General features: G+C 41.4%; 2 protein-coding genes across 5 annotated transcripts; one reads left to right on the top strand and one right to left on the bottom strand.

Annotated features, from left to right (window-relative positions):
- Positions 1-5,107: 5,107 nt before the first annotated feature.
- LOC127015235 (cytochrome P450 1B1) lies at positions 5,108-9,896 on the top strand. Of its 2 annotated transcripts, none has more exons than XM_050895036.1 (3): positions 5,108-5,327; positions 6,132-7,148; positions 8,878-9,896. In XM_050895036.1, the coding sequence occupies exons 1-3, from the start codon at positions 5,308-5,310 to the stop codon at positions 9,488-9,490; spliced, it is 1,650 nt and encodes a 549-aa protein (XP_050750993.1). In that variant the 5' UTR covers positions 5,108-5,307; the 3' UTR covers positions 9,491-9,896. The 2 variants fall into 2 exon arrangements, with proteins under 2 accessions (XP_050750993.1, XP_050750994.1); XM_050895037.1 differs by having other exon boundaries at positions 5,922-7,148.
- A 26,198-nt stretch (positions 9,897-36,094) lies between these two features.
- Positions 36,095-86,291, bottom strand: RMDN2 (regulator of microtubule dynamics 2). 3 transcript variants are annotated; one of them, XM_050894226.1, is made up of 11 exons: positions 86,258-86,291; positions 85,216-85,682; positions 76,883-77,075; positions 75,818-75,920; positions 73,643-73,703; positions 60,402-60,477; positions 58,631-58,708; positions 49,288-49,386; positions 47,476-47,529; positions 47,307-47,387; positions 36,095-36,778 (listed from the first exon to the last, which is right to left on the bottom strand). In XM_050894226.1, exons 2-11 carry the CDS (start codon positions 85,668-85,670, stop codon positions 36,725-36,727), a joined length of 1,254 nt encoding a protein of 417 aa, XP_050750183.1. In that variant the 5' UTR covers positions 85,671-85,682; positions 86,258-86,291; the 3' UTR covers positions 36,095-36,724. The 3 variants fall into 3 exon arrangements, with proteins under 3 accessions (XP_050750183.1, XP_050750184.1, XP_050750185.1); XM_050894227.1 differs by lacking the exons at positions 47,307-47,387; positions 47,476-47,529; XM_050894228.1 differs by lacking the exons at positions 36,095-36,778; positions 47,307-47,387; positions 47,476-47,529; positions 49,288-49,386 and adding an exon at positions 57,321-57,409.
- Between the last annotated feature and the right edge of the window lie 36,937 nt (positions 86,292-123,228).

Here is a 123,228-nt window from a genome sequence, read left to right as displayed (position 1 = left end):
GTGGTTTAACCCCAGCCGGCAACTAAGCACCACACAGCCACTCACTCACTCCCCCCGGCTGGGATGGGGGAGAGAATTGGAAAAGTGAGAAAACTCATGGGTTGAGATAAATACAGTTTAATAGGTAAAGCACAAGCTGTGCATGCAAGCAAAGCAAAACAAGGAATTCATTCACTGCTTCCCATCAGCAGGCAAGTGTTCAGCCATCTCCAGGAAAGCAGGGCTCCATCACACGTAACAGTTACTTGGGAAGACAAACAGCATCACTCCAAATGTCCCCACCTTCCTTCTTCTTCCCCCAGCTTTATATGCTCAGCATGACATCATATGGTATGGAACATCCCTTTGGTCAGTTGGGGTCAGCTGTCCCAGCTGTGTCCCCCTCCCAACTTCATGTGCACCCCCAGCCTACTCACTGGTGGGGTGGTGTCCTGGTTTCAGCTGGGACAGAGTTAACTCTGTGTGGTTAACCACGACAGGTGATGTGAGAAGCAGAAAAGGCCTTGACTCTGTGTAAGCACTGCTCAGCAATAAGGAAAACATCCCTGTATTATCAACACTGTTTCCAGCACTAGTCCAAAACAGAGTCCCATACTAGCTACTATGAAGAAAATTAACTCTATCCCAGCCAAAACCAGCACAAGGCCACAGTGAGTGGCCTAAATAAATAACCCTGAATCATGGAGCTGCGGCTGGCTCCTATGTATGCCTGGCACTGGTAGCACTGAGGATGTGGCTCCATATATTTTGCTTACATCTCATGCTTGGCATGACAAGAAAGCTGCCAAACTGAGCAAAACCAGGAACCTGTATCAGACATGATCTCATTATCATCCACACTTGTGATACCCCAGTCTCAGGTTAGTTTTAACACTGAGCAATTCAGTGTCGTGTAGATAAGCCCAAGCAAGCAGGCACATCTATATGGTGCAGGGCAGCAAGCACAGATGGTGGCTGCAGAGCCGGCTGCCCTGGGGTGGCACTGTGTCTGGACTGAGTGGCTGGTGCAGATCTGCTCCTGGATCTGAAACTACCTGAAGCATAGTGGTAACTCTGCATCATACTGGATTGCAGTGTAAACGTAATCTGAGTGAGCTGTTGTAAATGCGGAGGCTTACAGGTTCTAATTCTGATTGTAATCTGATTGTTTTAATTGTGATTTTCCTGATTTACAGCAGTATTGTTGAGACTAGAGTCAAACTCCAGGCATAAGAACGCCTGTACAATTTTAAGCAGCCTGAAACAATAGGATATTGCATTTGTTTAAGTTTCCAAGTGATTTGTGGTTTACAGTTACGCTACTTGTTTCTTCATCTTATATAGTATTGTGCAACACTCAGAAACAGACAATCAGAAACAGTGTTTCCAAGGGATTGTTTAATGAAGAATGGCTTGGATCACTCTATAAACTGTAAACAATTTGTACAAGCTCTGTACTGAAGCAATCCCAGGATAAAACATTGCTCAACTGTCTTATAATCCACCTTCAGATTTTGTAAAATTAAGAGAGAGGAGGAAAAGATACACAGTCCCAGCCATGGGAAAGAGACAGAGAAACCCAGTGTGGGAGGGGTCTCCATGGAAAGCTGCAAAAGGAAGAGGTAAGGAAAGAAAATGGGACAAGGTGAAGTCCTTGAGAAATTCCAGTTGCTGCTCATGAGGATTTATGAGCACCTTGCCAGTGTCCAAAAGAGAAGCCAACGGCTGCCATAGTTAGAAGAAAAACTGAGAACTGAGTCTGCAAACCCTTATTTAGGTAAGTACTTATTAACACTTGTAAAAAATCTCTTAGAAGCTAAGGGGTTTTCTTGGAAAACAGAGGACTGTGGCAGAGAGATAAAAATTTCCTCTCAAAGGGCAAATGAAGACTCTCCAGGTCATGTAATTCCTCCTCCTTTATCAAACTTTTACCTCCACAACAAGGACTCTTGTCCACATACATAAAGCACCTCCATTCAGAGTCGCAGAGGTACTGATGTCCCCACAGACTCTGCCAGCCCCCTGCGTCTGGCATTCCTGTCAAATCAATCAGGATTTTTAACAGATTAGGCCCGAATTCCTTTCCCTTAATCCCAAACCCACCCACTTCTGCCCCTTCAACTCCTTTTCTCTTCCATATCTTACATCAAGTAGGGTTTTCTAGGCCTCAGAAATAATTCATTTTAGGTGGTGTACATTTTCAGTGATTCAGTCTTCGATGCCTAACAAAACTAACTTTGACTCAGGCACTTGGGACTGGCTTCAGTAGGACCTGCATCTGAATTAAGTCCCCAGAACTGGGAAACAAAGAAACATGCATTATCTAAGAGCAATTCTGAACTTCTATGCTTTTAGAAACAAAAGAAATGAGAAGGGTAAATAAAGAGGTAGGCAGGAGGGCAATTTGTGGAATATAAGAGACCAAGGGCCTGATCATCCATTGCCTGCATTTTGTACCGCACTAATTCATTGGTGTGATAAAATGCTTCACCCAAGCTATGCTTGACTGTAAGGGACTAATCAAGGTCACATAGAATCAGAGCCTAGAAAACTGGGTGAACATTCATTGCATACAGTCAAAATAATACTCAGGCTGTAACAGATGAAATAGTAAGCCAAGACTGTAAATATCCTGGTTGTACAGCACGTAGTACAGGGGGACCAGCTGGTACTACCACAATAGAACAAAACATCTAAAACAGATTTTTCTTCCTCTCCTGTCTAGTAGCAACAGAACTCCTGAAGACCAAAGAGAAGTGAAAAAAAAAAAAAGAAATTAATGTTTTCTTACAGCATAAAAAAAAATGTACCAGGACTTGTAATTCCTGGGCTCATGCCTTAAACTGTGAATCTGCAGCTCACGATAGTGGAAATGTGTTCCTTCCTCTGTACTGCTTGCTAGCGGCCAGGACACAATCCCACTTGCAGTATGATGTCAAGAAAAAATGTCAGTAGGATGCAAAGCGTACAGTGCACTGGACCCACGCTCCCTCACTGAGCAGATGAGAAACAGTGAGATGGGTGCAGGGCCAATTGCCACAGAGGTAAGAAATGGCACAGCATGTCACCGCCAGCAACCCCATGCTGAGGTGTTCTTCCTCTTACCAATTGCAACCAGAGTTTGGACACCTTGAGGACACTGTTTCTTTATAAATTCAGATTTACATAGGAGCTGGAATGGAATCTGTTCTGCTTGCTCCAAAGTAAATGGCAATCTCCCACTTTGACTGCAATACAACTAGTTTAAGTGCTACATTGAAGAAAGGATTTAGGGTCCTACTAACAAGAGCTGTAAAGCCTGGGTTTTAAGCAACTGATTACCACGGTCACCAGGAAAAAGGCAAATTTACCTGCTGGCAATGGCAAATGCCCAGCACTGTAACCCAGAGCTCAGGTAACTGATCCAAGCTAGTCCTTACCACCCAGATCCAGTGCCCAGAACACACTTTGCAGGGAGAAGCCCGTGTCTGTTCTTTGACACGTGACCAATGAAGGAGGGAAGGGTGGCCGCTAGGGTGGGACAGGCCACTTCGCCACAGCTGAGTGGTTACAGCATGTGGAATTTGGTTTCAACCTTCTGATTGTGATGGAGAGATCAAACCGCCTAGTCTCTTCCCAAGCTTGCCCTAACCTTAATGCCATAAGGATGGAGATATCTTTGCTCCTTTTTGAAGCTGGGCCACGTGCTGGGCTGGACTGCAGGATCCTACCAGCTCACCCCAGAGACAGGGCTGGGAAGAGGGAAGCTCACTTTTTCTGGCACCGCTTGGAAAAAGTGGTTTTGACACCTCTGTCACTTGGCAATGGCAGGAAGAAGCACAGTGCGCTGAGGCACACAGAGAGATATGGCTGATGCTAGTCTGAGCAAGAGGTGGTACTGCTGACTAGAAGAGCCCAGGACAGTAACAGTAGCCAGGATTACACTTCTTAGCAAAGACAGGAGCAGTAGCAGCCTGGCCAGGCCTGGGTTCACACCCTGAGCTGGGCTGACTCCCAGCATCTAATTTTGTCTAATCCCTAAATGCTACCAAAACACCTTCTTTTCTTCTCATGACGTGACTGTAGAGAATCCGAAATAAAAGTTGTATTTTTAAATTTTGCTTGGTACAGCAAAAACGACGACAACAAAGCAAGAGCGTTCCGATTTCCTGGGGAACGGTTTCCTTGATGCCTGCGGGTTTTGCAGCCCCGGTTCCCCCCGGGGCGCCGGAAAGCCCCCGGGGGGGGGGGGGGGGCTTGGAGCGCCGCACCCGCACGCCCCTCGCCAGCCCCCCCCGGGGCGGGCGGAGGTGCCAGATTTAAGAGTAAAAAAGCGCCGTGAGCGGGAGAGAAGCGAGCGCAAGGCGGGGGCGAGGCTGGAGGGCAGCGGGGCCGGCCGGGGTGCGAGCTGCCCGGCGCTTCCCTGCCTCCTTCCCCCTCGAGCCGGTGTCAGGTATTACGAGGAGGGGTAGGGGCCCGGGGAGGAGATGGCTGGAGGCTTTCCAGCCCCGGCTCACGCAATGCAAACTCCGCACGCAACGGGGAGGCGACAGGCGGAGGAGGGGAAGCTGTTCGGCTTCCTCAGCCCCCAAGATGCAGGCGAGACTTTGCCTCCCGACAGAGAGGGCTGCGAGCCCGCCCGCCCGCCACCCCGCTCCCCTCCCAGCACCTCCTCCGCGAAAACTTTTGGCCCCGGCCATAAAAGCCGCCGCGGCTCAGCCGCTCCACTTGGCGAGGGCCCAAGGGCAGCTGGCAAATAGCTGCGACCCCTCAAGCCAGGGGAAGGGCCAGGCGGCGGCGATTTGTCAGCGAGGCTAACTGCGGCACGCCCGCACCGCGCCGCGCACCGCGGATGCCGGCGGATTTAAAGCCGCGAGTACCAATGCCAGGTGCCCAGACGCGGCGGCTCCGGCTCCGGCTCCGCCTGGGGGCAGCGGGCCGTCCTCCCCGCGCCCTCTGAGCCGCTCGCCTTCACTCCCCGCAGCGGGCTGGGGTGGGCCCGTCCCGTCCCCGCAGCCCAGCAGGCGGCTGGGAGGGAGGGAGGGAGGGGGCGGCAGCAGCCCGCTCGCCCCCGGTCCGCGGGGCTGCACCGGGCAGGTGGCTGCCGGCGGGGCGAGCTCCGAAGGGTTAAAGCGCTGGGAAGGTGATAATAACTCTGCGCCGGGATCGGGTGCAACTGGCATTTGCCTGCACATGACCTGCCAAGCTCCGGGTGACAGGAACCGGGGCTCCTAATGAGTTTCCCAGAGGCTGGGATCTGAACGTCGCCGTCGCCGCTCTCCTCCCGGGGCTGCCCGTTAGAGCTGACGCCGGCTGCCCGGCTCCCCTCCATCCTCCCCGAGGTCTCGGATGGAAGCAGCGTGCAACAGGTCAGTTCTGCCACAGGCGCCCGAGGTGGCCGTTTATTTCACCCCTTCCTCCCCTCGCTGCTTCAGAAAGGAGCAGGTAGGGGCGGGTGGTCCCCGGGCACGGGGATGGGAAGCGGGACCAGTCAGCTCTGCCACGCCGGGACCTCAGGCATCCTCCGCAGCCCGTCCCCGGGGCCGCCGGCCTGCGCTGCCGCGACGGGCACGAAGGTGCGGGGAGGAGGGAAGCGCTCGGGACAGAGGGGGCTCCGTGGCCATGTGCGGAGGTTTCCTCTCCGGAGCAGCGGGAAGCTCCCACGGGGGCGCAGGGAGCCCGATTCTCGCAGGGGCTCTTTCGCCGGGAGGAGCGTTGTGCAGCGCCAGGATGAACCTGTCTCCAGCGCACGGCGGCTGCCTGTATCTGGGGAGGCTCATCAGGCGAGAGCATCCTCCTGCCTCCCGCCTTTCTGCCTCTCTCGGCCGTGACCTGCTGGATCCCCCGCTGCAAACTTTCCCTACCGGGTGGGAGAGAGCAGCGGCCCCGCCGCCAAATATGATTTTGATCCCTTATTGAGTGCTTGCCACTTGATTATCGATTATCCCTTGTTTTTCGCACAGGATCCGGGCGGGCTTTAGGCACACGAGGAGCGCATAGCAAGGACGCACCCCGACTCTGAGACCCGAGACGGCTGCCGGCGCTCCCCTCCGCCACGCCAGCGCGCCCCTGTCCCCTCGCCCGTCCGGGCTTCTCCCTGCCTGCGGGCGACGGGGAGCTTCCCAGCCTTTCCGCAGGGTCGCTGCCCGCTGACCTTTCCCTTTCCCTTGCAGCATGGCCCTCGAGAGGCTCGGGGAAGCCCTGCGCGGCATCCCCCCCCTGCAAAGCTCCCTGCTGCTCCTCCTCTGCCTACTCGCCGCCATCCACCTGGGCAAGCTCCTGCTGCAGCAGCAGCAGCGCCGGCGGCAGGGCCAGCGCCGGGCGCCGCCGGGCCCTTTCCCCTGGCCCTTGATCGGCAACGCGGCGCAGCTGGGCAGCGCCCCGCACCTCTCCTTCGCCCGCCTGGCCAGCACCTACGGCGCCGTCTTCCAGCTGCGCCTGGGGCGCTGGCCCGTGGTGGTGCTGAACGGGGAGCGCGCCATCCGCCAGGCCCTCGTCCGCCAGGGGGCCGCCTTCGCCGGCCGCCCGCCCTTCCCCTCCTTCCAGCTGGTGTCGGGCGGGCTCAGCCTGGCCTTCGGCGGCTACTCGGAGCTGTGGAAGCTGCACCGCCGGGCGGCGCAGGCCACGGTGCGCGCCTTCTCCACCGGCAGCCCCGCCACCCGCCGCCTGCTGGAGCGGCACCTGGTGGGCGAGGCGCGGGCGCTGGTGGCGCTGCTGGTGCGCGGCAGCGCCGGCGGCGCCTTCCTCGACCCCTCGCGCGTCCTGGTGGTGGCCGTGGCCAACGTGATGAGCGCCCTGTGCTTCGGCCGCCGCTACAGCCACGGCGACGGCGAGTTCCTGCGCCTCGTGGGGCGCAACGAGCAGTTCGGGCGGGCGGTGGGCGCCGGCAGCCTGGTGGACGCCCTGCCCTGGCTCCAGCGCTTCCCCAGCCCCGTCCGCGCCGCCTACCGCGCCTTCCGCGACCTCAACCGCGACTTCTACGGCTTCGTCCGCGGCAAGTTCCTGCAGCACCAGCGCAGCCTGCGCCCGGGGGCCGCCCCCCGCGACATGATGGACGCCTTCATCCGCCTGCAGCGGGAGCAGCCGCGGCTGCAGCTCGAGCACGTGCCCGCCACCGTCACCGACATCTTCGGCGCCAGCCAGGACACCCTCTCCACCGCCCTGCAGTGGCTCCTCATCTTCCTCATCAGGTAGGTGCCGCCGGGGCGGGCTCTCCCCGCCTCCCGGGCGGAGGTGGGAGGCCGGGGCGCCCCACCTGCCCTGGGGAGGGACGCGGGAGTCACCCCGGGGAGCGTCGCGGTGCGAGCGCCAGCCTTGGGGCTTCCCCGTTTAAATGGCGCTGCGCGGGCAAAATCGCCGCTGGGAAGGCTCCCTCGGCGGTAAAAGCCGGCCCAGACGAGCACCTAAACCGCTCGGTCCGGGCAGAGCCGTGGGAGCGGCGCTGCCGGGGACCCGCCGGCGGCGGCGGCCGTTGGGGCGAGGGTCTGAGGGACCGGCCAGCCCGCGCGGTGCCGCGGTACCTCAGCGGCTTCCCGTTAACTAACACGGAAGCTCTGGGAAACCTGCCAGAAAAAAGATAAGAAAGGATAAAAGAAAAACCCAAAACACTACTCTGGCGGTCGGGTAATTGTGCATAAAGAGAGGCCGGCGAAAAGGCAGCCGAATAAAACCTGAAAGTAACAGATTTTACCAGGTCAAGATCAAGGAGATCATAGGAACAGGATAACAACTGCTTCAGCAAGATAAAAAGTTCGTGCACCGGTTTACAAACCCGCTATTATGTTAATTTGCCAGCAGCGTGTGCCTTTATCGCCATTGCGTGACTTGGGGAAAGGCAGACGCGTTGGGCAGCCGGCGGGTGCAAGCACACCCCTTCCGCGCCCTGCCCTGGCACCAGCTCTTCGAGGGGGAAAATCTCAGCTGGGGGAGGTGGTTTAATAGAAGGTGGCGTAACACTGATTTTCTTGCCTGTCCTGGCCTTTTCTTTCATCATCTGCATAATTTGTAGGCTTATGCAAACATTATCTGCTCAGCCACTTCTTGAAAAACAGGCAAATATGTAATGCTTCGAGCTAAGGGTATGATGCCCAGTGCTCACATAACTTGTTGGGTTTCTCCCCCTTTCTTACATTTGCCCCGCATTCGACATGCAGATCTGCTGTAGGAGCAAAAGGCAAGGACACACAAGCCAAACTTGAATATTTAAAGCAAATAAAGGCTCCTTGGAGGAATGTGTGCTTTTAGACAAGCAAAAGGAAATAAGCAAAATTCGTTAATATTTTGATCTTGTTTGGTTACTGTGTAGTCTTCCAAACTATGCAGACTAAAGGCAGTCAAAATACATTATAAAGAAAACATATTCTGATATTAATTAGAAAAAGTATGCACCAAAGTTGTTCATAAAGCTATTCTGACAATTATTAGCAGGGATTTTTTTAGTTTAAAAACCTGCAGACTTTCATATGTATGCAATATGTCTAGTGATAACAAACTCCATACTAACTTTTAGAAGTCACATACAGAGGTGGAAAACCAAGTTCTCGTTCCCACAGAAAGCCCAATATTTAGAAGAGACAAGTAATTTTAGTTTTACAATGAATTTTCAAAATTGGATCAGAATATTCAGTTTCAGCACATTTTAAGTTAGTTTCATTTTTTATGTTGAGAATCAGTTACATGTGATATTAAAGCGAAAACTGAGCAAATCTAAAATGATACCATTGCATGGGAAGTTTGGACTTTTCTCTCAAAGTTTTCCATCAAGGTCCACACATTCCTGCAATCTATCTAAACTTTGCTCAAACTGCATTATTTAGGGTAGGGGAGAGGCTCTGTGAAGAAAGTTTACAGCAAGGATTATTTTTAAGAAAATCTTTTGAAAGCGTTACATACGTACACACATCTTACTTTAAATGACAGGTATCCGAATGTGCAGGCTAAAATGCAAGAAGAAGTGGATAGGATTGTTGGAAGAGACCGTCTGCCATGTGCTGAAGATCAGCCTCACTTGCCCTACATCATGGCTTTCTTGTATGAATCCATGCGTTTCAGCAGCTTTGTGCCTGTTACTATCCCACATGCCACCACAACCAACACCTTCATAATGGGCTACCTCATTCCCAAGGACACAGTGATTTTTGTTAATCAGTGGTCAGTGAATCACGATCCAGCAAAATGGTCCAACCCAGAGGATTTTGATCCAACAAGATTCCTGGATGAGAATGGATTCATCAACAAAGATCTTACTAGTAGCGTGATGATTTTCTCATTGGGAAAACGTCGGTGTATTGGAGAGGAGTTATCCAAGGTGCAGCTGTTTCTCTTTACCTCCATACTGGTGCATCAGTGCAATTTTACTGCTAATCCAAATGAGGACCCTAAAATGGACTTTACCTATGGGTTGACCATTAAACCTAAGCCATTTACCTTGAATGTTACACTTAGAGATACTATGGATTTGCTCGATCAGGCTGTCCAAAGACTGCAAGCAGAGAAAGCAGCCAATGAAAATCAGCTGTCAGCAAATGCCTAAGCAACAAACCTTGCATCTAAAGATAATCCCTCTCTCTCTTTTTAGACTTAAGTAAGTTATAGTTTGTTCTGGTGACCTTTTTGGAAAATAGCCAATATAACAAGTTACAAGAGCAGGATGGAAAACCGCACAAGGTATAATTCAGTCCTCTTTTTAATTCTAGAAGGAGAGCCAGGGGAACAATTTAATATATTAAATGATAAAACATATGCAGTTTGAAAGTAAGCATTTTCTTTTCTAGCTTGTTCATAGAAGTCGCCATTGTAAAGCGCTTTTTATCTACTGACTGGTTGGAGCATCTGCAGGAACTGTTTGTACAATCCTTTCCATGTTTATATGCGCTGTGCCTTAACTCTACGAACTTCGAACACTGAACCCTGAAGTTCATCTTCAGTGGCTCCACATCCCAAAGTGAAATCTCTTATTTAAGAAAAAAAGAAAAAAAAAAAAAAAAAGGGTTGCTCAGAACACTGCAGCCTGCCTCTGAATTCACTCTACTGGAAACTGCCATAGGCACATGGCAGCTCCTGTGTTGTGACTGCTGGGCTGTACATTAATGCCTCAATAATAAATGTTCAAATGATTTTTGGTAAAATGACAGTGTAAAGTCTTGCCATTAGCATTCCAAAGTGTTTACATGAATGACTAAAAAGACTTGCTTATAAGCACATTTGAAAATAAATTTCATATTTTATATGAGAATGAACAGAATGTCCTAATACAGTAACTTTTCATTAAGTTTTGAAAGATCAGATTTGATATGTCACCAAATGGCAAGGGTGATACAAACCATATGCTAATCTGTTCATTAGCATATTAATGAACAAAATAGATATTTGAATTAGAATGGTTTATAAAGGTATAGCTGAACTTAGTATTTCTCTAGTAAAGAGTTAATATCCCTGTCCCTAGGCACATAGGTAAGTCCAGTAAAATCCACATGGGCCGAGGTATTTAGAAATGAGAATTTGGGGGTTTTATATTAAAACTTCCATGCCACAAGCCTCAAGCAAAGCGTACAACAAATATACCCCTGCTCACTAGTCATTCTGTTAGGTTGAGTTAAATGGAATATCCAAAAATCAACTATGTACTTTTAGTACGATTTGCTTGGAACAAAGTCTCAGAAGGAAAACTAACATTACATGTCCTAACTAATGTACTCCTTAACTGAAGAAAAAGTACTTTTAACATTTTTGTGAGGCAAAGGACACAAAATTAAAAAAAAAACCAGCCCAAGACTATTATTTTAAAGTAAAACATGCATGTGAAACCTTATGGCCTTGAACCTCTGGCTAATGTTTGTGTACACAAAGCTGCATGTATTTCTCTAAGAGGCAAACAACCCTATGTAAATGCCTGATTCTGAAAAGTGTTGGGCACTTCTTTGGAGCTGCATATCACCTTCAATCACATATGAAATCCATCAGAAATGAGAGTACCTCACATGACTTGCTGTGTTCAGCCTAGTACTAAATAAGGTATTAGTAGAGCTAGAAAAGCAGGGGTGCAATGCTACACAGCAAAGTAGCTCCGCTGAGACCTAAGCAAGTAAAGATTTGCACTGGGTCTTCTGATAGATGGCCAGTCTTAGTCACGTCAGCAGCAGTGACAGAACCCATACTGACATTGGGAAGAGCTGGGTTAATGACAATCCTGATGAGCTTATTTGCTACTGATTTTAAAACCTGAATCGAGCCTAAAAGTACTGCTCCGTAACCCCACACAGTAGTAACATACCTGATTAAAGTCTCTGACTTCATACGGCATCTATCTTCTTTTTCTAGCGCTAAAAAAGCTTTCTGTTACATACACAAGGAGTAACCTCAGGTGTTTTTCTGAATTACGTACAAGTTTGTGATATCCCAGAACTTAGCCTATATCTGTGAAAAGCTTTATAAGATACTCAGCATTTTCATATGGAGATCTACATTAGATCAAATGCTAACAGGACAATTTTCCTTGTACCTTTGTAAGTATTGTTATTAAAAAAAAAAATAAAGGATGTAACCTACAACTGAATAGTTATTCTAACGCAAGGATCACCGATTCATATTTTAATAAAAACAGCTTTTGCAATTTTGTACTCTTCCAAAAGCTTTAACTATGCATTGGCTACTAATGCAACGTCCGTTCACACAGCTCATGTCTGTCAGGGGGTCACACACTATATAGCTGCTGGTCAAATAATGCCTCGTGTAATCTGTGAAGTTACTCACATTTAGTAGCACCCATTTAGAATGTATGCAGTTGTTCAGCGAGCTAACTTTTATGTCATTTTGAGATGTATCATTGTGTTACCAAAATACTAAATAAAATTATTCTTACACTGCCTTTGCTTAGTTTCTGTATGGCTTTCTATCATCAAGATAAAATTAGTTCTGAATTGGAAAGTATTATTATTTTAGATATTTGTTCATATACTTTTCACCTTCTTCCCATTTCTGGATTTTAAGATTTTCCTCCATCCTGCTCTTACAGCTTCTCAGGTCTGCCCGCTTATTCATACCTTGCTGTCTGTGTTCAACTTCCTCATGCTCCTTGCTAAGAACATCCCCTGCTGCTCGTCTCAGCATTGATCTGAATTCTTTCATGTCTTTTGCTTTCTTCTAATACCTATTAATCTCTCCTTAGCCTGCACAATCTCCTATGTTATGTTCTTCCCTCTGTGGCATTTCAGTTTACTTCCACCTCCCCTGATTTCAAGCCCACAGACTAGTCTTCCTTTCTCTTTTTCCCCTCTTATCTCTAGTGCTGGCATCTATATACTCCTGATACTGGATCCCCACCACTGCCCTTGGGACCAGTGTGTGCTGTTTTGGCCTTGGTGTACAGTCGGGAGTGCCAGGAAGGAAATCTCAGGGCCAAACAGGCCTTACCGTGCCCTTGCTGTGCGACCTCTCACAAAATCAAGGCAATCCTGTGGTGAAGGGTGGCCATTATTGCACATCTAAAACATTTCCTCGTGATGCAGCAGCACCCCTACCCCGCTTTGTCTTTTCCCCAGTCTGCTACGCAAGCCTGCTTACTTCAGACACGTCTTTGAAAAGACCTTCACATTTTCCCTAACCCTGAGGAAGTGGAACAAAAGCTGGGTGGAACAGAAGGCTGGGCAGACTGACTGGCAGTAGTTCCCTCCTGATTTGGGATATTTTTAGCTGGAGTTTCTCCCTAAGGGGGCAGGATTCTAAGTACAGGCTGAGTTGGTGAAATCAGAAGCAGCACAAGTTGAAGACGACTTACAAAGACTCCCTGGAAGTAGCTAAGGACCTGTGGAGTAGGTGTAGCGTCCGAAGGTATCCCGTGCAGTGTGTACATGGCTGGGGCTGACCAGTGGGACGAGGCGTAGATACAGAGCAGGTGTCCTCCCTGAGTAAAAGCCAAGAGCCAAAACTTCACACAGTCAAGAGATGCTGCCACGCTGTCCCTGCTTCCCGTTAATTTCTAGGTATTTTTCTGCTTTACCAGCTGTCTACAGCTAAAGTCTAGACTCCCTCTTCAGTGTTGACAGGCACGTTTTATAGCAAGACCTGCTACCTTAGTGCCAAAAGATGTGGTGCTGATGCAGCCAGAAGTTGGCATGAAGAAAGCGTTCTTGGAGATCACCACAAATACTATTTATAGCAGTTGAGTAGGGAACCAAAAGTTTCTGATTGCCCACTGTAAGCCAGTACCAAGTGTTAAGGAAATAGAATAAGACTAACTCAGCAAATTGGCTTGTTTTGTTTTTTTTAATTCTCTATTTCCATTTTCCATCTGTTTCATTGGAGCAGTCGTTAGAAAAACTATCATTTTCAAAACTAGGCAAGGTCACATCTAACAGCAAGTCATGCACAGCTCATGAGATTTTGTGTTTGCACTGTCACTGCCTCCCTCACCAACCTGTGACTGGATGTCGTCATAGCAATACTAGACAAATACATGTTGCTTGTTCTTCATGAAATAAAGCAGAAAGAAGTTAAGCAGCTGTATTCAAGACAAGATTTTTCCTTTAAAAATCTTCATGCTCAGGTTGTAGTGATTTCAATGAGTCAGGAAAGCCAAATGTCATCTCACACTTACTTTCTCTGTTTATGTGCGCATGCACACACTTAGTCCATCTCCCAGAATTTTAGTAACACCTTTTATTCAAGTTAAGGGATTAAAAAAAAAAAAAAAAAAAAGAAACCCACGAAAACAACAAAACAACCACAAAGCAGGAAGCACAGGGAGAACTTAGGACAAGCGTATGTTTTTTGGAAAACCAGTAGCTGTCAGACCACCCCACTACATAACAAGGGGGGGAAGCAAGTAGGCTGAGCTAGCAGAGTTGATACGGAATATGTTTATACTATTCAAGTGTACCATTACACTCCTTGTGAAGCTAATGGTTAAACTTGCTGGCTTCAGCAGGAGTCAGTTCAGAGCTGCTGAAATAAATAGCAATAATATAACAATAAGGAACAAGACTCATCAGAACTTGAGAAACAACTGCTGCTAGAAAGAGGAGACGAGGGTCAGTCCAGGATCCGTGCAACAGCTATCAGTACCAGCAGAGTCATGGCACAATGTAACTAAATGCAAATTCACAACAACAAATTCCAACTAGTTTTGCATCAGACCCAGTATATTTTTGTGAGTGGCAGGGACTGATGCGTAGGTCTGTCTGTAGGAAATTGGTTCAGCTTATCCAGGCAGAGCAACCAGAGACTAGGCAATTGGGAGCTTACATTTTACCTGAGAAAAGTTGAGGAATTAGCCATGGAAAGTGAGCACTTAACATTTGCCTTTGCTGCATCTTTAGCTTGGTTAAACTTTACTCAGACCTCTCATTTGCCCACACAACAAATTCAACTTGGGATAACACTGAAGGTGGATCTGGCTGGATTCTGAATGGTACCGTTATTTTGGTATACGGTGCAACACAGATACAGTGATTCAAGTTTCAACAACTTCTTTGCTGTTTACTGCCCTGCATTTTTGCAGCTGACTGTTTTCATGTTCTTGTACTCAGAGCAGGCCAACTCACTTAATTGTCAGGTGAAAACAAGCTCAGTGTTAAGCACAAACAGCCTGGAGCATTTAAGATGGCTGTGGTAGATGCTTTGATAGCCCTCCGTCGGGGCTTTTTGCCAACTTTTCAGACAGCTCCAGTAACCAAAAAATTCTTTGCTTTGTTAGTGTTGCCCTGTCCTTCAATACTTAGAGCAGATATTGCTCCAGCCTGAAAGCACAAAGCTAGAGCTAACCAAATCAAACAAGAGTCTCTCAATTTCCTACACTCTATCTGCACTGGATGTCTGGGGACACTGATCCATCAGTATAGTTAACTCAGAAGATACAAGATGCTGAGGCATTTCAACTGCACATGTGCGGGGGGGGGGGAAGGGAGTGAATGCACAGGGGACTTATTAAAGGTGCATAAATCAACTGCAGAGCTATATAGGAGTCATTTGCTGGGGTGGCTGAGAGCTAGCAGAGGAATATATATGTCTGAAGTGTAGGAAGATTCCAGCTAGGGAGGAACTGTGCACAGAGTCTCTGATTTCCAGGAAAAGAGAGGTGGTGATTTTACATTGCTTGTACACACAGTATGTCAGGATTAGGGTGATAAGAATCCACACGGTATTAAAGAGGTTCACTCACATCAGCAGCAGGGAACATCAAACTGAGAGCACCTGAACCAAACCTTACCTTCACACCAGGCTGAAGATAGAATGAGCGATTGTTTTCCTGAAAACTTTGGACAAACAAAGGATGCCCAAATACTAACTCCTCACTGCCTGTTAAGTAATAGATTTGGGAGGTAGCAAATGTGAAAACTAGACCTGAGGAACCAGACACGAGGGATTGGGCTGTGCCATACAGGCTCCAGGATTTGAAAACAAAACCTGTCTACAACAGAAAGCCATGGAGAGTCTGTCATTCTCCTCACCTCAGCATCCCCGGTGCCCGAGAACAATGGGGAGGAAAAGAGCCCAGCTGCAACAGTCTGAACACCTTTTGGGGAAATTTTCCTCTTGACATTCAGGCAGAGTGGCGGAAGGAGCGGGCACTCCACCAGACAGAAACACTAGTGGTCTAGAGGATCCATTCAGAGCAAGTCAGTGTCATTTATTTGAGCAAGCTGAGCAGGAAGAGGTTTGTATCAGTTGGCTATTCCCCTGCTATACAGTTATGTCTTCAGTTGTATCTGTGCTTGCTCAATATCCCCTAGGGAAAGAATGGCGTGTATATTGCAGGATGCTCCAGAACTGCTTTTATCCTCCGATATTACTGGTATATTTTCAGTGATGGATCACCTTTTGTTGGCAAGGACAGTTCTACAAGAGTAGACTTTATTTCCGCTACCTTCCCTTCTCCCAACCTGAGCTCTGGTAAGAGCATAACAGTTATCATGCAGAAATAGGCTTCTAATCGTCTCATGATAACAAATGGGATTTCACGTAATCATGTTTTCTGTGCTAAGAATAAAAGAACACCCTCCACTTATTTGGACTACTCTACTCACCGTAACTGAAGTGAAGATGTGGAGTAAGACACCGTTGTTCCCAGTACGAAAGCAAGATTTAAGACAAATTTTGACTTCACAAAGCAAGTATGGTTTGCAAGCATCTGCAGAACAGCATGAAACAATACTCTGTGTTTCTTTTATGCTTTGTACTCTGTGAAAAACTTCCAAGCTGCAGTTTGAAAATTTAATTCTACTGTATATCTTATTTTTAATTATACTTTTTCACTCTGCAGAGAAAAATCATAAATTGTGAAGCTATTAATCTTTTGTGGTTCAGGAAATTTAAATAACTCAATTCAAGTAAAAAAAAAAAGTGCCACCAGAAATTAAAGTCAGACTTCACTATAATTACCCTAATGAAAAATGAGATTCCTAAATGAACCTTTGTCTCATTGTAACAGAACTCCTTTTCCTTCCCTTCCTTCATGTATATAGCTGCTGGGACACAGCGTCGTGCTGCAACTTGTTCCAAGACATAACTACATTCATCTTTCTGTTTCTGGCAGAAGCGAGGAAGAGCTGTACCTACACTCCAGAACAACATGCCCTGCAGGGAAGCTTTCTGGGCAACCCTTCCAGGTGGCACAGGAAAAAGAGGGAAGTGTTTTCCACCAGCTTTCTCTGGATGAGCATTCTTTCTCTCAGGTGCCTAACGTCCTGCCAAGCCTGCATCTTCCAAGTATGTGACAAGCACTTGTGCCACAGTGAGCTGAGGGCAGATCAGCCAGTGGGCTTTGGTAAGAAACACCACAGAAAGTGTTTAATAAAATTAAACAAGGATGAATTCTCATAAAGGAGGGGAGAAAAAAAAAAAATCTGGTTTAGATAAATATTTAAATTAAGAAGGTTCCCCAGAGAATTACAAGGCAGATCCTCCAGTGACATTATACTTGAACTGAAACCTTGTACAAAAAAAATCCTGCTCCTGCTGGCATTAAGACTGAGATGCTTAGCAGCTGTGCACACAGCTACAGCACACTGACAATATTGTCCTCTGCATTTCAAGGATAAGGTACTAATTTCCTTGAAGTCATCAGCAGAGCCAGAATTCAAAGCATTTGGCTGATAATGTATTCACTATACAACACTTTCAAAGATCTTCATGTCTTACTGAAAGCCAGAAAGATTCCTTTCTTATCTTCACAAGCTATCTCTTACCCTAATACAATACTTTTTTGCTTGAGTAAATAGCTTTAGCCTGTTCCCAGAGTTAAGTGCATACAGTAGTTTTCATTGGGTATAAAACCATAAAACTGTACAGCAGAACAGAAACCTTTAGGGAAGTTCTTGGAATAAATAGATGCTCCATCAATTGTCTGAATGGCTGAAACTGTGAAAGCAGAACAGATACATAAGGATTGGATACTAAAGATAACTTTTGCTCTCAAGAGAACAGATGCTTTCTTCCAGGGTTTATGAAAAGTCAATTAAAGAAGTGACTGGACCTCTTTAGCTCTCTTTATAGCCCCCAAACTGTATCTCGATTAGACTGTAACGTTTTCCCTAGCAAAGATCTGGTTAGCAGGGCTTCCTGCATCCTTACATTTATACACGGTCAAGGTCTTAATGTAATTATGAACAAGTTCCTCCTTGAGGATTTGTCATCCCTCTCTTTTCTTCAAATATTTCCCTGAAATACACACAACTTTAGCTGGCAGAAGAATTCTAGTCAGTTATTTCACTGAACTCAAGTCATATGTATTTATTTTTATTTTTCTAAATAGGCACCTTCCTGCCTTTTGGGGAAATCCAGCAAGGTTTGATCATATGCTAATAGAAGCAGTAGTTCTTCAGGCTCAATAGCAAAGAAGATTCTGTATATATGGAGGAGTAAGTATAGGGAAAATTAGGGCAGCTGAGAAGTGAGGAGGACAACACAGCAGAGAAGGAGAAACATTAAAATAACAGGCCAGAGAAAATAGAAAGAAATGTTTCATCACATGGAGGAGAATGAAAATGAGGAAAAAGAACGCAAGCAGCTGCTAATGCTAATTTGCCCCATCCTCAGGTACAATAGCTCCCCAGGGTACCCTAGGGACCACAGGTTGTAACTGATGAAGACACACACACATGCCCCTGCAGAGGGAAATTCTTCCTATCTGCCCTTTTATCTCCACTGACTAGAAAGCATAGACAGCCTGCTTATACTGAACACCTACCGTTTAGGTTATTGATGCGCCATGTCCCTCCCTTACTACTCACCATATGCTAGAGGCAGATATTTAGGTCTGCCCTGCTTAGAAACAGACATGTTAAGTTACAGAACATCTTCAGTGGTGCAGTTAGATTAGAAAAAAAACAGTACTCTTACACTGGTGGGACACATTTCCTTAGGGATTGAGGAAATAAGCCACACTGATTTAACCAGGCCATGTTGCAGAGTCTAACCCAACTTAACTACCTGATGTCACAGAATCACAGACCGGTTGAGATGGGAAGGGACCTCTGGAAGTCATTTGGTCCAACCCCCTGATCAAGCAGGGCCTCCTGGAGCTCGCCTAGTCATTCTACCTTCACAATAATAACTACCCACCACACTGTAGGCTTTTTCACAGTAAACACATAGCAAATAATATGTTCACCACTGGTTCACTTTCCTCTTGAAGTTAAACCTGTATAGGCATGTGTTGGGTTTGTGTAGCGGGGGAGGGGCTACAGGGGTGGCTCCTGTGAGAAGCTGCTAGAAGCTTCCCCAGCCCCAACTTGGAACCGCCTCTGGCCAAGGCCAAGCCCATCAGCAACAGTGGTAGCACCTCTGTGATAACGTATTTAAGAAGGGGAAAAGACTGCTGAAGTAGAGAGTAAAAGGGTGGAAGACGAAAGAAAGACAGATAGAAAGACAATGGACAGATGGACGAAAGAAGAAGAGGAGGAGCTACAGTAAAAAGAGAAGGAGAGGAAGAAGATAGAAGAAGAGGAGCTACAGTGAGAAGAGGAGAGGGATGTGGGAGAAACAGCCATGCAGACACCGAGGTCAGTGAAGAAGGAGATGGAGGAGGTGCGTTGGAGCAGAGATTCCCCTGCAGCCCATGGTGAGCTGGCAGGCTGTCCCCCTGCAGACCATGGAGGTTAACAGCGGAGCAGAGATTCCCCTGCAGCCTGTGGAGGACCCCACGCTGGAGCAGGTGGCTGGGCCTGGAGAAGGCCATAACTCTGTGGGAAAGCCCACGCTGGAGCAGTTTGTGGAGGACTGCAGCCCGTGGAAAGGACTCGCGTTGGAGAAACTCATGGAGGGCTGACCCCGTGGGAGGGACCCCATGCTGGAGCAGGGGAAGAGTGTGAGGAGTCCTCCCCCTGAGGAGGAAGGAGCGGCAGAGACAATGTGGGATGAACTGACCACAACCCCCATTCCTGCCCCCCTGCACTGCTGGGGGGAGGAGGTAGAGGAATCGGGAGCAAAGCTGAGCCTGGGAAGAAGGGAGGGGCGGGGGAAGGTGTGTTTTTAAGATATGGTTCTATTTCTCAGCATCCTACTCGGATTTGGTTGTTAACAAATTAAATTGGTTTATTTTTCCCCAAAATCAAGTCTGTTTTGCCTGGGACCCTAAGTGGTGAGTGATCCCTCCCTGTCCTTGTCTCGACCCTACGAGATTTTTGTTGTATTTTCTCCTCCCCATCCTGCCAGGGGGAGGGAGTGATCGAGCCGCTGCGTGGTGCTTTGTTGCTGGCTGGGCTTAAACCACGACAGGGCATCACCCTGGGAAACCCACTGCTGTCCCTAGGAAGTGCTTTTCCTCAGGACTGCCCTCCACTCCCACTGGATGAGAAAAGCCTTCCCTTCACCTTCCTTTAGGAGGCATCCCCAGAGGCAGGAACAGGGAAAGGCCATATAAGACAGCCATTACTGCCCATCTCCTGCTGTTTTGAGCTCGATTTTATGTGGGTTTATGTGCATTTGCTCCCTGCTTCAGCACATAATGGAGAGGATCTATCTGCCCAGAATGCTCTGTCACAGGCTTTCCTGCTGCTGAACCGAGCCAGTAAGTCATTCATGTCTTCCCCAGATGTTTCTGTTTTCTGAACTAACAGGAACTGCATGTACTGCCATCTCTCCCTGAAGACTTGGGCCAGCACAAAGAGAGAGGGGGGAATTCTCCACTTCAGGAACCAGGTGCTTGCTCGCCTGCAGGAGCAGGGTTGATCCAGGATGCTTCACGAGCGAAGGCCCTAACAAAGAACCACTCCTGAACCACTGGGACCAGTGTACACAGGTATGACCCACTGGTGAAAATCGCCCACACCTTTCAAAGATTTTAATCCTTTTAAAGTTCTAAATAGCACCACAGTGTCTCTGATACTTGAAGTAACAATTAAGCACGACATGCAGCAACCTTACCTATAGCAATAAGTGAAGTAGCAAGGGCATTGAAGACATGGGTAATAAACAGTGCCCTGTTTGCTCACTGAAATTTACCACAGAAATCGGTGTTTATTGTAATGGTGATAAATCAAATAATCTAAGCTTTCCCCTCAGTATTTTAAAAATAAATTCCTTGCAAAGTACTGTCATCTATTCTCATATGTTTCCGAAAATCAGGACAACAATGGTAAATGCACAGCATGTCTTCAGTCAAACTTTGTAGTCAGGATTTAAGAGAGGAAAAGCTATAGAGCAACATGTTTGCAAACACCTAAGTCCCTAATCTGGCCATTACATTTTACTGCATATTTTTTAATTTACTGCATACTGAAAATTAAATTTTAAACACAGGAAACAAATTACAATTTATGTCAATCCAAATCTGGACAGGGGAATTCAGGCCACTGAACAGCACTTCAAAAATAACTAGATATTAGAATTCTACCTTTTTCTTTACAGTGTTTGGTTTCTTTTTTTTTTTTTCCCCTTTGCTCTCTCATCCTTGCTCAGATATTGGTCAAAATTATTTGCAGAAGGCTTGCTTTCCTAGTCTCCAGAAACATTCTGGTGAGTTATCAAAAAGACGTATCAAAACTGTAGTTCAGATATTTTAGAGGCTTTTTTCTATCCAATGCACAAAAACATTTGTTTACAGATGTTCACCAAAATGAGTTTTATTAAACTGTGCCACAGAAATTGTCTCCAAATTTGTTAGGAGGTACAACATGTTTTCAGCTTAAATGCATGTGGTTTATTGCCTTTTTAGTTTTGACTGCTAAATAGCAGCACTATTTGAAAAGAGAGACTTCAGTGAAACGTGACTCTTGAGGAAACAGACTTCAGTAGTAGTGTAGGCTTACATAGTAAATATAAAAAAAAAAAAAAAGGCCCAGTGTTCTTCTAGAATATTTCTTTTCATTTGTCTAGCTCTGGCCAGGCTAGGTTTTTTGTAATGCTTCTTTCAAGGGACTGGCCGTCAACCTGTGCTCAGTAACTAGCTTGCACTCCTGCAGAGGTCCTATGAATTTCTCTATTGAAACTTGAACTCCCAAGGCAGTTTGAGTCCATTCTTCACAAAGGCACTCAGACATGATTAAATAACAAATTAGAGAGAATCACCACATCCCTACGCTGGTCTAAAAAATTAGACCACCCTCATTGTAATTCTGCACTTGCAGTTGTCAACTTTTGACATACAACCCCGGGATCCTTTTATACACACTACCAGAAAACTTCTCTGCCGGTAGCCTGCAGGGCACGACAAAGCCACTTATTTTGTCCAGGAACAAACTAAAACGTGGGGTTAAAGTTCATAATTAACTAAAGCTCCATTCTAAGTCCAGTGATCTTGATAAGTATCAGTAAATTTCAAAGACTGTCAGGTTACTTTCCTCTCCCAGACAAGCAAAAGGGCTTCCAGGAGACAAAAAGAGCTTGATCTCTGCCTCCATGCCCCTGAGAACTATTATTATTTTTAATGAAACACATTGAGGGTCCACACTGCTGTCAGCTGTCTGCAACTTGGTTTATTTTTAGCTTGTAATATAGTTAATAAAAAACAGGTACCACCCTCATCCTGCTTTAGAAGCACATCTTGGAAATTGGACAGCTCTGCTAAAGTCATCATAGAACAAGAATTTAAGATGCATCTAAAGAGCCATAAACCAAACTGTTCTTAATATGCCATAAAAGCATTGTTTATCCATGTGCATGCATTGAAACATCTGATGTTGCACTTTCCCATTTATAGGGAAAGCCAACCCTGTTCAGGGAGACCACACACTATGTCACATTTAGCACCTGTTAGGAAAGTTTCAGCATGATTTTAATTATTTCCAAGCTTGGTAAATCCCCTTCTGCCTCCTTGCTGGAAGCGTTTACATCAATTAAAATGGTGTATCATGTAAACTGTTTAAGCCCCTAGAAAGCTTCAGTTTGCATCCTAGTTAGCAAATTCCTCCCCTTTTCACTCTCCAGCTACAGCCTTGGTCATGACAGAATATAAGATGTAGTTTCATAGGTAGCATAGTACCTAGAATTTAATCCAAAAGTCTCTATATTGCTGTCAATACCTATCATGAATTGCTTGCACTATCTATAGAGCTGTCCTGCACTGACAGTGAAACCAAGCAAGAGTGTGTGAGCCACTTGGCTGCAGTGACACCAGACTCTAGGCTCTTTCAGCATTTGTATTTAAAGAGTAAATGTCTAGAAAAGCTGGGAGCATGAACTTGGTATCTACGTCTATGGCTGCGAATCTGCTGAAAAACTTGCACATCCAAAACCAAACAGCTTCATTCATCTCAGGGTACCGTCTCCAGGAGCCAACATTGTCTGGGATCCTGCCCACCTGGACCCCCAGGGAAGAGCGCAAACAAGGAGAGACAGGTGCAGGAACTACACAAGAGGGAGCACCAACTTCTTTGGAAGTAATATGGGCATATCTGTGGCAAGAGAGGCCTCGCACTCCATCTTTGGCTCGAAGTCCGGTCCACCTTGAGACGCTGATATATCATACCCTTGTTAATCAAGGATCAAGGCACAGCTGAAATATTTCCCTCATGTCGGACTACCCACGACATTAGAGCCTACGGGCTCTTTTTTCCCAGAGCAGAAATACGCAGCCAGATGAAAAGCGATAACCCTGTAGTCATGCTTGGGCTTTCAGGTTTAAGAAGCCCAGCATTAGAGGTTTCCACATGCAGTCACCCCTGCAGAGGGAAAAACTGAGTCACAAACAGCAAAAGTAATTCTGCTGTTGAAAGCAAAGGTGAGGTTAGAGTCCACCAATCTGCCCCTCACATCTTGCTCAGCTAGGCACAGGGGGCAGCAAAAGGCAGTTACAGGAATATATAAGAAATAGAGCATCTTGGTCTCCTTCAAAAGAGACCTTAGCATCTCCTAGCAAAGGGCATTCTTCACCTGCAGCCAGACATCTCCCCACTGTTCAATCTGGTCAGCAAGATGAAAGCTGAAAGCTTAGTCCATGGTCAATTAAAGCACCAGTATGTGTTTTAGTTATTAATAAGAGCATTCCAGAGAGTAGCAGAGTTTGTCCGTATAAGCCGGCTAGGGGAAAAACCTTAAAGAACATTCTTGCATGTCATACTTCACAGCTGGGATGCCCACCTTTTCTGACAGAGCTTGTTCTGGTGGCACAAGCTTTTTTCTTATTCATCAAGGAAAAGACAATAGGAATAATAAGATCACCACTATTCTTTTCTATACATTTATTTTTCCTCAGCAGAAAAAAAGACCAGATTTATGTTTTATTTTATACTTCACTCCCATTTGGAAAAAGACACACAGATCTTATTAAGCAGCCTGCTGCTGCAGTGGAACTGAACAGTACTGTCCCAGAACAAGCCACACAGAGATTTCAATTCTACAGAAGTGGGTCATCTGAAGTTTCCTTAGTTCTGAATGTTTGCAAATAAGCCTAAGCTTTCTGGGAGTAGAGGAAGAGTATTTGTTAGCAGGGAAGTTCAACTGGTCCTTATATTAACTGAAGATGGATTACATCAGCAGGACAAAGATTCAGGTTTATGCCCGAGCACAACAAATACCAGATGCTTCCAATATAGTTCTGCTCCAGCTCAGGGTGGAGTTCTCAAGTTTTCAAGACCACGTCCCCTAGAAGTCATTTAGGCGCCTAACTCCCATGTAGTCAAAAATCTGGACATAAGTAACTTTGCACTTCTCCAGCACTTCTTAAGGGAAAAAAAAAAAAAAAGAAGAAAAAAAGAAAACAGCCTGCCCATAATCTTTCTGTGAAAGTGTTCATGTAAAGAGATACAAGTACTGTAGTTGGGTTTTGTATTTTTGCAGGAGGAAGAGGAAAGAATTTGGACATAGCCCTGGCAATAATCATTCAACAATAAGGAGTTATCCCAGCAAAACGTTATATTGCCAAACATTTTCCACACAGATGCATGTTTGCATTGTTCTTCCCTTGCGTTTCAGGAAACGGCAAATAATGCTGTGGCCAATACCCAGACACAAAGTGATTTTAGTAGACCGCCTTGTTTGGGACCAACCCACAGTCACCAACAGTTAAATACAATCCCTTAAATTATACACTACTGGTAATGTCTGACGAAATGCAAACATGTAAAACAACTCAGGGTAGCATGCGTACTCCTAAGCCAAGGGCAACGGTGGGATTTAGGGGCAGACAAGTCTCTTCATTCCCTAATGGTGGATATCTTGGTTTCTCCAGTAAATGGGCTTATTGCCAGGGTTAGAGCATGGACTGAGAAAACATAATATGACAGGATGCAGACATACATGCTATGTTATGCATTTTAACAGGGAAGGCTGTAGCCCCCTAGGAAAACCACACCTTGCTGCTACGCCGTGAGATGCCTTAATTCTCCCTGTTCATTGCAGGGGCTGGGATCCCAAGCAGGCTCACAAATTTCACTCCCCAACCTAGAAACAGAAGAGCTAATCGTAACAGCAGCACACCAACGCAGTCAAGCCCCTTGACAAAGTTCCTGTAACCATGAAACCTATGTGCACGTTTCAAGCCATAGCCCTCACAGCGAGCCCAACCCTTCCCAGGGAAAGAGACGGGTGTTAAGGAGGAGATCCTAGGAAAGTGCTTTGCTAATCCAACTTTCAGCTCCAGGAAAGTGTTCATGTCCCAGGGCAATCTTTTCATCAAAATTGGGTCTGAATGCCAAAAATGAAGGAAATGAAAAGTGAGTAAATAGCAAATTAAAATCCCATAGCATTTAATTGCGGAATCAACAAAACGCGGTGTTCCTGGAACAGATGCTGTGCCTCAGGCACCTCAGCAACTGCTGCCCGGCATGGCTGAGACTCTTCAGCATCCCTCTGTCCCAGTCGAACGGCAGCTGGGAGCCACCAAGAGTCAAAGCAGAAATCCTGGCACACATCAGGGTTTCTCATTTCTTTCTTTTTCAGTGTTTGCACTGCTGTCTCCAATATGACTAACGAGAACTCCAACAACGGAAACAACAGATGGGGCTTCCACAAAGCAGCATGTTGTCAGAGATGGTACCGCATGGTGGGCACCTCAGCGGCAGCCCAGCATCCCTGTTTCCCCCCACGTGCCCTGACAGGGTTATCTGCTTATTAGGATAGAACTACAGGCTGCTGTGTGGTCTCTGTTTATGGGAAGAATAGTGATGATGCATTTATATATTTTTTTTAGATTTAATTGATGGACATGCCTCTTTGCAAATCAATACCAGGGAAATGTTAAAGCTACTTTCATGAGGAAAAAAAAGGATTAATTAAATAAGAAAAATATAGTTCAAAGTTAACATATTCAATCTGTTTTTAATATGATTTTTGTAAGTTCTTTACTGAATTGTTACTCTAATAACATTGCGGTGGAAACATACTGTTTTCTTTCCTACACCACAAAACCTGTTGGCTCCTCCCATCTCTTAAGTTTACAGTCAGTTCAGAAATTGTGGCTTTTGTGATGTGCAAACAGTGTTCACCGAACACTTTCACCAGCTGGCTTTATTTCAGGGCATTAATCTGTTGTCACTTTGCATCCTTTCAGACAGCAACAGAAACCCAGAAGATAATTACAGTTAATTTAATGGCACCCTACTCACTATCACACCTGAGAAAGCTCCACTTCAGATCAGCAGGAAAATTCCTACTGAACTCCAGGGCACCTGGATCCCTCTTTGGATCAGAGTTAGAGACTAGATTGAAGGCTTTGTTGTTTGTATTTTGGTTTTAAACCTAGAAGAACATGAAGGATGAGGAATGCAGAGCAATTTGCAAGTGGTGAGTGTCAACTATAGGAGAAATGTCTTACAAGACTTCTGCAATATTTCTCAAAATAAAAGAGATCAGGTAAATACTGTGTCTAAAAAGACTGCTTCAAAGGCTCACAGCACACAAACATTGGCGTAAAGTGCTTTACATGAAGCAATCCTCAGAATGGTATAATTTCACACCAGAAGTTTTCTAAACTATTCTGCAAAATTTAACAGAGAATTCCATCTGTGCTGAAAGACCATGCGTCTCTCTAAAGCGGCTCCGATGGCTGCAATATCAAGAATTACTCAACCTGTCTCTGAATACGAGATATATCCTTTTGAAATCTGTCAATAACAACTGGAAAATCTATTATGTCACTGGAAAAAAGAAAATGTGGACTTGGGCAATTGGGCTGCTTTGTACCCAAGTTTCCACATCAACTGTATTTTATCATAATTATATTGAGTGAAATACTACCTGACTGCAAAGTTTCACAGGTCTCCAGTGCAAGAAATATTTTTTGTAGCCTTAGGAGACTCTGAAAAAGAGATGCTCCACTTAGTTGCAAAAGCTTATGCTAGAGACGAGACAGGACCCCATCTGATAAAATAGGTAAGTAATTAGAAGTAGTTTCGTAAGATGATGATCGAGTAACTCAGTAAATACAGCATTACCTCCCCTCAGTTGTACACGCTGTATGCATTAAGCATTAACTATATTGGAGGCTGTATGTAGTAATGAAAATACCAATGCAGAAAGCAAGTGCTGAACTAAGGTTCCAAACTTGTCCGTTTCTGACTGCCATGTCAGAAAAATCAGAATAAAAATCAAAGCCAACTCCAGAGAGGTGTCACACAAAGATGAACACTGAAAAACAGAGTTTGCCAAAATCCTTGGAAACTGAAGTCCTGGAGATGTACACAGCTCTGCTGAGGACTTTATTTTTATGGACACCCTCCCTTCTGGCCACGGGGCCCCAATTGACTCAGGTCAAACTTACTGACAGGCCTGTGGTTCCTGCTGAATGCCCCGCCTGTCTGCTTGGCAGAAAAAGCACTTCACAGACCCTGCAACACTGGCTCTAAAGCTCACTGGTTTAAGGTTACATTTTGACTTCTCCTTACTTGGAGTACAACTGAAAATACCACTTTTTTTGGCAAGAAAACTGGAAGAGATTCAGTGTAATACGGGTGAGCAGACCAGCTATTAGCATCTCAGCAGGAGCCATTCAGGGATGCGCTTCAGTCTCCTCATACTTAATATCCAAGATTGCTTCAATCTTGCCTGAAATTTCTCTCCCCTTCCTACTCCCACAGGAGTTACTTTACTCTTTGATGAATGAGTACTGAGTTCAGGAAACCAAAGAAAGTCAAACATACCACAGATGGGTATTAAGCAAGCCTCCTTGAGCATTTCTCTGCAAACCATAATCCTTACTTAGAAAAAAGCACCCTCAAAAGACAAAACCCCATCTCCAGACACGTAAGGCTCTCCACCTTCATCCCTCCCCTTCAGCCACAGGCTCCCTAGAAGTAGATATGATGGTTTGGGGATACTGATTACAACTGTCTCTGTTAGAGACAAGGTTGGTAGACTACGAGTTGGTTCCTACTGACTCAGTCAACTCTTTAGAGTTCACAAGCTCACAGTTTGAGAAGCCAAGGCAAGGAAAGCTAATATGTTTATTTACAGCATCTTTTACCTTTTTCTTTATCACTTGCCTGCCCTGAGTCAAACATGTAAGGGGCTTCCAATAGGAACTGATGGCTCTGTATCAAGACAAGCCTGCGGTCTTGAGTAGGGCTATCACCTCGCATTTCCTCTCCAGCATACAAGTGATCTAGCAATACTTTGTATTCAACAGATATTTTTCCTGTCTTTCCTCTCAGAGGGAGGCCCAGTTACGTGCTCAACTGTGACAATTCTTTTCATGAAGCATTTTTGACTCTGCTCTTAGAAGTTAGGATATAAAATGATGTGCAGGCAGAATCTTTCTCCCTCACTTCTTTTCACTTCACATTATGGACAGAAATTTCAAAAAGTTCACAAAGTAATTGAGCTGCTTATTGTAGCTACAAAATGCAGCAAGTCATATCTATTTTAATTCCTCTATTAAACTTACAGATATATATATTCACACAAGTATTTTTATATGTATATACACACACAAACACAGGAACTGTGGTCCTCATTCAATTTCTGCACATGTAATTACAGTTTGACATTCAAAATAAGACAGGATGAAATCCCAAATCCATAGCATTCATATAAAAATAAATTCAGTACCACACACAGAAATCAGGATGTTGCAGTGCAGATTAACCCAATCAGCCTCTTTGCCTTTACCTGATAGCACTGTAGATACACTGACCATTTACTTCTGTTCTGCTGCTGTTTAAGAACAGCTCCTTCATTCAAGTTCCTTCTCTAGCCTACATTTAAGGATTACTTTTGAACAACCCCCCAACAATTTAAGAAAAACACAACACCCCTCAGCTTTCATTTAAGGCTGCCAATTGATGAAACAGATCTCAGCTGCTGGGAATCAGCATTACCTCCCCTTGCAGAGCGCTGCCGATGGAGCCGTGCTCATTCACAGCAGCTGCTGGCTGCCTCACACCTGTCACACAACTTTCATGCAGGTCCGTCAGTGAGGATTTTAACTAAGGGCCGTAAACAGTTATGGAGGAAACTGAATAAAATATTGGCAGTTAAAATATATCGCACAAAACCAAGCTACAGCAATATTTTCACACTAGTGTTCTAGCTTGATTTTAGCACTTGTTTGCTTAACAGTAACAAGCTCTTCCCACAGGAAAATGGCAGTTCATAGGTAAGAAGATGGCAGTTCATAGGTAATGCATTTGAAACGTCTTTCCTACCTTGTATTTCTCCTTATAAATTTAAGTTAGAGAAAGTGAACAAAAAAACATTTTTTGAAGTAAGGAAAGAAGAAAAAAAACATTTTCATTTCACTGTCACCTGCCACATACACCAGTGCCCCAGAGGAGGACATGGTGGTGACAGAGGAAGGTTCTGGAGTGTCCTCCCAGGTCTCACTGCAGGGGAGCCAAAGCCCTGCATGGAGGAATCTTGCATGTAGGTAGTTACAGGCTCAAGACTTAAGATGCCTCCTCATCAGGAGTTACCAAATCCTGTCTACCTTTTGTTAGCTTTCCTAGGGACAGCTTCCGGATTTTCTCTTTTAACTGAACGCTAGCAGGTACCACAAGCAGACACACAGGCTTGCGAAACACCCACCATTACAGTACCCATCGTATGTGTCACACACACTTTTTCTGATACAGATACAGCAGTGTGAAGCTGGATACCCCGCAGAGCATGTACTCACCCCTCCTTCACCTCCAGGCCAGCAGCAGCCAGAGGCTCAGCTTGTCTTCCAGCAAACTCCTGCAGTAACACAGCTCCCAAGTGACCAGCACACGTCCCCCAAAGATGGGAAGCAACCAGATGTGTGAGCCCAACACCATTCACGAGCTCTCTGGGAAGCTTTAGTCCGACCGTATGCACTGAATTGCTGATTCTCTGCTGCCAGAGTCCACCTGAACCCCAGCTCCAGGCACCCTGGGCCCTTCTCCCCACTGCTTGACCAGGTGTGCCCACCTCTCCCCCAGCCTCACTAGGCTACTGGCCCACAGCTGTGGGGAGACCTGTTTGAGGCCCCCCACACTGCTCCCCGCCCGGCCACCGCTCACCAGCTGGGGCGGCTGCTCACAGCCACACTTGTAAATACGCTTCTGCGGCTGGAGGTACAGCTGTGTATCTATCAACGTATCTGCATGGGCTTTCTGCGCATTCCAGAAAACCAGCCTGGAAATGCAGCATAAATGCTTCCCAAAGCTTGGTCTTCCCTGACAGCTCTTCAGGTGCTGATGGAAAGAGCAAAAAAGGCCTAAAAAGCGAAGCCTATTTTACTGCTTACTGCTGTGTGTGTTCTCCAACCAGTTAACGCTTGGCTTAATTGGGGCTTGGCTCTACCAGTTACTGAAAAACCACAGGTCAGCCTTCCCATTTTGCAATGCCAGCCTGGCAACAAGGGAGTTACTGCCAGCTTCAGTGGCAAGCGGACAGTCCATTCAAACACTGCGATGGCCCCCATTGTGGAGAACGGTGCCTCACTGCCTGACATATATTTCTTCAAACCATCCGCATGGGTGAAAGAAGCACTATCATCAGCCCCATTTTTTCAGATGGGGAAATAAGTTGGAGGGTGGGGAATAAATATTATAATGTAAAGGCTGGAGAAAAATTCTGTGGTGTGCAATAGGCTAGACTGATCATACAACTCCTCCTCTAGAGAATAAACTAATGCCCTTTACAGAAATCATGTCTGGTGGACAACTAATTAAAAGTATTGCTCAAACGACCATACAGGTCCAGGTCCCCTAATCTATTGTTCTGAATTTCTGCCATGACAGCTAAAAAGACCTGCCTTCTCATTTCCTGAATCAAAATGTTTGGTCGCATAGGACTGTAAAAGGGGCTGAAAGCAGCATGCTGCTGGAACAAGCTGAACCAAGTATCAGGAGGTACAGAAGCAAATGTCACACAAGGTCAAGCAGGTACTTTTAAAAATCTCCTCCTGGCACAAAGCCTGGGTCTCACTAATGTCCAGAGGCTGTTTTGCCATGTTCTCAACGGCACCAAAATGTCACAGGTAGGTCTTATAGGGACAAATCAAGTGAAACTACTCTTCAGTTAGACAAACACTTCAAAGACGACGTCAAATGACCATGGGTCACACACTCAATTATGGTCTTTTGTGCCAGTGTGCACTAGTAATTCTTGCTCAGGGATTCGTGATGTTTGCACCAGGAACACTGTTTTGCTTGAAACTGCCAATACCCATACAATACATATCAAATCCAACACACAGTCTAGTAGTGCTTTTGTATGAACCCCTTGCTGCACTTAAAAGTGTTCCTGTAGAAGCATTCTGCTCTCTTATTTTGAACAATGTAAATTTTATTACTGCTTTAAGACTTCATATATGATTTTATAGGGCACTATATAAGCTGGCCTAGCATTCTGAAAACCAGCAATCTTTAACCCAGAGCTACAGTCAGGAGCTTTACAAATGACTTTTCATTTCTTCATAAATTATCCTCTTCCAAGATTAGGAAAACACAAGTAAATCGCTGAATCCACTTTCCTGATTTGCCACATTTTTCTGAACAACAAACAAGAACGTTTCTCTCACCTGGGGGCTGAAATTTCATCAGCCATGTAGATTATCTTTATCCATTAATTAGAAACCTGAACTTAGTTTGGTAGGTTAAAAAGTACATCCACATTCGTGCCCATATCCTTAAGACATGTGTAGGTTACAATATTCCCAGTCAATATTGTGTGGCTGTTTTTTTGGCTCATACAGGTAGGCAATTCCAACCAGCTCATAATTAATCTTAATACACAAGACATATGAAGAGTGGATAGATGGTGTTTGCATGCGTGTAACTTGGGTACATAGCTAAGTAGCTTACCTCACAGTCACATCATGGGTCAGTAGCACTACCAAGCACAGAGCTCAGATTGTTCATATTCAAGTTCACACTGGACATTGCTCCCACAGATACTTCTAGAATGACTGGTTGTTTATTTTAATGAAATGAGTAAAATATTTCCTCAAAAAAAAATTATTAATGTTTCACATTCTTAGTTCTAGCGCTTCATTTACCAGCGTCACACGTTCATGGGTTACACAAATATAGATGGGGCCAGAAAAGCTTACTTCTTTTTGTATTGTCAAGATAGTTTGATTTGTTTCTTCTCCAAGGAACGTGGGAGTCTGTAAGAAGGAAAAGTGCTGGAAAATAAGAATATAACCTTATGTACAGAAGGAAAAAAAAGCAAACAATAATGTTGGCCTTTCAGTCAGAGTTACTCCTTCTTGAGTTTGCACTGGATGAATGCTGCAATACAATTTTAATTCACAGTACTGCAGGATTTTCTGATTTGGAGTAGGTGTAACACATCCATCATGACTATTGTGCCCACTGAAAGAAAACACCACAGGACTACCCTCCAGGGTGTCCAGGAAAATTCCAGAAAACCCATGGACCTTGCTGGAATCCACAGTACCTCCCTACAGTTCTAGGTACTTCGAGTAGGTGGTGTTCAGGTAGTGATGGCTGCAGGTAAGTAGATCCAGATAAGATGATATGTTTGGGTTGAACATGGCTGGATCTCTGGTAGCCACTTCTTCCACATTGTTTTTTTTTGTTTGGTTGGTTTTTTTAGTTCAGGCTTTTACTACGATAACAACAGGGTTGCAGGTGTGGATTTAGGGTTGGTTTTTTTTATTTAACTGGACACAGGAATTGTCACTTTCCTTTCTAAATTGTCAGCTATTCACCACTGTTGGACAGCTTCCTAATTCATTCCAGAAGTCAACATATTGATATTACTACATAAAAATGAGTAAATCACCCTAAGACTCTGCAAAAGGAAAGAGTAATTTAAACAAAGAAGTATGAGAGTGTATTACTGTAACCATTTCCACAATGTGCCAGTGGCCAATTGCTACAAAAAATATGTAACTTAGTTTGTGATTACCTGCTGTTGCAGGGGGACAATCCCAAAGGGATCAGGATCCAACGACAGAGCCCTTAGCTTCACCACAAGAAATAAAAATTATCTCAATTATCCAGGAAGGCAGAACTAGTAATTTTAACTGTAATGAAGCACAAGAATCCTAGTACCAGATCAAGGCCCCCTGAACTCACCTTTTGCAAACATGTAAAAAGACAAATTCCCCCCGAGAATTTACAGTGTATGTACTGGAGCAGAGACCAAACAAGAGATGCCACAGTGGAAGAGCTGAAGGAGGTAGTGGGCAACACGGCCAAGGCATTGTGGCTTCATGCAGCCTGCAGCCACATCTGCTCCATATGGCTTAAAGGCCCGCAGGGGTTAATGCGGTTAACTTCTAGCTCCTCCACGGAGACAAAACTACGGAAGTGAATGTCTGCTTGTGGATATTTTAAACAAAAAAGAAAACATATGGCCCTCTGGAACTATGCTCGCTGTTTCTCCAGCTGATACGACACAGAGAACAGATAGCCTAGGCCTAGAACTAAATGCAAAAGTTTTATTCCAAGGAGCAATTAGAGAACAATTTAGGGAACACACTTCAATTTTAAAAGTTCTCAAATTAGCAAAGCGGAAACACAAAAAGGTTGAGAATGCTCATGTACACTAACTAGTAAAAAATTTAAAAAGCACAAAATATCTTAGCTGTATAAAACAGCAGTTTCTTACCTGTGTGAGGAATATTTCTGCGAACTATGAAAGACAGCTTAGAATGAATAATTAAAACTAGCCTTTTCTCTCCCAGATGTTATTTTGTAATTCTACACATGGACTAGTAATGAGCAAAAATTAAAACAGAAGAATGGGCTTAATCTAGAAGGCTGAAAAGATCAGTAATTTCATTTATAAAATCAGAAATTTCATTTAAAAATGTAATCATGTGGATTAAAACCACAGCTGTGATAAATACATAGTCGAGGGCAGCCATGATGCTCATCTTTAAATTCAAGTCTTGAAACATGCTGGTAAATGCTTCACAGTACAGATTCATTAGGCAGTCTGGGCCCAAACGCAGAGCCAGTGTGTGCAGACACAATCCCACCGACTGCAGAAACCCAGCAGGAGCACCCGTGGCTCACAGGGGGCTGGCGTTGTGCACTCCTCAGGGACAGCAAGGCCAGGAGGGATCTTAAGAAGTCATCTAGTCCAACCTCTGCCAGAGGATGAACTGTGCCTTAAACATTGCCAATGTTTGAAGTCTTCTTTGTTTAACTTTTACTTTAAAACTTGTGTAAGTGATTTTATAATGTTCTCAGGAAAGGTATTGCAGGGCTTTGCAAAGTTACCATCAAGATTGTTTTCTCCTAATGCCTAATCTAAAGGTAGGCAATTACTTCTTGTCCTATGAACAAGGGATTTGGAAAACAAGGTTCTGGGGGTTTTTTAACTGTCTTCTCTGCAATAGCTTTTTACAAATGTGACTACTCCTTTAGTCATTGCTCCTGCAGACTAAACAAACCAAATTCTTTCAATTTTTACACACACAATGATGTTGTCTAGCACTCTCATCTTTCTTGTCTCTCTCCACTGGACTCTTTCCAATTAGCCCCCAACCTCCTTGAAGTGTGGTGCCTGAAACTGGATATAGTATTCCAGCTCAGACCTCATTAGACCTTATTAGGCCTAATTAGAGTAAAAGGTTATTTCATGTGAATTTAATGGGGAATGCTTATTTATTCAGTCTAGTATGAAATTTGCTTTTTCACAAAAACATGACATTATTGACCCGTGATTAGCTTGCCACTCACTGGAATCTGCATGTCTTTTTCCACAGAATTACCACAACTAGCCAGGTCTCCTCCATCCTCTATCTGTTACTTACTTCAATTCAATACTTTCTATTTGCCCTTAATGAAGCGAATCCTACTTATGTCACCTAATTTCAGCAATTAATTTAAATAACTTCTTGTTCTAATCTATTCCTCTGATACACTTTCAGCCTTTATCAGCAATAATTGCTTGTAAATGAAATATCTATTGCATAATCCAATCTATTTTATAAAGTATATCGATTAGCATAAAATTAATCTAAGTAAAGGCCTCCTTATTACATCCTTCTAGGCGACAGTGAATTGCTAACAACAACTCTAAGTACAAATCACTCTTGTAGATCCATTTAAACTATGCTTCCTGCATTGGCTATGAAAATGTCAAAAGCAGTCTTTACCAAAAGCCCCTTACCAAAATCAAGGTGCATCACCTTTGCAGCTTCTCTGTTCACAAGTCAATTATTCTGTCACAGAAGGAATTATAAGATAGGATTTATCTCATATCGTATTTTCCCTTTTCTCTGAAATTGTGTATGGAAAAAAGAGAACTCTGGAATTAAAAAAAGAGGTATAGGAACTATTTTCCCTCAGAACGAACATTAAAAACAACTAAAATGCATATTTCAATTTGTGAAGGTCTTCAGGATAATTAAAACCATGAAGATAACAGCGAGAACTCAGAACCAGTTCTGAACTTTCAGATTTTGTTCAGAGATATCTCACAGTAATGCTTGCATGTCTGAAAACACATTTTTAAAGAAAACATTTGAAAAAATGGACAGCCCTACTTGATGAAATCTCTGTACTTTATGAGTCACGGAGTCAAGCTAAATTCAAATGTAACTCTACACATTTGTCTTCTTCCTGTCTACCTCATCTATTGCCTTCTGTTGTTAGTAGTTAAAGCTCACTCTTACTATGAGATGCTTCAGTCATATGTATACATACTCCTTCACATCTGCCCAATTTTTAGATCTTTGCTGCAGTGACTGTAGTTCCTACTTGCTAATTTCACTGTTCCCCATCTGTCCAAAATTAAAGCCCCAATCGCTAGTTCAATATATTGGTGCCATATGAGTCCTCCTTGTCTTAGCCACAAACTGGTCCATGTTAGCTTACACATCAAACAGGTCAAGGGAACGTGCAGTTGTCCTTATCAATTGTATTTCCTTTAACAGAAATGCTTACTTCTTCCAGATACACTCCTTGCATCTAGATTAAGATCCTGAATTAAAAGCCAATGCAAATTGGCCTTTATTTTTCTACAGACTTTGGTGAATTCTGGATCAGTCCATCGGTGAACAAAATTCTTTCCCTACCTGTTACATTTTATTGAAAACATTGCTGTCCTACACACTCAGACAGAAGCAGTAGGTCTTTAATTAGTCTATTTTTATGTACAGGTTATGTTATATAGATGATATAAAAGGTTAGTGATGGTCACATGCTGGACTAGGTTCTCCAAAGACACACTGATGTCACCATGCTAGGCAACTGTTCAAAGAGAAAGAGCCAGGATTCACAAAGTTGATGGAGGTCCTGTAACAAATCCATTACACATCACAGCTGTAATAGATTAATCTAAAACACTTAATTTCATTGGTCTGATTTTTAATATTGTACTTGATGTTACAAATAAAATATAACTTTAATATTTAATTTATAAAGTTTTCACATTTCCATGTAAAACCAACAGTAGGTTTAAAGTAAAAAGAGCTTTGTGGAGGCAACAGATTTTCTTTAACTTCAACAAGATTCTAATTTTATAAGAGTAGAGAGATGTGTAAACATAAACATTCATTATTTTCTTCTGTACATATTTGTGTAAATTAGTTGATACAAATATAATTTACTATAGAAACATTTGTTTGTTTGTTTTTGCTACACACAGTTCTATGCTGGCATCACATACTAGTCGATTAATCTTTCAAAGAGTGAGATTTATGCATTTTGCATTCTAACCCCCAGTATGTCCATTGCCAGCAGTGGACTTCAGGTTCAGAGAATCAGACTCACAGTGTCAGCAATCTAAAATTAAACTTCAGTACAAGATTATAAATAATCAAAAATGAATGCATCATTTTCATATCATAATCACCAGATGCTTAAGGGCCATGATCCAAGCCAATCAAAATCAATGACAGTTTTCCCATTGACTTAGCTGGAAGTCACCCGCAGTTCCCAGTCACTATAGATTCTCATTTTAGTTTTGCAATTTTATCACAGCGTGAAGAGTTAAAAAGTGTGTAGTATCACAGCTGCAGTGTAAGAAGTAAAGCCTCTAAGTCTTTCTGGGCCTCTTTATCCTGAAAGAAACAGACAATCATGCATCAACTTAGATAGGGTAAGTCCCTTCATTTGCCTAATACGTGCCTATCCACATTTCTTTACTACCAAGACATAACACACAACTGTAACAGCCACAGAATGTACAAGACTGCATAGTAAGTTAATTTATCAGTGATTGCAAAAATAAAGTTTGAAGTGAAAACAAGAGCCAGATGGCAGCCCTCCCTTTGCAGCTCTGTTAAAGCACTTAAAATGTTAGCCACAAATAGCCTTCTCAGCAGACCAGTAAGCCTTTCAGCTTAGGCCATAACTTTTATTGGTGTGCTTTGCATAAAGTACTGCCGTGCCTTATACTTTACGTAAGCTTGCAATCTGACTGTGTGCAGTTTTCTAAAGATATTTCTGTGATGTTTGCTAATGATTTATTATGCAATTAACAAGAAAACATTGGGAAATGTAATTAACGACATAGGTTAGATTGTGGTTTCAGTGCATACAGCCATACCTACCTGTAATAACCACCATGGACTGACTACACCCTCAGTATCTTCCATACTGGTGTTGGTGGGCTCTGCCTACGCTACTGGGCTCATAGCAGAGTGGAGCCAATGGGAGAGCAAGAGGTGAGTAATCTGCTATGCTCAGAACCAACACTATATTATACCTCCTAGGACAGAAGGGAAAGGCTCCTTTTAGGCCAATGTGCAAGTGCACAGTTTGCACGGGGCTTTAAACCAAACCCAGCCCACAGGCTCTTTCACAGGTAACCAGTGACATGTTTTGGCTATTCCATGTATAATCTGTTCAGAAAGCGGTACATGCATATGAACATGTAACCACAGTACAAAACCTCCATTTTTCTACTTATTTTTGAAATGTCTCCTGGATATAATCCACTTGCTTTACTTGCCACTGCAAAACTTCTAGCTTGCAAAATGCACCTCGGTTTAAAACCACATTTCTAAAAAGTCAGCACCTCATACCTGCAGGCTGGTAAGGGTCCAAACACCCAATACGTGCACCCATGTGTACTTAGCAATGCAAGTGAAAAGAACACTTTGCACATCACAAATTTTGTGCAAGTATTTCTAATGACAGAGACCAGTATTTCTTTCCCAGATACCACCACAGGCAATTCTGAAAGAAAATACTGTAGACAGACAGTGAAGTAATCACTGAATTTCAGGATCACTTCATTATCCAATCAACCAAAGAGCTGGAACAAAATACAGGACATTTAAAAATACATTTTACGGGTGAAGAAATTTCTGCTTCTCTTTATTTTGGTTAGTTGTCTATAATGTCATGGAGGAATAGAGAAGAATATTGAGATGATAGAAACCATATGCCAGACATGTCAAACTACATTATATTATTGGTCTGGATTAAGGCATTAATACATTAGCTGGACACTCCTCTTGGAGTCGCTGCCTTGCTCCCACTGGCAACAACAGGCTAAACTATCTGCCTAATCATTTATCAGAGGCCTTAAAAGGCACACACTGCAAAGCCAGTAAGCTCTTGCCAAAATACTCTAACAGAAGGAAATGTCACACTGAATTCAGCACCCCTTAAACTCCACGTCACTACAGGCTGCCTGGAGCACCAGCCCATGGCTTTCAACAAAAATTGGAAAATTCAATATTTGTATTGATATGTTGATTAATTCAGGGAAAATAACACTCTCTTCTGTACTGACTGTGGTGAACTTGTGAAAATGATTCTAAATGCCATTGAACAAAAAACTAAAAAGCCAGATATTGTCCCATGCTATTAAGAAAATGAAAAAGGTTTAATTGTATCTGGTCCTACTCTTTTCACACTTTTCTAAGCCAAAAATTATAAAGGTGCAGTTTTTCTTATATCTGAATGGTGTTCAGCATTTCACAGGTTGATGGGATTCTTTACTCACTCTGCAGGATACAGCATTTAAAAAATATATCTCCAAACAACTTTGTATAATTGTCTCTCTCCTTAGAAGCAAAGGATTATATTGGGCAATGAGCTTTAATGAGTTGCAAAGGTCCCAAAAATATTGGGCAATCTTTCCTGAATCTTCCTCTGGGCTTAGGAAAAAGAATGAAACAAACCCATGATTGTTCTAAGAACAGGCTAGAGAAGAAACTGCAAACATGCAAAGCATCCTTCCTCTGGGTTGCCAGTTCTAAACAAGACTACATCAGTAAAAGCAGGAATTACTGTTGCAAACTACTTAACGGGCTGCATTAATTGAGCCAGCAGCTTCCAGTTAATAGTAAGAACTCAGATGGCAAAAGCATTGAAAAAAATCAGTAATGGCATTAAGAACAAAGCTGAGAATGGTCAGTGAAGGGAACTATTATGTCACCTTTGGATAGAGTCCTTCCAGACCAAGAGGTGTGTCATGCTAAAAGGAGAGAGAAGGCACAACTCTGTTCAGTGTACCAGCCTCCAGTTTTAAGGATGAAAACTTCATTAATGCCCAAAGCTTGACTGTTAATGGGAAGACAAAGCCATAAGTCCTGTATTTGGCCAACCCTCTTTCTCATTGAGTTCTGGGTCTGTGGCTTTCTAAAAATGAACAATAAGGTTGGCTTTTTTGGTTGAGGTTTGGGTTGTTTTTTTTTTAAAGATGGGCGGGCTTTGATCTCCCTTTAGAGTGCGGCAGGGAGAGGAAGAGGTGCAAGTCGTAGGAGGAATGCAATATATTTGCGTCAGTCCCATTTGTTCACCCTGAGGCTTAGTTCAGCGCTGACTGAATACACAGCCATTTTCAACTTTGACTTTCTACTGTCAAGGCTTACATTTATTAAACACTTCTCATATCGTTTTCAGAGTTAAATATGAGTTCAAAATGTTCTGCAAACTGCTACACAAAAGGTATTCAAATTACAGGGTCAGTGACTGTATTTTCCCCTCTTCCTATTTAGTTGCTTTTCTTTTATGTTTCATCATCCACAGGGGATATGCACAGGAAAAAAAGACCTGGGAGGCCAGGGATTGAACAAGGGAAGAGAGGGAGTTGAAAACAAGAGCAAGACAGAGGAGAGAGCTGGCGGGAAAAAGGGAATGTTGGCTTAACTGGAGGTAGTCCACATTTTGACAGTTAATTTCTGCTGAAAAATTTTACTGATAAATATGTATACACACAGAAATACACATATAAATGTGCATGTAAAAATTAAATGGCAATTGAAGCAGAGACAGAAAGATAATGATTTTAGCTTCCATCTCTGTTAATTATTTCCTTATGCACTAAACACACTCAACCCAGGCACTGCACATGTGTGCACTTGTTGACAAAGTCCCAACTGTCAACAGAGAATGATAGACCCCCGTGACCACAACCAAAATGGTTACACCAGCCAACTATAACACAACTGTGTGTAACCACTGCCAAATCCCAAGCTGACATGCATCCTGTAGGGTTTCATTGAAGTCAGCAGGGCTACATGGTATATTAAATGAGCTGGGCTGCAAGGGTGGTCCAAAGCTGTACTCTGATACGTGGTAACAGCAATGAGGTGCTGAGAGCCACCCCTGATTTTGGGTACAGCTGTGTCATTCCTTCGCAGCTCCAGGAGAAATCCTGGACTGTAACAGAAGAGACTCACAAACATACACAAGGATTGTTAATCAGACAGTAAGAACTCTTGTGGACAATATAAATCATATAAAGCTATATGCTATCCCTTCTCAGTTTCATGATAGACAGAATAGACACCTACTAACGCCTAGGCGTTAATTTGCATACAATTGCATAATACTGTTTTTCCCCTTAGATATTTCAATAAACCAATGCAATCATCCACTTGCAACCTTCTATATGACTGCTGTATGTCACAAGTTAGGACATTTTATGTTCTTTCATATTTTTAGAATCTTCCTCTGGGGATGAACCATGACTTCTCAAGGCTTTTAGGATCAAGGCAAGCACAGCTTTAAAATACATAGCTGACAATAATTCCACATTTTCTGATTATACTTCAAGTAAAGGGAAAAACACCCTTTCACACCCAGAAGATTGTGAATAAACAATTCAGCTAGTTCAAGGACTGCTGTTGAAAAATTACAAATGGCTGAGTTCAATTTAGAATAATTAATAGTCATGTAAAATTTTTATACACTAGTTCTTTTCTAACTTAAAAGACTAAGTTTCACCTGTAATCTGGTTTCCTTTTACTATTGTACACAACGTGGAGCTTTTGGCGTTCAAGACATTCCCCTCTCTCTGTCCAGCTGCTGCCCCCACCACAATGGGACCTACAGCCCTTCTTTCTGTGCAGTCATCACTGAAACAGCTTGAACACGATCACACCCAGTTACAGCCCCTTCAGAAAGATACCTGTTGAGGCTTTCCTTTGCCCTGTATATTGACTCTGAGACAATATATTTCAAGCTCCTGGAAGCTTGACTTCCCCTGGCCACTCTACAAAAATAGGAAACCAATTGCGAACTTCTTCATCCTGCAGCGCACCACCACCTCCATGAATACTTCTCCCACTCTGCCCCTGTATTGTCAGCACACCAGCGGAGGAGATACACTCCATGCTTTGAGGAATCGTCTGTTGATCGGTCTCGCTGCACTAAGAACTATGCTAAAACTGTGTTACCTTTGATAGGATGTTGAAATGAATATTTAGTGATAAACTAGTCAATTTAATCATAAATATAATAAGCTCAGTATTTATCAGGATAGACTTTATCCTTATGTATGAAACTACTACACTGCAAAAAATATCTTCATCATTTTTTGGAATCATTTTTGGAGGGGGAGAAAGAATAAGCAGACAATGCAAACAAACCTTTTGGCAAGAACTTCAAAAACATGCAGATGGCAAATCAGTCTGATCACTAAGATAGAGAAAAATAGACTGTATTCTCTGAAGTGCAAAATAATGTAAAATATAGGAGGTCTCAAATTCTTTTAGGAGCTCTTTTACAAATGTCTCATTTTTACCAGCATTTTACAGTTTGAAATCTGATCTCTTTATAATGAGTTTTTAAAAGGCCCATTCCCTGAGCTTGAAGCACTCATATTCAGTGTAAACAGAATCACTAATTAAGGAACAGTTTTTTAAAGTATATTCAAAAGATATTTTAATTTTGGGTTGGTGGTAGCTATTAGGAAATTCTTGTTCAACTCCACAAAAAGTATTAGCAGGAAAACAATAGCCTAGAATTCAAAATGAACACAAATCTGAATACTTCCATTACTTTGTAATTGAAACACCATGGACTTTTGCTTGGCATTTGGAGAACAAACGTGCATAAAATCTAAAGGAATGAATATCCTCTGAAAACAATGACATTTTGTATTAGGCTGATGATGTTGAGAAAAGAAAATGTTCTGTTTGATGAGAAAACAAAAACATTTTTTATAAGGTTAACCCAAATTATTCACATAGTTTTGATGGGTATTTTTTTCCCAAACAAGTAGTAATTTGTACCCTTCATTTAAAAGCAAAAGTAAATTACTTTTTTCTCCTCAAAATCTTACTTAGAAGGGCAGATTACCACAGCAGCTTCACATGAGATCTGTTGGAAATACCACAGTGAGGTCTGCTACATATGACCAATCTATGGTGGCTGGAGTAGGCATTTCTTGGAAAATCTGTTGTGGAAAATTCAAGATACACAAATGGTCTGTTGTAACAGGAACAACTGACGGGTGCTTAAGTTTATACTCTGCCCTCTCTTCCATCGCTCTGTAACACCCACTCTTTTCTTTACAGACAATATTAAAAATGTAAATTAATGACTAGGGAGATCAGTTATGGTGACGTAAAAAATGTAAGAAAATCTTACGGGCATGATTTCTCCTCAGCAGCTGCATTCTTGTGTAAACATTCAGCCATTGTTCCTGCCCATCATTGCATTTACCTCCTCCTCCTCCACATGGGCTTTTCTAGAGTTTCAAATGTCACTGAGGCCAAAGGCAGAGTCTTTAACAAGTCTCTGCTTCCTGCCATTCTACACCTGTAAGAAGTGAATGCCATAATGATCAATTTCTGTAATACCTAAATCTCTCTCACTTGTTAATTTCAACTCTGAATTGCCTTCATTTGTAATTGCTGGGAAGGAGGGAGTGTTTTTAAGATTTTTTTTTTTTTAAATCACCAATAATTTTGTAAAATACATTCTCAGCTTCAGGGAAGTTATCTGCATTTTAAGTAAGACTTTCAGCAGCTCTCAGTGCAAATAGATTTGCTTTGCATTCTTCCTGCTTTGCTGTCTTCAGCTCTCCCAAGACTACATTTTTTGTAATGTAACGGATGCTTTTTAGATTCATTTTCAAAAAACGTCATAGAGACCAGAACCTTGAAATTTTAATCTCTTTCTCTGCTAGGCTGTTAATCCCTTTGTGGTGAGCTTACTGGTCCTACAAGCAGAGAGTTCACTCTCATGCCCATGCTTATCTCCAGATACAAGAAAAAATAATTTCTTTACTATTATACTTTATAATCCTACATTGAGACTTTAATTTTCTACAAGTGCCAGCCTTGAAAATACCCAATAATCTTTGTTATAAACAAGAAATTAGTGTCTTATTCCCCTTACATGCAAAGCGCTATGTGTTTAATCAAGCACAGACACACAGACACACACCCACAAATGCTCATGTTTTCAAATTTAAATTACATTTTTCTCCTCAAATTTAAAAAAGTAATTTTTTTCCAACACAGTAGTCCACCACATCTGGTTTCAACAGCCCTTCATGTAGTCACACTCACCAAGGCTTTGAGCGCACTACAAAGTAATGAGTCTCAGTAAGGGTAATACAACATCTACTAGATAAACAGAGCAGCTGTTATGCACTTTACAGTAACTCACAGCAGCCCTGAACATTAGGATCTCTTTTACTGAAGGGGTGAATGTTTCCCAGGACCCTGAGGTTATCCACCTGGAGAGCAACCAGAGAAAAGCAGGACAATTTAATGTCTCGTGCACCTCCAGCAGTGAAGTACCACTCTACAGTATGACAGTATTTATGGCCAAGGAAGGACCGTATGATTCATTGGAGGTTTTTGTTTAGAGTAGACAGGATAAAGAGAAAGGTCTCTAAAGTAGCACTGTAACATCAGTTTCATTTTCCAGATGTAATTTGCACCAAATCTCCTGTATTTCCTTTTAAAATTTTTTTAAAAATGCATTAGTTAAAAATGTGCCAAACTATTTTAAAAAACTGGTATTAGGACTTATAGGAGTCGTTCAGTCAGAACTTGTCTCTTCTTTTATAGTTTCTTTGGTATCCTTTTTTAGGTTCATAATAGGGTTGAAACAGGCCATCTGATTTTTTTTTTCTTTAACAAGATTTACCTCTGTTTGGAAGTCCCTCTACCCTTTGAATTAAAAACATACTCTGTAAGTGGTAGAACAGATGCACAGAAGGGATATTTGGATGTGATACAACATTCAAGACAAAAATCATCTCACTTAGCTTGAAATGTTACATGAAATGAATCCTAGACAAAGTGTCAAAGAAGTGCCCTGAGTTAGACCAGCTGAGAATTTGACCTGAGGATTAAAATGAGCTATGGGCTATTTTACTGATGCCGAGCACCTCTGGTTCCCACTGAAGTCACTGGAAACTGTGGATGCTCAGAAGCAATAAAAAGTAAACCATTGTCTACTATTATTTTTCATACTTATGCTGCAGGATGATTTGTATCATGAAATACTATACATTTCCTCAATGTGGCACCTTTCCAGCAACTTTGTCTCTCAGTCTGCTCCTGATTTTATGCCTTTATACATATATATGTTTCTCAGTAGAAGCCAACATTTAAAAACAATAAAGGAATTCCCCTGCCTGAAGAAAGAGAGAAAACTCACATGAGAAACTATGATTACACTTGGGAATGATGGGTTTCGCATGACTGTGACACCATACCACGCTGCTGACAACCTTGAGATCCTGTGCTGTGGCAAACTGAAAGAAATCCTCAGACTGCTGCTGACCTGCATTTTCTTTTTCAGATCATGAACTTCATCTTTTACAGAGCTGTAGTCAATTCAGGCACTTTAATAGTATTATTACTGTCTCCCCAAGGTCTCTTTAGTCTTATTACAGTCTCTTCCCTCCCTTAAACTAACCTGACTAAATGTTATTCTTACGTACAGCTCCAAGCCCTTAACTACTTCAGTTCCAACATGTTTCCCCCCAAAATAAGTAACAGTCTTGCTCTAACACAATAACCAAAGCATGCTATGTAATATTCTAATTCAGACGGGACTTGAGGTAACAGTTAGCATCAGCAGAGTTTGTGTTCCAGATCTCCATTTTATAGTAATTCCTTTCAGCGTGTATTTGGTTTTACCTTGTGCTGACTGCCTTTTTTTTTTTTTTTTAATTGAATTACACAGTATTGCCCCAATGCCATTATTTTCCTGGACTTTTTTTTTCTAAACTTAACTCAAAACACACCACAAGTAAACAAGACAAAGCAGACAAATCTGTGATATCTATAGAATTAATCAAAACAGAAGAGGAAAAACCATCTAGTCCTCTTCAGATGGACAAAAGATTTTGGGGGCCCATTTGCCGTTCTTTCTTCTGTTCAGAAACCAGTATTATTCTTATTCACATCACCACCTTGCTTGCCAGAATACACACACCCACCCCTCAGATTGCTCCCAAATTCCTGCTCTCACCTCAGGGTCCCCCCTCCTTCTCAGGTCTGCTGGTACTTCAGAAATATGATGGGGTGTTCCTTTTACCAGGGACTAAGCCCCTCCAGGTGGCCCAGGACGCACTGAACTCCAACTCACGTTTAGACTGATGACACTGGACTTTAGAGGCAGGATTCACCTCTCATTAACTGCACAGTCTAGGAGTCAGGTGTCTCAGGTACACATCTTACACATATCTTCACATCTAGTCTCTCTCTGCCATCAGGGGAGAGAGAGAGGCAGGATGGGGCACCTGGATGCATCTATCTCTCTCCACCGAGTGTAGGGGGAGCCTCAGCAACTACCTTTGATCACCAAAATTTTGTCCAGCTATTGTTATCAAAGATGGATCCCAATCTATGCTCTCTCTATACTTTTTCAAGGAGTGAATTGTTGAATGACTTCCAGTTTACTAAACACAGGCAGTCTTCTGCCCACCAGAAGTTTCTGTGATATATGTTTGTTTGCAATTTTACTAGACAGCTTCAGAGTTCATTGCAAGATTACCTGGCCTATAGTAAGTTGAATACAGGAAAAACAAAAAATTCACCAGCACAGTCAGTGCAGATCTACACAAAACAGGCTGAGTTCAAGCAGTTTCAGTTGTATGCTCTCTCCCTTACACCATTGGTCCTACTTTTTATGCAAAGATGTTAGGTACCAAATAACAGATAATTTATAGCAGTCTTTCCTATGTTCTGTAATAGGCAAGCTGAAGGTACATTTCAACAGTAAGTAAAGAATAAAGCAGAGTTAAGAGATTATTAATGTCATATCTGTATCAATACATATTTAAGGGAACACTGAACTTAAGCAATGATTGCTTAATTTATGATTGGTACATATGATAACTAGGGCCAAAAATAAAGGCCACCCACGAGCAGCTGCTGGTGAAGCATGCAGTGGTCTTTCTTCCCAGCAGGAACACTTGACATAAACATGTTAGTGCTCCACACACAGCATTTATTGTCAATCAAGTTACAGAGCTATTTAATGGTCTTTTTCCTTAACTTCAAAGAATTAAATGGGATAGGGCCAATTCGTCTCTGGAATCACCTCTCTCTCTCCCTACCACATCTGCTGTGCTCAAAGGGGGTCCCTTAGGCTGACAAAGCTCAGGTTTGAACTTGTCACGCTCTAGGATGGTAAGACGTTTCCAGTCATAGGTCGGTAATTATAGAACTTGCTTCTACACGAGATCAGACAGTGTGAACCTTCTTGCCATGACTTGGTTTATATTTGAGAAATTAAATCACTTAAAATCTCTCAAATATCTGTAAAATTTTGCGTCCACATACTAAAAATATTCTAAAGGGCCTAAAAAGGAACCTAATAATCTCTTAGAATAAACTTATGTTCCAGCAGATGTAACTGGAAGAACTATGCCTCCTTAACTGCACTGTGGTTGAAGACAAAGGCAATCTTGAATAACTCATCTACCTCTGCTATAGCTAACACACTGTCCTGGAGGCCTTGACAAGAATCACAAACCAGAGGCTTTCAGGACCAGAGATAGAGACTGTGGGACAAAAATCCAGAATGCTTTCAACTGAGAAAAAGTAGGTCTGGGACAAAATTTGAGCACAGCTAGAGTGACACAATCAACTGCTTATGCTTAAGATAGTCTAATGAAATGGGTTGAATTACAAAGAGTGCAATTCAATTTCTGACAGCCTCTGACACAGACAAGTCCCTGACAGTTCCCCAAACAAGGATTTGTTTAAAGCTGTTGACACAGACAACTGTAATGAGCCAACCTAGAGTGGAGGAAAAAGGCAAGTTCTGTGTTCAGAGTAAAAAGTGAAACATTATGTTATTACTGACAGTGCAATAATGGGTGCCAAAGACAAGACAGCGGTCACAAGAGAGCAAGTTATCACTCTCAATACCCACCTCATTAGTAACTGAGAGAACTGACAGTGCAGCATCACAGTACTTCAGTGCATTGTTTTTCTGGCCAAGATCTTTATAGCACTGAGAAGAAAAAACATTTTGTTTCCAGTCAGACCACTGTAAGAATACCAGAGCCTACAAATCATTATTTTTAAAAGAACTTGGTTACCTTTGCCAAATACACATAATTGTATTTGGAATATCCTGGACACATTTCTTCTGCCTAAGTAATAAAAAACAGGAAAGAAAATAGACATAAAACTTGTGTGATGAGATTTATGTGGTCTGCATAACATTTTTAGTAATGCACTAAGCTTCCTCAAACATCAGACTGAATCATCCCTACTGTGTGCACTGCAATCTGTTTATCACTTCAAAAAAAATCTCAAGAAAACAAGAAAACCCAAAACTCAAATCCTAAACCAGGCACATGAGGTGCTGATACTGAAACATAAAAACAGTGCTGTAATAAAAATGTTCTGTAGTGCTTGCTCTCCTCTCTCCCTCAGTGCTTTGTAAAGATATCAGATCATTCTATAGAATATCTATTGGATTCGTTCACTTACACGGTGGGTTGGAAGACACTGCTCTCTCTAGATTATTAATATTTAATTCCTCATCAAAGAAATAAACAAGCAACTAACCATTCACACTTTGTGTAAAGGGTAATGAACTGTATTCATCAACTTTGTAATTATTTCTTTTTCACAGACCCATATCTTCTAGCTCTGGGTTCACCTTTCTTTTCACATTACCATCTGAAAAGTTCAGGTCGTTAAAAAACTTCAAGATTGTCTTCCTTTTAAAACACATCAAGGATATAGAAGCTTGAAAGATGAGTAAAAACCTTACCAATTATCTACTAACCAAGAAGCAGCTTTAATCAACAAACAGCTTTTGGGAGACAAAAATTACATTAGTAAAATTTATAGTAGCTGTAATCCTTGGACCAAAACAATGCTGCTTTCACCACAACTGCGTATTATCAAACAACTGAAAAAGAAACCCAAACAGTTGTCTTTTAGGCAGTAATTTATTTTTTGTTGCAGAAGATGACTTAAAACCACAGTTACTCTGCAGCCCACCACAAAATGCCCTGAAGCTAAAGTCAACATTTCAAATTATTTCTACCATGTTTGGAGTTTGACCTTAAAGATAAAATCTCTTAAACTGGGAAGATGGTAACGTATTGCATTGTCCAAAATTCAGGAGATCACTCCATCTTTAAACAGACTAAGAACACAGAAAACAAGCACTTTTGATAGTGAAGAAAATATGCTTGTCCAGTTCCTTTGAGAAACTGTCTGAAAGTAATTGTAATGATGGAAGTTTATGCTTTGAATTCAGTCAAGTGAAAAACTTGTATTTTTCAGCTCCAAAAGTAGAAATGATTCATTTAAAAGACACTGAAAGACAGGTTTATTTTATTCATATGATGTTTTCTCATAACTGTGCATTCAAGTAGAATGCCCAGGAACATGGACCTATATGACAGAGCTTTCTTTTCTACTTCACTACAAAGGTAATTTCATCTCCACGGACAAGAAAGGCTTCTACTGAAATTCAATGAAAAGAGCTTCAGATCAGAAAAAGGGAAGTGTCACAATGTCAAAGTTTTCCTTGCCTATGTTAACCCTCTTGCAGAAACAGGCAAATCATCAGTTATCGCTATGGTTAATTTGTTTCAATGGCATATATAACTAACCTATATCCATCTCACATTACATCCAATAACTATTAACCATGGCAAGTCATTGAAGAATTCCCTAAAACTAAAGAACGAGAAGAAAGGTGCTAGCCACTCATCTCCAAACTAATTTTAAAATAGAAAAGAAAAAATATTTTAGTAGAGAGCTCTGCAGCATTTAGGAGAGCCCTGGATTTATATACTGAACATAATCTGTTGAGCAGACATCTTGACAACAGTCACATATAGCAGCTGGTAAACAGTCACACAGGAAAACCCTTGGCTAGGACTTACCTTAAGGAAATTCTGCAATGCTTCTTCTACTGTTGAAGTTGGTGGAGTCCCAAAGAGCGCAGCAGCTACTTTCTTTTCAATCCAAGACAACTGAGCTACCTATAATTAAAAAAAAAAAAAAGACAAACAAAAGTCTTTAGGGTTGCTTCTCAGTTTTGGAATAAATACTGTCCTGTGGCACTGTACTACTTATACAACCTATTTTGCAAAAGAACCTGTCAAGGAATGTTTTATACTGTCAATTTGGCAGCTCAAAGCACAGTCTTTTGGATTTTAGATTAGAAATAGTGCTTTAAACCTGTTAAGGTTTTCATGAGGCAGACAGCTTAGCATGATAGTCCATGTACTTGACTACTTTTCAACATTATGAAAAGCTGTTGCTACAGTCAAAATGCGAGTGCTTTTGGCGCTTGTAAAACAAGTTCATTTATTACACAGAAGCTGGTGACAACCACTGTTAAGAAATAGGCTTCATTTTTTCCTCTGCAAATCTGACAAATAACACTTGCCAAAGACCTCTTCTCAGTTCAGGAAGATGGGCTGCTATAAAAGGACTTCAGGGAACTTTCATATTGCCACACAACGTACATGACTTCTTTCCTTACATATACTGACACCTGACAGAAACTGCTCTGGTTACTGCCATAAGGTATTTGGCTCCATCACCTAATCTGGCAAAACACACCTCACATCTCTAATGAAGGATGGAGCTGCTAAGAAATGCAATGTGAGACTGGAGCCTGTTTAAATGGAGAAGTGAAGCCACCCTCCTTTGGACACTTTTACTACATCTGTAAAGAAAAGTCAGGACTTTATTCCTTCACATCAGTGTTTGAACCACAGCACTGATGGCTCCTGTCACAGAGTACAGCTGAGTTTAAAAAAGGTAAAAAACAAGGTTCTGTGTTTTCCTAGCAATTTCTGGCCCGATCGATGCAGAGGCAACACAGAGAAGGGATACACACAGGCAAAGAAAGAGAGCCTCTCATCAGAGACCTGGAGGTGAAATATGAGTCACATAGGGACATCTCTTTCAGAGGGAGCTGCAATTCAAATAACAGAGCTGAGCCTTGAACTCAAGTCTGTCTTACTGCTGTAAAAATTAAAATGGTTTTCGATAGTTTTAGATTATTCCCACTTCATTCCCTGGCTTCCCAATCTCTTCAGGGCTGTTGCTGCTCCCCCCACCTTCTCCAGCTAAATCCAGCAATTATCCAGTAGATGTCAGTTAATTATGGTAAAATATAAGAATCCATCCACACATAACTATCCACAGCCATCAACCAGAATGCTTCTCTTTTGAACATACATCAAGTTCTATTTATTTCTTGTTGCAAACTGCCCTAAAAATACCATTGCAAAGAGTACAAATACAGGCCAGCACACAACAGGAAACCGCATAGGATCATGTTTTCTCATCTGGCCCCAATGACTTTAGCTACATAAGAGCAACATTGCTTTGAGACAGAAGGCATCCTGGTCAAGTCTTGCTGGTTGTTCGGCAGGGTCCAATGCCTTCTTTGTTAAATGCCGTCAGTAAGTCTTTCACACAAAACCACTAAAAATTATATTCCAGAGAGAAACAATATTAAGAAAATAAAGCTGTTTTTCATTCTCGCTCTCTCACATATCCCACTCTGGAAGCCTCTTCTAAGGGAATAAAGTGTTTTTTACAAAAGCTCTCCAGCAATCCCAGAGTTCTTACTCATTGAAGCAACAAGATGCTTCCCCTCTCTGCACTGCAGTGCTTTCACACTGTGTTACAAACAGCAGCATGCTGGTTAAAACTTCAGATTGTAGGTATGTATACAATTCCCTCACACACTTCATTTCCCTAGCTGCTCTATAATTTCTGAGACATATTCTGCGAGAGATATTAAAAGGATTTTTGCAAAAGTATTGTTTTCTTCACACCAATCTGCTGCTGTAGTGTTCTCTATTCTTTTGGAAGAGGAACAGGTTTTCTGTATCTCTAGGTCCACCACATCAAGATAGAGGTAGCTTATAGAGGGAGGAAGAGAGGGAAAAAGATAAAGGGAATGTATATGCTTACACTGTTTTCTGCAAGACCACACAACACCCTGGAGATACACATATACTGCATAGATACAATTACCACACACGTGTCTGCTGTTATGCAATAGTGAGGAAACAAAATTGCAGTTTTTCCATGTGGAGTTATAATTACCTATTGAAAACACAAGTTCTTCCTGGCAGTTGTTTTATTTTCTTACAAGATTTATTCAGAACTGATTTACTGAGGTTTTAGTCCTTATTTTGTCTGGCTTGGGTGCTGCTTTGCACTATTCAAACTTAAAAAAGCCCAAACATATATGCACTTGGCAATTTTTATATTACAAATCCCACCAACCTAAAACAATGTTTAAAAGTGAAATGCATGTATGCACAATAGTGAGTTTTCTTCAATGTGCACTGGCTCCAGCATTATACTTTGTGACTATTACACAGATAGTCTGAGAGTTCTGTAATGTTTTGAGCAGACTTATATGCCACTGGCTTGATTAATTCATTGCAGCTAACTCTAGCCATCCATAGATGAAGTGCCTAGTTTATGCGAGTTGTCCAGGTTCCTTGCATGGTCGATACAGAGAGAGGCATTTCCATTAGGCAATTCCTCTTCACCTACATTAGCCTGGGATGAACACTCCTCTCTTTCTCTTCTTTCTTTCCTTCAACTACAAAAGGAGCATAGAAAATTATACCCTGTGGATGGCTAAAGACAGATGAGCGAATCCCATCACAACAGCTTAACCATGCCCCACCTGAGTCAGTCTGCACCCCCCTATGACTGAGGTGGGACAAATGGAAAAGACCTGTTTTATGCAAGACACAAAATTGTGTCCTGGAGCAATAATGATGAACAGGAAATTATACCCTTCCCCTAAATGCACAAAAGCACAGTCTTTAATTTGAAATAACTTTATTAGAGTAAACTTTATGCCATGTTCAGTGTAATGGAAACATCATTCCTACTATAACAACTAACTTTATTAAGCATTCTCTGTGTGTGAGCAAGCACAGGCAACAGAAACCCTGGTGTAGCATGCTCTAGTGTAGTGCAAATTTGACTTCTACAGTCAAGGTTATTCCAAATAGTGCAAAGCATATCTGGAGGTCCATACAAAATCAAGTACAAAGAGACTGTGACTGTCATCAGCTTCAGCAGAACCATGATTCCACTTAATGCATGTTCCAAGAATGGCATAGGATAGCAGAAAGTAATAAGAAAAACAGCTACTGCAGCAAGTAATAGCTACAACAACAACAACAAAATTAAAGGATGATTGCCCTTGCTCTACAGATGATTTCCAAACCTTAAGTGAATTTTGTTTTCTGAGGTCTCCCAAGCCCTGATGTCAGTCCCCCCAGCAGCCTGAAAATTCAGAAGACCACTGCAAGGAACACTGTATTTCCACAGAATATCAGGTTTTAATGTATTGGGTCACTCAAGGAACATTGCTCCCCAGCTGCCATACATGAGGAGAGCTAGTCCCACTCGCTCAAGAGCGAAAAACAAGGGCCTGAGGGACCATCAGCCAACTCCTGAACTTCCCTAGGGCTGGAGGGGAGTGGGTCACCATGACAGCCTGGCCTCTGCCAAAGAGAGGAGGTCACTCTTCAGTATCCCAAAGCTAACAGAGATGGTTGTCTCGAACGATCTCTCCTATAGATCTGTCAAACAGCAAGCTCTCATCCATTTATTCTACCCGAATCTCTACTAGTACCAGAGATGGAAGAAAGCCACCCACAGAGTTAAACTGCAGCTGACTATAAAGTTTGTACCCAGCACACTCCTCTCAAGTCTCTTGCTCCTATGAAGATCAAGGCAGAAAATCTGGTTCTCCCCTAAATACTGGCAAAAGGGATTTCCTAACATCTCTTTCTCTTCCTTAGCCTAGGATCAGCAAAAATCACATATGAACTAAAACACTGGCTGGAGTTCGTTTTTTTGGTTTTTGTCTTCTCTTTGTCTTTGATGAGATGCAAACTCTGCCCATTGACAGCTCTTTTCAAATTCCAGGATGTTGGTATCAAGGAAACTAACCCTCTTGGATTGAAAATTCAGCCAGGATTGACTTGCAGCCCTAAAGGATTTCCTCCTCTGATGTTTCCTTGCTAATAGCTCACTGAAGACAGATCACACAATTGTCTTCCATAAAGGAAAATCATCCCATTGATCCGGCTTCAGTAAAATATTAATGGCACCTACTTAAATATCCCCAGAGAGTTTCTTTTTCTCTTTTATTACAATATATTAATGTAAAATTGTATTAAATAATTTTGCAATGTTTTGACTTCTGGAAGAGATTAAGTAACTGGACAGCAGTTTTAAAATACTGGCTTCCAACATAAATATTCTCTTTCTTGCCAGCTGAGGAACCAGGACAGTCTGCACAGGCATTTAGGCATTTATCCAACTTGAATTCCCTGGGCTTTTCACTTTCCAGTAAGGGGAGCAGACTTACAGAGCTCACAGACAAAGGAACTGGGTCAATTTGTTCCCTGATGTAACCCAAACAGATACACCAGAGATGAATCCAACACATGGTATGTAACCTGCAAAAAGAAAAACCCAAGAGATCTAATTTTTAACACCCCACTAGCATTTACCAGGGGATCTGATCCAGTTCAACAAGTATACGCTAACTGTTCTGTGCCAGTCCTGTAATGGCAAGTAGCCATAAGTCTTAATTAGATACATACTCCGTTTTAAAAGCTATTCTAAACATGAAAACACTAAAAACCCCACAAACACACAATTATAAAAGATTATCAGATAATTGCGCCCAAAACTCTAAGGAAAGAAAACTAATTCCTATACACCACGCACCACAGATCAATTAACTTCCAATAAGTATTTCTTACTGATCTGAAGAGCAAAGTAGTTTTCACTTTTCCTTAACAAAAACAAAGCTGAAACTTGAAAGGCTCTAAGCACTGTACTTATTTTAAATCATATGAACCAACTCAAGTGTACATTTAAAACATTAAACCTTCCCTAAAAGATATGTACTTTAAAAAGCCTGTTTTTGTCACAGAAGGCTGAGAAGAAAAAGTTTTGTCCACCACCAAAGACATTTTAAATGAAAATTATTTTGCTGCAGTTGTTTCTCTTTGGAATAGTAACATCTCTTTTACATACTAAACACTGGTTTACTTTGCTTACTAGATATTTTAAAGCATCTTCATTACAATTATATGGTAATCATCTTTTCCTAACATTATCACTAAAGCTACCCTGGAAAAAATCACCACTACGTAGAAGTTCCTATCAGCTCTGGAAAAAGGAATATTAAAATAACATTTGGTAGGGTTCTGCAGTTATCCATTACTAGTGGTGTTCAATTATGTTTGCTCAATGCATAAATAAATAGGTTTTTTTTCCCCTCGTCACCTCTGCAAAATAAAACAAAAAACATTAGAGCTACACGTGGCTTCTTGTATACACAGCAGGTCTCACAGGCAAAATGTTGCCTGCCCATCATGACATCTATGAAATGATTGGTGAAAATCCTGCCTACCTGATTGTGATACCAGAAGTAATTTTCTAACAAAGCTGAGATGATACGCGCATTGGAACAGAATCTTCCTCTTTTGTATAGCTCTACTGGCTTTATAATGGTAAGAGAAATAAGAAACAGCAAAAATTGATTTTTAGACAATATGTGGCACACAACTGTCACTGGCTCTGCATCAGAGACAAACCCCCACTGCTGAGAGGCAGTGAAAATCCAGCTCATCCTTTCTGCTGGCAGGTGCTATGACACTTTGCATCAGCTTCAGATCTGGCCCAGCAAGAATAACTGCTCAGTAAGAAACTTGGCATCGCCGTACCATTGCTCTTTGCAAAGGACTGTGTTACACTGAGGAAGGTGAGAAATGGCAGTCAGAGCCATTTTTTTGCCAAATTCTGGCAAAACTCCACAAATCAAATAGCTTTTACTAGTACAGCATGCAGTCTCTCAATATAGATTTCAGCCTTCAATAAATCTTCTCCATTTGCCTCCACTATACTTTTTACCTAAAAGTCTGTTCAACTGATTGTAATTTGTGAAAACGAACTGGAACCCTGAGTTACACCACTTGAAGCATCCCCTTTTACAGTCTCTTATGCTATACCTATTTTTTTCAGTTTGTCAGCCCCAAAAACAGTGCTAGAAGATAGTAATAAGATCCCCCAACATTAAATGGGGCGTGAATGGGAAATATCTGACTATACTAGAAAAACTTAAGTACATCAGGTTTCCCAAAAGTGTTACCAAAGCCTACAAAGTATCAAACACTAGTTATTTTTTTTAACTACATTGCTTCAGTAAAAGAATATGTGACTAAAAATACCCCTGGAAGCAACACTTATGAAAGAACAAATATCGTGGCCAATCCTAACTTGACCCCAAAGTCAGCTAGGCTAAAAGTAAAAACTAACCTTCTTTCCTCAGTCATCCCTTTTTCTTCTTTAATTTCTTCACACTGGACAACACAGCCTTCCCAGCCTCAACCGCAGTTAGAGTGAACAGAAAAAACAGAGGGTCTAAGAGGAGCATTATCACTCCATCTACAGGCACCAGTATAGAGAAGGAGTGATAAATTAATTTTTCAAGCATCCTATCATAATCACTACCCTGAAGAAGTATTTGGAACCGATGCCACAGCCAACAGTCTACTTTTGGGATAATTACCACAGTATGAAACACCACAGTCTGCAGAATAGGACTGAGGAATTTGCCACATCTTCCACAAGCTCCTACGACTATCTACATCACATGCATGGGCAAAACCTGTGTTAGTGGATCAGCACAGAAATCTACTCATACAGTCTGCTAAAACTAATGAGGATATCACCAACTTCACTGGGCTAGGATTAAGATCTAGCTTCCATAGTAAAGCCTCAAAACTAATGTTCCCAAATGATGGCCTCATCCTGCTACTGAAAGTGTGCAAATGACAGTAAGTTTTTAAGAGCTCACAGCCCCAGAAGTTAAAACAAAATGTTGTTCAGTCCTTTACTTGCATTTATTTGCACTATGAAAATCTGTTCTAAGTGTTTCAGGTTACTATTTTGTCATGGCAGCCAGAGAAGGCAAGAATTCAAAAAAAAAAAAAAAAAAAAAAAGGGAAGAAAAAGAGAACCCAGAAATCAATTCTTAAGTATTTCAGTGGCTACATCTGTTTAGGTGGATTGTTTCACTTAATAAAATGCAGGTCAGGTCATACCCTAAAGCAAATGCTAATCTGTGGCTTTAATGTTCAGTAAGGAAGTCCTGCATAGATGTTGCAAGTGTGGAACATGAGTTTGTAATGATATAGTGCAACAAACCACATGTATTAGTCAGGAAGTGGTGACTGTCACTAAAATGAAATGAGCAAAAAAACAGTGCAATAACAACGAAGTGAGGTATACTGAGATTACATGTAAAGTTTCCAAAAGCGATAGCTCAAGTGAGAAATAAGCCATGAAAAACATCTGGCAGCGTTTGACATAAATGGAAGCTGCAGTCAGCTGTTGGACACAGCATGGTATAAAAGTGCTTAAGGAATCACTGGTGAGAGAGATGTTCTTCAAAGGCAGGACAGCAAGCATACTATAGGACAATCTTCAGCAACTCACTTTTGCATAGCTAATGCTGATATTCAAGACTACAGTGTGGCAAATGAAATGCTTTTTGAAAAAGTTGGTGTCATTCCTTATTCAAATCAACTGAGAAAAAATGTAGTTGCTGAAAGCTCTTTGAAAGTTAAATATATGATCTGAAAAAACTGCTGAAAGATTACTTTGCATTAAGTCTTGTTGCAGATAAAGACAAAGTCTGCAACGTATCACAGCAACTCCTTCTTTCCAGTTTGAAGGCACTTTGTAGTGACTAGCATTGGAAGTAGCTGGAGGAAAAAGGCAGGGCTGGAATTCACTGCACATTAGCAGTTATTATTCTGAGAAGCCTCCCAGTGATCTTTTACAGCATAGACTATGCAAGAACATTTTCTTCTGATGAAAGATTATCACAGCACTAAAGATGAAGCAATAAGGATAGCCATCTGAGCCATCAAAGATGTGGGCTTAAGAATAAGACAACTCTCGTACTACAAGCACAAGCACCATTTCCTGAAAAAAAAATATAAAATTAATCAACAGCTAAGCTTGTAAAACAATTATTTTAATTTTCCATATATGAGTACTTATCACTATGTCATTAACACAACATATAAAAGCACCTGTTGTGTTGGCATAACACAAATTGTATCTCTTGCAAAACTTTTTGGTGAACTATAGATTTTTATGCCTGCATCTTTGTTGTGACATTCTCCTGGAATCTACCAAGCTGGTATGGTAGCCTTGCTGCCACAGACATGACCCCACAGCACGTAAGTGCCTTTAACTTCAGTTATGGATGGGGAATAAAGTTACCAAAAGGCTATGTTACCAGCCCAAGCTCACTCAGAAAGTTTGTGGCAGAATAAAGAACTACTCTGCTCCCGTGAGACCCCACCTGCAGTACTGCGTTCAGCTCTGGGGCCCCCAACATAAGAAGGACCTGTTGGAGCAAGTCCAGGGGAGGGCCACGAAGATGATCAGGGGACTGGAGCACCTCTCCTACAAAGACAGGCCGAGAGACTTGGGCTTGTTCAGCCTGCAGAAGAGAAGGCTCCGGGGAGACCTTACAGCAGCCTTCCAGTACCTAAAGGGGGCCTACAAGAAAGCTGGAGAGGGACTTTTTACAAGGGCATGTAGTGATAGGACAAGGGGTAATGGCTTTAAACTGAAAGAGGGTAGATTTAGACTAGATGTAAGGAAGACGTTCTTCACTGTGAGGGTGGTGAGGCACTGGAACAGGTTGCCCAGAGAGGCTGTGGATGCCCCATCCCTGGAAGTGTTCAAGGCCAGGTTGGATGGGGATTTGAGCAACCTGGTCTAGCGGAAGGTGTCCCTGCCCATGGCAGGGGGGTTGGAACTAGATCATCTTTAAGGTCCCTTCCAACCCAAACCATTCTATGATTCTATGAAATCAAGGCTTACAATACCAGGTCACCCTTCCTCCCTTCCAAATATCAATTACTTTTCATTCATACATTCAGATAAGAAACCTGAACACAACAATGAGGGACATACAAGCACAGCTTACTTAATGTACATGACAGGAATGGTCAGCAGTTAACATCACACATGTGGAAGTTAATTCAGGAAATGTAAATGTACTGCTTCACTTAACTCAAAACATCTACTTCAATAAACACCTACTTTGTCTTAAGTCCCACTACTTCATTTCAAATGCATTATCATTTTTCAGTATACTCAATTCATACGTTAGATAAAAAAACAACTTACTGAATAGCACCATCTTCCATTTAGGTAATATAAAAAAGGATCTTGAGGTTTAAGTTCAATTGCTTTGTCTAGGTGCTCCTATTAGAAAGAAAATCAGTGTCACTTTAGATGTTTTTTTGGCAAGTGTGTTTACATTCTAAGAAGTTCGCTGCAAATCATAAACAAATTCAGAAATCCTCTTCTGCTGCAATTCTTTTCTAACACCCTAAAAATATTTTAACTAGCAAACCCCTTCCTCATGGAGGGAAACCATAAACAAAATTATTTAGCAACTTTGCACACAATGCAAGGCGGCATGCTGTATTTAAAACATGACTAAGCAGCTCTAAAGTTCAATCAAAGAACTCAAGAACTTTTGTCTTAAAAAGGCAACAACTTCAATTAAATTTGTTTTATTTACAGTTAGTATTAGGAAACTATCACACTCTAAATCAGTGAGAAAGCAACCACTCTCTCTGATAGATCTTACATGCCAGCACCCATCACTGAAGCATAGTCTCTTCCACCCTGGAGTGTGACTACCCCAATGAAATGGTAATGACACAACGAACTGTTACTATAATGTGAAATTCAGAAAATAAAATGGTTCTGTTTATAGTGAAATCATAAAACCTAGAAAGCATCTAATGAGGTGCTTCTTCCAAAACCATTTTCATTACAGGTCATGGGTATCTTTATTTCACTCTTTAATTTACTAAAGAAAGCTCTTATTGCTCAACCTGAGTTTGAAGAAAAAAGAAATATGTTATTTTGCCCCTAACTACCATTTGCTTCTCAAAATAAATTTCACTTCTAAGGTTTCTTTTTTTCCCCCCAGATATCTCTGTTTTTTAATTAAGCCAGTCACTAAAATATCTGAGTTATACAGATCTAAGAGCCTATTATTCTATCATTTTGTCCACAAACTATTCAGATAGGAGCTATGTTTTCATGCTATTATTTTCCCAAATCCTTAACATTTCCAAATGATTCACACAGATCTCAGTAATTACTTCTGAAGAGGAAAACCTCCCTGAAAAGGCTACTGCTAACACTGTGGGCTCTTTTTAAAGTCCATCCTTAAATAACTGCAGCACTTGTGTAATTTGTCATTTTCCCTTTGTTCCTAGCTTGTCCCAGCGCTCGGGGCTTAGCTCGCTTGGCACAGCTCAGATGTAATTAATGCTCTCTCATAGAAAAGCTCCATGACACTCGAAGCCCTAACACGGACACATGTGTTCCCAGGCATTCCCTGGGAAGTGGAACACATCTGCTGCCTCTCACTGACACCCAGAAAGGGGGGACACCGGCTCGGAGGGCAAGGGATGGAAAGCACCTAAGCAATGCCGAGGACAAGGAGGGGGAGAGTAGCACATGTAACACAAACTGCTAACTCTAAAAAACACAATTACCTTTGAAAGGACAGTGTTAAAACAAATATTACTTCTTAAGGGTGGCATGAAGGATGATTGCAGAACTGTGTTCGTTCATTACTTAATATTTCATATGTTTTTATTTTCTAAACAGAATTGTTACTCCCTTCTCCTCCTCCCTTTGACTACAAAATAAAACTGAAATCTTAATACTGTTCCCAGAATCCTACCTCAGTTCTTATATTGTGTAAGCATATAATCTATTTGCATACATATAAATAACTTTTCCACTTTAACATCGGCACCAAAATAGAGCTGTGAGACTGAATTACTGTGTTGGAAAAATCTGTCTTAGACACTATATAAGGAAATAATTTAAAGGAATAGCTTAAAAAACCCCAAACCCTACAAAAACATACCTTAAAGAGATAACCATTCCTGATTTTGTTTTGTACACTTTCAAACTGAGACATATAGCCACACATAATTGCAAACCTGAGAGGGGAAAAGAAAAACACACACACACTTTTTGTGATTTAAACAAACCTTTGAATCAAATTACAAAATATTTCAATACCTAATTCACAGATTAACACCTGTTTTTCTTCCATCTTGATGGCTGGATAGAAGTTTGGCATGAGCTGTACATACTCAGGAGCAGGCAAAAAACCAAACCAAACCAAACCAAACTAGTAATGGAAACAAGAAGTTTAAATGACACTGTTTGGGCTGTCAGTGAGGTGAAGAAACAGGGATTTCTCCTCCAAAATTTCTACCGTTTAGATCAGAGTGCTACAGTTCCAGACCTGCTCCAGCACTGACAGCAGTTTAACTGGACACATTGTGCTCTGCATTGCAATGCACTAGGAACATGAACACCATCAGCCGTGGTACCTCACCTGGGAAGGCAAATCCTTGGGGCATGCTCAGCAGGAAGCTGTGCAGACCTCAAAAATCGTTCACAGTCATCTTCTACACTTCTCAAGCATCTTGGTGCATTCCTGCACCTCTAGCATTCTTTTAATATCTTTAAAATTATTTAAAAATGTACACACACATTCTGCTCTAACAGGATCACTACTGCCATTACTAGCTGCCTATTGCTAAGATTACTATTATTATTATAAATTGGGGACACTGACAGTGATAAAAGAAATGTGAGATCATTTCTATTAAAAATTTGTATTGTTAAGCAGGTATAACTGAAAATATTTTCAGAGGTCCCTACCTATAAAGATTCAGATTTTCTAAGCAACACTATTGTCTTATTGACACTCCACCTAAACTTCTGTTGCTTTTTCCTTATTACTTCAACAGCTATAGAACCTACTATGCATAAGTAATATTATGCGCAGACATCAATTGTACTTTCATTGGACCTATTTTCATTGGTATTAAGACAACTCTGCATTTCTGTATAAAACTAACAGAATCACCAAAGATATATTTAAGCAGCATAAAACTAATACAGATTATTTCTCTAAATTTTTCAGAATTTTGCTTTTGTATTAAACATTTTACAATGCAATATCAAATTAAAACAAAAATTAATCCTAAAAGAGAGAAATCAAGTTGAAGTCCAGAGGAAAACATAAGAGTTATGCAAGAAACTTACCGAGTTAATTATGGTAACAGACCTGCAATCTGTATGGCACACAGAGTTTTTAAGCATTACTAAACCTCAGCTTTCTTGAATTTCTTTATATAATGTAATTATTCAAGCTCCAGTAAATCCTCATTAAAATGTCACTGCTAACATAACTAAAGAAATTATTTTATTGCTTACAGTTATACCTAATGGTTTTAAGTTAGAAATACTCATGCTACAGGTTGTTGCATTTTTAGTCAGTAAGTGTTCCCAGGTAAGGCATGCGAGTCAGCATAACCACAGTAGTTGAATTTGTAAGAGCTCCAGACAGACCGTCAAACACTGTTGAGCAGGATGTATGTTGTGACCAATGTGCACTGAACAAAATCCGGCTAATGGCACCACTACTTCTGACAGTTAAAGCTGCAGGGGGAGCACATTTCATATGGGAACCAGCTGCAATTGAGGGAAAAAGCAAAGGGTGGGGGTCAGGAAAGTTCAGGTATTTAGAAAGAGGGGGAAGGTACTGAAAACTTTATTAGGCTTAAGTAACTCAGGCAACATTTCCCCTATTCCCTTCACTCATTAAGTGCTAATCAGATAAACTCAGCATACCATAGCTAAACGGATTGCTGCTACAAAAGAAAACAATGAAAAGCGAACAAGCTAATCCAGCATCTTGCAGTATTTCCCTGTCTGTGCGTGACAAGAAAGAGGGCCTTAGTTTAAACCAGTTCAAAGAAAAACTTCCACTTACAGCTAATATCTCTGGGGAGGGAAATCCCAGTAAAATTTTCAACGAATGAAAAATAAGCTAACCTACTAACTTTAAATACATTCGTATTTTTCCTTGAAAAAATAAGAATGTCTTTCATGTATTAGTGTGTGGGGGGTTTCTATTTTATACCTTTGAACTGGGCTGGCCAGGCAATTGGCATAAATCAATTATTTAATTTTTGGAGTTCTATGGCACTTCAGATATTCATTTCATTTCTAAAAAAAAGGGATTTTTTTTCTAGAAGATAATTTTTAGGCATTTTAAATAATTTTCAAAGAGTTTAAAAAACAAAGCAAACTTTATTTTCACTGATGCAAAGGGTAACATTAAGAAAACAATCAGAGAAAACGAGGAGGGAACTAACTAGAAATGCTTCCATCTGGTTCTTGTCATTCAATCCCGAAACCATCTTTCCAGATTTAGGTCCCAGCTCTCGGCGAAGCCGGCAGCCCAAGGCAGGAGCGCGGGTACCGCGGAGCAAGGCCCGGCGGGCCCTCAGCCTTCCCTCTCCGTTGTCACCTGCCCCATCTCGTGGTGACACTCGGACACAGCAGGCAGCCTCAGGGCCTGGGCCTTTCACAGTATTTTTACATCGTCACCTTGTGTGCTATTATAAAAATCCAGGGGGGAAATAAATAAAAAAATTATCACACAATAATGTGCAAATATTCTATGAAATGGGTAAAACGTACATATCTTCCGTTAGAGCAAGCGATACTGGTTTTCCTCACAAACACTGCCTGCCTTACGCCCTTTGAACATCAAGATTAAAATACTGCTTACAGTACCTTCACAGAGAAAAATAGAGACAATTGTACCAAGTGCTGCAAGAAGTGACCTAACTGCTGAGCTAATGCTACTCCTGGATAATGTAAAAAACCAGCCATAGACATGTTCATCTAAATAAACATAATGATCATAACCTCATTAAGACAGACACAGTACTTTGTTAATATAAAAAAAGTATTATTTCCAGGTGGAAGAAAAGTTACTGAAAACAGTGTAGAAGCACACAGATTAATCATCCACAATTAATACTCCTTTTCTAAGCACAATACAATCAAACTAACTCAGTAATAAGTCAGCACCATGTCCCTTTGCTACAAACAATGTCACTGAAACTCAGACTCGCAGGAAACTGTAGTTGATAGAGATGAATGCCAAGTGCCTATGTAGCCCTCACGTAGAGGGGTCCAGATCAAGGTGAATTAATGTTTTGCCTTCTGGTGTTCCAGAATTTCTAAACGTATTCAGACAAGGTAAAACTGTAAAGGGGCATACCTTACCTGCTGCAAAAGGAAGAACAGCAGGTTGATCCAGTGAGTTTTACGAAGCATGTTCGCAAGCAACCTGAATTTTAATACCAAAAAATGCAGAGAGATGCTACCAACACTTAGACTCTGGCAACCACAGCTTTATCCCATATGAGATAGATTTACAGAAAAGATTTAAAGTCTCAAATCAAGATTAAGCCACATTAAGACACTCAAATACAGCAAGTTTTACCTTTTCCCTGATAAATTTCACAGGGCCAAAATCAGAAGTAACAGGCATCTTCCCAGGCTTGTTCCTCCCTCTTCTATGTTCCCTTCCATGTATCCCAACTCCAAGAAAACCTCTTATTTCACGTAGACTTTGGAAATGTGTGGGTACAGGGCTTACATTTAGAAGCCTAGGTCTCCCTTTTAGCAGCCTAGTATCAACAGGAAAGTTTTTCTTAATTGTAATTGGTATGACTTTGTGAAAGGGAGGAGGAGTTTGTGATATTTACTAATACCAAATAATTTAATTAATCTGTTTCATACCTATTTTTCACTCCCTCCTCTTCACCCGAGACACATTTGACATGTAAGGTAGTACGAGTAAAGGCTAATGTGTGGGTAACACATGAGAGGCCCAGTGAAAAGAAAGTTAATTTCCATTCCAGTTCTAAATGCATTCTTGTGTCTCCCCATCTCTGCACGGCTCAGTCCTGTGCATCCCATCTTATTTCTTAGCCATTGACTCCCTCACTTACCAGTTTTACGCACTTACGTATTCCGACAGTCTCTGCAATGCAGCCAGACCCTCAGCCTTTCTTTTTAATCTGACTTCAATGAGATATCAATTCCTATATAGGGAGATTTTGCAACTTATATTACTGTTTATGACCCCTGTTGCATTACCCTTCCAGAGATCACAGTTTTGCATACTTAAAATTGCATCACTTTCCTACCATGGTATTTCACTTACAAAAATGCATCTGATACTAAGTTTCTGTGGAAAAGTAAAGTATCAGTTTGATACCACCTTTCTCATGGTGGTGAGGGTATGGAAGCAGTGGCTAAGAATGTGAAAGACTGCCAATATACAAAGCAAAATGCGCCAAGGTGCAAGTAAGTGTTCAGGTGGTTTTTTGTTCGTGGGGATGTTTTTTGTTTGGGTTTTGCTTTGTTTTCTTTTCTTTTTTTCCGTCTTCTTGGAATAAAACTGAGTCTACATTGTAGAAATTGGCAGAAATATAGTTTTTATATTAAAAATTCACCAGAAACCTGAAGTTGAGCTCCAGGGAAACATCAGATGTAGCACACACTTGCATAGGTGACACTTGCAAAAACATGGGAAACAAACCCATATTTTGGTAAAAAAAACCAAAAAACACTGAAAGTAAGGACATTTAAGAATTCTAGCTTAATAATTTATTGCAACACATACAACATGCCAAAACAAGTAAAAATACTGCTGTTAATGCATATTCACAGAAGTTCACCAGTAGAACATGTAGATGCCATGTTCTGCATTTCTGAGGCTGTGGAACCTGCAATTGTGTTAAATTTCTGTGTTCCAGAAATTTAACTTCTATTTTTATAACAGACATTTTTATTCATTATAGGTGCAAACATAATCTTGAAGAAATTAACAGGATATATTCTTCACAAATGTGGAAACAGAGTGAAACAATAGCTGTCAGAGATAGTAACACAACAATTCTCCCTGACAGAAATGTAATAGGGATCACTAGGTTGCCACTATTATTTTCTCTGTGACCATTCTGGCAAAAAACTTGTAGTAAATAAATCTTTTCACATTTCAAACCTACTTCCTTTGCACTTGCATGAGGATGCTGCAGTGTTTCACCAATGCACTGCTATTTCAAGAACATTTTCCCAGAGGATGCATCATACTCCTCCTCACAGGCTGGACTACAGACCTGAGCTCAGTCCCTTGCGAAGAGCTACTGTCATGCAAGTGCCAACATCTGCTACCTCCCTTCAGCAGGGAGGGGAATGTGCACCAAGAAGAAAGATCAACAGACGGAGAACTTGGGAGAAGGGACCACAAATGCCCTGAGGCATTGCAACAACATTTCTGAACTGAAATATTCCACTGACCTGCCCTATGGAAAAGAAAAAAAAAAACAACCAACCCCCCACTAGATTGTGATTTCTTTTTTTTTTTTGCACACAAAGTGACTTTTACCAGATCTAATCACTAACCCCAGCAACCACAAAGCCCTAATGCATGACCTTCCACCATTCTCTCATTTAAATGCTCTAACCAGAAATACACAAGAAGCTATGCATCCCTCTGATCCACTTACTACACAACAAGTTACAGCTTTTCAGAAATGGCTTCTGAATTTGCCTTTCTGTATTTGAAATTGTAAATTATTTTTACCAAAATAATTAAGTAATTTAAAGATTAGTGACTAAGATTAAGCATAATTAACAACAAAGATTGCTGTAAAATTTTTTTGGTCTTCCCATGAATCAAATACAGGGCAAATAACTACTAACCTGAAACTTTGTTACACCAAGTTTTAACTGAAAGTATTTCTGCACAAGATATCAACTCCTGAAAAATAAGACTGTATGATAGAAACAGATGCTTGTAGCTTGTAAGTTATCTGTCTCTTCTAAGTCTAAATAAGGGATAATTAAGGGTAGAACGTTACAAGAATTTAGTTAGAAACATGGTATGAACTTAATTTTAAAAGTTGTCAGTGGTATGATAATATCCTACAACATATTCTATAATTTTGAAGAGTTTTGTTTCAGTAGAGAAATATTTTTATGCCATTGCACCCTACAAATCTGACAAATTATCTGAGAGTACGTGACATTCACTTTTTTGTGGGAAGTTTGTGTAAAATCCCTTTGCACATACATGCCACCTAACATAAGAGTTCTTCTTCCATAAGAACCACGTTTTTCCTGCTTCTGCACAGCTTCCCACATTTCTGCAAAATAACCAAGTTATATGAGTTTAAGAACTTGACTTTATCATGCTGGGTAGTAATATCACGTAATCTTAAAAATTAATCCAGGAGAAATTTAATCCCGGTTGGGTCAAAACAGTAGTTGACTTTCTTACGAACCATCTTCTGAGCAGTTCTTTATCCTATTATGAGTGATTTTACCATCTTTTGTTCACAGGACACAAGAGTTAAAAGTTTCTACATTTCTGAATACTTTCTTTGTGTTTTTTTGTGTAGAAACACAACTTTCTACATTTCTGAATATTTTGTACCTCTCAAGTAATACAAAACACCTTCTGGCTACATACTCCACTGTTACATACAAACCTCTCAGTATCTTTGCAATCTCTAGACTTTCTCACTGAAATATGTTCTACCTGGGACTATCCCTTCTTTCATTTTTTGTATACCAAGTACAGCAAGTCCACTCAGAAGCACAAGTCATACTAGCACATCAAAGATTCCCTAAGCATCAGTTCTAGCCCAGGCCCATGCTTAGCACAAAATTATATGTGAACATAAGGGTCAACATCTTGAATTAGTCCTGAAAGTGAATAACAAATCTCTACAACTAACAAGAGCTAATACAATTTCTATTATTATATCCTTCCCCATTTTCTGGCTTACTAATACAGGTCAGCCAAAACAACAAGTAAGTGCTAATTATTCATGTCCACAATGAAGCCAATCCATTCTCTTCCATAGTGTTTCCTCTCAGTAAAAGACTGTCAGCTCTGGAACCCACTTCCATGGACAACCCTGGGCTTGTGAAACTTGTTTCTGTGCTTCTAAGTAACTCACACATACACAACAGAGAAAAGTCTTGGGGGCAGCTGTGGTTCAGGGGGAGTCTTCGCTTAAAATTACTGTTTTTCACTTGATAACTTCAATCTAAATGAGACACATGCTATATGACTCCTATCAGCGGGTAAGTTCTATAGAGTAACCCAAACTTAACGGCAGCACTAAGTTTGTTTGTGGCAAACAAACCAAAGTTCAATGCAAAGAATGAGCTTTCTAAGTAAATGTCATGAACACTGGCCACATCTGGTAACCTTTCTGCTTTTTGCAAAACCTGTAACAAATCCTCCTCAGCAAAAAAAGGAGGTGTGGGGTTCTGGGCAACAGCAGAGAAGCCTTCTAGACTTCTTCCAAACTCTTGAAGGAAAAACAGCAACAACACCCCACCCAAACATAAAAACTCACTTTTTTTGCAAAAGAACTTAAAAGTGATTGTTTAGTTTTAAATAAAGGCACTACTGACATGCCTCTATATTTTGTGTTTTCTGTAATCGTGAAGTTGTAAAGCAGTGCCATCCAAAGCAACTATAGCACTGAATTGTTCACGTAGCGCTTCCAATTAAAATCTGGATGATAAAGATGTTCCATGGTCCAAGATGAGCCATGAGGATTCACAGCTATCATTTGGGAATCACTGACTCACAAAAGGATTTTGTTTGAGGCTTGGGAAAAACAAGATGACCTGCAACTGGCCAATGCCAACTTTTCCATGCGAGTTCCTTCACAGCTTGAATAATTGACACCAGCTGAACAAAGCAACAAGACACTTAGAATATTTACTCTGCCTCTCTTTAGGGTGGTCACACAAATAATAAAAGGTTACAGCTATGTTTTTCCTTTCCAGTGTTTCCATTTACTTCAGTTTTTTAGGTCACCATTCAAAAAACCTGAAAGTTTTTTGATCTCACTGGCAACTACAATATTAAGTATGATCATGTGTTTTCAAAAATCTGGATTCAGATATGAAAATTGTTCACAGCTGCAAAAGTTCACTACCAAATCGACTGACTACTTCAAGATATTTTGCTCAGTTCTTTCTGCAATTATTTTATCAAATTTTATCTGAGGATGAATATTGGTTACTTGTCAGTATTCTGATCAGTAAGTTGGCCAGTTTTATTGTTGATATAGTTTACGATACAGTTTTATAAAAAAATACAGGTGACCTACTAAGAAGATATATGGCATTTTTTTGTTCTTAACGGAAGTAAATATGAAAGTAAGGCAAGACAGCTGAAATCTAGGCCTACATTAGCAAGAGTTTGCTCATGAGACCATTCCACTAAATTCTCCTGGTGGAGACAAAAGATACATTCTATTTCCCAGACAGCTTATAGCAGTTCCACAAAATAGGAAAAACTCTGCTCTGGAAAAGGGATGCTTTTGTCAGTATAATTCTGTCTACACTAGAGCTTTACTGAGACAGTTATGTCAGTTGGTGTGACAAAAACATATTTATGTGGTAAACAGAGCTTTCAAACAGCAGGGATAAACTTCCAAAAGAAACTTTCAAAGAGGTCTATAGTCCTAATCCTTGCTTGACAGGCACGGTGTACATTTCTAATGAAGAAAACTAAACGATAAAAAAGTGCCATGTTATAAAAAGTTCTAGAGGAGAATTATTAAGAGACAATATTCAAAAGCACAGCAGCAAATGACCCTTTTCGATGCAGAGGAAAGGCAGGAAATAGTTTTAAAGACTAATTCAGCTCCAGTGAGGTATTCTCTATTGACTTAAAAATCCAAAAGTAATTGACCCTAAAAATGAAAATAAGAGCATATGGCTAAGCTAGGGATACTGGATGGGTATTAAAGATATATATATCAGAACTGGATGGCATATTTAAAGCCATATATATATCAGAAATGCTAAATACAAACTGAATTGCAACTCACAAGAGACATACAAGGCAATAAGAAGAGGTTCTGTAAAAACAGCAGAAGGAAAAGAAACATAAATGAAAGTACAGAACAATTAGCAAGGAGGAAAAAATGACAAAAGATGAAACCAACAAGGCTGAATTCAATTTCTTCTTCGCTTATGTTTCCCCTACCCCCCAAGGGTTAACTGTAAGTAGAGAGCAAGGAACAGGACCAGGAAAAGAACAGGCCTATCATTTAATCCTCACTCATTTAGTAAGCCATAATATATTAAACAGTTTAAGAGAACATTAGAAATAATGCATGAGTTGACAATATAGACAGCAGCTATACCAAATGTGAGTTAAAAACTCAGTTGTGCTGACAGGAAATATCAAAACCCCTCAGAAATAAGAAAGTACAGATTAGTAAGAAATCAACCAAAACTTTCCTTAGGCAAGGTCAGAAAGCCAGCTTCCTCACCAGTAGCTAATACAGAGTGAGATAACCTTACATGAAAAATGAGAAAACTGTCTAACGAACAGATGGGCTTACCTTACCCAGGCTAAGATTATTTACCTTATACAGCTTAAGAAAATTTTATGTTGGCGGTGAGATGAAAAGGAAGGATTTTGGTCTGAGATAGCATTGCTTTCACACTGAGCTTGCATTCATGCTGAGCTTCTCATCTGTGTATCTGATCTCCTATTACAGTCAATGGAGACCCTGGTCAATTCACAGGATCCCTGCTTGGACACAGGTGCCTACTGCCACTGGAGATGCCCTAGGGTTTCCCACCACTTCCAGCTGCTGGCCTGGAACAGTAAAGACCCCCAAAGGTCCTGTGTGAGATCTGCCATGCCATGCAAATATCCTGGCATGTCAAATGGCACATGTTGCGTATTAAACATTAACTCTACATCCCCTATAAGTGGAGGACAAGTCCCTCACTGACATGTAGACATATGATGGAGACAGCACATTTAGGTGTCAATCTGGAGTTGGGTACTGCCCTTCATCTCTGACCTTAGGTAAAACTGGTACACCATTCTTCTTTAAGTGACCACCTGCTAGTGATCCTAGTATTTTTGTATAAATATTTATTCTATTTTTTCTTTTAAGTTGTGTTTTCTCTCTTATTATCCTTTTTAACTATGGATTTCATATTACTTTCACATGTTATTTCTTCATGCCTTAATTGTATTGCACTGTTTTCTGTTCACACACAGTCTTACCTATTTATGATTTCAGGCAAAATTCTGTTTGCATACAACTTTGAGAGCACAGTTTCTGCAGGGAAGATTCTGCAAAGTCTTATTTCCTGTTCACGGGCATTAACATGTAAAATAATGTTTAGATAAACTGGATAAATTTGCATTAGCCAGACTTAAATGATCCAGATCTGACATACAGCTGACTACCAAAATCTCCTGGGTAATGCGGAAAGTCCCAGCAGAAGGGAAAAAGGCAAACATAGTTGCTATCTACAGACAAAGGAAAGGAAAGGAGAAAGGAGAAAAAGGACAGAGGTTACAGACAAACCAGCCCAACCTGAGAGCATTCCAGGACAAATAATTCTGTAAATACAGAAGCATACAAAACAGTTAACACAAGTTTGTCATGAACAAACAGTATCAAACAAAAATATTTTTCTTTTCTGACGAGATAAACAAGCCTGGAATATTAGAGGAATGCAACAAATGGGATATAGCTTGACCTTAATGTGGCCTTTGACTTTGTCCTACCTGATGTTCCTCAAAATCTAACCATGGAAATATCGTTTAGATTAAATCACCTGTAGATGGTTGCAGAACCAAGTTCATGTGAACCTGAGCATCATTACAGGTGTCCCACAAAGTTTTGTGCTGGGTCCATTATCTTCCAGTAATTTCATTAATGAAGTCAATGATTTAAAAAAAAAAAAACCCACAAAACAACAAAACACTTTTAAAATAAAATTGTAATCTGGGAGGGGATGCAAGCATTTACAAACCTAAACTGCCTCAATAAACCTGAGAAATGGTCTGAAATCAACATGATATCAATGAAATGTGTGTAAAGTACTCTACCAAGGAAGAAAAAAGAAATGTACAGTTACAAAACAAGTCCATCTGGTTAAGCAGCAGCACAGCAGAAAAGGATCTACTGGGACCACAGACTGAACAACAGTTGGCAGGCTAGACAAAAATACACAAACGTCTTTCTGGAGCATGAAAGTCCATTCTGCCCAGTATTCAGAGTCTCAGTTAGAGCAGCACAACCAGTATGGGGCATTCCACTTTAAAAATTATGCATCAAGTCAGAAAGACTTCAGAAAAGAAAGACAAGCAGATAAAATATTCAGAAAAAAAATATTATACCAAACTATTCAAATCTGTGGTGTCCATCTACATCACCAGAAAGCCACGAGTTCAACAGTAACTGACAAAACTCTCACATTCACTTCCAACCCAGATACAAAAAGGATGAAAACTGTAAACCATACAGAAATCCATTGCCTGTTACAAGAAGCAGTAGCTTACAAAACATAAGATTTTCTTCTTAAACCTCTCAAATAGGCTTTCCAAGCTAACCTCTGGAACATGTCTCCTTGCACTCGTAATTCTCCCCTTGGTAGATGTGCCTGCCAGTACAGGATCTCACATCTGAAGTCCAGCAGACCACCTACATCTCCCTGAACAATATGTAAGCTTTTATCAGTGTAGTTTCTGCCAGTGAAGTTGCATTTATACTAGGAGATTCTGTCAGTCTCGTGGGCTGGGGAGGAAGGGAGGGAAGGAGGGGCAGGACTTGCGCTTGCACGTGATTTTGTGGTTGTCTATACACATAGCTCTAGCTGAGAGGGGTACGCCAGCATTACCCTGAAGAAGTGACCATGGCTGTGGTCAGGCAAACAGCAGAAATGGCTGTGAATTGCTTTCAGCAAGTGTTCAAGCTATATGGGCTTCAAATCACCTTGCACTGAGAAGTGATGCTCAGATGATCCTCTTCTGTGAGTTTTGCTGCCACAGTGGCAAGCTCCAGCTATTAGGAATTAACAAGCAGCTGGGTAAGGCCAAAAGCAAACGGTCCTATCTTAACTGCCACATTAGAGCCACCTGGGGCCTAGGCTTCACCTCCAGGCAGGCATCATCATTACTCCCAAGACATCGGAAATAGCAAATGCAAACCTGTCTGTGATGGTGAAGCTTAGTCAAGATTCCCACAGCACACCACTTCTAGCACCTCACTGTTACAAAGCGGGTGTTTGGATCACTAGTTGTTATAAACAGAAGGAAAAAAAAGAATCATAGAAATACGGCAACACTCATAGGAACACAGCATGGAAAAATAACATAGCCATCTTTGAAGTTTAGGAGAGAGAGACCAAGCCAGAGAGTCACCTAACTAAATGAAAACATCTGTGTCTAATCAAGTACCTAACCTGAGCTAGCTGACATGTGCTCCCTTTATTGGCAATGGAGAAGTTGTCAGGTTCCTCAGGAGAAATTAATCTCACCCTAATGCAGATGGACAAAATGGACTCAGATGAACTGCACTCCAGAAGTGGCTACTTCTTTTTACATTGTGAAGGAAGCCTGGGATAAAAGGATGTGGTTTAGATATGTAAAAGTTAAGTGAAATCCCACCCTACATGTGTAATGACAAAATTAATGAAGAACGCAGAAACCAAAATGGAAAGGAAAAGCTAACAATATTAGAAAAGAAATCAGGAGCTCAGTAAAATTGATTAATAAAATAGTAAGGTGAGGAACTATCACCTAGAACTCAGCAGAATTATCTTTTACCTGATAATGTTGATTTGATAAAAAATATTTACATTTGCAAAGAGTTTGTTAGTCCTGGCAAGGTCTACAAAATTAATCCAAGTGCCAAGCTTGGAGGAAAATGATATGATAAAACAAAAATTGAGAAGTTAATTGAAACTTCCACAGTCCTCTCGTTGTCTATTTTTAATTATTAGAATTTAGATTATTACAAGTAAAAGAAAGGACAAAATACGAGGTCAAATGACATTATTTTGTGAAGTGTTGAAAGAGAAGGTAAATGGAAAACTATGGCTTCCCTGAGCAATAATATACTGGTTTAAGCAAATACTCCCTTCTACATTTCATGGTACGTAGTGAAGTATGGTTATTGAGTTGTTTCACATGCTATAGTAAATGCTTCACAGAATACATCAATGTAATTTTTAGCTGAAACTGATGATAATTGAGTTCCATAAAACTATGAAAAGATATTAATGAATAATTTATGAAATTGATGTCAAACTGCAGCATGATAAATGTAACTTGCTGTGGGGACTATTTAGAGCCAAAACTCTAAAGGTTTTTTTTTTTGCTGGATTTGATAAATACATACAAGTTTGCAAAAATGCACACTTCCTCAAACTTACCACTGGTGACTCTCAGCACTCCTGGCATCCAGCTGAACAGCCTTTTCAGCTTTAATCTTTCCTGTAAATGGAATACAATATATTAAAGGATTTATTGTACTCTTCCATGTTTTAGGCAACTCTCAAGAAAGAGTGAAGCAACCTGATAGACTCTAGCTGCAAAGAAGAAATTGCTTCCTGTTCTTGTAAACATTTAAATGGACAATGTAACATCCTCGCTTTACATCATTTACATACCTGTGCATATATATATAAATATGTGCATATATATATATACGGGTGCAATTTTAGTATTTTCTCTTAAATCCAATTCAGATGCAGCTAAATCAGGGAAGGATTGGGCTGGACTGCCAAAGGAGGCCGTGTTGTCTGTAAGACTGAAGACTCTTAAAAGCAGGTTAGAGAAGCACCTGTCAGAACAACCAGCAAAGCTGCCTGCTGCCTTGGGTACAGGAATGAACTAGTTGAAGTTCCTTTCCAGCACAAAGACTTCCATTAAGTTCCACTTTTAACTGAATAAAGATGACAGTAGGTGATTTGATCAAACCCATGCTCCCAGTAAGAAGTTCAGATGAGATGCTTGCTGTTTGCAAAGTCTCAGCTGCAACCAATTAAGCCACACTGACATTTCTGTATTGCAAGTTAACTTCATAAAAACAAAGAACAGCATACACAGTCCTCCAACACAGTGGAATGAAAAAAACCACGAAAACTACTGCCAGCTCCTCTGCAGTCTCAATCCCTCTGCACCACTTCCAAAAACTGAGATGAAAAAGGCTGCCATCACCCACCACTTCATGAGAATGAGCCAAACTAGGCTGGTTACTCAACACCTGAGACCCAATTTCATTCCATCGTTCTTTATCTCTCCCTGTCTTTTGCTATGCCATTATCTTTCATCAGCTTAGGCTACATGCAGTCACTGGTAAAAGCAAAGGATCCAACAAGAGAGTTTACTGTTGTAATTTAGTTTGTGTCATAATCCTCACTGCACTGCGTGATTTCCATACAAAGAAGCCAAGTTGCTACTAAAGCAAAGACAGTATCAATTAAGCAGCTAAGACAGTGCAAGTCTTCACAAGTATTTAGATGACAAAAGGATAGGGACAAGGACCTTGGACAAGCTGAGGTTGGCTATGGAATATCTAATGACAACACAAAGGCATGACACAGCCTTTGAGGATGACAAAGAGCAGCCAAAACTGCTTTGTCAGTGATGTTGTCACTGCTGACAGAACAAAAAGTAGAAAACAGGAAAAGAATCACAAAAGACAAAATAACCCGAACTTGGAATACACTTACAAAACCGGAATTCGGTGCAGCAAAAAAGGGAGAGGCAATGGAGAAACAAAGAAGAGAGAGAAGTATTCCCAGATACAGCAAAAAGGATTATTATAAGAACAGCATGTTGACTGGAGGAGAGTGACTCAGGTAGAAAAGATGTAGGTTTTATTGTAATAAAGAGAAGAAGGCTCAAAACAAAAAGGGAAATGTAAACTGTACCTCTAGCCAATATGCATCCAGACAGTGAAAGAAAAAGGGCAACGCTTTTAAAAGCAACAAAGAAAAAGTGCTGTGAAGAAGAAAATCAGAACCTTGTTGAGGTTAAGCTGTCAAACAGGACACATAGGGAGAGATGCCTGGAAGCAAATTCAATTGTCACACAAGATTTCTGTCTCTGGTCCACAGTTTTTCCAGATTCACAGTTTCACCCCCACCATCACCACAAAAGAAGCTGCTGGTATTCAGGCGTGCTCCTTTGCCACAGAAAAGCAGAAAAACAAACCTTGATTTTGCCTTGGCATTTATTTATTCCTCTTGCTCTCCCAAAGGTGCAATTAAGAAACTGTGCTGACAACATCTGTCTTTTTTCACATTCTGTATCCACCTGATTCTCAACAAAATAAAGGATTTTAAGGCACCATCCAGAGTCAACAGCCTTCAATTATGACCCACAATACTTCTCTTTCACCGATTTTGGATCTCTCCAGTGAGGAAAGAATGGACTGAAGTTGTATACTGTGGCAGTTTATTGCACAAAACATTATTATTACAGTACAAATGCTCCCACTTATTGGATTGGAAATTCCTTGGATTGGAAAACTTAACCAAAGTTCAAAGCATGTTTCACTATATTCAGATGGCATTCTACATAAACATTTTTCCTCTGCTTACCATCAGCAACATATTTCCTCTTCTCCTCAGCATCAGTAGTCATCTCAAACAGATCTCCATAAGCACGTGCAAGTCTCCAAAGGAAGTCCACACAGTCTTCATACTGAAAGTAGAGGACAGCTGGGTAATTAAACTGATCAGAATGTGACTTAAACAGTTTCCTTTCATAATGCTTAAAGAAGGTTATCAGAACATGGCATAAATCTTAGGTTATTTTGCGTCCTTCTATACTACTTTTAGTTTCTGTGAGAACCAGATGACCAATTTTCCACAACCAAAGTAGAATACAGCTTTTGGAAATACCCGGGGCTGTCTAAAGATGTTTTATTTCATAAATATTTTTAAAGTTCTTTTAATATGAAAAATAAAAAGGTAATCCAGTAAAGCACAATAGATCCCTGAATGATGTGATGTGTATTTTCTTCAGGAATGCCATAAGCACCACACTCACTCACAATTAGTATCTCATCTACCTTCCTGGGTATTTCAATATGTAAATGAAAATATAATCAGAATTAATGTTTAACAAATCAGAAGAAACTGATACTCTGAATTAAGCACTGCACATCAAACCACTTTGAAATTTTATCTGAAGTTACATATGTGCACAGTAAAGTCAAAGGAAAAATTCACACGAAGTATACCAGAAAGGTATAAGCAGACTACAGGCTCATAGTTTGATTTCTTGAGAGCACTTGGTCTGGTCACTACTTAATTCCACAGGACTTTCTCACATAGACCATTCTAAACCCAGCAAAATTAAGTATCATTTACGTAGAAAAAAGCCCATGATCTTTCTTTGTCGCATGCAAGAATACGTACATCAAACAAAGCCTCAAAGTTATTGAGCCTGGATGAGATATAAAATAATAAAACTTCTATGCCCACCCAACATGAATATTGACACCACCCTGAAATATTTCTTTTTCACTGTATTTTAAAATTATGCATGAAATTTCATCTTCCATTCCTGTGTACATTTTAATGCTTGTATTAAGGAAGTTCTCAAAAGCAGTGCAAAGCATAAGTTAATAGCAACATAATGTTAAGTTTACCCATTAATACCTCATCATCTTTCTCAAGGAGCAGTCTGAAGCCCTCCTTTTTGTCACCCTCTGAACCCTTGTGCAAATTGTCCACCTGCTGTAAAAGATCAAATAACTCTTCTTCTTCTGATTTCACAATGGCATTGGGTGATTTCATACATCCCTTTTCTTCCTCGGAGTCTCCTTCAGAATCAGTATGAGCTGTAAGATAACTAAAATCACAGAAAATAATAACCATATTTTCTAAAAATATTAGTAAAGCATTGTTAAATTCAAATGCAAAAATTTCAGAGCACAATTTCTTCCAGTTGTCCAACCTTAAAGGAGTTCTTATTCATGGTATCAAGCTTATTATTATTACAAAACCTTTATCTTCAAAGGACACAATCATATTCCAAACAAAAGTACAATCATATTCCAAACATAACAGGCAAGTAATTACATTGTCCTGCTGCCTAAAATCGCATTAAAAAGATGCAGATACATAGTAGAAACACATGTATCCTTGTGTTTCAAATGCAGAACACTTTAAATCATTAATGTGTATTAAGACATGCTCTGTAACCCTGAATAGGCCTCTTCAACTCTTTACCTCAATTTCCCTATTTTTTGAAATAGGAATGAACTTACTAACCAAAAACTAAGTGCTATAGGAATCACTTATACAATGTTTCATTAAACACTTGTAAGATCTAAATATAAGCAATAACACCACTGTTATCAATTCCTTTACTTATTTCTTTTGAACATTCTGAAGGTCAGAATATCTGAAACTGGCAAAGAGCTTATATTAATTCATTATGCTTAGTGCACAAGTACTCAGCACAAGGCAGTCAAGGACAAAGAAATATTTACAAAAGCCATAAATACCATGCAGAGATAAGCAGGTGGCCTTACTGTCCAAAGTGCTGAGCATATGTTAGGGTACTCCAATTTCATATAGGAGCAGCTGAATGGCATTATTTTTAAAAAGTAGCTTTTTGCTTATGTACTAAAAATGGACAGAAAAGCCTAACCTTCTGCATTTCCACTTTTGAAATTATTGTTCTGATTAGAAATAATAATGTAAAAGTATTAGCTGCCAGGTTCAGAGATTTTTTAAATGGTAGCTATGAGCAGAAAAAGCATGAAATGTACTATCCACATTAAGCAACTGAATAATCAAAGTAGGCCATGACAGTCAAAATATATAAAATCTATTTTTTTCCAGAAATATAACCAGTATGGAATGTTAGCAATATAAATGGAGGTTAATAATCATGGGGTTTAAATATTTTGTTTTCAGTATGTTGCTTTCGAAAGTGACCAGAACTAAAACACAAGCAGATACGCTTACAGCCTGTAAATGAACAAGTACAACTGCTTATCAAGCTACAGAAGTACTAGATGTGGCATGACAGTTTCGCTGCAAAATTAACCCGGTAATATGGGAAAGATGAGTCAAAAATACATTTGGATAAAACAATACATACATAAACCATATGTATGTGTTCAAACTGAAAAACAACATGGAGCAGAACAGAGATGGGAAACTTCACAGACTCCTACAGATTTGTTTTACATAATCTTGATGATGCTGAAGCTGATGACACATCCTATGTTGTATCCTGCAGATACAGGATACTTTATTCGTAAGTCACCAAACATTTATTTTGGTTTTCTGAAGCATTTTTAAAAACACAGCACCTTGTTCTTCCACAGTTATTTTGAACTGGGTGCAGAGCTACATCATATATAGGCTGCATTTGTAACAGCACTAACTTGACCAAAAGTGTGACGGATTTGGTGGGAAGGGGGCAGTCTTTTAGCTCCAATACATAATCCTATGATTTGAAGTATGTTTGGAAAGTACCTTTCCTCACACGGTTTGGATGCCCCACCCCCCCAATTAAAAGATAAATGCACTGAGGGTTTGTGCAATTACTGACCTAAAATAAGGGCACTAGATAATAAAAAATAGCAACAACTAAGCAGTAAAGGCAATTTCAAACTCCCATACAATATGGCAACTGTAACACTCCTTAGTTACAGGAATTTGGGCACTGAATCAAATGCTACCTAAGCAGGTAGCTGTGAAAGTAAGGAATCAGTGTCTGGAAGTCAATGTTGATGTTGTCATCTTTATCTTTGCTGCATAAACATCTGCTAAAATTTCTATGATCACTACTGTTCCAATGTTAGAAAACAGACAAAAGTGATTATCAGAAAATGTTACTCTCCCAGCAAAAATATAAAGGCCAAGGTTGGGCTGACAGCCAAGCCCTGTCACTCCAAACAAGCCCAACAGAGATTTCCAGCAGCACTGTATCAAACTGTCATGGCCAAACATCAAACTGAGGCCAAACATCAAGTTCATACAACATCAGATAAGTCATATAATAGAGACTCAAACGGAAAAAGTGTGAAGTAGGTCACTGTCTAACAGGAGCTAATTATAAAATATCATGGAAGAATAATCTTTTAAGATCAGACCATACTGCATCAAGCCTTTCCTCATCCCACCTTTCCTACAGGAACATGATCTCCACATGTCCTGGTTTCAGCTGGGATAGAGTTTATTTTCTTCTTAGTAGCTGGTACAGTGCTGTGTTTTGGATTTAGTGTGAGAATAATGTTGATAACATGCTGATGTTTTAGTTGTTGCTAAGTAGCGCTTATCCTAAGTTAAGGATTTTTCAGTTTCCCATGCTCTGCCAGCAAGCAGGTGTGCAAGAAGCTGGGAGGGAGCATAGCCGGGGCAGCTGACCTGACCTAGCCAAAGGGATATTCCATACCATAGAACATCATGCCCAGTATATAAACTGGGGGGGTTGGCCAGGAGGGGTGGATCGCTGCTCAGTCATTGGTCAGCAGGTGGTAAGCAACTGCATTGTGCATCACTTGTCTCTTCTTGGGTTTTATTTCTCTTTTTTTTGTTATATTCCTTTTCATTACAATTATTATTATTATTACTATATTATTATGATTAGTTAGTATTATATTTTATTTTACTTTAGTTATTAAACCGTTCTTATCTCAACCCATGAGTTTTACTTTTTTTTCCTGATCCTCCTCCCCATCCCACTGGGAGTGAGGGAGCAGCTGCATGGTGCTTAGTTGCTGGCTGGGGTCATACCATGACATCAGGCCACATTTGTGCTGAGGAGAGAGGACAGGTCATTTCTTCCCCACTCCCCCTCACCTCCACTGTCCTGGGAAATTCTTTCCTACCTCCTCTATTTATCTGCTTTATGAATCCTCAAAGAATTAAAATGTGGAGCAGACCATCTTAAACCTTGATGAGAATGCCATAAATTTCAATTTACTTGTTGATTGCATGCTTTAAAGAAGGCAAAACAATACCTATAAAACAACCTGTGAGAAGTGAAAAACACAACAGTGAATAACTTTTTTCAGCGTAAGGCAATGCCAGTAATTCCTAGGGACTGCAACAAACCATACAACCCTGTGCCTGCTGACATAGATGAGAAGGCACTGAGCTACACTACGGGGCAGGAGTTTCTACACAACCAACAGAAAAGAATGCCATTCTCAAACGAAAGAAACAAAATGTTTAAAATCTTCTCCAAGTTTGGTTTGAAGTGAATAGTGTTTTTCATGAGAAGGCCAGAACTTAAATGTCCTGATACCGAAATGTCCAAGGGAGTACAAACAATTGCTAGTGCTTAAGATTTGGCATGCTAGTTACCTCCAAGATGCACCAGCATTCCTCTGAATTTTTCCTTTCTTTCCTCAGAAAAATAACTTCATAGTGCCTTCAGAGGGTCCTCTCTTCCTTGTCTCTTCTTCTTTGGCTCCAGAGCTGACATTGCTGCCTCCCAGTATTTCCCACAGGAAAAGCACCAAGGTGACAGCCAAGGGCTTCATGACTTATTTGTGATGAGTTCCTACCTCACTAGTCACGCACCCCAGGCAAACTCCTACATTGCTCAGGAGTCATGGGGGTAAAATGACAGCAAGGTAATTTAATCAAGTATAAAACATTAAATATCACTTCAACCATTTTGGCAAACTAGGCATAAAAAATATTTTTCTGTTTTGTTTCTGATGATATTAATTTTCTTACTAGCTCTCTGTTCGATCCTTATCATAGCTGAAATGTTGTAAGCATGAAAACATAACATGTTAAGAAGGCAATACAGACTTTTAAAAAATAAACAGCTAGGATTTTTCCTAACAACTTGGGTAAGCTGTACTTTACCAATTTGAACTGAAGCCAGTTTTATTACAAGATAGGAAGTCCTTCCAGCTACTTAAGGACAAAATAAGAATGTAACAGATATTATTGATATAAAACTACAGTAAGAAGAGCTTGATAACTGATTTCAACAAAGCAGCTAGTAGGCTTATACATCTAATCATTCTAGAAAAGCATGTTATGAAAAGCAATACTATAAAAAAAAAATCAGTACTAACACAAACAGAAGTGGAGATTCTTTTTAACACAGTTTAAAATCTCCAAGAGTCTAAGGGCTGATGACAGTAATCCAAAAGGGAAATTAACAAAAAATGAGGAAGAGTTATTATTGTTTGTTTTACAAATATTTCATATAACAACACTGACATCTGCAATTTCACCTGGTATTTTCCTGCAAGAGGTTTTATCAGATGATAAATAGAAAAGTGAGTATTTACATGTGATAAACACATTGACCAATATTTGAGAAAATGGAAGAACTTTAAAAATGTCCACAGTCAGTGCCAACTTGTTTTCACCTTTATTACCAAGGTTGGTATCACAAAGTTGGATACCAACTCAGCTGGATCACAAAGGACTGTTCAAAGTTCAAAGAACAAATGGAAACTGTGCTGGAGACTCACCACACTGTGGTTAAGCTGTTCAGTAAATCCAGGCACCTCGTACTGGATTAAAGAAAACCTGAGCTACATGGTATAAAACACCACTGTGGTATAAACTCACTTTGCTTGTTCAAAAACTGTGTTGGATTGCCTGTAAATTGGCAGACACTGGGCCTAACCAGGTATCATATGTTCACAACACTTCAGCTTTTAGACAGATCAAATATCATCTGTTGTCTCCCTGCCAACTTAAAAAAATCACAAGCTGACACAAACACCGTCTCATCCATTCCAGCTAATTCAATAGAAAGGTGATTATATGTTACAGACTGATCTGGATCAAATTTGCACTGTATGACCCAGCAGAGTGCATATCCATCAGTAATGATAAGCAGCCTTCGAGGAAAAGTTTGGCAAATCAGATTCTTAGGTCAACTGAGGGTTGCACTGAAAACAAATGGGCAGCAAAAATAAATGAAGAAATGATAAGTGAAGTGATACTCAGAAGCACGCAAGGGAAATGTTTCTTCCTGCTGAGTATTTAAACTATTTCAAGGAAAAATTATAAATAAAACATCTGTAGGAAAAGGATTTACTGCAGTGAATCTTTCTGGTGACTGATGCCAAATGTAATTTGAAAAGCTTGGATGCCAGGCCAGCTGAAGACTGGTGCCAAACATGACACTGATGTCAATGGTTCATCACTGCTGTATCAGGGAGGAAACAACTTTATAATCACAAAAAGGAGAATTAGGTGACACTCTCCATCCCAGGTGATCATCCAGACACAACTTATTTTATTCGTAAATGAATGAGTGCTTGTTACACATTCTCAAATGTTAAAGATTGAGGTTTTCACTAGTAAATGATGGAAACTGAAACAAACTATTAAGAATAGAATACAGAAAAGCACAGACTAGAAACCGTAGGCTCTTTAGGATTCAGTCAATGTCCCATCCATTCAGTGTACCTTCCATTCAGGCTATCTGTTATTATGTAAAAATATATCTCATTTATTAAAAAGCATGAGATATTTTTCCTCTGAGAGAAATATATAATTTTTGAAAGGCAAAATAGAAAGCTTCTCTTCCCAAGGTGTTGAATACCAACAGTGATATTGAGAATATGACCAGAGCAGATCAAAGCAGTGAGGACCACACCAGAGACTGTCAGCTTCAAATATTCTATGGAAAAAGCAGGTAGTATTAAAAGCTTTTCTGGAAGAAGTTTACAAATCTGAAACCAACGTAGTCATCCAGCACAAGTCCATAAAACTCTTAAGATTACTTCATCTGTCAATTCCCAGCATCTACCCATCTGTCAGTTAAAACCAGAAGTGCTTAACACAAGCAAAATCCTATCTTCTAGATCATGAAAACACTGCTGAGGCAGTGAAACATGTTGCATGTACTTTAGATAGAACACAGAAAGTGAAAAAATGTTTAACCCGTAACAAAGAGAAGAATTATTTCTCTAGTGTACACGCTAGCAACTGAATGCATTACTGTGTGTGGAATTCACCAAAGAACAGTATAAAACAATGCACATGGTGTTATACCTACAGCACATGAAGTGGTGATCCACATTAACTGGAAAAAAAGTGTGTTGTTATTGTCTCTCATGGCAAACTCTCACAGAATATGCACCACTGTCATTAAAGTTACAGAAGACCTCAGAAAAAGCTATACACATTGCAATTGTACACACATTAGGATTAACAACCTATTCCATTTGCAAGAGGAAGAAAAAAATACAAAACCAAAATTACTTAAATAAAATTATCTTAAATTTAGAGAAGATATGCAAAACAAGCACATCAAGTACAACGTGTTAGTAGGAAAAAACCACCTCTTTTCAAAAGCAATAAAAAAATAGCATTGGAAAAGCACATACCCAAACAACTAACACTATCTATAACCTTGAATTATCTTCCTTTCGACTGTACACAAATGCTTGTCAGAGAAGGCCTCTCTTAAGGACACATTCAAAGCTCTTGCACACTATAATCACTTGTATTGGATCATCTCATCAGCTTCTTCATCACACAGAAGAACCTGAACAGACAAGTCTCCTTGGCTAGTTCTCAAACAGCAACGCATCTCTCCTGACCAGAATATGGGTTCTTCTCAAATGCTAGGTGTGGAATAACCCCTATGTTGCATCTGTGAACCTGATTATTCATAAACTGGTCCTTTAGCCTTATCTACATGTCCAAATGTTTTATGCATATCATAAAGGCCTCTGCAAATCAACTAACGGATAAAACAATCTGAGAAACTAATAGAACTGAAAGGTTTCTACACCATATGAAGGAGGAATGTCTTTGAATATCCCTGCCAATACTGAATACTTAAAATAAAGAACGGTTCATAATTGAACTGACAAGTCTCAAAATATGGTATCAAAATATAAGACTTGTGAAGTATGTGGGCTGGGATGTAACACAACAAGAAATTCTGCCCATAGGAACTGAAAATAAATTTGGAGAAACTCTTAAAAAATAGAATTCCATTAAGTATTATATGCAGCATGTTGCTGTCAGTATTACAGTTAATTAATAAATCTTTAAAGAAAAAAAACGACTTAAGATAGGCAATTTACAGACATAATGTTGCCTACACAGGTATGTATAACACAACGAGGAGATGGTTCAAAAAACTCAGTTGCTATAAACATACCCTTATTAAATTGCATATAAGTATCTAATCTGATTATATCAAAACAAAGTTGCAATTACAAGAGAGCAATGTCATCACCATTTTTACATTACTACTGGAGGGTATATTAGGTAACATATGAAAAGACAAAAATATAGTCCCTCTCCTGGACTCCAGGTACATTTTATCCTTCAGCATGTTCCTCAACTCACGCGTATAAAAGATCCCATTAACCACAATGGGACTACAAGATATGATCAAAACTAGGAACTTTCTACCTTACTAAGTCAGTACCCTGAATCCCTCATGATTACTTTTTAAGCCACCAGACAGTGTATACAACAGCAAATATACATAAACATACTGCCATTTGTACACGTGTTGCATTCGGACATAGCTTTCATAGTATGTAATACCTTTATGCAGAACACTGTAATAACTCATCTTCAACGCCCATAGAAGACAATTATCATGAAAAGCACAAGAGCATTTGTACAGTTTGAACAAACTCTGTTAGAGACACAAGACAAGACTACCTTCTTACTGAAGCACTTTTAAAATTACACCATTATTCTGAACTTTGCCTCTCATTGCATAGCTATGTAGCAATACTGCATCAGATTGTTACCAAATGCACCCTTAAAAATCCGTATTACTCTTGGCATTAAGCCAACTTCAGCTAGTGCAGATTCAGAGATGGCCACCCAGAGTTTTCTCTGATCTACAAATTACTAATCTGAATTTTTGTTGTTTTTTTTTCCCTGCATATAGAGAAATATAAAATATACTTAAAACTTTAAAAGGGCTCCTGTTTACAATACAAAGTTTCACATAGGTAATGATGCAATTTGCACTGCATGTGTACTGTAGTATATACAAAATATTATTGACTCACCCTCCTTCACTTTCCGCCTCCTCAGAGCTGGTAGTTTCTGTTGCACCAGAAGCTGTCTCAGCTTTTCTCCGCTTTGTTGCTCTGTGCGATGGGCTAACTCTCTGAACATCTCCCTTCCCTTGAAGCTCATTTCGAACAAGTTCTTCAAGCTTTGGAATAGCTTCTTTCAGAAATTTCACCTCTCTCTTCAGTTCGTCCACACTTACTAGCAAACCATTCAATTTTTCTAGTATCTGCAGTTGCCTTCCGTGTAAAACCATTACTGCTTCTTGCTCATTAGGAGCTTCATTTTGCAAGCCCACAGAATTAAGCCTGTTACCTACATCTAGGAATGCAGGTATATGCACAGCTGCACCGGGTTTTCGGATCTTACGGTACCAGATCAGCATCAGGCTTATTCCAGCAGTCCCTGCCATTATGCCCAGTATTAGTCCTTTATTTTCGAAGGGAGACATTTCTGCACTCTCCTAAAATTGTGAGACAACAATAACAGTCAGAGTTAAAGATGTTTTTCCTACTCTACCCAAACGATTTACTTTGCTTTTAAGTCACAAAGTGTAAGACTAGAATAATTGGTGCATGCTGCAGACACAAAGTTACAATACAACTCTAGCAGATTCTGCAATAAAAGGCTATGTGCTATGACAGCAAAACCTAGACGGTTGTGGGTTTGGGGGGCTGGGGGGGGGTGAGGGGCACACACTTCTGCAGAGGCACGTGCGCACGACCGCAGCCTTCACTTTTAACCTTCTCCGCATCTTGGGATTTTTTTGTTTTAATGCGAGAAACTCCTATAATCGCATTTTCCGCAACTGCAGAGCGGCGGAAACCCAGCTGTCAGGCCATAGCGCAGCCCGCGCCGCCCGGAGGGGTGTCTCGCCGCCGCGCCGGCCCCACCGCGCCGAAGGGCTGCCGAAGCCCCGCGGTACCTCCCCGCGAGGGACAGCCCGTCCCGCAGTCCGCCCCAGCCCCGGCCGCCCCGGCAGGGGTCGCCGCCGGCGGCAGCGCCAGCCCCGGGCCCGGCGCCGCCGCCGTTACGTACCGGCGGGCCGGTCCGGGAGCGGGTCCGGCCCAGGCGCGGCGCCGCGCGGCCCCGCAGCTCTCCCCCCGCTGCACAGGGGGCGGTGGCGGCGGCGGCGGCGGCGGAGCCGCCCCGGGGCGGCGATACCCGGATCGAGGGGGACGAGCCTCCGCCGCAGCCGCCGGCGGGGCCCTCCGGGTGACGGGCCCGGCGCGGCCCTGCCCGTCCTGTGGCCCTAGCAGCCCCAGAGCGGGCGGGCGGACCTTTGGCCTGGCCGGGGCCGAGGCCTCCAGCTGTGAGCCCGGGTGGGCCGCAGCTCGGGGAGTCCCGCCGGGCGGTGCTGCTGGGGGGCGCCTGCTGCACCTGCTTCAGACATTGCTCGAATACGCTGTTCAAGTGCAAATTTACCTGTTTATGTGTCTCTCTTCAGTCTGTTGGCTACTTGTTTTCACTAACTTAACCTTTGCTACTTCTAGGCCCTAGAGAAACTGTATTTCCATTGCATTAGTGGAGACCTGAAGCTGGAAAATCACAGAGAACCCCTGCCCAGTTGCCAAGAAGAGGAGCAGTCCTGGCATAAAAACTTTATTGCAATTTTAGCCATCTAAGGGCCCAAAGCTGATTTCACCAAAGTCCATTACAGATCGCCCGAAGTCATGGAGGAACTTGGGTTTAACAGGGTGCAGGAGGTATTGCTCCTGCATCCCATCTGAGACATCACTTTTATCGGTGGCGCTCACAAGACCCTTCTTTCTCCTTCATGACAGTATTTCTTTCTGGATCTGCCTCTTGTGCCTCCTGTTTCTGGCCTTGAATGGAAGAAGGATCATCACAGACAACCTGCTGTGCCCATTCATCTTCCTGAAGGCTTCTGGAGGGTGCCCGTGCACAACATCCTGCCAGAGTTTAAAAGCATAAAACCCGTGTTCTTCTGTGTGAGAGCTCAAGGAAACCATTACGGAAACCACTGTATCTGTGCAATGAGAGAAATTGCTCTTCAACAGTTGGAATTTTCCTCAGCCATATCACTCAGAAACAAAGGAACACAATGTAGTTTTTAAAAAACATACTAATTACCTTTAAAAAGTGAACAAAGTGCTGTTTAAAAAAAAAAGTACCTTAAACAGGTACCAAGAACTCAAGAATTTTCAGTCTTACTGCAAATTAGCAAATGTAAATCAGTCTAATGTCTATTTATCTTCAAACAAAGATTTCCTTTAAAATAACCACAGCTGCTAATTCTCCATTAAGAACCTGAGGATGAAACTAGCCATATGTGAGACCAAACTACAACCTAAGAGAAAGGTAGAAATTTGTTAAGATGGAAAAATGAATAGTTTCAGTATTCTACAGTTTTCCTAGTTACAAAAAAAGTATAATCTGTTCATATGTTTGTAATTTGAGATTTTTAAACGGAGGATGGAAATCTCTTCAATTTTATGGAAACTTTACTAAAATAAAATTATTTTAAAGAACGAATTTCACTCTAAGTAATTGTTTTAAGTTACATAATCCATCAGTGTTTTAAAATGGAACAGGACTACATGAATCTCCATGCTGGTGGTATTTCAAATGTTCAGGAATGGTAAGAAAAATTTGTTGGAGAACCTTTATTTTTATTTTCTCTTTTCAATACCGTCTGCCAAAAATCTTTCTATAAGCCAGTTAAAACAGGAAAGAATTTTAAAAAGAGAATTAATCAGAGGGCAAACACAGAACAAAGCTGAAACAAAAGATTATGGATGCAAAAACCTAAGTGAGTTTTTTCAAAGATTTTCTGAAGTGGCTGCCTCAGGCTGCAGGCCTTCGACAAGTGGGCCTGTTTTCAAAAATAATGGCCCAGGAGAACTGCTGTCTACAGCTGCCTGGATGCATAGCAACTGTGAAAATCAGGTCATCTGTCTGGTCCCAAACTCCTTATTTGCTTTTGACCTGTGGCCATTTTACCCAGGCAGAGCAGCGCGGAAGCACAGAAGTTATTGCATGCATGTAGAAACCTGCCAGAACACAACAGCTTTCCAAGCTGGGGAACTAAACATGAATTTACCTAGATTTGACACAATTAAATTGTCCTAAATCTGACTTATGTTCTTAAAAACCAAAAGGAACTGTTTTTAGAAAGGTGCTGTTCTTCTGCTTGTGGATTTTTTCCTAGTTCAAAAGAAACTTTGTACCTGAAGTCCTAAAAAACATGCAAGTCCAGCATCTGTTATAAAATGGTTTGCCCTGTGTATTTTTAGCCTTACTTCCTAAGAAGACGAAGTTTATGTCCCCAGGTTGTCCGTGTGCTGTCCTTCTGTCAGACAATACCATGACACTTTCTCCACCCAGTAGCTCCTGAACCTGTAGCTTAATTTCAGCCAATTTTTCAGCCAATTTCGACAGAAGAAAGATGTCAAGATACTGAAGTTCCAACAAGTTTCAGGAAGGTCAGCAGCTCCGGGGTGGTAAGACTCCATGAACATCCTGCCTCCCTCCACCCCTGGCCCCAGGCAGATGTTTGGGGATGAGCTCAGCACACCAGAGTGGCAACGCTGACACACCTGCATAGGGCACCAGCCTTCTTACAGCACTATTTGTGTAAAACCAGGCCATGTAGTTTAACTGGTATTTTGGGAAATTTTGAACTTGGGACAGTATTTTTGTGTCATATTAGAAAAGTTAGCTTATTATTGAGCAATTGTGTTCAATGGATGAGAGAACCATTACACTGTAAGTAACCGATGCATGCTGTTTCCACCCAAGACGTAGCTTAATTTACCAGTGTTTTCATTTCTGTATGGAAGGCATTCATATTTTACAATTGACATAAAATTCTTTAGCTGTAATTCTTCTATAAATTTTCTTTTGTGGTATGCTGTTCTTTCTGAAATGCCCCCCCAACTAGAGATTAATCTACTGCTTGTAACGAATACAGAAACTTTTAATGTGTTAGTAACACTTCATACTTATTATTCAGCAGTTGTCTTGTAAGTGTAAAATCAAACCTTGTTAATAAATCACCAAATATTGTGAAAGCTTAAATACCTTTGACCAGACTTGCAACCAGCCTGCCAGAAATCCTACTGTTCTGTCAAGTTGTATTGAATTCTCCTGAATCTTTTGCTATAAAAATAAACAAAATTATATCTTACCTCAAAGGGAAGGGAAGCATTCACTGTCAGACTTGTCAATATTCTCTGCTGCTCTTGCCCTGAACAATTGTCCAGTGCCCTTAATGAAAAATTAATAAATTGGAGTTAAAAGGAGATGGGTAATAGCACACTGATCTTTTCTGTTTTCTTCAGATAAAGATATACTGCTTAGCATAGTTCCCAGAGGAGATGAGTTATTGTAACTGCTGCTGCCTTTATGTCTGTGTGTGTGCGCAAGTATAACTGTACCTCTGCATCCTCTCCAGTATTTTTGAATCTTTGGCCAATCTCAGTCAAATTCAATAGAGAAATTAACTTCTGAAAAGTTTCTTTGAATTAGTTGCTCTTTTAAAGGAGAAAGCTCTGAATTAGGTCCCCACTATGGGGAAGATTGCTCACCCCTTGTTGCACAACTGAGAATCCATACAAGAGAAAAGCATTTTGCAAGGACAGGAAAAGCTAAAGCAGAGCTTACATTTTATTAGATGTCAGGGAATTGAACTACAAGATATAACCTGATAGGAAACCTGGCTTCATTAGTTCAACTGCACACACAACCATCTGTTTATTTATTTATTGTGTTGATAGGATCCAGTCCTGCAATTTCAGCTGAGTATAAATGGTCACTGATGCCATGGCATTTAGAAAAGAAAAAAAAAAGATGTACATGCTCTTCCTGCTTCTTTGTGTTTGTCTCACCAGGAAGCTCAAGGATATTATCAAAATATATTTATGCAAGCTATGTTAATTTTTTAGGCCAAGGTACACAATTCAATTTCCTTGATGTAAGAGATGAGAGTTGGCAGCCCTAAAGAGTTTATGTATGTTGTGTTGACAACAATAGGAATAAATACTCAAGGCTACATTAGACGTAATTCTACAGCGCTGCCTGATTCTTTCACAAAGAGAAATGGTCCTGGGAGTGCCTGGGTATACTCCAAAGAGAAAAAATATATGAATAGTCATAAAAAGCATAAGAGTGTGTATAAATGTATATTTTACATATATATGTATATATTCCTTGGGAGTCAAAACTCAAAAAGTCAAACTCTTTATAAATATATGTATGTGTGTGTGTACACATGCATTTCACATCACCCAATGTATTTTCTTCTATTTAATAAGTGTCTTTTTTTCTAGCTTCCCTATCAATATGCTATTTCAGGGCATATTAAAGTATTTTAAAGAGTTTTACTGTTTCCACCTGCAAATGGCAGAGTGCCCCTTCCTGAACTCCACAGATCGGTCCCTCCAGTAAATATCATCTAATACGTGGCACTAGGATGTCTGCAATTTCACATTAAAAAAACCCTTCATCTGGGTGATGTGGTGTGTTCTTCCACCGTTTCTGCCCCTGTTCTGTACTAGCACTTGTGAGCTTACCAAAAATTTTCCTTCTGATTTTAATTTTCCATCTAGGCCACTAAGGCTACGTGTATATTAGCAAGCAGTGGGGACCGACAGGCGCGCTCCTGTAGGCAAAACAGTTGGTGCTGAAGCCATGACATCCACGCTGTGCCTCGGGTTAACATTTGACTGGCTCCAGTCTGACCGCAGGGGCTGCATGCCCATTTGCAGCCGCAGTGCCTTGGGTATGCTTCTGCAATGGATCTTCCCAAAGTGCAACTCATGTGCCCCAAGCCTGGTCCACGGGGTGAAGCAAAGCTTGCCAAGCTGGGACGACTGGGAGATTTGCCTCAGAAGTGCACACCTAACCCAACCCAAATCATTACTCTATACATACATATTTATACTAGGAGGTTCGATGTGGGTTACACAATTATTCAGGTAGGACAGAGTGAACGCAGGGTGGGAGGTCACCTCCCCCGGCAGTTACTGTGTGCTGGCAAAGGGGTTCCTCCTTCATTGTAGGATCACTTTTGGACAATGACAATTGATAAATGCAGCAAAAAGCATGAGGAAAAGTGGTGAAACCAGGAGAGTTAAGGGGAAGCAGACAGAAACTCCTATCAGTTACAAGATTTTTGCTATATACAATAACAAGACAGGACTTCTACTGTATTCAATGCACACACATATACACTCACACAAATATATTTATGTACACAGCATTTTAGTTTTGCAGATTGTTTCAAGTCTCCCGATGTGCTTTTTCAGCAGGAGACAGGTCTGTTAAAGGAAAATGTAAATGTAGATTTTATTATTTTAATTGCTGTTTGCACCCAGCTTTTCCTCTGATACTGAGCTGCAGATTCCTGAAGACTAAAAAGTAAATAAACCAGTGTCCTGGTTTCAGCTGGGATAGAGTTTATTTTCTTCTTAGTAGCTGGTATAGTGCTGTGTTTTGGATTTAGTGTGAGAATGATGTTGATAACACCCTGATGTTTTAGTTGTTGCTAAGTAGCGCTTATCCTAAGTTAAGGATTTTTCAGTTTCCCATGCTCTGCCAGCAAGCAGGTGTACAAGACACTGGGAGGGAGCATAGCCGGGACAGCAGACCCGAACTAGCCAAAGGAGTATTCCATTCCATGGAACGTCATGCCCAGTATATAAATGGGGGAGTTGGCCAGGAGGCGCGGATTGCGGCTCGGGAACTAACTGGGCATCGGTCAGCGGGTGGTGAGCAGTTGCATTGTGCATCACTTGTCTTTTCTTGGGTGTTCTTTCCTTTTTTTGGTTATATTCCTTTTCATTACAATTATTATTATTATATTATTATTATTAGTTAGTAGTGTATTTTATTTTACTCTAGTTATTAAACTGTTCTTATCTCAACCCACGAGTTTTACTTTTTTTCCCCGATCCTCCTCCCCACCCCACTGGGAGGGGGGAGGGGGAAGCGGCTGCGTGGTGCTTCGTTGCTGACTGGGGTTAAACCACGACAACCAGGCAGCCCTTCTGGATTTTGGTGAGATGGGCTCACTAGCCTCTTGCTCATTCATAGTTCTAGTGCTGCTACCTTGTGGGAAAAAAAGGCTGCAGCAACTTCAACACCAAGTTAGCCCTCTTGTAAAAGAGGGTATTAAGATCAATTGTCAAGAATGGTAATGATAGCCTTTTAAATGTTTGCATGTTTTCGTTGTGGTTTTTTTCTTCTAATTTAGAAATATTTCACCCAGCCTGTGTTAGTGTGATTAAACCAGTAGGTTATATGGAGAATCATTATTCATTGTGGTCCAGAGTGAGATTTGGGCTTTTTGACCGCCTAGAATTTTGTACTGTATTTCAGCATAAGTAACAAAATCCCTCCCAGTACATTCTGGAGTATAAGCAGTACTGCTGTCTGTGAAAGCAGTGAAAATGTTTCTTCTATTGCCACTTCTCATAGATGCTATTTAAAGCTACTGCACAGTTAGTCAATATGTAGTTTCGAAAATCCAAATCTAATGAACAGCTAGAAAAGCATCTCAGGCAACATTACACTATTTCTCTTAAACAGGCAGATTTTTGGTCAGAGTAGTTGTTTTAGAAGCATTTTCATTGGCATGTGCTTTTATATTCAAACTGAAATACCAGTTATTTCTGAGAACAGAGTAAGATTCCAGCCTTAAGAAGAAATTGTACCAACAATTGAAACATGTTTTTCTGTTTTCTTGCTTTGTTTTCCAATTTTCAAATGCATATGCAAATACAGACTTGTATGTCAACAGGCACGTAAAATACTTGATGCACTTCTATTGCATACTGATATAATCCACTTTAGCAAGTTACTAAGCAGTTTTTCAAGAACATCCATGTTCATAAAGGAAGTACTTTGTGTTTTACTCAATAGCCTTGAACTGGGAAAGTGGGACTTAAGCAAGCAAAACACCTAGAAAAGTCAAAGACAGAAATGGAAGAGCTTGCCCCAGAGCTGGCAAAATTAAAAATAATGTCAAAGCAATTTGACTAAGTTGTTTTCATTTCAATGGGATTGTGTCTGTCACTTTTTAAATAGAATGAGGGTATAAAGGTTGGTTTGGTCTTACAGTTATTTCAAAGGCAAGAAAACAATTTCCAGAAGTATTATAATGGCAAAATGTGGTATATCTTCCAGATGTGAAATAATCCTTTTCGACACTTCTATTTTTTAAAAATTTTTTAAATCTAAAATGCTTTTAAAGGAGTTTATAGATCTGCATTCCTCACACAACTGAAAGTCCTACTGAGCAAGAAGTTTGAAGTAAGCATAAAATCTAGCACTACACTCTGAACAAGTCTCATACACATCAAGAGTTACTCTGAAGAGCCAACAGTGTGTGGGGCAGCAAATGATGTAGGTAAGGTATTGATTTCACTATTTTGCATCAGATTCTGATTCAAAAATGCAGAAAGAATGCTAAAAAATGTGCTTATTTTTTAACTTACTGCAGTGTTCTCCCATATGAGGGTGCAAATAGAATTTGTAAATGTGCAGAATAGGAAATCTGTTTGATCTCAGGGTACTCTCTACTTATTTGTGTTAGGCTGCAAACTAATGTAGGGCAACATTTAAATCTTGTTATTTTTATCAGAAACAGCATCATGCCAGCATTAAATGTCATGATGCAATTATGCCTTTGGGCCATGATGTTTGGAACTGCTGATGTGGGCTTGCAAGTGGGAGTTTGGAGGGCAAGGTGGGGCTGCGCAGCAATGAGCAGCACCAGGCTAGGAAGGTCAGGGCACGTCAGGTACTGCTTGGCTCCAAGGCAACACATGAATCAAATGCCTCGCCATAACCAGCCTTGGTTCCCTCGTCCCTGACAGCAAACCTTTTGCAGGGATAGTTTGAGGCACACGTGGCCCACATGATTTCCCTCAGGGCACACACTGTCCTGGGGACACCACCTGTCTCACAACCACACCGCACCCTGCCATTTGCCACTGTCTCTTCACCCCAAACTCTGCCAGCACCAAAATGTGCAACAGCCACCTCCCGCCAAGGGGTGCTGGTACCAGAAATCAGGGCCTGGCTGGTGAGTCAAGCACAGGCGGCAAGGCTGCTACCCACAGGCTGTGGGGGAAGAAGGGAGAAGGGGTACCGGTGCTAAAACACACACTTGGCACAAAAGCAAATTGGTGCATGCTAGCCATGGGCAGGCACAGCCTGGAAACTAGAACCATATCAGAGGAGCTGGGTTACAAAACAGCCTTGCAGTGAAGGGTGAAATGCAGCAACACTGCCTGGCTTTCAGAGGGAGCGTGACCCATGTGAGAACAGAGGCACGTAATGTGCCTCCCTGAGACAGGAAGGGACAGGAGCCTGTGGCCCTCGGGTCCCTTTCTAGTTCTACGCCACATATCGTGCCATACATACCGTATGTGCTTCCAGGGCAGGAGGAGCACGGAGCCCTCCATGGTTCCCCAGGTGCCCGAGTCTCTCCCCACACTCAACAGGCTCTCGGAAACGCTCTGGGGCTGAGCAGGGACTCACCCTCCTCGCACTGACATGGCCGCAAGGCCGCCGCGAAGCGACATGGTTGCCACCTGAGAGAAATCCCCCTCCCGCCTGCCCTCGGCGGACCCTGAGGACGTGGCCGCGCCGCAACGGCCCCACCGGGTGGCGCGCGAGCGCCGCCGCCCAACGGCTGTAGGGACGGGGAAGGAGGGAGAGCGGCGCCCTCCCTCACGGAGCCGGGCGGGGCCCCGGGGCCGGCCGCGGGGAGCGGCTCCCGCCGGCCTGCGGGCCGGGCGAGGGGTGAGGCGGTGTCCCGCGGCTTAGGGACAGCCCCGCGGCCTGGGCGCTTTCCTGGAGGTGCCCCGCGGCTCCGGCCGAGGCCGGCCCGAGCAGCCCCGCTGTGCGGCGCCGTCTTTAATAAAACTGCGTGGGTGTTCGGGGGGCGCCGCGGGGGGTAGGGGTGAAGGGTGTCCGTTCTTCTGCGGGCAAGAAGGGCGGGTGATGCCCCTGGAAACAAGCCTGTTTCTACTGAAGGAAAAGTCCACACACACACCCCCTCCCCGGTGTTCCTCACTTGTCCGGGTCCTTTGCGGTGCATTTCGCGGGGGCACATGGCAGTGGCGACGTGTGTCGAGTTCCTGCTGCCGCGGTGATAAACGGGAAGCCTCACGCCAGAGTCCCCTCGTATGAGGTCCCTGGTCAAACCCGACGGGACTGGGCTGAGATACTCGTTTGTTGTGTTTTGTGGCCGGCTGCAGGTCCGGCCGTGAAATCTTCCTGCAAGCGCCCCACGGGCAGCGGGGGCAGCTGTGGTGCCCAGCGGCGGGAAGGCTGGGGAGCCAGGTGGTAGCCGCTGATCGCTTTGGGAGTACCTTGGGTGAATCTAGGAGCCTAGCCTTTAAAATTTTGGCCTCAGGAGACTGAGATATGAACAAACAGCCGTGTTAGTCTTTGGTTTTCACTAGTTTTATCTAAGAAGAGGTGAGGAAAGAGAGAAGATAGACGGTCTGAAGTCTGAAAAAGGAAAACAGAATGAGGGAGGAAAGAACAGTCAGAAACAAAGCTGCTTGGACAACAGCTTGCTGCCATCCAAAGCAGATGCTTTTACACGCTCCCTTGCACCGAATCCAGTGTTCACTAGGTCGCTCAACTCACTGACTTGGCTGAAAACCACTTTTTTGTTGAGTTAGTTTTCTGCCAGATTGGTGGGTTGAATCAGCTCAAGGCAAAGCCCAGTGTGAGAAAAAAGGCAGGAGCACGTGGCCAAGAGCTGAAGGACAAAGGTGACTGATTTGACTCATGGAAGTGTGCCTTGAGGGTGCACCACTAATTGGGACTGTTGCAGTAGAAAGGGTACAAGACACAAATGGAGAAAGGAAAGACAACACTGAACTGCTTGTATCCTGTACCTGTACCAGGGGGGAGAGTAACATATCTCAGGACTAGTTAAGAAAGCAGCAGAGATCTTTGTGGTGTTTATTCTTGTTTCTAGTGTAGATCTGAATTAGAGTAATTCTCATGGTGTGACTCTGTGTAAGTTGACCGTAATGAGAAAGATTAAGAGCATTGTGTCCTTCGAGTCTTAGGAAAAAAAAATCAAAGAGAAATGGAAGCAGCAGAACAGATGCTCAGAAGAAAAGTGGAGTAATCACAAGTTAAAACTGGAGGTAAAAGCAAAGAAGCAAGAAATAAAGGAAGGTGGAGAAAGTCTGTAGAATTTTAAATGCCAAGAGAGCTTGTCTCTGCAACAAAGGTGACCATGACCTGGATTCCTTCCTCCTGAATTTAAGTGTGTAACCAGGCTACATACGTATAGGCTTCCTGTAACTTCTGTGGAGAGAAAGGCCCCTTCAAAGGGGAACAGATCTTCAAGTTGGATATCAGTAGTTGTCCGTCTGCTTCAGGCTGTAGACTGCTGAGTCTTGCTCTTACATGCCTAGGGTATACTGACCTCTGCCTATTGCAAGACATCCTTGTCATGGAAATTATTGGCGACAGATACTGGATTGCGTTATATGGGAGGCCAGCTCATGCGATCATCGTTGTCTCTCTGATCTTAAAAAGGGTGCCTTTAGTTTCAACCTTTGGCAAGATGTCCTGCAATCTGTTTTGAACTGAAACAGGAGGATGAGCAGAAAATCACGAAGCTGTGATAGCTTCCCTGCTTATCTTGGCTGCCTTCTCCTGAAGAGTTGTACTGAACAGCAGTCTGGTGCAGCAAAGAAGCTTGACTAGTATTTCTAAACAAACATGGGTTTCTCAGTGCATTTTTTCTTATCTGCATCTTTTTTTTATATATTTTAATCTCTTTGAAGCAATGTCAGTCTTTATCTGTGATGGCTCTAAGACCATTATCAGTGTTTAACAGTAAAGCATAATAAAAATTAGTTCAAACCAAGCTGGAAAACAGCATCATTATAGGCACTTTAGTTTAAAAAGTCAAGTTACTACTTAGATTCTAGTTCATTTTCTTTGTAATACCTACTTCTAAATACCATGAGAAGGTGAAAAATAAGCACAAGCTTCGTATTTTCATCATGTTTCACTTTCTAATATATGGAAAAGAGTAGTACATGGGGAGTTGTAATGTAAAGAAATAACATGATAATTGATTTTTTGCTTAAGCTGAGCCAGCAAAGTCACAGTAACAGTTTAACAATATTACTCGATGTCCGATTCATTTTAAGAACCTGGCTTCAGTGGTAGTAGTTTTGGACCCAGTAATTTTGGTAGTTCTGCGTACTTCAGATAGACGCCATTGTCCAGCTTGGCTATAAGTGCATTTCAGTCAGCTACGGTAACAAGTGCAAGTTACTAAACAACTGGGTGTTTAATAAAAAAAGCATATACTTCTTTGTGGAAAAAAATAGAAGGAGAATTCACTTTCCTCTTAAATTCAAAGACTATTGACCAGGACTAGGACTCTAATAAGAAGCAGAACTTTTTATCAGAGGACTAAAGTGTTGCATAAAACCCTTTAAAGTCCCTGGCAAGGCATGTGCGCTGTTTTGGCGGTCACACTGGAGTGAATACGCATACTTAATTCTGGAGGGAATATCTGACATTTCGGAAGTCTATTCGTGGTTGCGTTGTGGCAGCCAGGACTGCAGACCCGCCGTAATGCCAGGTCTCCCAGGGCGCTGCGCCTTCCCTGCGCGAGGCTGTCTGGGCCATTTTGGCTTTCTCATTTGGAGCAGCAGTAGCAACACAGAGCAGAGCTGGCTGGAAATTTCTGACAGAAAATTTCTCCATTGGGGAAAAAACACAAACTGTAATTGACAGGTTCCTGAGCAGCACATTGGCTGTGACAGAAGCCAGGCGGGATCCCAAGCTGCCTGCTTCCCCTGCAGGCTTACTTGGCTTTCTCTATCAGCAGTTCACATGGTTTCTGGGCTTCTTGACAGCTCAGCAGGGAAGCTACCATGGGTCAGGGAGCCTGTGAACCTGAGAGGTGGGGCCAGGATCAAGCCCACATCTCCACTGTAATCCCACTTTGGACGGATCGTCTTTTCCAGAAATGTGTGAGAGAAATTCTGGTTCTCCAGGGCTCCGATGAAGGAAAGAGCAGTCGGTCTCCTATTCCAGAGCACCTCAGGCAATGCCAACAGCACAAAGAGCATCCATCCTTCTCCAACCCAGAAGCAGCAGCAAGGATAAGGTGCTCTAAGGAAAAAGAGGCATCCTTTCTTCCCTTTTTGAGATGCAGCAGCAGAAGGGACCCATCAACTTTTAATCACTCCATCAGCTACATGGGACTATCGCTGCTGTGCTTTTCCATTCCAGGCACATAACATTTTCCATGGGGATACAGTTAATGGGCATTTAACCTAGACCAGTGAGTGAAGGGAGGAAACACAGAGGGCAATTCATAGTTCTCAATTACTGTTCTCAGGCTGAGAAGGGCACTAGCGCACCCTGGCTCCTAGCTCACCGATGCTTAGGTCCTGTTTGAAACTCTCCTTTATAACTGCTAGGCATCTACAGTTTTTAAGCAAGCGGTGAAATGCTCAACAACCATTTGGCATGAATATTTTTAGGCTCTCTACCTGTTAGTAGCCATTCTTCAATATAGCTCTAAGCATGTATATTTCCTTTACAATACATGCAACATAATAGATTAGCCAGACAATGCATGGGGATTCTGCTTCTCTTCAGTGCAGGTTAGAAACTGTTCTACAGTGAATTTAACTTAAGCTCAGAACACGCTGTGTCATGTAGACTTCAGAACAGCTCAAATCCTGAAGTCTTTCTTCAGGCCCTGATTAAATAAACTGCACAAGCATAAATCTAACTAACATCATGGCTTGCTGAATTTAAGTCCCAAGTCTTGCTCAAGCAAACTATTCAGGGAAGTTAAAACTGGGCTGCAGCTTTTAATCTGTTATTTCAAGTCAGAATCCTTATACCTGTGAATAAAGCCTATTATCACTTTCTCTTTTCATACCTTTTAGTTCTCTTCAGTTTTCACAGTCATCTGTAATTTATTTTCCCAGTTAGAGGTATTTGTAGAAGAAAATAGAGCAGGACAGCCTTGTAAGACATCTGGTCAAGAGGCAGAATTAAACTTGTCACAACTAAGTGATTTGCCATAAAATAGTGAAAAACACATTAATCTTTCACTGGTTCCATTTTAGGTTGTGAGAAGAGAGGTGAATTTTTTTTTAAATATGTCTTCTGTACACAATACCAGAAGGTTAAACATGTATTTTCTTCTTTGTAAGCAAGTCCAAGCTTCTGGCTACAGTCCAGCAGACGTTTTTCTTTGTCCATTAAGGCAATCTCCTACACAGTTTACCAGGGGAGGATGAAATTCCTCAAGCTGTGTTATAAACATTCATCACTGAAATCATGCTCCTAATAACAAGAACAGCAGACAAAATTTAAGACAGCTCTACCTTGGGTGTGCTTTACAGATGGAGACTATAGAATCAGGAGTGAACCAGTAAAGCCAAAGACCAAATAAGCCACTGTGAAAAGGTTAAACAAGACAATTTTCCATCACTAAGAGTTTTGAGGCTCAGTGAAAGTAGGAAAAAACAGATCCTGTCACTCCAAAGATAAGACAAAGTAATACTTGGATGTTAAAGGAATGAGTCTGAGAAAGGTTCTTTTTTTCTCTTTTGAAAAGTCTTGGTTCTTCCCTGTAGCAGTGCTTGACAGAGACAACCTGCAAGTACTTCAAAGCCACATAGTCTGTATTTTCTTTGCTGGACAACCTTTTCAAGAGCTCTAAGGAATCTCCCTGTTGTTCCTCTGTCTTTCTCTTGCTCAAGTTCATTCTTCTTGAATAAAGTCTCTAGAGATGACAGCTGAAATCAGGGTCCTGTCGAGACCGTGGTACTCAATGGGCAGCACTGATTTTAACTTGGCCTGCAGTTCACCATAGGACTGAAAACAGGCAGCGTTGACACCAGCGCCTGCAGGCTTCTGGTCAGGGAGACTCTCTTTATCGGCTCACCTTCCTGTCTTCCTTTTCAGCTGCAATTTACTCCCTTCTCTGCCAGTCTCCCTAATTAGTGCAGAGGATTTGTTTGTGTATAGCCCTAATAAATCGTAATCACCTTAGATATAGCGCTTCCCCAGGCTCCGACCTTTTGCTCTCCAACCATGTCGTGTGCCAAGTACTGGGTGGGAGGATTGGGCAAGGATTTCCTATGTACTATCACCAGCAACGGGGAACTCAGAACTCCCTTCCTCATTTAGGCCTGTGCTAAGGGCTACCACCATTAATGAATTAATTCCTTTATGAAAGCATTTCACAAAATTCAATAGGGATAAAGCCAGAAAGCGATCAAAAACCTGAACAAATTACTACAGAATTTCTAATTTTAGAAGAAAACTTCTTAGGGTCTGTATTTTTGTAACAAAACCTATGCAACTCCATGAAAGGTGTATTTTTCTAGAAAAACAATAATTTATAGGAGACTCCAGAAAGGTTTCTTAAAATGCTGATGGCAAGAGGCCGATGGGGTGGGATTTTCTGGACATACTGTGAGCGTATGAATACCAGCCTCTCTACCTCTCTACCAGATGCAGGCTGCATCTGGTTTTCAAAGAGTTACATTTTCTGCAGTGTTGCTGGCAGGTTTCTGGTGTGTGAATCTAGTGACTCTGGGAGCCCCATCGGGCTGTAACTTACGCAGAAGGCTGCACTGAGTCCTGGCAAGCCCAGGCCTCCGGAATTTAATGGTGCAATAGAAGGAAACATGCCAAACCATCTACCTGAACTACTATTCCCTCAACACATTCCTCTGTGGTGTTTCTTGGCTGGCTGCTTGATCCCTCAGCTCTAGAACTGAAAAAACCCTGGTGCTTGAAGTTATAGTTCTCACAATCCTTTACATAGCATATATGGCAAAAATACCCCAGGATACTATAAAAGTTCCATTTTCCAAAACCAAGCAAAACCTGAGAAGTTATTGTCTTTTCCCAATATCATTATGTTGGTGTGTTTTTAGTTAATACTCAAGAGTAGTAGATGGGTGCTCATGAGTTTAGATACAAATACGTGAAAATTAGAAGCGCATCTTTAGACATTTAGGTTTTCAATTTCTGTTTTGAGTAAGATACTGCAAAATTAAGACTTTGAATAGGTTGCCGTTTAAAGCAGTCTTAATTAGAAAAGGTTTGTTAGACTAATACTACAAATCTAAAACCACAAATTTATCCTGTTTCGTCACAACCATTCGCAATTCTTTCTTCACTGTGGATGATTTGGTCAAAATCCCATCAACTGCAACAGTCCCCTCTTCTTCTCCCTGGTGGATCTCTATTTATGTGGCTGTTTAAAGCAGACAGATACACAACCAGTGTGAAATTGCGGTCCTACAGAAACAGAGGAGCTTAGCACAGGAAAAGATCCAACATACAACTAGCAAAGTATTATGGAGGTTATTTAATTTGTATTTTCATAGTTTACATATGTAGATGATTACAATCTCTGCTACAGAAAGTAGAGAGGTTTCTGGGTTTGCCTGCTTGCTGTGTCACAAGAAAACAGTCTGGGTTAGTTGGGACATGAAAGTCAGTCATGTCAGTCAATGGGAAAATGCAGGGCAGATTTCCTGGAAATGCTGGAACTAATATTTTTGTAAATTGTGGAGTATTTCAGATTCAAAGTGTATGGAATTGTTGTGTATTTGTAATACTTTTAGTGACTATCATAAGCATCAGAGGTTGTTTCCAACAGAAGTAATGTTTAGCATGAATATTTCTTAGCTATATGCTAGCTATATACTGAGCAGCAAGTTTTAACAGGGTTGCAGTCACAGCACAATGGTTGGTATGCACAACATGCTGCTGTACCTATTGCACATACCATATAAGCATCAGCTCAGCAAGGAAAGACAGGAATTTGGAAGTAATTTTGCCCTATATTTGTGGGCTCTTTCCATTTGTCTTGACCAGACAAACTGAAGCAAGGAATCCTATTACTGTTCAACTAATGATTGCCAGTGGTAACTTCTACTATCCCACAGATTTATGTCAAGATAGTCTCACATATATAAAATTTCAGCTCTGTTGTTCTTGTCCGTAAAGTAGATATTCCTTCCAAATGTCCCGTGTCCAAATGACCGTAATATGTAATAAAATTTGAGTCACAATTCCCTGTATTTCATGGTGCTATTGGATGTAGCAGAATACTTAGACTCCTGTTGGAGTGAAAGGAGTCCTTTCACTGCCTTCAACAATCCTTGGATCAGGCTCTGGCTTGCTTAGGGCATTATTTTGGGGAGTCAGTGACTCTCCTAGACTTCACCCTCTCTTCCTTTTGGAAAGCTAATTAATTTATAGGCCTTTAGAATCTCAACTATTGTCTTAGGAGAGATTTGGAGGTTTTTGTTTGTTTGTTTTAAATCCTGGCATTGGAATATGGGTTGTTCATAGACTAAGATGACCCTCATGTTTATAGGTCTCTTGAGCAAATGGAATCACAAGTCTTCAATAAAATCTAATCAGCATTTTAAATTACTCACAGATATAAGAGTTTAACTAAACACAGAAAATACCCTGGTGTTCCACCCCACAGGGTCTTATCGCGGTCAACTTGGCTTCTATACTACAAAAACATCCTCAGCTCTTCAAATATGCCAATAAACTTCCCCTGAGAGGCAGACTTCAGCGAATGAAGCCCTCCACTCATGCTACATCACCAATGTTTGCTTGTTAGACTTTGGATGAAAGAGTCAAAAATTTCTCCACTGAACCAACAAGCTGCTGGAGGAGCTTAAACTGCTGTAAGCATGGGAAAGCAGAGCAGTTGAAACCATAAAGATAGGATTTGGGACAAGGTGATGTAGGATGCCTAGCATCCAACATTTTTTAGTACGCAAACAGGAAAACATTCAAACTCCAGAATCCTTCTAGCAGCTAAGCAGTTCTGCTGTAACATGGATGTCACTGGGGAGTTTATTTTTTAATAGACTTGCTATACTGAGCCAAACTGAGGTCTTTAGAGAGTTACAGGAGAAGTGGAATATGCGCACCTGGGAACTAAACCAAACCAATACTGATACTTTAATTGTACAAGGCTTTCACTTGCTATCACACATAAAGGAGGTTGTACACTGTTTTAATTCTTTTTAAAAGTTCACATTGATTCTCCAGACAATTGTATTATACATGGATATATACAGAATAAAAAGCTTCATTGATGGATATCAGATGATAGCATCAATAACCAGAATAAAAGAAAGTTGGTCCCTAAAGTAATATATTATTTTTCTTTGAATAAGAGTAAGCTAGAGAAAGTAGTATGTTACTAGACCCTCCTTCTGAGGTGATAAAAAGGTGATTGAATACATCCACAGTGTAATGATGTTCAGATGGGATACTGGGAAACAGAACTGGTCAGGAATGAGCAATTAGTTCAAAGAAAGGAAACATAACAATGAGGTTAGAAACATAGAGAACATTTTAAAAACTGTATTTGTTTTCTATTAAAAAATTATCTTGAGAGAAAAATACTCTCTTTTTTAAGGCAATTTATTTGGAATTGACTACTAAAGCAATAGTTCAGTCTAAGTACAGCAGCTATTACATTTCCAACAAAGGTGTAATAGCAAATGCATATCTGCTATTAGATGCTAAGAAAAATAAATATATGACAATAACAACCAACTAATTAATGTTTTCAGGGAAGGAGAGCTCTGGGGGCCCCCTCAAGACTCAGAGAACTTCTAAGGTAGAGATACGCTGTGCCCAGTGCTCTCTTCTTTCCACTTGCACCCTGTGCTGACCATTACACAAGTGACATTCTGCCATTATTCCTTGTTTATAAATCACCAAAAAGTTATTTGAAAATTACATTGATTTCACCTTTGGTTTAGAACTGCTGATATGTTTGCTACTTATCTCCAGAGAAGATGATTTGAAGGATTAGTGAGCATATGGCTTATAGCATTTGGCTTTCAAATGTGAATCCTTTTACTTGTGATCTTTGAAGGTCCTAACCAACCTAAGTCTTTCTATAATTCTATGAAAATTTCTAATTATAAATAAAATTTGAGGAATGTCTGTACAACTTATCAACGGTCATTACATTTACAAAGCTGTTGAATTATGGAACACCTCAGGATTTGTGCTATTCTGCATTTGTTAGTAGGGCATGTACCATGTGTCCCTGGACTTGCTGAATCTGTTTGTACCCAAAACCAAGCATTGCACCTTCGTGTGGTCTCCTGACTACTTCAGCCTAGGGCTGACTTAATACTCTGGAGTGGACCATGACCCAGGCAGCTGGCACTCACCTGGAAACCCGGACTGTCTGGGTCAGTTCCAGCCAACAGGCAAATCTGGGTCCCTCATACATCATGCAAAAAAGCTCAGTGAGCAGAATTTAGTGGTAACTTATTTAGGTGGAAGCAGGTTTAGACAAGCATTTAACAGAAGTCTTTCTAACTTGCCACTTTGCAGGGGGGCTAGTGTTGGCAGAAGGAAAAAAATCCAACAAATTCAGAACAAAAAAACTAATGCATGGTTTCTTCTGGTGCTAACTTTTACAAAGCAGAGCCAAAGACTGCCACAGTGATGAGAAAACTGGATCAGGAAAATACATCTAGAGTTGGGTATTTTGGGGGCTAGCTGAAGTCTGAATGTGCTCCACACTACTGCATAAGCGCTCCAGGGGCTCCCACACACCAGAGTGCAATGGCAGAGCTGAATAAAGCTGCCTCTAAAAGTTGTGCTGGGATACTGCTGCCTGGACTTTGGACAATGTCTGCCTTGCAGAAATCATGAAGACTTGTAATGGTGTTTTTTTTCACTAACAGCAGAATTTCTCTTTCACTTATGCAGAAAAATTTCAGTTCCCTACTCCATATTTAGCAAACCATGAGAGAATCAGTCCCCAAAGGGGCTGAGGCCCCCACCTCCTACTTCAGCTACCTGAAATCAGCCCTCAAATCCCCAAGCGGCTTTTCCAATGCACCTGCCCAGGGAGGCACCGGAGTTGTCTGCCTGCCTAAATTACTGCCTCTCAGCATGTTATAACTACTGAGGTGTAGATATGTCCACGCTGTTACATGTTTAAGCCCTTCTTAAACAAGCTATTAGCAGATCTACGTTGCCTGCAGGTCTGCTGCTCCAGCCATTTTCTGTTCATGCTGTCACAGGGTCTGACACACAGTGTTCCTGGCAAAGGTGTTTCCTCCTGATTCATCTAACTAGTGCAGCCTCTGGAAGATAGGAGAGTCTGCCCCTGCCCTCTCCCTCCCCCCCCCCCCCCAAAAAAAAAGGGACATTCAGGATATGTAAAATAACTAGCACCCTTCTCATAAAGGGAAAAACAGTACCCTCTTCTCATGAAAAGGGGCTGACTTGCTTTTGGTACCTGTGCTGAGGAAAAGGCACATGGTGATGAATATTGAGATGTGAATGCATCCAGTCAGCACGGAGTTAGGTCCCCACCTGCCCCAGAGCCTTGCCCTGCCCCTCAGCCCCTTCCACTGGCTTCACAATCAGCATTTCAACTTCCAGGAGACTCCCAGGACTCCTTACACAGTGTCTGACAAAGTATCCAGGTACTAATTGGGAGCAGTGGATCCCCTCTGTGCTGTTAGCTGCTAGTGCGGGACACAAGAGGAGATGTGGGCAGCGAGAGCTGGGGGAGCACAGAGCACCCCTCCCAGCCCGTCTGACAGCCCGTTTGACAGCCTGAGTTAGAAATCTGGAATGCATGCTTTGCAAGAGACAGGTTGCCTTCCTGCAACGTTGGAATAAAGACCTCAGCAAAGGATTGCATTTAATGGAAGTACTTTGCTAAGGCTGTGGTATGTACACCATAATGAGTAAATGCAGCCTTTTGTGTGTACATGTGTGTGATAGTTATCTAAGTGCATAGTGGCCGAGCCTCAATAAAGGTGCATTGCAATTCCCTTAATCCAGGTGAAGTTACAACAGCCAGTGTTAACAGAGAATTTCCTTACACTTGTTTTCCCGGGCAGCATCGGACAGAGGCAGCGTATCACAACTCTTCTGTTGTGAAAGAAAATACTGCTTTTTTTCAAGTCCAAATCAGGACTTTCTTTCCTCCTCCTTTATCTTCTTTCGGAACAGGCTCATACAAAGAAGTTCTTGAGATGTTTGGATCCTGGAGGCTGGTTCAGGCCCATTGTGGGACCTCCTGAGAGGAGTTTCTCTTCAGCTTCTCATAAAAATCTTGTCAAGCTGAGAGGGTATGTGGGCTAGTTTCCTGTCTCAGCTGAATTCCGCTCTTTCCCCTTCTCCATTCTGGGGTTATAGCATATTTCCTAAAAAAGATGCTGTTTGCTTTACTTTTTAAATGGTCTGCATCACGTGTGACATGAGCACAGCGCTGAGGACTAACCTGCAAGTCAGGTGCCCGCAGGTATTTGTTTGTGCAAATACTGATCCCGTTCACACCTGGAGAATATTTTTCATGCTCAAGACAGACACATATGTGTTTCTGGAAAACCTGGCCTTTCATCTTTTCCAAACTATTGATAATAAGCATCAAAAGATTTTAACCTATGTTTACAGAGCCACTATCCCACAAATGATTTGTAGGTCAGTTTATGTACTGTCCATACAGTCTCAGGGCTTTCTAGATGGAAGCAACCCTGGCCTTGCCAATGGGTGTTACATGACATGATGGGCTTGTGATCTTGGGTTAACCTTCAAAGAAACTGGACTGAAATCATGTAACTATTTTCATTACAGCCTCCACCTGGACTGACATCACAGTCTCACATAATAAACAAGAGCCCTGTCCACTAAACCCTTTCAAGCTTTATGTTTTAATGAAGTTTTCAGTTTATGTACAGACTTTGGTGAAAATCCACTTTGAAAAAATTACACTGTGAGTGCCTTTATGTTTGTGGCTTTCCCCTTCCCTTGATCGTATTTTATTTTGTTCTGTTTTCTTTACTAATTTTGCCAAAACTAACTTATGCAGACTTTGGTTTGCTTTACTCCCAGGTTTCTACTTCTAACATTTGATTTTTAAAGGTTTTAAAATTTGGACTCAAAATAAATGTCTCAGGTTTTCAAAGCTGGAGTAATTTGCTTTAGCAAGCTGGTGTATTGCACCTGTATCAGCTTAGTGGCACAAAACTTCTTTAGGGAATTTTTCATTAGAGATTTTTCATTTTATTTTCATTCAGACATCAGAATGAGAGCCTAGCCAAGAACTGAAAAGACTGATTAAACTTCAAATAGTTTTACTAATAATACTGAGGAGAAATGGGCTGCATAAAGGATTTGCTTGCTGTGCACTTGGCCAGTGTGAATGCTTGACCATTATTACCAAAATTCTTCATACTTGTGTTCAGCACTTAGTGTGTGCAAAAAATAAAGTATCAGAAGTTTTAGCAGATAAGGCATGGGTTCAAACTATGGCCTGAGGGAAAATGTGCCACTTTAATAAAGCTGTAGAACTGGCTCATATGTCTAAGAATCATAATTACCAGCGTTTTAAACCACAGCCATATTTGGCGATACATGCTGATACCCTTATGTGCTATGATGATGAACCATGTGTGGTATTTTGTGTGCCCAGAGTCAGAGATCTGTCCTGCTCACCACACTTTGTATTTCTGCTCATGACCTCAGCATGGTTTCATGTAGGCAAAACTTGAGATTTGTCCTGTTGCTGCCATTTTAGCAGGGATGGGTCATTATACAATTATGGGTCCTTTTCTTTAATACACAAATTAAGCTAAATCAGCTTAATTACATTGTATTTGCCCAGTCTGACTGGGCCCTTTGCCTAATGAAACGATCTGTCATGTAGGAAGGGCTGTCCACTCTGAAGCTCTTATTTCTCCACACATGCTGCTCTGCCAACAGCTTTTACTTGTATTGGGAATGCAAAACAGGATGGCAAACAGAGTGTGCAGTGGTGAGAGAAACTAATGAACAAGGTCCATATTTGACAGCTTAAATGTGCTGAAGCCAGTCAACACCTGAAGTCACCTTCTAATGCCAGTTACAGGCATGTCTGTTGACTGAAGCTGGGGCATTTGCAGGGAGGATGCAGGTCTAGAAAATGTGCTCACAGCCTGTCAGAATCAGGCTCCTGGCAGAGCAGCGAAGTAATTCCTCCATCCTGACCATGAGCAAAGCAAGCACACATGTGCCTCCCTGACAGAGGAATATAGCTCTTAGCTACAGGCACAGTCCACTGCTAATTAGGCTGGAAGCTGCAGATACCCTGGTCTCTGGTGGAGCGGTATCTCACTCCTTTCTTTAAGCTACCATGTGGGAAGGTCATTCAGGTGGTGTGTGTTAACCCCGTCTAGTCTCTTTTCTCGAGACCTCTGCGGCGCTATTTTCTGGCACAAGGACCCAAAACAGACAAGGGAGATGGATTTACTTCAGCCCATCCTTCTGCCATCCTTATGTTGGGTAGTACTTTCCAAAGCTATCCTTGCTGTACTGCTTGAGGAATATCTAAGTCATTTCGTCATGATTGGTAGGAAGTGGATGATCAGCTAAAGCCAACTGGGAGGAAAAGTGAGAAAGCAGGTGATGACCAGAGCTGAATAAGAAAGCACTCATGCCAGACCCATGCCTGTTCTCAAGCTGAAGCTCAGCATCCATCTGGGCTGGACACAACCCTGTACTCATTCAGGAGCAATAAGAGGACTCAGGCACACAGTGGGAGCCAGCCACATCCCTACCAGCTACTGTGCCAGTGTGTAACCCCTCTCCAAACAGCCTGCTGAGACTCCACCTGCACTTCTTTTCTCTTGTTCCAGAACCCATGATTTTCCTCACCAACTGCCTCCTGGTTCAGCCATCTGTAGTGTCTGGTGGAGGAAACCTCAGAGTGCTCCTTCAACTGCTTAGTCCCTGCTAATGTCAGCTCTCCAGTCACCTCCAGAGCACTGTTCAGCAGCATCTCCTTGCTTTTTGGGTACCTTCAGAAATGAGGTAGTCAGAGGTTCTCTGCAGAATGTTCCCCTTCTTGTCCTTCACTGTGAATTGCCGATCATTTAATCTTCAGCCTGTCATTATCATTTTTTTAAATTTTACACAATCACAGAATGGTTGACATTGGAAGGGACCTCTCATGATCATCAAGTTCAACCCCCCCTTGCTCAAAGCAGGGTCAGCTAAAGTAGGTTGCTCAGGACATTGTTCAGTCGGCTTTTGAATATCGCCAAGGGTGGAGACTCCACAACCTCTCTGGGAAACCTGTGCCAGTGTTTGATCACCCTTACAGTAAAAATTTTTTTCTTATGTTTAAATGGAATTTCTTGTATTTCAGTGTGTGCCCATTGCCTCTTGTCCTTCCAGCAGATACCACCACATTGCTGGCTTATGGCCAGCATCTAGTCCACCAGGATCCCCAGGGCCTGCTTTCCAGCTGGTCAGCATTCAGCATGTACTGGTGCATGGGGTTATTCCTTCTCAGGGACAGGACCTTGCATTTTCCTTCTTTGAACTTCAAAAGTTTCCTGTTGGCTCATTTCTCCAGCCTGTCAAGGTCCCCCAGAATGGCACCAAAACCATCTGGTGTATCAACCACTCCTCCTGGTATTGTACCATCTGCAAACTTGCTGATGGTGCAGTCTGCCTCATTATCTAGGTCATTAATGAAGAACAATCAGGTATTTCAAATGCTGCTAGCTTTTATCCACTGGAAGCTAATTTTCTCATTTGAGCATTTTATTTATGAATATCCTATTTGTAGAAAGTAAATCCAAATTATTCTCCATTATTCACCATTGTGTTTTAGGTGCAACATGAAGCCATGGGATTATTAAGTGAACCATAATCCAATAAAATTTGTAACAGAATATTTCCAAGAAAGTAGTTTTGTTTTCAGGATGAATCTCAGGGAACAACATTTAGAAGAACACTAGGACTTATTTTTGACTAAAGTTTCTCTACAGAAACAGTCTGTTTTCTAAAGAGGGTTTTGTGGCTAAAACACAGAACAAACATACAAAAAAAGAACAAAGAATACATTAAAGGATACTCCCTAGCCCTGAAGTAAAACCTAGAAATGCTGGAAATAGGATGTTTCCGCACAAAGAAATACATACATACATACATACATATATATATATATATAAAAATGTATGTATATAAAAATGAAAGAAGTTATATTTTCGCTTTCCATCCAGCACGAGCATAGCCTAGCTTTGGCAACTGCTGAGTATTGTACATGTTTTCATGCTAATATAGCTTCATTCTGTTGATGCAAACATGCGTGCAAAAGACAAGAGACGGATCTAAGGTGGGGTAGTTACAGTTTCATACACAGACAAGCTTGTAAAATTCTCCCGTGTAAGAGGTAGAACAGCAGCTAGAGTTTGCACAAGGCCAAGAGCTCCTATCCTCTTTCCTAGCAATAAACAAGGCCCCAAAATGTCTCTGAGAATGTTGGTCTTCGTTTCTGTCCTACCACAACTGTCTGTTTTTTGCCCTGTGCTTTGTCATACTCATTATCATTCTCAATCCTGAGTGAGAATGGGGCAAAACGTAACTCTTGTTTGTTCCTTTTTGTGTTCCCAGGCCGTGTTCCTGTTTGATCAGTGGCGTTTCCTTTTTCCTGTCCTTTGTTTATGACTACAACACATTTCCTGTTTATCGGTTTATAGTAACCAGACAAAAATAATGTTGTTTAGAACTTAGAGAGACCTCTGTCTTGGAAGTGCTGGAGGTTCAACGACACAAAGCATTTGAGTCTTTTACACTCCTTCCTGATGTCTCGGCTTCCTCCTCCTCTCCATTTCCCCCCCACACTTCCCAGTTCTGCTCCCTTTGTCATCACACACCCCATCTTTGCTTTTCACTCACCCCAAAACCCTTCACTCACCCCATCTTCTTATTTCTGGTGGTGGAGACTTAAGTATTTGGGAAGAAGGAGGGAAGGAACCACAAAAAGGGGCCATGGTGCAGCCAGTGTAAACATAAGCTTCACAGTGGCAAACCCTCTTGCTCCAGCATCACCTGTAAGAGAAACAAAGTTGGACGCGGCTCTCCAGTGACAGGACATGTGCAGAGAAAGCCAAACAACTGAGTGAAACTGAGCCCATTGCTGGGCATCCACCAAAAGCTGGATTAAAAATTCTAGATCTGAAAAACCGGAAGTATTGCTTTTGCTTCCTCATGGTTTGAGGACATTTAGGGTTTACATTTTCAAGCTTCTTGTTATCATATTGAAGACTATTGTTTTTAAACTACTATTTTCCTTTTTAACAAAAGCTCACATTTGCAGGTATCAGCCTGACAACAGCATCTGGAGCTTTAAAAAAGCAGGACAATACAGATACTGCCCCAAATACCGGAGGACCCTACCAGCAGAGAGCCCTGTCTGCCTTTAGCACAGCGGGATGCCACTGTTGACTCTGCCTGCAATTGCCATGAATTTGCTAGAAGTTTGGAAGCTAGTTACCCTGGTTTCTTCATACATCAGGTTCTTCATTTGCCAGCCACACTAGCGTCCCCCAAATGTACACAGGCAAAGAAACTGGAGATGATCTTTAGGCCTGCCAGAGACATTGCATACAAGTATTCAGGGCAGAGTTGCCTTAAGAATTAATGTAAATGTACAGGTTACACCTTCATACCTAGCCCCAACAGGACAGTGCATTATAGGAAAATAAATGCATCTCTTCATGCCCAACATGAAGGTTATTCCTTCCATCCACAGACAGTTACACCGTGGGGTGCAGAGCCACAGACCAGCAAGCTGTGGCCTCCTGTCATCAGGAGGTCTTTGGTGACCACTGGCAAGTAGCTACTTGCTGCTGCTCTTCTGGCCCTGGCCACCACAGGCTGCTTCCCACTGCTGCAGAGTTCTGGAGAGCTGCCTCCAATATACCGCTGCTGCTCCTCCTTCACTCCTGACTTCATCCTGACAGCAGAGTCCTGTCTGGTCTGGTGGTATTACTGGAGGATTTTGCAGCCTGGAGGATTTTGTAGCCTGGAGGTTGAAACTGGAGAGTAATGTAACATTTAGCAATGAACCTGACAGTTCATTGCAACAAATGAGACCTCATAACCAGAAGGCTTAGGTTGTAAAGGGATGTCAAGAGCCATAATTTTCATTTTTGGTGGCTGTAAAAATAGCTCTTCTTCTTGCTAACCACTTACAGTCTGTATAAACAATCTTATTAGCAGCTTAGGGCATTATTGAGAAAGAATTATGTCTGTCCAAAAGGTGAAGAAGGTGCCCTAAAGACAGAATTTAGATCAGGAGAGACAAGGAAGGACCATACCAAGGAAAACAGCCTTGCCCTTCCATGATGGCTTTTGTTATTCAAACATTCAAGGAAATACTTAAAAGAGCACTTGGAGAAGCTAACTGCTTGGAACTAATGTTTGCTGCAGGTCCATTATGGATGTAAGTCATAGCAGAGTGCCAAAAAGCTATTTCTTAATTAATAACCTGACTCCAGCATGCAGAGCTTTACAGTGACATAAAACAGTTGTAGCATGTGATGTCATGTAACAAGTGAAGTTTTACAGTCCCTCCAACTAAAGTAACTGAAGGCGCGGGAAAGTTATAGACAGCATTGTCAAGCTTTGGTACTTGTAAGTCACCTAAATAAGCAACTTTGATTAACTTTTCTAAAGAAGTTTTCCATTCATGTACTTATTAGCTAAGATAATGATGCTAACTATTTAGGTGCCTAATTATAAACTTAAGTGTCTAACTTGAAGTGTAAAATGCTGTCCTAAGTTCCTTGTCAGTTCTTGTAGTCAAGCACTGAAAGAAGGGTGACTGCGATCCAGAGCACTACATTCCTATCACTTGACTGGATGTTCGAGAATACAATAAAAAAATATAATTGTAGGGTAATAAATTCTTGCCTTGAGTGTTTTCATAGGCATTCTTGTCTTGAGTGTTTTCACAGGCATTGATTTCCCTCAGGTAAAAATATATGCACCAGAGTCACATTTACATTTTTGCCTAAGTGTTGCCACCCTCTGTTTTCCAATAAGTTTTTATGCCTTTGTTTAACGATATGTAATTTGTAGCAAGTTTTATGCTTCAAAAGAAACACATAAAATTCTGTTTATTATCCCATTCTTTATTTGTCACTGAGTTCAGCTTGTCCCACCATGGCATTGAATAGTCATTTGCTAACAACTTAGACAGTAGATAATCACCAGTTTCATCTCCAAGACTTAAAATAGTTCAGGGTGGTGCTTGTGAGTTTTTGCATATACATGCATACCCTTCCCCTGCCCCCAACAAGCCACAGTTAACCACAGACAAATCTCCACATATCTAAATACCATTTTTCCTTGCACAACAGCGGGAATATGTCCTAAGTCACCCCAGCATGCTCTTTTTCTTTTTCTCTGGAACCGTACAATTAGCATCTGTTTTTAGTACTTAGTGTTCAGACAGAAGGGGATACAGAGAAGTCCCTGTTGTTAGTTGTTGCTATGGTCTAGTCAGTAGTAGTTGGCAAAATTGTAGCCAGCAGAAAGAACTACAGGGATCACTCTTCCAAATACATCCACACATTTTTTACCTATTAGCCTCCTTTTCCCTAGGCAGAAATAAAGCCTTTTGGAGATAGACAGTTAAGAGTCCCAGTAGAGGGCCAAGGAGTGCTGTCTATAAGCCGTGGACAGAGGGGAGAATGGAGAAGGTGTAAGAAGACACAATATTTGTATGTTGTATCCCTGCATGGTTAGTTATTATAAACTCAGAGCTTGGGTCCACAGAAGAAGAAAGGAACCCATCACCTCCACCCCAGCGGGAACACACTTCATGGAAAGACTTGGGTTTATTTCTTAGAAGTTACCTCTCCATCCCCACTTGTAATGCACCTGAGCATCGATGCAGGCAGGGCACCACAAGCACTCTGAGCTGGTAATGTTTTGCTACTTAGTTTCTGAACTTTTAAAAGTTTATGGGGCTGCGCAAAAGACAAGGAGAAGGATGAGGAGAGAAGTAACATCTTAGGAAAAAGACACATCTCAACCCTTTTTAAGGTCAATAATTTGATGTTATCCGCAAAGGACTCAAAACTAAGATACAGCTCTGACATTGCATCTAATTATCACCTAAAGATCAAGTCTGTTTGTGCTAGTTAGGAATTGCAAAAATCAGACTAAACAACTCCCACCACCATTCGCTGGTTTCCAGCTAGGTTCTTTGAACAAGTACAGCTCAGGTTGCTGAGGCATTTGGGTACCTCATTTCTTTACCAAATCAAGCACATTACGCAAGTGTTTCAGTATGGAGACACAGTTACAAACATCCTGCAATCCAGTGTGCCCCAGCTCAATAGGAGGTTCTTCCTGAGGGAGGTGGACAGTGAGTCATGCCCAGAAGTAATGTGTGTGTAAGTGTGGCTGTGAAAGGGAAGAGACAGTAGTGGAGTGGGGAGCATGGAGCCAGACACTGCGCTTTGCTGGGGTTCCCTGGTGCTACAAGTGGCCACAGAGACATTAGCATTTCAGCCTTGATGCTGACAGGTCCTGGAGAACAAGCTGGATGTAAGGATTGGTGAAAACCTGGCTGAAATCTGTAGGCCAGTTCGCATACTTAAAATGGGACATAATCTTCTGATTCTGCAATGTGTGCTAAGGAACGGGGAGGATCATTCTTAAAGGACCACATCTTTCCCTTCACAACATCCAATGCAATAGTTTTCAACTGCGCAACCACTATGACCTTAACAATGCACTGGTGACAGCTGGGTTTACATTTTTTCTACTCTTCCAGTCAGATATAGCCACGGTTTCATTGCAGCATTTTGCGTAAGGATTGAATGAATGATGATTTTACTTTACATATGCTCTTACGTACAATACTACAGTTGTGCAAGTAATGACACATGAACATAGTGACCCGGTTCTTTCCAGTTGTTGTAAGGTAAGCCTAGGCCACAGATGCCCATATTTTCAAAATGTCGCAGCTCTAGTGTATATTACTTTGACTCCTCTCTCACCATTTAGTGAGCCATTTTGTCATTGGCTGCAAGCTTTGTATGTGAAGCAAAGTTTTCCCCACTCTATTTCTGTCAAAGCAGCCAGAGAGGCAGTGATAAATAGCTCAACTTGTTACACAAATTTTCATGAACAGAGAGCCAGATTGGCTTATATTACACCAAGCATCTGTTGGATCGAGCTAGGAGGAAGTGTTTGTGTATTTGACTACACATCCTTTTCGAGAGGATGAGCTATTTTGGTGTCAAACCACATTAGCAGTTAAACAAGATGGCATGTCCATGATTTTCTGAACATTCAGCCCTGAAAATTGTGAAACAGCAATTCTAATCCTAATTACTTTTGGCCATACTGGTCCTATCTTGAACATCTGTGCAAATTCACATAGATTAGTCTTCTGCATGTCTTGTGGCAGGGAGAGATGTAATCACAGACCCTGAACTTCTAATGCCTGTTGCTGTGTGAAAAGTAGGAGAAATCAAGGTCATTTCACATTTCTTCGGTAGACTCCTTCCATAGAGGTTGCTATGACTTTCACTGAAAAAACAGTGCATGATTATATCATGTCAATAAGAAAGATGTTGCCTGTAAATTTTGTGACCCACAATTAAATTACAGGTGTAACTTGTTCCAGTTTGCTGCTGAATTCCAAAGAAGTGGAATCAGAAACTGCACCCTGGAGACTAGTGAGACCCAGCTCTAGCATATACTGTGTGTCCAGGGTTTTACTCTTGCCATATGGTTTGGTGCTAGGCTTTAGGATTTGCCTGTTCTGGATTTGAGACCAGCCTCAGGGTCTGATACTGCACTCCATCATGGGGTCCAGTCATGTGGGCATCAGTAGGACTGTACAGTTTATCCAGTGAGTTCAATGAAAATTTTTCAATCCAGCCAGTAGTGCAAGACTGAAATGCAGCTTAACAGAAGTGTTTCAGCAGTCTTGGAGCCTGTAATGTGGTGGCTTTTATGTTGCAGATGGAACGTGGCACAGGAGATAGATACCCATGTTGCAAGCAGTGATTGCAATCTCAATTGCAATACCAGCAATCTCAGTATGATTGGAACTCATTTTGTTTAGGATTTCAAAGGATTCAGTCCTCATGGTTGTCAATAAAATGGATCCTCTATCTACTACAGACGTGGCCTAACTTCAAAACTGTTTATATTAAGGTAATTTTGGTATCCCATTTATCCGAAGAATCCTTCCCAGAGAAGCGTAGCATAGCAAAACTACAAGCAACTATCTATTATTTGGGTGGTTCAGAAGAGCATTGTTACCAAGAAAAAGCTTAGTGTTGACCCTGCTAATTAATAGCCATCTTTCTAAAGATCAAAGAATGGAACCTGATCAGGAACAGATGCTGTTATGTATGGTTATTTACATTTTCCTGTCTGTTGTCCTAACATGCTTTTAATGATTTATCTCCCTTTTGCAAAGGGTAAATCCATGGTTTTATGAAAGAAAATTGATGTGCCTGTTCTTGGCAGATGACTGCATACCTAATATTGTGCTGCTCTTGATCCGTACATGGAATTTTCCCCAGTGTGAATGGGAATTTCATACAACATGTATGACCAGAGCCCAGGAAGGAAAAAATCCTGCTGTCCTCAGGGAGCTTTTCCTGCGGAGTGATGGGACACCAGTGATACTCCACTGGGCAAAAGGGCTGCAGGACTCAGGCATAAAGACTGGAGAGCACTTGTAACACAGAGGCTTCCATCTTTCCCCTCCTGCAAGGGTTAAGTTGCGGACATTAGCGTGGCATGTCCCTACTCTCCACATTTGGGTCTCTGCAGAGAAATCTGGTATTCCAGATGCTTCAAGACCGTAGGTGCTGTTGGTAACTCAGGCTGAATAGATGACATGCCCAAGCAGTAAGAACCTCTTATCACGGTGTTTATTTCAGTAATCCAAGTTCAGACACTCAGCTCCATTAAGGAAAAGTAAACTCTACTTAAGCTGAAACTGGACAAAAACTCTGTGTTGGTGAAATCTAATGGTACTGAGCTCAGTATCCATTTAGAGAAACTGAAAATAATGACCACAAACTTATTTTTAAGAAATATGTCAAATAGCTCAGAGAGAAGGCAGAAAGATGACAGAAATTATGGCAGGGGAGTAGGCGGGAGAGAACAAATGGGGAGAGAGGAAAAATTTCTTACTCTAAGCTAGATTTTGTGTGCATGCATATCCTGTATATAGGCCACCCACCCATGACACACGGATTTTGGAAGGGTGTTATTCTACCCCTTATACATAGCACTGGCTTTCCCTGTAACTAGGAAAACATTTATTTTAAAAATTGAATCAACCCTGACTAAAACATGGGTTTCAGTTACAGGAAGAATAGGTTCATGAACTCCAGCTAGATTTCTGAACCCTGCCATCTTAAAAAAAAAAATAAAAATCACATGTCTGCAAAACTCCCAACCTCCAGGAAGCTTACCTCTCTCTGGATCACCACGCAAACTACCCAGTAAGGGGTTTCAAACTGCATATGAGGCAAAATAGCTACTAATACTAAATATTAACCAATAGAAAAAGAAGGAAAAAAGGGAAAATGGGTACTGTGACTGTCCCAGGTAGTAGAGCTACATTATTCTTCTGCACTAAGGCAGTATATATAAGTATATTATAAGCATGGCATCTAAAAACTTATGGTATTCTAGACAACTATTAATGCTAAACTGGGACACGTTCAAGTCTTGCAAAGTGGGATTAAGAAAGCTCTTCCGTTCCTTCTGTTCCTTTGCAATCCCTCAGAGTCAAGAATTGTAGTCCCAGTGCAGTTACCTCTCCCTCCTTCCCCATAAATAAAAGGGTTTGCAAACCAACGCAACCTCGCTGGCCACTGCTGAATATTTGCAGCAGCTGGGGCATGGTGTGAATTCATGGGACACTTGGGGAGGAATTCTGCCCCTTCAAGAGCCATTGGTGGTCCTACCCTTGCAGGGCAAACGATGTTAACAAAATAGTCTCCAGATAAGCAAGTGGGCATATGTCTTCCTTATGGGTATCCGTGACCTTGACAGTACTCTTTTCCATACCATTGTTTGCAGAGTGCAGCTTATGTTTTCCCTATCGAGTGCAGCTATTTTAGCGACATGCTCTTGCTTCTATACGTATGCATAGCAGTTCTCAGAATGGGGTAGTCGCTGATTCACGAGGGAGGAAGGTTTAGTTCATAGAAACATTTTACCTCTGGTGAATGTTTTGCAGCTTTCTGAAGACCCATATCTACATAGCCAAATGCTATTAAACATTGTATGGGTTAATTTTCAATATAAACCAAATATAAACATCATTTTGGTCTCATACCACTTTTACATCAGTACAGCATCACAAATTCAAAGCCCTGAGTGACTTGAGCTGTAAATGGAATCAAACCTGTTGCTTCAGGTCTATATAAATTAAAAGATAGGGTTAATAACTCTGATTTTCATGCAATTAATTTGGATTGCACCTGAGAATAAGAAAGAATAAGAAGTCTTGCCCACTACATCTGAAACTTTTATTTGTTGTAAAGGGTTTTTTTTTAGCTTTCCCCCAAACCCTGAGTTACGACTTTTGAAAAGTTCACTTCTTCCACCTCCTACCTGCCCAGAGTCATTCCGCGCACACGTAGCTTGACAGTATATTGGTTTGACTGGAACAGGAGCAAGCAAGAGTTCAACTGGTTGCATCTGAGAACATCTGGCACTTGGGGTACAGCTTTCAGTATGATTTGTGCCTATGAATTCAAACACACTGCTGTGAATTCAGCAGCTGTGGCTTCCCTGCATAGTGAGACCTATCTCCTGCGTATATGGAAGGACCTCAGGAAGTTTGCCACGTTCAAGAACAAGGCTGTTCTGTTTGTTGTGGATGTTTACGTGACCAGATATACTCTGCTGAACAGTACTTGAAAAATATCTGTGGCATGTGCTTCATCCCAACCACTCATTCCCTTTCCTTGACCTGCCCTTTGTGGAGAGCGTGGAATGTTAAACATTTCTTGTTGGTCTGCCCAGCCTCTGCTTTATTTACACTTACTCTCCCATTCCCTTATGCTGGGGCACCTTTCAGGATATTTTCTTTCCTGCTTAATGTAACGGAGTGCTGGTAGGGCCAGATTCTTCAGCAGTAAGGAAGTGGACCTTGGCTATTAAGGCTGGAGTCTGTATCCACTGAAGCTGCATGTAGTCTCAGAGGTAAAAAGTAGTAAAGAAAGTTAAGAATTAAATAATGCTTTTTGACTTGCTGAGCAATGCACCTCTTTTTCTGCTGCTCTGAGAAGAAGTATTTTTAAAACAGTAGGTAAAAATCAGTTCTGCTGAAATATTTCTTCTCCATGTAAACAAGTTTTGGACTCTTGAAACCCGCTAGTTCAGCAATTGCAGAACCATCTCTGCTGCATTTAGCAGAGATTACATAGCAAAGAACAATCCTTACAGCAGAACAGCCAAGAGCCTGCACTTTCAGTCAAACTAGTTTACAGATTTTATTTTAAACTATTATAGCGAAACTAAACTGTCTGGACACTTACTTAAAAGTCAGCCAGGTTTATTCCAGTTTCAGTAAGACTACTTAGAAGCTGCTTCAAAATAACATAGACCAAAATAAAACTCTGTGCCACTTTTTGCATCAAATTTGCCTGTAGATAATCTTGTAAATATGTGAGATAAATAAAGAATCAGGGGGAAGCTGACGGACAGGAAACAGTGCAGTGTCCGTCACCCAGAAATTCCCAGTTAAATAAGGATTCAGCTCTTCCTGCAGACTTCAGCTATTGCCTCAGAATTCAGCTACTTTCAAAGCTGAATGTCACCTTATGTCACCTCTTTGTGAGGTGGTGTAATGCCAGAGCTGCCATATATGTTATTTTCAGTTTCAAATGCTATGTATTTTAAAAGCAGCTACCATCTTTCCTTCTTCTGAGTTATCCTTTGCATTAAAAGCAAAAGAAAGAGGAAAGCTTTTTTCAGCAATGAGGTTGCAATAGAACAGTAATTTTAAAGGGGAACCCATAGAAAAGTGTGGAGAAGCTTCCAAAACTTTTTAAAAGCACTTTTCTCATCAGAAGTCATGTTAGATGTGAGCTCCAGTAAGCCCACCATGATGGTCTCTCATATATAATGTACAAGATCAAAAATACTGGTGCTGCATGGATCGTAATCACACCTGAATTATGTTTGAAAGTTCATACTCTTAAGTCTAAAACATTATTAATACATTGCTGTTAGTGGATTAGGTTCTGTTATCTTTATTTTGAATAGAGCTTGCAGACCAAAGCAATCTTGTTGGAAGTAAATAGCCAGCTGACATAGGAGCAGGGGTAGAAATGGGGCCTCATTTTGTCTCCACTGGGTACAAATTAAATACTTGAAGTATTAAGAAGTCTTCAGCCCAGCCCCTTGTCTGTATTAAACGTTATGCGTGCCACTAACTTTACAGTGGATCAAACATTACTTTCTCAAAATAAGACCCTGGCCCAAATTTTGAAAAGTGCGTAGTACGTCAGATACCTCTGAATGACCTGATTTACAGAACCTGTTGAAAATACTAACCTTCCAGCCATGATAAGGAGACTAGTTCAATACCCAAAGATGCAGCTTTTGCAAGTGTCGTTATAGCTGTGGAATTTAAAATCCAGCTCAAGACCTAAGACTCGCAATTGTATTTACTAGGTTGGTAACAGTGATGCCAAAAAGAAGCACACATGCCAGGGTCACAGTAGCTTAGTATGTTCAAGGCTAAAATACTGCCTGTCTGCCTCATGTGGTCATGAGGTTTAGATCCAGCTGCCGACAGCCTGCTGAGCTCTGACCTGAGCTTGAACACAGCAAGTCTGTGCCTTAAATCTTAACTGAGTCTTGGTGTGTTTCTTGGTGATAAAGGGGACATTTGCCTGCAGGGAGAGATGCAAAGCAGATCCGTAGATTCCTCGTCCTTTCATCTACAGAACAGGATAAGAAGGATCTTTGCAGTGGCAAAGGGCTGCACAGTTAATTCATTCATGTGTGCCAGAGGTAAGTCTGAAGGTTTCATGGTGAGGAAAAAAAAAGTCTGAAAGATCTGGCCAAAAAATAGTGCCATCATATTTTTCCTCGCTGCTGATCTTCGACAACATTTCTCATCAATAAAGCTATTATTCATGATCTCAGCAATCTGATGAAAAGATTACTTGGGGACATCTGAAAATAACTTTGTTTCCAAGGATTTATCGGGGGAGAGGGTAGGAATTCTGCGCAAAGCCTGTGTTCAAAGCGCGCAGATTCCTTGTGGTTTCTCATCTTCCTGGAGGTAAGCTCATAAGAGAAAAAATGTATACCAACTTCTATGTCATTGCACAAGAGTACTGTAAGATGATCAGAGAGATTTATTCACTAAATGCCAAGAAGTTTATTTAAGGTAAGGCTCTGCCCTGCGTGGGGGTACGTGAGGCAATGGTGGGATTGTAGGGAAGAAGCACCCATCACACGAGCAAGACAGAAGAGCAGCCCCAGCACCGCTTCCTTCCCAGCAGTAATGTGAACACAGAAGAGGGGGGAATCACCAAGTAGGTTATGGAAGCAATCTAGGATGTGGGAATTGGGGCTTTAAGCCCCCACTGTGCCATCAGCTTCTTTGGTGACCTGGGATAAATCATTTAGCCATTTTGTGTATTAATCCCAAACTGATCCCAAATGTACAGTATTTACTGTGTGTCCAAACCTTGCGGGAATTGCTGGTGCCTGGATGAGTGCTCTGCACCCATCAAGGCTAGTGGTGGAAGTCAGGGCAATGCCACCTCCACACCCAAAAGAGTGTGCAAACAGATTAGGAGTGCAAAGGCAGCTGTAATCAGGGGAGCAGGAGAGCAGAGTCGAACGGCAACACAAAAAGCAATGCTGAGTGGAGAAAAATGAAGTCACTCACTGTCCACATCAGGCATGAGGAGGTGTCCGCCCGGCAGGGTGGCTCCAGTGGCTGTCCCCAGAGCAGGGCTGTGGTCCCAGCCCCGAATCGGCCTTGGAGCTACTTTGTGCCAGCAGCTCCATGTAGCAAGATGATGTCTTTTGAACCCACAGCCAGGAGGGAAAGAGCAAATTAAAGATGGATGAGGTAATGATACAGGATAGAGATTTAATTGGCATTATCATGTGTTAGGATTCTCATACCTCCTGTTGTCCGTGCTGAGAGCCTGGGAGAAGAGTGTTTTCAATTGCACAGCTGATGAAAGAAACTAAAATAAGAACTGGAGGGTGGAGGAGAAAAATCCAGACAGACCCAATTCTCCCCACTCCTGTCTAAATCAGGAAACAGACGGAGGCTTGTATGGAAGGGGGAACCCTGCTGTTTATATCATGGTCTCTCTTTTTGTTATCTGCAGACTGAAGTTTTTGGAAGCCAGTGATAAGAGAGCCTCAGTGACAGGAATGGGTCAGTCACCTTAGCTGGGAGCAAATGTAACTTTTGCAGTTGCTTTGATAATAAGCCTTGGAAAAGGACCCTGACTAATCCAATTATGAATGATGAAGTATCCGTATAGTCAACATGAAATTCACATTTTAAATACAGCATTAAACAAGCCAAAAAAAAAAAAAAAAAGGCAAAACAAAGCTATAGCTTTGGCAGTTTGTATTTGTTTGATAAACAGTTCTTGAAGTGCAACTTGTCTCTTCTGTACTAACAGGGTTTGTACTTTAGTTGAAAGGCTGCATCTGAAGCAGTCGTGAGATCTGAGACACACAACTTTGTTTACAGAATGAAACAATTCTGATAAACCACTTCCATGTCACCACATGCCTGCCCTTTGGGCTAATAGTTTTTCAGTATTGGCCTTAATAACCACCTTCAAGGAATGGATTTGATCAGTACTGTGTACTATTATTATTCTTTTTCTCCCGATAGCAACAAACTATGAATACACCAATGCCCAGTTCAACCCTTACCGTCAAGAGGCCATAAATTGTCCTCTAGGCCTTTTGTGGCTAAGTTTATCTGCTGCAAGGCCTGGTGTAGGCTCCTGAGATATTTCCTTCCACTTTGCTTACTTGTACCTCCGCGCTTGCACAAGCAGCCTGTCATTCTCCATTATATAAGCTTAAGCTTCACAGCAAAAATAGCAATACCTGTTCTTTGTCTTTGCAGATCTGACACTTCCCTAGAACATTTGCAAAGACATTAATCC

The sequence above is a fragment of the Gymnogyps californianus genome, chromosome 3 (assembly GCF_018139145.2).
Source record: "Gymnogyps californianus isolate 813 chromosome 3, ASM1813914v2, whole genome shotgun sequence".
In the NCBI taxonomy this organism is placed as follows: domain Eukaryota; kingdom Metazoa; phylum Chordata; class Aves; order Accipitriformes; family Cathartidae; genus Gymnogyps; species Gymnogyps californianus.
The sequence above is the reverse complement of the archived record's forward strand: the minus strand, read 5'-3'. Positions and strand labels throughout refer to the sequence as shown.

Excerpts from the sequence above, each read along its gene's own strand:
- LOC127015235 (XM_050895036.1), top strand. The coding sequence starts at position 5,308 with ATGGAAGCAGCGTGCAACAG. Across the intron at positions 5,328-6,131 it reads ATGGAAGCAGCGTGCAACAG|CATGGCCCTCGAGAGGCTCG; the intron begins GTCAGTTCTGCC and ends TTTCCCTTGCAG. Across the intron at positions 7,149-8,877 it reads CTCCTCATCTTCCTCATCAG|GTATCCGAATGTGCAGGCTA; the intron begins GTAGGTGCCGCC and ends TTTAAATGACAG.
- RMDN2 (XM_050894226.1), bottom strand. The coding sequence starts at position 85,670 with ATGTCTCCCTTCGAAAATAAAGGACTAATACTGGGCATAATGGCAGGG. Across the intron at positions 47,388-47,475 it reads ATTATGTGTATTTGGCAAAG|TGCTATAAAGATCTTGGCCA; the intron begins GTAACCAAGTTC and ends TTTTCTTCTCAG. Across the intron at positions 36,779-47,306 it reads TTCTCTCAGTTACTAATGAG|GATAAAGAGGCCCAGAAAGA; the intron begins GTGGGTATTGAG and ends TGTTTCTTTCAG.